Source organism: Triturus cristatus, chromosome 7 (genome assembly GCF_964204655.1).
Source record: "Triturus cristatus chromosome 7, aTriCri1.1, whole genome shotgun sequence".
NCBI classification, from domain to species: domain Eukaryota; kingdom Metazoa; phylum Chordata; class Amphibia; order Caudata; family Salamandridae; genus Triturus; species Triturus cristatus.
In genome coordinates this window covers 831,182,884-831,327,062 of record NC_140590.1, presented here as the reverse complement: position 1 = coordinate 831,327,062, position 144,179 = coordinate 831,182,884, and the positions used below count along the sequence as shown (strand labels likewise).

General features: G+C 43.5%; 1 pseudogene across 1 annotated transcript; it reads left to right on the top strand.

Moving 5' to 3' along the window:
* The first annotated feature begins 24,798 nt into the window (after positions 1–24,798).
* Positions 24,799–142,907, top strand: LOC146810684 (catechol O-methyltransferase-like; annotated as a pseudogene). The gene is made up of 5 exons (XR_014966620.1): positions 24,799–24,824; positions 24,954–25,016; positions 104,750–105,210; positions 131,335–131,531; positions 140,566–142,907. The product of XR_014966620.1 is annotated as a catechol O-methyltransferase-like (transcript).
* The last annotated feature ends 1,272 nt before the right edge of the window (positions 142,908–144,179 follow it).

Genomic DNA, 144,179 nt, shown 5'->3' with positions numbered 1-144,179 from the left:
CATTCAAGACATGCATGGGAAAGTTATCCAAGTCCTCATGGACAGCACCACTGCAATGTTTTATCTGTCAAAGTAGGTGGAAGAGCCTGTGTCTTACTCACTCTGCAGTTTAGCAGGTCAATTGTGAGATTAGCCTCTTAACAAGCTCATTCTCTTGGAAGTGTCCCATCTTCAGGAGAAAAGAAATGGGGCGACGGTCTTCCTCAGCAGATTTAATAATGCTCCACATAAGTGGCATTTCAGTTGTAAAATTATTATTATTTTTTTATTTTAAATTTTTTATTGAGAAAGGTTCATGACAGACAATCCAAGTTGTTGACAGATATTCTCAGTGGTTGCATTCATCCGAAGTTGTAAAATTATTTTGACTGTCAAAACCTGGCTCTTCAGTCATAGAGACATATTTGCTACACAGAGGAGCTTCTGGTGCCCAGGGTTTGCATTCCATTGGAGGAAAAATACCATATGATATTATGTTATTTATTAATATTACTCTGTACATATTCCCCTAACTCATCAGAATGTTTTAAAATTAAAAAAGGCCCTTCAATTTAAGGTAAATTCTGACAGCCCCGTTTGGCCCTGTGAGCTTTGGCTTACAGAACCCATGTTCCGCTGAAAGAATAAATGTGGGTTCTTTAGATTCCAGATCGTGCAATCTGACAGGAAAGGCTGATATTTTTTTTGTTTGCCCCAATTGCTAGACTGGAGGACTTTGTTTCTATTATGGTATTTTGCACACATAGGGATGTATCTAAAGTAAGCATTAGCTTAATGTGTACAGCTCAAAAAGATTCTGCTAGGAACTTCGTGGCCCAGTTAGAGACCGCAAGTCTCCCAGGGAGCGCAAATCGAGGGCGCTCAGGCCAATCCTGTAGATGCTCTCAAGCATGAGAGCAGTTTCAGGATTGGCCAGTGGGGAGCCTGGGAGCCTGTGCCTGTAGTGGAGCCACGAGAGGAGCAAAAGACTGACGATGCGGCAGGCTGCAGGCTACAGTTTCACCCCCCCTCCTTTTTGTTGTCTCCTCCCCTTTCCCCTCTCTTCCCCCTCCCGCTCTGCCACTCTCCTCTGACCCCATCCGCTACTGATCTTCTCATTCTTCCTTGGACTGCTGCGAAGCCATGTTTTATCTATTTTTACTTTATATTTACATTTTATCATAACTGAAAACCAACATTCCAGCACACAGTATTACGCAAGCACCTTGATCATGGGTTTCAGAAGCTGGGATCAACATGAAGTCGTTTAGAGTCCACAAAAATATTGGCCAACAGTGTCACAGCATGCAGCACACCAGTTAAGGACATTTTGCCTTGGGGCAAGCACTTGTTACATCTATCCTCCCTCGCCTTGGCTTTCCTCTCAGCCTGTGTCACTCCCACTGCTCTCAAAGGCACTTTGCTCCGTCCCTCTCTTCACCGCTGAAAGCCGTGTACTGCACAGTTCTCTCCATTCCGTGAGGTCGGCCTGTAGCCCTTCATCCTTGCGTGTTCATTTCATGTGTGTTTCCTCGGCTAACACCCACTCCCTGGTGTCTCTGAGCCACAATGTTATTTCTGGTCTTCTCTGCCCCATCCACATATGGCCACGCTATGTCTGGCCAGGACAAGCATCAACTGAAGTAGTTTATAGGGCAGTTTCCGTTTTTTTAGGTGTACGTTTGTGGGCCAAAAGGCATTGCAGCGGTTCCTCCCTTAGCGGAATATCTGTGGCTATATGCACCTTTTCAGCCACCCGTGTCCAGAACTGCCTCACCTCAGGGCACTCCACGCCAGGTGGATAAAGTCTGCGTTCGCAGCAGCGCACCTGGGACATTTACCATCCTTGTTGTGGGAGATACGTCTCAACTTCACTGGTGTGAGGTAAGTGCAATGTAAGAAGTTATAGTGGATCAGTTTGAACCTAGCATTACAGGAGACTGTGTGAGATCACGAATAGCCTCCCAAGCCCTCTCGTCTAGTTGTGTATTGAGGTCCCTCTCCAAAGCAGCCCTTGATGGTGGTGGCGGAGCAGTAGAGTCCTGCTTCATGGCTTTGTATAGGAGAGATATCATCCTGCGACCAGATCCGCACATAAGTAGAATGTCTAAGGTATGTGTCAGTTGAGGGATCTCCGGATATTGGGGCCTGTTAACGTTGACTACTTCCTGAAATCCCCTGTATTGCAGATAATGACCCTGCTTAAGATCGAAACTCTCGCTTGCCTGTTCATAGGTTATGAAGATCTCATTCAGGTAAAGGTCTGCAAGGACCTGGCAACTGCCGCCCTTCTAGGCCTGAAAGGACCTATGTGTTCCCATCTCTCTGATGCGGGGGCCAGGATCCAAATAGGCAGCTCTCAATGGAATGGTACATGACGCAAGACCTTTTCCACAAACCGCTGCCAAATGCTCGCTGTTTGTCGTGCTATTTATGGGATGTCCCCCTCCGCACCCCTGCCCTTCATCTGCGCTATTTAGAAAGCCAATGGGTCCGCTGTCAGCCAACAGTCCTTTTTCACAGTTGTCTCTTCTGTTATCTAACGAGCCGCAGGCTGCAGCTGAGCGGCATAGTAGTATAGATCAAAGAGTGGGGCCTCCATTCCCCTTCTCATATCTACGTGTCAGGGTGTTGAGGACTACTCTACTCTTTCTTCCCCGTTCACAGTAATGAGGTTAGGATTGTGTTCAGTTGCTTGAATACTCATGTCGGGATTGGGCAGAGTGAGTTCTGGAGCACATAAAGGCACCTAGGAAGCATAACCATCTTTGAGATAGCAAGCCTGCCCATTAAGGACAACGGGAGGGTGTTCCAGAAATTCACCGAACGTTGCAGGGCCGCAAGGGTCCTCTCCAAGTTTAGGGCTATTGTCTGAACATTAGTCAATGCAATTCTGGACCCCCAGGTACCTACAGTTTTCCTGTTCCCATCTGAGCTCTAAGTCTGGGAGGTCCCCCAGAGGCACAGCAGTCATGCTCGCCAGTGGGAAGATCAGTGATTTTTTACGGTTGAGTCTCAGCCCAGAGACCTCCCCAGATCCATTCAGGTGGCGCAGCAGACCTGGGACAGCTACCCGGGGGCATGCTAAGTAGAAGAGCACATCGTCAGCGTATTGATAGATGATGTGGCTTGTGTCTCCCACCTGGATACCCCAGCAGTCCAATTCCGCTCTCACCCGCACTGCCAAAGGCTCAATGATCAGGGCAAATAGTGGGGCGAGAGCGGGTACCCCTGGTGGGTGCCGCATCCCAGAACCCACTCCTCTGAACGAGCTCCCCCGGTCTCACCCGAGCCCGTGGCTTAGGGTAAAATATTTTGGACACACCGTCGGAATCTGGGGCCCATCTCCACGACCCTGAGGACCTCCAAGAGGTACCCCCAGTCAACAGTGTTGAATGCTTTAGCCAGGTCTATAGACACGAGTACCATCTCTTCCTCTCGGTCTCTCACTTCCTGCATAATGTGGTTTAAGCGGTGCAGGTTCATTGCAGTGTTGTGGCCTGGTATGAAGCTGCACTGGTCCTCGCTTACAAGGTACGGTATGTGGGGTCCCAGGCAGGAAGCTAACAGTTTGCACAATATTTTTGCGTCTGTATTGATCATAGTTTTTGGGCGATATGATGAGGGTTTGTGGCTGTCCCCTCCTGGCTTCAGGATCATGCATATTTTGCCCTGTCTCATAGTGGGAGGGAGGATACCCTTCTCAAAGGCCTCCTCATATACTTGCAGAAGGGCTCAGGTCAAAGTGCCTGCGTAGGCCCGGTAGAACTCAGGGGGGTATCCGTCACTACCCAGGGACTTCGCTCCCGGGAGCTGCAGTAATGCAGACTGTACTTCCTCAATGGAGAGCGGAGCCTCCAAGTCCTCTATAGCCAGCTCGGAAAGTGTCGTCGGGGTGAGGGTCTGTAGGTATAGGAGATAAGATTCTTCACTCGCTGTCGGATCCGCCATATAGATGGTCTGAAGGTGGGACCGGAGGGCTTGTAGTATTGGAGTGCACCGTTGTGCCTGTAGGCATGCACAGTGCCACTATTGGGTCGGGGGTTTGTTCCCTTCTGAGGATCCAAGCTAGTAAGCGGCTGATTTGTCCCCCTCCTTGTGTAAGCGCTGTCGGTATTGGCTGATAGAATATTTATCTAGCCTGTCCCAATTATCGCATATGCGTGTCCGGATGTCCCATTCCCCAGTCACCCCTGATGGGTCAGAGCCGTCCCGGGTTTGTCCCTCCAACAAGACTGCCTCCTCTGCCCTCCGCTTCCTTTGGAGTTGCTTGCGGACCCCACACATTAAGCTAAGGCAGGCTCCTCTCACCACTGATTTTAGGGCCTCCCATTTGTGGCCCTTGACATGTCTGCCCCTTCCCAGTTTAGTGTGATGTAGTCTACCAGTGCTCCCTCTATGTGCTGCTTACCCAGCGGTTCGTCCGTTAACTCTGGCTGCAGCCGCCAGGCCTGAGTGCGTCGGGCTAGGGAACCCTAGCAGACCGTGCAAGTGATCAGGGAGCAGTCTGAGAGGAACCGGGCCTGATGGGCCACCTCGATGGACAGATACAGAACTGGGTTCGCTACCAGCACCCTATCCAACCTGCTGTGGGTGTTGTGTGTGGCGGAGTAGCAGGTGTATAACTTCTGGGTAGGGTGTCTCTGGTGCCAAATGTCCTGCACCCCTAAGGTCCCCATAAACTCCATCATTTGTGGTTTTGTCCCCCTGCAAGGTGGGCACCTATTGAGCTAGGGGTCCAACACACAATAAAAATCGCCCACACACATAAGAGGCACCTCCAATTCCGAAACTAAGACTTCCTGGAGGGAGTGGTAAAAGTCCGGGTCGTCTACATTTGGGGCAAATATGTTTAGTATTGCTCATTCCCTACCATATATCTTTGCTCTTAGGAGGATGTATCTTCCGTTGATGTCCGCCGCTATGTATTGCAAAATGAACGGTTTCCCCGGGGCTACCTACCCAAGCAACCCCTGGCATAAGTAGAATATGATGAGTGAAGAATCTGCCTGCTTTATTTTTTCGCAAGCCTCATTTAGGTGGGTTTTCTTCAGACATGCCACCAATACGTGGTGCCTCCAGAAGAATGATAGGACCCTGTAGCGCTTGGTGCATGTTCCCAGCCCTCTTACATTCCAGCTCATGAACATCGTCCCCATTGTCCCGATGGTGTACTGTGTTGGTGGGCCCCCGCTCCATCTCACGAGTAGTCGGCTTACCCACTGTATGCTGTTTGATTGACATATAAACATGTAATGTGAACAACCCCCCTATAACTCCCTCCCCCACCCACGGGCAAATGACCTGCAACAGTGCATGCGGTTAAGCCCTCCCCATGCTTGTGCCAGTACGTGCACAGCTGCCCCATCAGCCCAACTGGGGCCGTAGAACTTACCCCGAACAATGTTAGGCTCCCGGCCTTGCCCGACCAATAGAGTAATAGAGTAAGGATGCTAAACCCACAGTCTCCACCCTCGGTAAACCCATCTGCTCCTGGTCTCAAGCCTTCCAGAGTGTCTATATGTGCTGGTATGCTACCTGCTCAACAGTGGGCCCCTACCGCCCGCACCCGTGAGGCCCCCTAACCTCCTGCCCTGGCCCCCCCCCACGATTCTGTGTCCCTTAGGGATGCTGTTCATGTCTGCCTATTGGCAATGAGTCCTAGTTTACTAAGGCAGATCGATCACTCCAGTTCTGGAGGAGACAGGGCTGAGTCATTAATGGTCTCCGGGATCACTTTGTCCGTCTGGAGTAGGGTGGCAGGTACAGTTTTCAAACAAGAATTTACCCACAATGTCTGCGGTGGGGGGTCACCCAGACCTGGGAACTTCACCTGCATGGTTCCATCATCACTCACGTGATTTTCTGTCTTTCCGGCAGGTCGCTATCTGTTGAGCGGTTCCTGCGCTCGGAGGCCTGGATCCCCATTCTTTTTGGAGCCTCTTCCACTCCCATGGGGGAGAGCGTCCCCTCGGATTTTGGCAATTATGGCCCTGGGAGGGGCCCGAAGCGGCGGGAGACCAATGACCTGTGCACCTTCTCCACCACAAACACCTCCGAGTGCCCCCTGGGGCACAGCTTGGTGTGTATCCAGTGTTCTAAGAATCGTTCGGTTTTGCCCTTCTCAGCTCGTTCCGGGATCCCCAGGACTCTAATGTTGCTGCGGCGGGCCCAGCCCTCCGCCTCCTCAGCCTGGTATTCCAATGCCCTGTGGGGTTGGACAACTGTGTCACCTGCTGTTTTAGGGCATCCACCTTACCGTGGAGCTGTATGATGTTGCCCTCAGCTGTGGAGACTTTATTCACGACCTTGAGTAAGTCTGCCCTGTGTAAATTCAAGTCTATTGAGACAGTCTCGATCTGCTTCTCCAAGGCAGTTCTGGACCCCTGGATGGCCACCAGAATCGCTCCTCGAGACTGCTCGCTGGCAGCTTCACTGTCACTGTCGGGACCTGTCTGCCTTGTGATCCGTTGCGTAGGGAGGCGCTGGGTGGTGTACTGGGTGATCGTGTTGGAGTCAGACGAGCGAACAGGTTTGTCCTTCCCCATCTTACTGAGCCCCCAGTATGTCTAGTTGGTTTTCTCAGCATGGGGGCCCCAGCGGTGTAGTTCTTGGCCTTGGACCTTTACCTCCTCCTGCCCACAAGGGTAATGGCAGGTCAGCCCCCCTTCTCTCTATCGGGCCTGCTGGGATCTCTGCCGTTCCTGCAGACCTAATGCCAGGTGGGATGGAACTGACCCCAATCACTCCACAGACCCCTCTCCACTTCCCGTGGTGGCTTGCCGCTCCCCAGTGTTAAGGTCTGCCAAAGTCCAGGCAAGAGGCCAGCTTAGGTCCGCAGATGGTTGGGGTCCTGCTACCTCAATCGCCCGCTTCAATCTGCAGCTCGCCCTGCCTGCACAGTGGTTGCCAAGGTTGCATAGCCCCTGACAGGGGGCTCTTGTGGCTGGATCATTTGGCTCTGCCGCCGCTGCTCGTGTGGGCCACACAGGCCCCAGGCCCAGTCGGGAGTGAGGCGCTCCGGGAGAGAGGGCTCTCCTCAGTGTCTGTTCCCCTCGCGGCTCCTGCGCATTTTCAGTTCGGTGCTCCAGCAGCCCTCTTCAGGGCTTTTCCTCCACCCTCCTTTTGCATGGGGAACCCGCCAGCAAACTCATCCCGGGATTCCTGGGTCCCGATCCGGCCCCTAGGCCCGGGCCGAGCATGTTACCGTCAGATGCGGCACAGGCCCCGTGCCCAGGCAGGAGTGAGGCGCTCCGGCAGATAGGGCCATCCTCAGCTCCTGTTCCCCTCGCGGCTCCTGCGTATTTTCATTTCTGGGGCCCCAGCAGCTCTCTTCAGGGCTTCTCTGCCCTCCATCCGCAGGCGGACCCCGCCAGCAAAAACATCCCGGGGCTCCCGGGCCCCTATCCAGCCCTTCGGCTCAGGCTCAGCACATTTCCTTCAGGTGTGGCCGTGATTCTAAGCACTCTGAATGGGGGGCCCCCCCTTGATTCCTGTCCGGGACCTCGGCTGCTCACCTCTTCACTCCTCTGCATGCAAGGCCGCCAGCAGTCTCGGTTCAGGATACCTCGGGGCAGGGCCAGACTGGCAGTGGCAGGCACTGGGCGTTTCCCCTGGTAGGCCGCCTGGGTGGGGCTGGTTTTGGGCCCCTGGGGGGCTGTTTTTGTTATTGGGCCCGGCAATATTGGCCCCCTGTAACAAAATCGGCTGACACCGGCCCTAGCAAACGGCTCAAACAGCTCAGTCGCACCCCCTCCTCACCTCCGGGCGGGCAGCCAGCCAAGCAGTTTACCAGGGCAGGTTTCGGTTCCCAGTCCTCTCCTCCTCGGCTGCTCCGTAGACCCTGTGCCGTCGATGCCTTGAGTCCCCGCTGAGCCGCTAGCCTCCACCGGTCTCGTCCCTCTCGTCGCAGTGGGGACAGGTGCAGGGCAGACCCAATATAAGCGCAGCCCGGCCCCCTCGCTTATGCAACCTCCCTCACGTCCATCAGGCCAGTGCAGTCTCTGCACCGAGCAGGCACGGAAGGCTCCCACCTCCTTAACCTCCAGTCCAGGACACATCGGCGGTCAACAAGCAGCCTTTCGGCACTTCCGGCCCTGTCTCCCGATCCAGATGGCCGCTTGGACAAGGGCCTCTTCTCCACTAAGCCCTCCTGGAGCCGGTGATCCTTGTCAGGCACCAGCTAGGCCGCACGGACCTCGCCAAGGCTGATTTAGGCCGGACGGCCCACTCCAGGATTTCTGCCGCCTATGCCGTGCCTCCAGGGCTCCCGGTTCTCCTGCAGGACCCCCAGAGCAAGGGGAGCCCCCCCAGGTGTTGGATGGCACCCAAGGGTGCCCACTTGCAGGATAATTCAGGATTATGTGGCGGGCCGGCCGGGAGCCTTAGGAGGTCACGTCCCGTCGGCCATGTTTCTTGGCCATGCCCCTGGGAAGCCATCTTTAACCACGTTTTAACATTTGATTCTTACTTGCTCCTGTAGATTGATTGATTTCTTGAAAGCATTACTTGCCAGCCATTGCAGCTTATTTGAATACACTTTTAAAATCTTCTGGAAGACCCCTGGCTCGGGGTAGAGGAGGTAGAGGAGGCCCCAAAGGGACCCCCACCATCCCCTTGATCAAAATTTAAAAAAAGGACATTTTGTTGCAGGATTCATGGTCACCAGTGCACCACCAAATGTCCGCAATCCCTGCCATTAGGTCGGTGAGTCGGTGAATCCTAGCAAGGGCTCATGGACCAATGTTTTGCTTTGTTTAGGGTGTACAAACCTTACCTCAGGTTCACAAATTTACACAGGCTAGTGGGCCTTGTTGGACCTTTCAGGGAGTTCATAGACCTGGTACTGAGTCAGGGAACCGCATAAGGTCCAACGAGGGATCATAAACCTGTGTGGGGTCGCAAACACAAAACAGGCCACCCAAGATTGTGCGCGGCGGGGGGAGGGGGGGGGGCGGTTGGCTGCACAGTGGGGAGGGGGGATTTTGTGCAGAGCCTGGCCGGCACAAGCCTTGCAGACAGCTTCTCGAGTGTATGGTCTTCCATACACTGTGGGGTAGGATATACAAACCAACTTGGTAGAAAAAAACAAGGATAATATGAAGTTACATATGTTTAAAAAAAAACTCAGAAAAAAGTTTAAAGGAAGTCATGGTAAGCATTGTTTATAACACCTTAACGTATGTTTAAAAACAAAAGCTCAGAAAGTCACTAAAAAAATAGTAAAAGGCCACGAATTAAATCTTAAAAACAACACTGAAATTTGCAAGTTATGGTTGGTGCAGCAATGCAAAGCTCACACACCAATTGCAATGCTTATGAAATTACAATATTTATATCAAGTAACAACCCCTATAAACTCAAAGTAATTAAATAACACGTACTCAAACCAGTAAATTGCCTTTTTCATGGTGTTAAGGCTAATATATGTAATAATCGTTAGGGTTATTGACATCGTTTGTAATTGCATCTGTCACATGAAGGGTGAGGTCATAAGCATGTATTGTGTATGTGAGTTATTAGTTGCACAGCTTCTGTGCAAGTTATATGTAGCAGATCTAATCAGACCCTGTGAATTTTTGTAGTTTTTGGTTTTAATTCTTCTCCATCACTGTACTATAATTGTAGTTAAGTGAATTTATGAGTTTTTTTTTTAAACAAATGTTTTCGGAACTTCACTTTAACCCTGCATTTTCAGCGATATATCCTTGTATTTGAACAAATGTCAATATAAACATTCGAAAAGGTGCCTGCCATATGTGCAGGTACTCCAGCAATGGCCAGGTTAAGTGGCCCCTAATGCCCCGGTAACAGTCATGCTTTCACACTCAGTCACCATGACATGTCACGGGGCCTACACGGGACGGAATGTCTGTAGGGAATAACACAACAACGAATGACATCACGGTGTAGACTCCATAAGAAAAACCTTTACAACCAGAATCTAACTGAATGCATATATGCCTGCTCAGGAGTCGCCTGCGGAGGAATGGGAAGTCAGCCAGAGGTTTGGACCCTCCAAGCTTCTTTGTGTTCCTGCAGTAAAGTTGGAACCCGAAATTGTGAACCAGGGGTCCAATTGTTCCATGAGTTTTCTCTGAGTACTCTTTCTGCCCACCGAACCCTCTTGTCATCCCTTAATGTGTGCACTTGGTCCCTTTTTCATGTATTTTTCCCTGTTGGCCTTCAAACAGGAGCATTCCTATGTGGTGCCACATCACTTAATGTTACGGTGTGGGCTTTTGTAAGTGGTACAGGTTTTTTGCAGGGATATGCTGCGTTCCTAGTTAGGCTGATCTCTCATAATTGGGTTTAGGTGTTAACAAATTCTCATTCCTGATGGTTATTAGCTCCTGCAGATTCTATTCTTGAACTTTTCTCCTGCACCAGACCAGATCTGGAAATGTTTGGAAGGCTATATGTAGTCACCAGTCCCAGGCTGTGCTGAAAGGAAGCAGCAACGACATCTTGTGACTCTGTAGGAAGTGGCTTGTTATATATGGCAACAGTGGTGTTGGGTCCTTATTTCTGAGCCTCCACAGACATGGGATCCAGAGCTGAGATTTTTTTTAATAGTTATTTTAACTGCTTTTCATCTTTTGCTTTTCAAAATTGAAGGGCGTCTGTGCTAAATTGTCAGTCCTGTTCCCCTTGTTACCATCTGATGTATTTGATGGTCCTTGTGTGTCTGGTGTCTTGGAACGGACCGTGACTGCATGCAGGCTAGGCTGATTATCTCTTTGGCATGCAACATGGTGCACCTGAATTGGTCCTCAAGGCATTACAGACCGGTCTGACAGTTGTGGAGTCCAGCATTGCCGAACTAGCATTGGCAGCTTCCCTCTTGACATCAGCTACACCTTCATTGAAGTGAGTCTGAAAGTTCAGTTGAAGCTGGTGGCTAAATCCACTTAGGAAACAACAGTGCCATCAGCACTGTTACTGATGCGGGTGGTACCAAATTCCTCCCCAAGAAGATAGGAAAGTTTCCCTCAGATTCCTACAGTCTTTAGGGGAATAGCCTTCAAAAGGATACTTGGCTTATTTTTGTTGAATTCTGATGCAATTACGTTTCCGGAACCCAGTGACCATGATGTGGGTGATGATGATCAGAAGAGGGACAGGTTTCTGCTCTTTCTTGACTCTTAAAATTGCACTTCTTGCATATCTTCAGCAAGCACATGGGATACATACTCTTCTGGAGATGGAATTACCAGCACAGGAAGGTACATCTGCCACTGAACAAGCTCATTACACCTCAAAGGTTCCTCCCTTTGATGAGACCTTATTCGTACAAGCAAAGGGTACATGGTCAAAACCTTAGATTGTTCCTGCTGTATCAAGGCCTCCGTTAAGGAAGTAATGAGCTGCCCATCCCCTCCCCCCCTAGAACTGGTGAGAGATAGAGTGGAAGCAGGGTCCCTAACACCCGGGCTGGTGCGCCTCATTCTGCAAAACCACAGAAGATTGAGAACCCTCAGGAGCCCATAGGGAAACCTTTGCCAGCCCCAAGGGTGGAAGAGGTGCATACCTAATGTCCCCACTTGGGGATTCTACTGGCAGTGGATGGCCTGGGCCAGGCTTCTGACATTGACAGCTGTCAGTGGTCTCCGTTGTCCTTTTGGGCAGAATTTTCTCTGGGTTGGGAACTGAAGTCTGGTCCAAGGAGCGGAATGGGCCACATCACTTTTTTGGCCATTATGGTACTATCTGCCTACTGGGATGCAGCTGTGAACAAGTTAAGGTTAGGTGCTTCACAGACGAGGTCCAAAGATGAGGAGAAGGGTTCCCCATAGGTCTGTCTAGTGGCTCAGAAGATCGTAGACAGAGGTATCCAACTGAGTTTATGAGGGGCATGGAACAGACAAGTGCCACTCTCGTAGGAAGGCCTTCATCCATGTTTTTCTTATTAATCTAAGCTTAAGAGGGGTTGTATTGGCCTTGGCACTCTCTGTAGGGTCATCCCCAAACCTTTTGCCTTTAACCTCCCGTTTTCTGAACCTATTTTGTGGGCTTTTAGGACTCTGAGCACTTATCCACTGCTAACCAGTGCTAAAGTGCTTGTGCTCTCTCTCCTTTAAACATGGTAACATTGGTGTACACCCCATTGGTCCATTATTTACTTATAAGTCCCCAGTAAAGTGATACTGCTTGTACCCAGGGCCTGTAAATTAAATGCTATTAGTGGGCCTGCAGCACTGAGTGTGTGCCACCCACTTAAGTAGCCCTTATAAACATGTCTCAGGCCTGCAATTGCAGCCTGCATGTGCAGTTTTAAGCTCCCATTGCAACCTAGTAAAATAACTATTGTGAAAATCCTAACCTTTTATTTTTATTCATATGTCACCCCTAGGATTGGCCCTAAGCAGCTCACAGGGCTGGGTGCAATGTATTAAAAAAGTCGGCATGTACTATTACATTTTGGCAACACTAGATGTAGTATCACTATATACTAACATTCAACCAACATTGGGACTTCAAGTAGTGACACGAATACTCAACAATAGACCAGCTGCCCAATGGTTACATAATAAGATGATAATAACTATGATGCAGCTCATTTTGGATAACAACTTTTTCATGTTTGACAACAAGTGGTACAAACAGATTACTGGAGTCGCAATGGGCTCTAAAGTTTCGCCCTCTTTTGCTTGCTTATTTATGGGAGGACTTGAGAGTGAGTGGATATGGGGCGACAAGGGAGCAGCTTGGGTGGACCATATCATTTTTTGGGGCAGGTACATTGACGACTGCCTGCTATGTTGGTCTGGTACTCAAACAGAATTGGAACAATTCAGCCACTTTTTGAATACCAACGACTTTGGCATGAAATATAGAATATGGAAATATGGATTTTTCTGATCAGTTATGTCCCCTATCTTGGACCCCAACGGTTTCATGTATGAATCACAAGTACATGTATGTTCCCTCCAGTTCCAGTTATGAAGACGCAAACACATGTGCGTCCACCGTCAACATGTCCTCTGTCAGATCCGCCATGAATAGGCCGGATATTCCATTCCTAAGTATGAAAGGCTACCGGCTTTATATGGTTCACTTATGCCATTTTACAGTCCAGGCAAGTAGGCCCTGATTCTGTCATCAAACTCTTCTTGCCTTCTGCCTCTGAAAGCTCCAGTCTGAGCCTGCATCTGTGACCATGAACTTTGTCTCATTCTCTGCGCGGCTCACGAAGCCTGACATCAGCCTATTCTCTGCCAAAAACTGTATTTCACCTTCGAAATTATCTGCTCCGTTCCCTGCCCAATGCATTCCTGTCTAGTAGTTTAAGTAAACATTCTTCCAGCTACCGAGCAAAGGGCCCGGCTTCTCTGTCTTTATGCAAGTAATTCATAGCCCTGTTACCATGGAATATTCCTACCCCCTCGCATTTAGTGTAGACACTTAGACGCTTGTACACGCACTCACAGTCAATATAGTCAGTATAGAATAAGGTTCTACTCCGAGAGACCTTTCTTTTGGATAACATAGTTCTTTAAACATAGGATGTTAGATATGATTTGGGATTAGGTTGACATAACCCCAGACTTTTGTCTCCACATGTAGAGCTAAATGTCAAGTCCCTTTCTCCCTCTAGTTGCACGTCAATCACACGTCATGCGACTGTGCACGCATCTCTGCCAAATATTTCTGCTGACATTGCAGGATTCTCCAGGTATCCACCCACACATGACAAATTACCCATTATCATCAAGTGGACGCCCACATGGACGCCCACCTTCACGCCTACTTACACGCCCACATGCTCTTATCTCATTCTCTCTTGCTCTTTTGCTTACGTACAATTGAGAAATGTATATATATACTGTACTCTGTGAATAATGTTTTGAGAATATTGAGAATACTTTTGAGCCCCTTTCCAGATCCAATTTTGGTGATGGAAATATTCTCCCTTTGACTCGAGTTATTGGAATAAATCCCTTTATGAACCTGATACCACAGACTCAGCCTCTTGCTTTATGCATGATCTTATTTATATTTTAAAAGTCTGACAGCGTAATATTTTATTTACCACATAATGGCGCCCGAACAGTTTAATCTCTTTCCCCACACGCCGGAGATGAAGGTCCAGTTTTGCCCCCTTCCATAGCCGTGATGGACTTCAAGCGCGCACGTCGCGGGTCTTCCCGCCAACTCCCTCAGGCCAACGAAGGGGACAGACTGCGACCAGGCATCCATACGAGGCGGTGAGGAACGCAGATTGTCCTACCCAGAGCCCACCTGCGAGAGAGCTGTGTCCGAGGTATACAGAGGCCCACCAGATTCCGAAGTTCAGAAGTGTCCAGGTCACGAGTCGGGTCCAGTCCAGTCCAGTCCGGTTCAAGTTCAGTTCAGTTCAGTTTCCGAGGCCTTCCGTTTCCGAGCTACCCGGTGAGTACCATTACTGGTGAGGCGTTCTGACGTGCACATAGGTTGTGCCGGTCAAGACGGGTTTGGGTACACAAATCCGGTCTGCACTGTTTCAGCAGTGTATCTGTACTGTTTAGCAGTATATCTAGTATATCAAGTAATAAATTCAGAATACTCAGATAATGCCGAGTATTATGTTTAGTGATTAAGTTTTCCTTAGATCGTCATCATCATTGTTGCTCAGTTAAATGTTAGATGTTAAATGTTAAAAATACGTTCTGCATATTGTGGTGTGAATGACTGTTCATTATTGTGTTCATTGTATTAAGTGTGTTCAAGTAATAAGGTCTAAAAATGCCGCTATTTTCAAAATTAAGACAGATCAAAACTAGAAAAGGGGTACTCGAAGAAGCTGTTCCCATTCCACCTAGGGACACTCCAGGGTACTTTATGTATCATAAGCATGGCCTAGATGCCGTATTATTTCTTGATTTATGGGTGGACTGCACCAGGGATTTACCAGAAAGTCAGAGGTGGCCCGCAGTTGGGACATGGGATGCAGATTGCATCATGAGAGTAGAAGAAATGTTATGGAAAAAGACAGCCAGACAGTGACTGAAATATGACATTGAATTATGGCGTAAAGAATTGCATAGACGCACAGAGTAAACGCTCAGAAAAGAAGAGAAAAGTAGGGAGGATTCAGACAAAGCCCGAGAAAACGTGTTAGTTGAGGAAGGTATACGAGAAAAAGCAGAACAAGTAGATGGACAACGAAACGCTCTTATGGAAGAGAAAATGTAGACCAGCTTGGAAGGATGCCATTGAGTTTTGGCGCAAGGAGTCACATAGTAGGTCAGAGTAAGTGTTTCACGAAGCAGAGAGGAGTAGACTGGAGTCTGGAAAAGCCAAGGAACAGATGTTACAGGAGTAATTGGAGTAGGTAAAATGAGCGCAGGCTGACAGAGAAAGAAATATTGACGTTGCTGGTATTTATCCCGTCCTTTCAGAGGACCTAGCAAGAGTGGCCCCAGTAGAAAGACCAGTTAGAGTGCCACCGCAAGTACCTGGATATATATAATAATGATATAGTAGCCCAAAGGTTCTTGAGCCTCCCACCAAACGAACAGCGCATGGCTGGTGTTTTCATGGTCCCACATTTGTTCACGTTGTTAAAAGGGAATTGGGAGGGGTGTAGCTAGAGAAAGAGCAACACCTGTGATTTGATGACACCCCTAATGTACAAAGTGCTAACGAAAAAGTAATTTTTGAAAAGTTTAGCTTGAAAAAAAAAAAAAAAAGAATTGTGGGTATTTCGAATTTGCAAATTGTTCAAGAATACAGGGTTGTGTTCTTGGTGGTCCAGTGAGCCAATGTGCTGGGTCAAGTCGGTGAGATTATGACCCCCTGAGAGCAAATTGTATATAAAAATAATTTTTCAATTGAGCGAATTATTGCAGTTTTTATGGAATTGAGTAGTCTTTTTGTCTTTGACAGCTTCAGAGTGAGGAGAAGGTGGGGGCTGTGTAGAGCAGTATGTGATACAGAAATCGGAGACAGATTCTGACCTTGTAGCCAGTGTAGGTGGGGGCCGGTGAGAGGAGCAGAACAGAGGCACTGCTTAGAAAGCTTCTCTGACATCGCATCTGTGTAATGCCTGCAGCCGGAGCAACGAAAAAAAGTTGGCTGGCAGCCCAGGCTCAGGCCGCGCTGAGGGGCTATTTTTAGCTTCTCTGATAAGACAGGGCAGCTGAGAAATGTAAGTTGAGAAAGATTCCCTTGTTCAATTCTGTGCAAAACAAGTGCCCCGGGGAAATGTCTATGGAGAAGATTTGTTTTATTTTTTAGAAAATGCTATATTGCTTCTGGCCAGAAAGTAAAATGTTGCTCTTGCTTGGAATTTTAAGGGCTATGTGCCTATATAAAAACGATTTTCAAATTCAGACATTTTTGAATTGTGGCCACAAGCTGCCACCAGTTGCATTGGATAAATGATCCAGTGGTTAAAAGTCTGTGAGGAGAGATGAGAGGTGCGTCTTCGTCTGGGACATTAGGGTACATTGTGTTGACGAAGATGCATAGCTCATTTTTATAAAAGAAAACAAACAGGTTCGTGTGTTCTTCGTTTTTGATTATTATTGCTGATTCTGTTTTTATAAAAGAAAACAAACAGGTTCGTGTGTTCTTCGTTTTTGATTATTATTGCTGATTCTGTGTGTCAGACTTGACACGGTGATTTCAGATGGGGGTGTATAGGGCAGGTAAATCAATTATTGATTAAAAGCCTGACAAATTAAGCAGGCCAGTATGTTCGCCTCTGAGCTGTAGGTACTGTAATTGCGCATCGCTGCTCATTTATATATGTTAGTGCAATTGTCTATGCTTTCTGTGCTTGGTATACTGATGGCTTGGCATATGTATTTTATATATGTTTTGTTTTTGTGTTGTATTGACCAGTCTGTTTAGCGTTTAATACCAAGTTCTCCTGTGCAAGTACAGAGATAGTCGTGACGACGGCGATCTTTGCTCAGCGCTTGGCTGGAACTTGTTCACAATTACTAAATTTCACAGACGTGATATTACCTTTATCATGCTGTCAAAATAGCAGACAACACGTTATCAGTGTATGTCTAATTGGTGTTGGAGATGAATGAAATAAAGGAAAAATTATGCAAGACTAAAATATTTTTCACATGACTGCCTTTCTCTTATAGACAGGCAGCCTCGGTCATATGTTTCCAGATTGGACATTGAGGAACAATTATGATCTGTACACTCGCATCTTAACTCTTGAAGGCCTGTTTTAAATAAGGACTGCCACCACAGAGTGACAAATGAGGCTCGGTATTTAGGGTAATGAGAAAATATCTGACAGGATTTCCTTTTTAAAGTTTGCTTTAGTAAGCTCATTCTTGTAAGTGGTGGCCCCAAAAGTTGACTTGTTTTTAAATTAGGCTATTTATTGTATAGGTGGAAATTATTGCAAAATGACTGATTTCTTTAGCAGATAAATTATTAATTATCAACATTAACAACTGTTCTTAAACTTGGTTTTCCGAATATTTAGGTAATTTAGCATTCCTATTAGGGCCTACTAGCATTAATATTGACTTCAGGTTGGTGTAGGTTCATGTAATAGGGACATTTGCATATGAGATGTCATTTGGCCAGCTTATGAGCTAACACAATGAGGTTTGTACATTAATTTGAAGGATTTCTCGCCGTTTCAAATACGCTGTGTATCTCCTATAATTTTGCTTACGCCCAGTAGCTACACACAGGGATTAATAGTGTTGACAAGACACAGGGTTTGATAGTGTTTGACAGCAGTGAAATCTGTTTCAGATTTCCTCCTGTCAAAAAGGGGGGGAAGGAGGAGAATATTGGCTTTCTGCTGGCCCCTGAGGAGGTTCGCTTCCCGCTAGCCCCTTAAGAAATTAAGCCCCCTTTGAAATTAAGTCGAGGAAATAGGTATGGTGCTTTCCCCTTTTTCTCATGTTTTATTGTGATCTTTCAGGGGAATTAGTTGTGGGCACCGGAACGTATTCAATTGATTTCTGGTTTTTTCCCAGCCCAAGACACAAAAAGACTAAAGTCCTCAAGAACACACTGTGGCATTTGAAGAATTAAAGAGAGCTTTATGTCAAGCACCAGTTTTAGCAAACCCTGATTACAACAAATCGTTTACGTTTTTTGTGACAGAGCGGGATGGAACAGCACTATCTGTCCTAACACAAGATCATGCAGGAAAACACGAGCCCTGTGCTTATTTTTCTAGTACATTAGACCCAGTAGCACAGGCTTTGCCTGCGTGCCTAAAATCAGTTGCAGCAACGGCCTTAGCCATAAGACAAAGTGACTTGATAGTGCTGGGCCACCCTCTGACAGTACAAGTACCACACGCAGTAGAGGTTCTCTTGAACCGGACACAAACACAACACCTGACTGTAGCTAGACTGACAGGCTATGAGCCAACGTTATTTCAACCACACATAGAGATCAGACGATGCAACATACTGAATCCTGCTACCCTTTTGCCCTCCAGTACAGAAAGCGTTTCACCACACGACTGTGTTGAAGTAATACATACCGTGACTAAACCAAGACAAGACTTGACAGACGTTGCACTCCCAGACCCCGACCTAACACTATAAGTTGACGGCTCATGCATGAGGACAGGGGCGGGAGAATTAGTGGCCGCATATGCAGTGACTACTGATACTGTAATAATAGAGACTAAAAGAATAGACATATTGTCAGTACAAGCAGCAGAGCTCATCGCCCTGACACAAGCGTGCATAAGAGCTAAGCACCTGAGAGTAAACATTTACACCGATTCTCTGGCGAGAAAGAGGTTTCTTGACCTCTCATGGGGCCAAGATACAGCATGGCCCCCATATTCAAGCCCTACTGGAAGCAATACATTTACCAACAGCCATAGCTATCCTAAAATGTAAAGCACATACTAGAGCCACAGATACCATTTCCCAAGGCAATGATCTGGCAGACCGAACAGCTAAACAGACAGCTCAGACCCCACTAGACATGACAAAGTTACAGGTTCAATAAGTGTCCAAAGCCATGACAGTTAGGGATCCTTCCAAGGATGTACAAGACATACAGACACATGCTACTGTAGACGAATTAAAGAAATGATCGGAACAAGGAGGGGTACTGACTGATCAGGGTTGGATGACAAAGGGCAAATCCACATGGTTTCTTTCTGATTCAAGGGTACAAGTGATTATAAATACCGCACATAGTCCTGCACACTTAGGAGAGAAAGCAATGATAGATAGCTTACAGAATATATGGTTCAACAAGCACCTGCGTGCAGCAGCGAAACAAAAGGTCAGAACATGTATGATCTGTTGCCAATTCAATGCAGGTAAAGGCATTCCGATGGAACAAGGTGGATTCCATCCACCTGACCACCCTTTTGAAGTGCTCCAAATGGATTATATCCAAATAAACAGATGTAGAGGTTACAAATATGTCCTGGTACTAATGAAGCAGGTGTCCCTTCTGTTAGGGTATACCTGGAAATTCCATTGTGTGCGACATCCTGAAGCAGCAGGCCTTGTAGAAAGACATAATCAGACATTAAAAATTTGCGCAGACAAAGGTATAGACTGGATGGTAGCCCTGCCGGTTGCCCTCTTTTACATGCGAATTGTAGCTCATTCTAGAACAGGCTTATCTCCCTATGAAGTGGTCTTTGGTAGACCACCAAATATGTGGGGCACTCCAATGCCTAAAAGATAATAACATGCTGACAGATTACCTGGCTTCCTTGATGTCTGCACTACTCTCTTGTTGTTCGCAGGTTGCTGCCGCCTTCCCTGACAACACCCAGGTCAAAGAATACTCCATCGCTCCTGGATGGAAGGCGCCAAAGTCAGTGCTCTGGACCACGGGGACGGCCGTTAAAGTCAAAGTGCACCTTCACCACTCTTTTACAAAGGAAAAAGACTTTAAACTTGGATTTTGGATTTTGAACACCATTTTCTAGAGGAGACTCCCCAGAAGTTTCCACAAAGCTAAACTTTGATCTAAGAAGTCAGAACCCGTTTGATCAATTAAGTCCACTAGGTGGTGAAGCGGTTGAACATGTATTCTGGCTTGCATAAGATCTTGGACAATAATATTGATAAGAAAAAGCAAGATGTGCATCATGATAATATGTATCAGCTTAATACTACATGCTATTTTTCCTCCTATTGCCTCACTTTTACACTCCTCCACTAATGATACCATAAAGCACACATTTAGTGATCTGCCATCCTATGAGCTATCATATCGACTTGCCTTACGCAACAATACCTTTATTCAGATGCTGCACCATTCACATCAGACTAGCAATGCTACAGACTGCTGGGTCTGTGGCCGACTCCCCCCCTATCAGAACTATAAGGGAGTTTTGCCCCTCTTTCTCTATCCGTTCACACACAATGGCTCCTGTGGAGCATGGTTTAGTTTGATTAATTCCCTAGATTCGAATTCCGCAGTTTATCAAGACAACTGGGTATGGGGAAACCTGAACTTAGTTTTGCTTAAAGCCTGCTACCCTAACAAGGAGGGACTTCCCAAAAGAACAGGAACTGATCTAGAACATGAAGTATATGGATTAGGTAATTTTACACTTAACCTCATGATCCTGAACGTTGAATCTGAAGCTACACCGATCTTGCCCGCCATGTCCGTATTCCCAGTAAAAGGGGAATTATGTATAAGAAAGAATGGCTCCATACACATGGGCCATAGTAAATGCACCACTGTAATAAAATTCAGTGATCAAGGCAAGTCTACATTTAGAGCTTCTCGTCATTCCTACTTTATATGTGGCCAGACCGCATATGTACGCCTACCTCTAGATTGGGATGGTACCTGCTACATCGGATTCCTTTTGCCACCTGTTTTCCTAGCTCCTCCTGATTCTCATAGAAATACTCATTTAGTACACAATAGACAGCAGAGAGATCTCCCAATTGTCGATTACACTGAAACAGCATGGGAAAAATACACAGATTTCAATAAAGGTTTCTTTCCCTATATAGGTACAGTTACCAATAGTAAGCTGATACGTAGATTAACCAGAACCCTTGAAGCAGTAGTGAACGAAACTATTTCCGCCTTAGGCAATTTAACAGAAGAGCAGTCTGCTATGCGGATTGTTGTGCTTCAAAATAGTCTTGTCCTTGACGTTATCCTGGCCGATAGGGGCGGAGCTTGTAGGGTCATCAAATCAAGCTGTTGCATTTTTCATACCAGAAAATTCGCCATCTGTATATAAAGCCATAACTCGCCTTCATAAGATTGTAAGCCAGATACACCAGAATCCAGGCACCTGGACTTGGTCCGGTTGGTTTTGGAGTGTATTATCTACCTTTGGATGGAAGGTCCTATCTTTCCTAGGTATTGGCCTTCTCATACTATTCAGTTGCTGTCTATGTCTACAATGTGGACCAGCGATCTGTGGTCTGTGTGCCACATCGTGTATTCCACCACCAAGATTTCATTCGTCACGGAAGAAGAAAGAAGAACAAATGATGTTATATGAACAGATCAATGGATTGATGAAGATTGATATCTCTTAACGGGCAAGTAGGGGACAAGGAGGGAATGTGGAAATATGGATTTTTCTGATCAGTTATGTCCCCTATCTTGGACCCCAACGGTTTCATGTATGAATCACAAGTACATGTATGTTCCCTCCAGTTCCAGTTATGAAGACGCAAACACATGTGCGTCCACCGTCAACATGTCCTCTGTCAGATCCGCCATGAATAGGCCGGATATTCCATTCCTAAGTATGAAAGGCTACCGGCTTTATATGGTTCACTTATGCCATTTTACAGTCCAGGCAAGTAGGCCCTGATTCTGTCATCAAACTCTTCTTGCCTTCTGCCTCTGAAAGCTCCAGTCTGAGCCTGCATCTGTGACCATGAACTTTGTCTCATTCTCTGCGCGGCTCACGAAGCCTGACATCAGCCTATTCTCTGCCAAAAACTGTATTTCACCTTCGAAATTATCTGCTCCGTTCCCTGCCCAATGCATTCCTGTCTAGTAGTTTAAGTAAACATTCTTCCAGCTACCGAGCAAAGGGCCCGGCTTCTCTGTCTTTATGCAAGTAATTCATAGCCCTGTTACCATGGAATATTCCTACCCCCTCGCATTTAGTGTAGACACTTAGACGCTTGTACACGCACTCACAGTCAATATAGTCAGTATAGAATAAGGTTCTACTCCGAGAGACCTTTCTTTTGGATAACATAGTTCTTTAAACATAGGATGTTAGATATGATTTGGGATTAGGTTGACATAACCCCAGACTTTTGTCTCCACATGTAGAGCTAAATGTCAAGTCCCTTTCTCCCTCTAGTTGCACGTCAATCACACGTCATGCGACTGTGCACGCATCTCTGCCAAATATTTCTGCTGACATTGCAGGATTCTCCAGGTATCCACCCACACATGACAAATTACCCATTATCATCAAGTGGACGCCCACATGGACGCCCACCTTCACGCCTACTTACACGCCCACATGCTCTTATCTCATTCTCTCTTGCTCTTTTGCTTACGTACAATTGAGAAATGTATATATACTGTACTCTGTGAATAATGTTTTGAGAATATTGAGAATACTTTTGAGCCCCTTTCCAGATCCAATTTTGGTGATGGAAATATTCTCCCTTTGACTCGAGTTATTGGAATAAATCCCTTTATGAACCTGATACCACAGACTCAGCCTCTTGCTTTATGCATGATCTTATTTATATTTTAAAAGTCTGACAGCGTAATATTTTATTTACCACAATGGAATCCAGCCCCTCAAGAATCAACTTTCTTGATATCGAACTCTATGTCAAGGACGGCCATTCGTCTTTTTTGTAAAGATACTTCATGTAACTCTATCTTACACGCAGATAGTCATCACCCAGCACACCAAATTAGATCCATTCCCTATGGAGAATATATTAGGGCTAGACGTATCTGTAGTGAAGAGACAGAGTTTCGAAATTGTATAAAGGACATGAAAACCAGATTTCAAAGAAGGGGTTATGCCTCGACCCACCTCAATAGAGCAGAAAAAAGAGTTTTTAACATGAGTCGTTCGGATACCCTTCTGAATAAAGATAAACAAAGATCGGACAGTCAGAAAATCCGAATGGTCACGGATTACACTGATCTCAACCAAATCCTGCGTAAAAGCCTCAAAAAACATTGGTGTTTACTGTTGTCAGATAACTCTTTGTCAGATTGTATTACCAACTCTCCACTGATCACCTTTAGAAGGGGGAGAACACTCCGTTCTAGACTTAGCCCTACAGTACCCAAGATCAATCCTAAAGAGACAGGGCTCACCACGCATAACACTGGTTTTCATAAATGTGGCTCATGTGGGGTGTGTAGGTGGGCTCAACATAAGGTCAAATCTTTCAAGGGCTATAATAACAGAACATTTGATATCAAATCCAACATTAACTGTTTAACCAGGTTTGTGATTTATATTATTGAATGCCAATGTGGCAGACAATATGTGGGGAGTGCTATTCGACCCCTTAAAGAGAGAATCGGTGAGCATGTTAGAGCACTCCATCAGCAGGATGTGAGGTATCCAGTTGCTACGCATGCATGGGCCTGTCCATCACAGGGCCCACGCAAAGAATTTAGTTTCTTTGGGATTGAACGAATAGACCCCAGCAGTCGAGGGGGCAACAGGGAGTTGCTACTTAGAAGAACAGAGGCATTCTGGATCATGCGCTTACATACGGTGGAGCATGGTCTTAATTGTGACTCAGAGATGCAATACTTTTTGGGTAATTAAGTGCTCTGTACATCATTGATGGGTGGGTTGGTCAGACCAACAAATGGATAGTCTCCTGTATGTGAATCGATGGTCAGACCAACAAATGGGCAGTCTCCTATATGTGAATCGATGGTACACTGTCATCATATCTCTGTTGCATTCTATTAAGATTCGATGTACAGATATTTGTATATGTCAGCTGACCAGCTATTATGAATGCTAATATTTTGGTTTCCTGAGGCTTGCTTGCGAAAATGAAAGACTCATGCTACTATTGGTTGTGATGTGGTTTTGCAATCAATTGTTCTTAATTATGCATATTGTGAGATCTATCAGATATTTCGTGATTCACACAATGGCATTCTTATGATAGAAGATGATGTTTTGTTCTTTTATGCTCATATTAATTCAGAACGGTAACCTTTTTTTTATGTATAGAGAGAGGTTTGTCACCTATGTAATCTGCAGATTAAGATTTCTTTTAACTGTTTGGGATAGGGACCTATTACCAATCTGTTCTGCTTTGCTCTTACACTGACAGACCTATAAAGTTTTACCGTTACTTTTAGTATTGTTTCAACTGTGGGTGTTCTCTGCTCTGTCCTCTTTATTCTCCACGTGGTTTGGCTTTCCTTGTTTCATGGGACCTAATTGTTGTGTTTATCATAATTCGGGATTCCTTTCTGCTAATACATCACACTCTTGGCTAGTCGTGAGTGTCCTGAAGCTTTTATTTTATTAATGATGGTTCTGTTAATACTATACGAGTGGCTGGGTACATAATATGGACACAGGACTTCTGATCGGGAATTTACCCAGATTAGGACTTGAAATACAATGGGTCATGACCTACTATAATTGGTCAGATTGATACGTTGCGAAATTTGGTTTTGGTAAATAAATATAATATAGGTACTCGCCTGTTACACGAGAGTTTGTTGACACTATTTGCAGTCAAATTTCTTCACTTAACCTGATGACAGTAATTTTATTTTTCTGTGACGTTCTCTACTTCTTACATTGAGCATGGATTCTGACGCGGTCTAGTGGTTGTGAGGTATGGAGTTCCGCGTCAGCTCTTATACTTCCGGTTTGTATGTTCCGGTTTTACACTACCGGTTGGAGACAGAGACGCCAGGACGCGTACCCGTGTCGTAATGATGTAAGTTTCTCCGGTTGCTCTTGGATCACTTCCACCTGTTTTTATTCGTTTGTTGACATATCAGTTGGTGGGAGATTTATTTTGACATTGAAATTGACATGTGCGTTTTATATTCGGTCCCTCTTTTAGGTTTTGGTTGACACATACGCATGTCTCCAATTGATGCAGTAAACTCGTTGGTCTCTGGAACATGTAAGTTTCCCGGTGATGAGGACACAGGGTGTATATTCACACGTGGTGTCTCAGACTGATATTGCTATTGGGAATGGTATTTTTTACTTGTTTTAGGTTTTGGTAACTACTGAAAGGATCCGTGCTGTTCGTGTTGTGTACTTGCGTCATTTACCTGGATTAAGATCTTATTTTGCCGAGGTGAGCTAAATATGTGGTTGTTGTGTGGATAGTCGCGGGACTATCTGGTGTTTGTGAATGAATTTTAGGTTTTTTGTGAGATAGAGTGTTGAATATGGTTAACAGTCTCTTGAGTGTATATACCTTTTTCTTTTTTTGTCTTCCAGTACTCTGTCTATAGCCGTATGTTCAGGCTTTGTTTAATGTGCTGATTAGGTGATTATCCGTTTGTGAATTGGAAGTACCACTAGTAAATCTTTTGTGTTTGGGACGACTTCCGGTGTTTTAGGTAAGGTGTTGTGAGCATGATGACTTATATATTATTTGATGGTTTCACTTAGGGGTGTTGCATTTGTATTCTAAATTTTGGTGTTTGATTTTAATCTTCGCGAGAACCTTGGAGTTTCCAGGTGTGTTTGCACGTTAACACACACTATGAGGAGTAGTAGGGAGCTTTTCTATTTCTGCACGTGACCATTTGATATGAACTATTATAATTTATTAATAATTCTTGTGGTATTTGGACATCTATCTGGGATCCGGTGTTCTTTCTTTCCTTTTCTTTCCTTTGCTTCAATTTAATCTCTTATAAGAAGTGTGTTTTAGTAATTTGAGAGCATAATGTACATTGTTTTGTGCTCAAATTATGTGTTTGTGTTATTTCCAGCCCTGAAGAGTCAGAGTTTGACAATTTCTCTGACGAAACACGTGTCGGCTGGCTGTTTTTGATCTTACCTGATGATCTATTAAAGGAAATATAAAGTTTGCCACGCTGCAGTTTTCTCATGTCATACCGAAGACACACATACTTTGTGTATTTGATGATTATATGAGTGCACGGGACTGTTTTTTTTACTATTACATTTTACATGACCTGGTAGTGAAAAACTCTCAAATCAGTTTTCACTACTGCAGGTCTGCCTCTCCCATACGATAACATTTGGTTGCCTTATTACATTTAATATGTGATAACTTTCAATTGGGAGCTGTTGGGAAAGTTGAGTTTGGACTCTACAGAATTGTAATTTAAAGTCCTCTTTAATTATAATGTTGGATTTTAAGTCACAATTCTGAATATGCCCCTTTTAGAAAGTTGGCATTTTCTTGTCCTAATCATTTGGTGCCTGCAGCCTGTATCCTGGGTCACATGAATAGGTATAGCTGGCAGTTGGTTTTGGGTATTACTAACAGACAGTGAGATAAAGAGGAATGGGTGTTGGCAAGATGATCCATCTCTGGCTTGATAGGGGGCGGAGCTGTCACTTACCACATTTTCACATCACAAAGACTATGCGTCAGCACACTCACAAAGGGTTTCACACTAGTCTTTTGTGCCACCAAACAAGCTGGGGACGGGGCCAGGGCAAGGAGTGAGTAAATTCCAGACATCTCTGTAGGAGAGGGGAATTCTAGAAGCTTCTCCAACTTCAAAGTGTGCACCAGGTATAAATATTGGGCCCTCAGACCCAACTCTTCAGTGCACCTCTGGACCTATGGCAAAGTCAGAAGAATTGCTGTGCTGCTCTGCTACAAGAATGACTGCTACTCTGCTGTCTGGATGAAAAGGACTGGACCTGCATCTTGAACCTAGGGCCCACAGAGTGATTCCAAAGGCTAGTTGACTGGCCTCCTGGTCAGAGCCTCGGGGACAGAAAAGGCTCCAACCACCTTGAACGCAGCACCTGGACTCTATCTGCTGTGTGTCTTGCCCCCAGGTGGTGCCACCTCAGTGCTGGACCCTTGGAAGTGGGCCTGAATGTGCTCATCCAGCCCAGCTGAGGTCCAGGCAGAACCAACACAACACAACACATCGCCTCGCAGTCTCGCATCTGCGTGATACAACCCCAAAGCAGTACCAAGCAGCTCCTCAGAACTGCCGCTGCCCAATGCATCCTTGATGCAGGACCTTGCATCACCACCACGCACCTCCAAGGAACTGCCACTGAGTGACGCATTCTCGATGCAAGACCTCGCATTGCAGCCTCGCGGGTCCTCAGATCTGTCACTGCACGAAGCATCCTCGACACAGGACCTCACATCATAGCCCCGAATCATCTCTACACAACGCATCTTAGGTGCGGAACCGCGCAACGCTCTGCAACCTGGATTTAAGGTACATTTCTCAGTGAGACTAACTCGGTCCATGCTCCATCATAGCCAGCATGAATGTGTGACTTTATCCTAGCCCGGTGCAACCAAATAAACACAGTTGGTGTTTTGTGCTTTTAAGCACTATTTTTACTTAAACCTTTAAAATTATATATCCAGTTTTACTGATTGGAGTTTTGGTGTTTTGGTGTCAGAATATTTATTTTATTTTACTCTAGTTTTCTAATTTGGTGTGAAATTTTTGTTATGTTGTGCTTTCACTTTATTACTGTTTTGAAGTGTGGCATAAATATTTTACACATTGCCTCTAACTGCTTTTGTGCCAAGCTCCCAGAGGGTTGAGTTCAGGTTAATTTCGGGTTTGCTTGTTTTTCACCCTGACAAGAATTGCGGTTGCGGCTTGAGTAGGGTTTCATCCCCTCCACTATTAACCCAATTTCCTAAATCCAGTCCTTCCGTGCTCTTCTCAGGTTACAGCCTGCGTGAACAGTACTCTTCTGATCCTCTACAAGTCCTGGAGTGTTCCGAAGTAGGTAATTGGAGGTACCACATTTATGCCTGGCATGAGCTTGTGGGTTATAAAGACTAATAGACATGCCCTAATCCATTTGGGCGAATGTTCACTGGGCCACCCCTACCCACCTTGGGCATTTTCAAGAAGGTGCAAGTCTTCTGCCACACTATACGTGGGCTCTGAGGGCTGGAGGTGAGTGTGGGGAGTGTACTGTCATAATCTTAGTGTCCTTCCACCTCCAACATCAAAATCCAGTTTAAGGCAGCCACTGTATCTCCAACATAAACACCATTTAAGGATTGCCACGGGTCACAGCTATAACACTTGTCTTGCCACTTGCTACCCCTGACACTGCCTGTGTGACACCTGGCCTTAGAGGTGGCAAAATCAGTGCTAGGAACAGAGTGGCATCTTGTCCTTATGGACGTTGCTTTGGGCTCCACTCTCTTTGATTTCTGTCAATTTTTTATTACACTAATACTGAATAATAGTCTGGCCCATTGAAATAATGCACTTGGGGAGGGCCAAATTATGTGGCAGTGTTGAGTAAATTATGCAGTAAGAAAAGGCAAATAATGCTGCATAATGCAGTGCATTGTCCGATCGTATTTCATTATTTTGTCATTTTTATTCTTGTTAAAGTTGTCGGGATATTTGTTGCATCTCCTTAGCACCATTTGAACCCAACTATAGCAACCAACAACAGAAAGGTGATCACTCAACATTTGTAAAGGGCCTTCCACTGCAACTTTTGAACTGTTTGAGCTAGAAACACATTTTGTATTTTAATTTTAAATCTGCAGACTATGCAGCAGATGATGGATGATGTGGCAAATTTATAACTATGTGAAAAATGCAGCAGCTGCACAATCAAATAATTCCAGTGGATCTGATAATAGTACATTTTTCACTATTAGTGTAATAAAACATAGAGTACAGGTAGCTGGAATATGGCCTTCCCTGACAGCTGAGGTAAGTAAAAAAATATGCTTTTAAATGTATATTGTATTCGTGCTTGCGGGTGAATTTACCCGAGTATGTGCATGTATGTGTGTGAGTGAGTGAAAGTGAAGGTCAAAGGGCGTGTGATGTCACTTCCGCTACCCCTGGCATTTTGGTGAATTGATGTTCATGTCCCCCAGTAAACCCAGAGAGAGATATCTAGTAGAACAAAAGTAGGGTTTTACAGCACCCAGTGGCTACACAATGAATGTTTGGCCTCATGTTTCCCATCCTTTCAAGTGCACCCCAAGTGTTGTATGTAAAACCGAGAGACAGACGTCTGATAGAACAAAAGTATGATTTTTTGTAGCAACGAGACAGTGGATACACAAGAATTGATTAGGCATCCTGTTTACCTTCCTTTCACATGCACCTCAAACCCTTTATTATATGTCAAACCCAGCAGACCTGTCAAGCAGGACTTAATATTTATTACAAATATGAGTTTACCATTGACTTGAATTGTTAATAACTTCTAAAAATTGTTGTTTCATTATTTTTCTAGCTACTTCCATTCTCCAGACGCAATATTAGAATTTGTAATCTCTACTCTCTTATTTTGACAGGTCACATTGTAGTATTTAAACTGCCACGCTCAGGCTATAATGGAAGGCCTGAATCTATGTTTTTCACTGTCACTGTAGTGGATGACACAATAGGTGCTGCAGTTCGCTTGTGACATTCAATTCACACGCCCTGGGTACATTTTGTACCATATAAACTCAGAACTTGTATGTAAGGTAAACATACCAATTAGGAAAATTCCAATTTGACCATGCGTAAAGGGGGGGATCACAGATACTTTACAAATAGTTAGCAGGGGTAAAGTGCACAGAGTTCTAAAGCAAGTAAAAACATAGGGTTTAGCAAAATGCAAAAAATTCTTGGGAGACCACGCAGAACATAAAGATTTCCCACAACCACCATTGCAGCTCTTGACAGATTTCCACTCATAAAGTAGTCTGATCAGCATTATAGAGACCTTTCTACAAGGATAGAATTTTCAGTAGTTGGAGAGCTTAAGTAGTGCAACCGACCTGGGAAAATTGCCTGAAGGGATGGTGTTAGCAGTCCCTCTAGTCTGGCCATCCGTCAGAGGCCTTCACCTGAACTTTTACATATTTCATTCTTCGTACCTGATCTTCTGAACCAGAAGAGGCCAAGTCTACTGTGAAAACTAGACAGGACATCTGACTGGAAGCAGTCAAGCATGATTCAATTTGGTTGACGACAAAGCCCAGGACTTTAAAAAAGAGATTGTCAATGCCAGTTGTAGCACTGGTCGATTTGAATCCTGGGCCATGATCGAAATGTCATCCAAATAGATTATTTAATGGATTTATCTTCAGAAATTCCACAACCAGTTTTATCAACTTGGTAAAGCATCAAGGGGCCATGTTGAGCCCAAAGGACATCACCAAGAACTGGAACTGAAGAAAGCTACGAGAATGAAAAATCAGCACTGCCAGATAAGCATACTTGAGGTAGAGATGTGCCATTAAGTCGCCTTCTCTTAACAGGTCTCTGGGGAGGGAAATGCCTTCTGTTTTGAAATTCCAGTAAAGCATCCACAAATAGTGTTCTTTCACATTGATAACCAGTCCAAAGCCTCCACATTTTAGTCTAAGTAAATGTTGCTTAAACCATTGGGGTGGCAGAGTAGGCAATGAGGCCACTATTCTGAATAACAGAACACATTTCCTGACCAATAAAGGTTTATTTCTGGAGAGAAAATTTAATTTGCCTGGACGAGAAGACCTGGTGAGGGATTACTCAAAATGACAGCTGAAATACAGACACCGTCTGTAGAACTCAAGCATTCTGTGTGATCTGAGCACATTATGAAAAAATACCTAATTCTGCCTCCAGGCTCTGATGGGGGCAACTGGTAGGAGTTGACCGAGGACCCTCCATGAGAGCTTTCATTTTTTTTTATGATCTCTGAAGCTGCACTCTCTTTAGGGAAAGAAAGGATCTGATAGCACCCCCTTCCTCTGCCAGCTCTTGCAAAAAGGTGTGGATGAAAAACTTTTTTGAACCCTAGTGCTTTGTCAAGTCAAGTAAACATGTTTACAAGCTTCACCTCCTTGGCAAAGGACCACCAAACAGGGCAACCCCCAATGACTGCCCTATCTCTTTTATGGCTAGTTCCAGGGGCGGCTCCTCCGTTTGAGCGGAGGAGCATCACCCGACAAACAAAACCCCCAGGCCAGAGATGAAAAGTAAAATGGTAATAAAGTTTATTTATTACCATTTTCTTTTTCAGCAATCGACCCATCCCAAACTGAGCATTGGGACAGTGCGGGCCATTGCTGCTGAGTGGCAGCAGGGAGCTTTGTGCTCTCGAGTTTAAAATACCCAGTCTCTTTGGCCGGCCATCTTGTGACGGCCAGCCAGGAATGTGCATTTTAATCCACTCTAACCCAGCTGTCTTAGGACAGCTGGGTTAGAGAAAGCAAAGGCCTCCAGTGCTCCTATGAGCGCTAATAGAGGCCGCTCCCACCAGTCCTAGCACTGCTCTCATGCTGCATGAGAGCAGTACCAGGATTGGCTTGGGAGTCGGGAGCCTGCCTGCTGCCTGTCTTGAGGTAGGAAGGATCGAGGAGGACGTCTCTTTCGTGGAAAAGGTAAGAGCCTTTTATTTTATATTTTGTTGTATGCGCTCCCCACCCCGAGCCATGCCAGCCACCACTGGCTATTTCACAGTTTGGGATGAATATACCTGCGCATTTCCTTCGAAATCACATAGTTTGCATTGCCCAGAAGGCAAAATCCTCTTGGGTCAATCAGTCAAGATGTTGTGCTCAATGTATGTCTCCTGTTCTTTAGCCGTAAACCAAGGTCAAGAATATTGGATAGGAGCCCAGACACATCTTGGAGTTTATCTTGACATATCTTCCAAGATTAATCTATACCTTTTTTAGCATCTTAAATAAATTAGCCCAGGTATGTGATCAGTTTTTTATCTATGTCTGGTGTTTGGTCCATCTCAACACTTTAGCTACACAGAGAGGATGACCTCTCTAGAGCCACAAAGGGAAAGAGAGGGGTTCCAGGTAGAGATACAACCTCCCGAGTTAAACTAATTATCACTATGAGTATCCCACCACCAAAAATACTTAGGATAGGAAATAGGAGAAGCCTATCGGGAATCAACCACTTATTCGTGGGGTAGGAAGCAATTCCTTTTGTTCAAGTAACCCTCACACACTCTAGTAGTGTCATGCTTCATCATCGGGTTCACCCTGACTCCTAAAGGTCAGGGTGGGCTCGACCGTATTTCAGGGCGCTCTTGAAGAATATGGCTAGGGGGTATAAAGATTAAAACTACTCCTACAGGCCCAAGTATCCCTTTATTATGGAACTGTAGGGGAAAATAAAAATATTAAAAAACAATTGGGGTCGTAAGGAAATGTATGGTCCTATGACCCTAGTGCCAACATGTTTCAGTCCGCAAAAATAAATGGCCCAATCGGGTCCCGGACTTTCTTCAGGGCAAAAAGGTGTAGTCCTCCCTGGTAAAAGTATCATAGGATTTTCCTATTTATGTATTTATATTAAGGAGCAGGTAGCTGCTTCTAACGCACAACGGAAAACAGATACCTTGTCTTGTTCGCCCGTTGGATAACGGTCACTCCATCCCAATATGGAGGAGTTATATCTTCTCACAGTATCGGAGCACCGCGGGGGTAGCCCTGTAGTCAAACTTGCATCAAGTGTCTGTGAGAAAGTGGCTCTGTATATACTGTTCCTTAATAGGTACAGGGTGTACAGAGTCCACAGTCCCCAAGGGTTTGGCAGAGGCTAAAGTTAGATATAACCTTACTCTCTAAAGTGGTAGCTTGGTCGAGCAATAAGGCAACATCAGAGGACAGTGTAAAGCATTTGTTGTACACACTCAGTCAGCAAATAGTCTCACACACTCAATAACTGAACTCTAGGCCAATGATATATATATATATATAAAATATATGCTGGTTTTATTTTAGAACCAACAATAGGTATTAAAATATACTTTCTCAGAATGAGATGCTTTGTATAAATACTTTTGCAATATGCAATTGACTATTGTAAACAGTTACAAGTGGTTGCAATAGGCAACACTATTCTAAACACAATAATGCATTGAATTCAATGGAAGTTTCAAGTTATTTGCAAAAGATTACTTTTAGGATTACTTTTGGAATTCCAGGACTGGATCCTAGATTCAGTCCTGGGTCAGTACTGAGAATCAAGTGATGAAAGCCGACTTAATTACTGTGATGATTTTTAAACAATATTTAGCTATTTTAAAAGTTGACACTTAGAAAATATTTCAGAGAAAACAGTCAATGATCCCCTATGGAAGAAATTCAAGTTGCAGGTACAGTATGTTCTTGTTACTTTTGTAATCCAGTACTGGGTGCCTAGACTCAGTACTGGGACCTTTATCCAAAACAGGTAAGTAATTACGTTTTCAGATATTATACGATTTTTAAGGAATATTTAAAGATTGCAGAAATTGACAGAAGAAAATTCACAGAAAAACAGTCAATGGTTTCCTATGGAAGAAAATTGGGTTACTGGTAAGTACAGTTGTAGGTATTTTTCAGAGTCCGTGCTGGGCACCAAGATCCAGCACTGGGAGCTCACCTAAGAGCAGGTGAGTATTTTCGTTTTCTTTACTCGGCTGATTTTTGGTGAATATTTTAAGATTTGAAAAGTCCACACTTAGAAGAAATTTCAGGAAAAAGCCAGTCAATGTTACCCTATGAAGAAAATAGAGTTATCGGTTTAAAGGTAAGTACTCGACTGGCAGAGTTGAGGTTCTGGGCATAGACTCAGGGGTCTCCCAGGGTCAGGTAGGTACAGTTAGTTCACCCTCAGCGACACTAGGGCGGCCGGGTGCAGAGAGAGTTAGGCCCAATGTTATCCTATGAGGGATAGGGGGGCCTTGGTTGGTGGCTGCTGACTAGCAAGCCACGCGGCTGTGGGAGCTGGGCTCCTGGTCACTTACTCAGGGCAAGTGGGGAAGTAGTTAGGTGTAGAGGTTGCACTGCCAGGGCCACTCGGGCGGCTGGGTGCAGGGTGCTTTTGAGCCTTCGGGCGCTCTATTGGTTTCAATGGGAAATCTCCGGTTTAGAAAAAGACTGCAAGCTCGGGGACGAGGATTCTTCAGGTGCCACCACCACTTCGAGAGGTAAGTTGGGTAGTTGGAGGATAGGTAGGTACCCCGGGAGTGGGTACAGGGGGCCACGGGGCGCCGTGTGCAGGTGTGCCTTTTGGTGTCGGGAAATCCTACCCTCTGTTGATCGCGGTAGGGGGGGCACCTTGTTCTGAGGCTGCAGGCTTCTTCAGGCGGGTCGAGGGAGGTCCTTGGGTGCTGGACTCGGGGTCACAGTCGCCGTGGGGTCGTCCTCGTGGTCTTTGTTCAGTCCGGCACTGGCCAGGCTTGGCTGGTGCAGAGTGTGCTGGGTTCGCGGTTCCGGGCTGCTGCCAGGGATTAGAAATAGGTTTTGAGTAGAGCCTCTACTCATGGGAGTCCCAGGGGCTTAGAGCCAAAAGGTAGCCAGGTCCTCTGGGGTTTGTGAGGTTGCTGGTCACAAGAGATGCCGGGTTGGAGCAGGAGCAGGTTCGAGGGTCGACAGGCCGGTAGGGCTGGGGCCAAAGCAGTTGGTGTCTTCCTCTTTTTAGCAGCTGCAGGGCAGGTCTTCTTTCTTCTTGCTCTTCTTTGTATTCTTGGAATCTGGAATCTGGGGAAGGAAGGTTCAGGGTGCCCCTAAATACTAGATTTAGGGGCGTTACAGGTAGGTGAAGGGCAGGGACCAATGGGTCCCTGTCCTGGGGTGGGTACACCCCTATCCTGCCTCTCTCCTGTGGGAGGGGGGCAGTAGCCTAGTCCTGATAGGATAGGGCTTCCCATCTTCAAGATGGCGAGAGCCCGGGGATGTGCTTCACCTCGCCTCCCCCACCTGAGGGGTGGGGTTGGCAGGCTGGCACATCCCCTTTCCTTATTTGGGGTTTCCGTCCAAGCTTCCCGCCAGAGTGGGGGGTTGCAGTGGCCTGGGGAAGCTCACAGAGGCGGCATGCCTTTGAAGCTTCCCCCTGCCCATCCTGGGGGAGGAGATTTAGCATCTCGCCCAGGATGTGCATTGTTGCAGGCCCAGGAGAGCAGGGGCTCTCCTACCCAGGGGTCCAGCAACATGTCTGCTGTGTGGCAGCCTAGGCAGCCTCAGAACAGACGTGGATTGTAGGTTAGGTTTCAGGGGGCCTCTCTAAGATGCCCTCTGTGGTGCTTGGTTCATTAATTCCCACACTGGCATCAGTGTGGGTTTAATGTGCTGAGCAGTTTGATACCAAACTTCTCAGTCTTCAGTGCTGCCATTATGGTGCTGTGGAGTTCGTGTTTGACAAGCTCCCAGCTCCATATTCTTTTAAATGGCAGCACTGCACTTACAGGACCCAGGAATGGACCTGGGTACTGTAGGGGCACAGGGCTCCTGCCTCTGTGCCCACACCACTGGCATAGGGCACCCAGCTAAAGGGGTGGCTGATGTATGCCCGGGCAGTGTAGGTTGTGGGCATGGCACACAGGGATGTGTGCCATGTCGACTCTCTGTTTTGTCTTGTACCCAGACACTCAGCCTGCAAGAGCAGTGAGTGTGTGTTAGGGTACAGGGCCTGTAAGGGTGGCACAATAAGTGCTGCAGCCCTTAGAGGCCTTCCCTGGTCACAAGGCCCTAGTTACCTAGGGTACCATTTACCAGGGGCTGACATGTGGCCAGGGTTTGCCAATTTGGATTTTGTCTGTTAGGCAGTTTTTAGGGAAGGAACACAGGCCCTGGGCACCTGATTGGCAGGAACCCAGGGCACAACAAGGAAAAGTGCATCAGCTATTAGGCAAAAAAAGGGGGGGTTACTGCAACACACACCCACTTTCTTACAGTGTCCTGCCCCGTTAATCCGCCTACTTGGTCTGTGTCTCCGGGTCCATCTGTCCTTGTAGAAAAGGCCTTAGGCACTCAGCTTGAAGCCAGTTCCTTACATTGTTGAGAAAAGACTTTCTAAGCATTGTCTAGACATAGGCAGCCATCTTAAGCATTAATAATCCACATTTGTAAAGCGCGAACAATCACCCGTAAGGGTCTCTAGGCGCTGGGGGCCGTCAGGAAGATTAAGCAAGCTGTTGGCCAGAGTCACATGGTGCTGGGCTAATCTGCCGCCGGCGATCGAACCGTGATCCCCAGATTCCGGAGTCAGTCGCCCTGGCCGCGGAGCCACACCTCTTCCACCTTTGCATTGGGGTCCTTTCAGTAGAACAAGGGTAATCTATTTCTTCTGGATCAACCTTATCCTTCAATAAGGAAGACTGACAAGCTAGCCCATGAAAACGTCCCTTGTCCACATCGTGGTCCTCCTGCCACTTATGATTACACACTGGATACTGTTATCTATTGGTGTTCTCTTCAGAGGGGTCAGAGTCTCAGTCATCACCAAAATCCTCATGGATGGACTCCCCATTACCCCAAGGAGCACTGGGTAGGGTGTAAAGATATACTTGCTTCAGTTTCTTTAAGGTATCTGCCTTAGACTGAGACTTTTTCCTATAGTTTGGTGACCTTCTGGACCCAGTGGAGGGACAATTTACGTAAGAAGGGAATGTGTCTAGAAGCAGTGTTGCCGCGTGGACGGTTTTAGGTCAGCATAACCTTTATTTTTATGTTCTTCCCACTAAAACAGTAAGCAAAGTCACAATAAAGCTGATATTTTTCCCCTTATCAATACATAGTTCAAACAGTAAATGTAAGAAGAAAACACTTTAAAATGTGCTCTGTAGCTGCCTTAATGACTAATGACTGATAATGAAAGTAAACAAAGTCAGCAAATCCATGTTAAAAATGAATACAGATAATTTCATATAAAGTTCTACTCAAGAATCATGGTCAGGTCTTTGTAGATGGCTAGTATTTTTCTCTCTGAAAGTTGGCAACCCTATCCGGAAGAAAGAAGAAAAGGGTATTGAGTTGTTGGGCAAATGATCCCACCCATACTGATGATACGAAATTCTGCATGTAGTTTTGTAATACTTGGTCCAACGCAGACCTATCAGACCCTGCCCAGATTTACCGTGCAGTGTTTATTTCCAGGATATTTAGGTGAAGCGGTTATGCTGAGATTAGATGTTAAGTATCCTGCTTCCATGGCTAAAATCTACCCACTAGAGCAAGTCCTTTGGCAGTAGGTGGTTACTGGGTAGTATGCATGATAGATATTGATATTTGCTATTGGTGTTTCAAAGATTAAGACTATTTCATTCAATTTGTATTCCAGGATTGTTCATTTTCTAAATCTGACTCTTGAAAGTTGCAATAGCAAGTAGCCAAGTCTTACTCCAGCGGTTGGTAAAGGGATTACAACTCAAATATAGAATTAATAATAGTCACACTTGACAATCTCAATCTCTGGCCAAATTATAGCTTGTAAAATGACCTGATTTAGAGGAGGAAGATTTAGAATGAAACCACAAACTAATACCCAACAAATATCTTCTGCTGTCTAGCTTACAGAAAATGCCTGCCCATGTGAAATGGGTCTTCACACGAGCAATGTTTCCTGCAAAGTGATAATGGAAAGTTGGCCACCCTAGTATTTTTTTTTTTTTATGTATTTTTATTGACTTTCCACAGCAATTATACAGACATCAAATTGCAAGGCAACAACATATTCGTGCTGAGCACCAGTTACAGAGAATTGCAATATGCCAACGGGATACATATAGAACACTGTCGCCAGTATCTGAATACTCCATGCATCATTTTAGTTTTATATTGAAACATTTTGTTCCAAACTATGCTCTTCTAAAAAACAACAACTACCCACCCCCTCCCTCCTCTGCAAGCCCGGCCAACAAGTCCCAATAATAACACATTTGCATGCCCAACACACAATCCTCCGTGTATCTTGGCTCCATGTTTCGTGTCGTGTGTATCCTATATCTCTGATGTAATGACAAGTATACTCCCCGATGACGCCATGGGCCCGCAAGTCCTCCGATCAGTAGTCTAAATTCCGTGTAGACCCCCACCCGGTCCCTCAATAGGATAATATATCTACCGCCACGTATTTTTCCATCATTGCATTCCAGTCTGATGATATCGGTGTCCTACGTAGGCCTCTATATTCCTCCCTCTGTAGTTCAGCCCCCTCCGCCCTACCCCAACAAATTACTTCTGCATGCCAGTCCTGCAGGGACGGAGCCCTAACGGCCTTCCACCTTGTGGTTATCGTTCTTTTAGCCAGGAGAAGCGCAAGGTTAGCAAACCTGTATATAGGGTTGCTCTTTTTCCCATGGGGGCCCAGTCCCAGTATGCAATATTCCAATTTGTCGTTATTGCGCGTTGGGGCAGTGTCCATCAGTATCTTGCACACAGTCATCCAGTAGTGCCTCAGTCTCGAACAGTCCCATACCATATGTATCAGTCCCGCATTCGGTGTGTGGCAGCGCAGACACGCGTCGCTGGCATCGGGAAACATAGCGCACAGTCTACGCGGGGTCAAATAGGCTCTGTGGAGAAGCATCAATTGAATAAATTTAAACTTATGGTTACGAGACACTTTCCTGGGAAAGCTCAGTACAGTGTCCCAGTCCTTGTTCGTGAACGGGCGTCCCACATCCCTTTCCCAATTATCGCATAGGGAGCGTAGCGAGATCGCTGTTTCAGTGCGAATCCCATAAGTTAACCATTTAGTCAGTCGTGTGCCATCACCCATTAGATATTGCATGGTGAATAGCTCATTTGTGTCGGGCTCAGTGTCCTCTGGTGACCATGTAGTGTGTATAAACTTGGAGATATGTGCATGTAATAGGAACAGCACGTTCACGCACAAATGAGTCGTGCGGCATTAAAATACCTTCCGAGAAGAACTCCCCCACGGTGGTGATGCCCACTTCTGACTATGCCCGTATAGCTCTGCTAGTGACCACTCCTACACGCGTGGGGATCCCCAGTAGCGGGATGGTGGGGGCATACGGCGGAGCCCCACTAGTGTACCTCACAGCGTTTCTCCAGTAGGAAATGGCTATTCGCAGCAGGTGTGGTGTCGACGCTGGAATCAAGGCCTTGGGTAGCAATAGTCTGTGGATGACCCCTGTATCCCTATCTTGCTGCGACATGTCTAACTCCTGTAAATTACGTCCTGTCAACCAGTATTCCAGCCATTGCAGTTGGCTAGCATAACAGTACGCTCTCAAGTCCGGCACTCCCAGCCCCCCCTGTTTCGTGTTCAATTGCAACTTTGCCAGACTTATGCGTCTGCGTCCCACGCCCCAAATCAGCTCTACCAATAAGGAGTTCAAGGATTTGAAAGTCCCCGTAGGCACTAGGACGGGCAAGTTGGTAAAATAATAAAGCAACCTTGGCAAGAGCACCATTTTGGTTATAGCTACGCAGCCCACCACAGATAGGGGCAACGAGGTCCTGAATTTAACTTGGGATTTAAGAGCAGTGAGGGCGCGTGTCAAATTGCCATCCAGGAGATCCGCGGCCTCACGGTATACTTGTATTCCGAGATATCGAAAGGTGTCAGGCGCTATATTGGAGGTCCAGGGACCAAACGTGTACTGCCCCGTACGTGCAGGACCGTCAAAGTAATAGACATAAGACTTGGTAGCATTGTTAGCCAAGCCCGAAAGTTCCTGGAAGGTCACAAACATGGAAGGCATTGGGTCAAGATCCCCATCCATGTCTCTGATATAGAGAATGAGGTTGTCTAAGTACGCGGAGACCACGTGAGACGTACGGCCACACAGTGTCCCCCTGCGGCCCGAATCGGATCGAAGTCTATGCAGCAGGGGCTCCAGCGCCAAAATAAATAACAGCGGGGACAATGGGCACCCCTGGCGAGTGCCCTGGGCCACAGTGTATTGCCGTGATATGTGTTGTCCAGTACGCGCCCGCGCCGTAGGGTCCGTGTATAATAATCGCACACATGCAATATACTCCTCCGGTATGCCAAACCGTGAGAGGGCATAGAACATATAGTCCCAGTGTAATGAGTCAAACGCCTGACGCAGATCAAGCGAGATGCAACCTTCTATGGTACCTGTGCCAAGCGCGCCCAGCATAATTTGGTGGAGGCGCCTGATATTGAGCGCCGTATTCCTACCAGTCACAAACCCACACTGGTCGGTGTGTATCAATTTGGGAATGAGCTGACAGAGCCGGTTAGCCAACAGTTTGCTCAATAGTTTATAGTCCGAATTAAGGAGCGATAAAGGCCTATAACTCGACAGGTCCAGACTTTCCCTCTGTGACGGGACGAGCGGCGACGATCGTCTGGAGTGTCCCGGGGGCACTGAGCCGACGCGACTGGTGCTGGCTCTAGCAACGGCCAGGGGGCGGAGCCCTGAGAGGCACATAAACCCGGAAGAGGGTGCATCCAAAGAGAGACGTCAGGAGAGCGGGGAACCACGAGGAGGTCTGCAAGACGAGGAGGAGGAAGCCGAGAGGACACCGGATGAGGAGACCAGGTGGAAGGAGGCTCGAGACGGGGACGAGGAGACCCAGACGGAAGCCGGGACGTACCCCAAGGAAGGCGCCACGGACGAGGCGGCCGGGACCCTGTCAACGGGTCCCGGTTTCAGGCAAGTGCTGGGGGAGACAGGGCGCTCGCTGATAGGCTGGTGGCAGGAGCGATCAGGCTTTTCTGGGCTATAGGGGAAGGGGGTTGACACACGAATAGCAGGGAGGAGAGCGGGGAGCGTTAGGTTTGTTTTTTTCGTCTGATGTTTGAAACGGGGCGGGCATACTCGAACACAGGGACCACCCTCATATCCCTCCGACGGGACTCCACCTGAAGTAAGGGTCCGGGGACGGGAGAGCGAGAGGGGTTGGGGCCAAGAAGACACAGAGCCCTCTAGGAGACTGGGGGAAAAGAAAGGATAGCGAAACGCCCGCGCGCCCACAAATCCAACAAGGGATAGGTAAAACCCTGACAGTGCCCTCTTTTCTTTACCGAGGGGGACGCCCGGTGGAACAGCCCACGGAAAAGGGAACGCGGCAGAGACCAGCGTCCGCACCGGGAATTTCTGGACCCAGGGGAAGAGGCACCACGACAAAGAACCAAGGCCAAAACGGGCGGAGTCCATACTCTTTCTTTTTGTACTCCCAATAAATAGAAACGTTTATACGCAGCTCCTTTGCCACGTCCAGTCTGTGGGGGCGTGACACCCTCCCAGGCTACAACAATGAAACCACCACCGCTTGTAGAGTAGAAGTGGGTTGGCCACCCTAGTAATGCAGTAAAACAGAAGTAAATACAACACATGCACTCTTTCAACTACAAAATGTATCTGTTAGAAAATGGCCCTCTCTGCAGGGTCACCCCCAAATGTATTGCCTTCCTCCTCCTACTTTTTGCTGACCGTTTTTGCTTACCTCTTGAAACTCTGAGGACTTTACCATGCCGAATTGCCATATTTAATTTACTTATAAGACCCTAGTAAAGTGCACTACATTTACCCAGGGCCTATAAATTAAATGCTCTTAAGTACCTGAAAAACACAAGTGTAGTGTCACACTTACATCCCATGCAAATGTTGCCTAAATAAAATTGAAGGACTCCAGGTGCAGAATTATCAGCTAAATGTACCATTTGGTAACACACATATGCCATTAATGTTTTTCAGGCAGCTAAGGGACCTAAAAACATTGGGTGGCGACAAGTGTTAGACCCCCAGTATATTACCATATACTTTGGGTATACACTCTCAGAGGATTCAATGTCAATCCTGACGAATGCCATGGACTCGGTTGAGCCACTGGGCAGAAACCTGTTGGTTTAATGGGGCCAGGATACTAATTCCCATATTCCCCACACCTAATTTTTAATACCATGTGGGAACCTATATAGTAGGAAACCAGACTGGGTTACCACATTGGTTGTAAGTCTGTTGTTAACGGATCCTGAGCTAGTAGTAATTTCCTCCCTGACCTCAGGGTGTAAGCCTATTCTCCATCAAATTGGATGTTAAGGAGAGCGTGGTGCTGTCCTATGATGAAGAATGATACCTGGTGGTGCGTGAGGACATCCTGTCAAACCTTTTTTTTTTGCATGTAGGAGTAGGCTGAAAAGTATGTAATTAATAAAATGTGGTAAATTATAAATTAATGTAAAATTACTTTTGGCTTTTTTGTGTGAAACAGGTTTTGTTTAGAGGCCAGCTCATCCTTGAGGCCCTATAGCCTCTAGTTCCCCATCGTGGACACTTTCCATGGTTTTTGTGATTTGTGTTTGTGACTTACCCTGACTAGGATTGTGGTTCCTGCTTGGTCAGGGTGCATACCTCTGCCAACGATAAACCCAATTTCTAACAGCATCTTATTTGGCTTTGTTGGTTATTGTAAGAATTATCATCAACCTGGTTACGTTGCTTAGACAGAAAGTATATGAGGAGAAAAAGGGGAACACTATACGGTTGTTATTGCGGTGTTTACGTTGCTTAGATAACTGTGACGTTTTGCTGTGGCTCATCCAGTTGACTTATTTATTAAAGCTACTTGTGATTTTGCAATTGAAAAAGTCAAAGCAACGTATAAAAAATAAAAAAAAACTGGCAAAGAACAACCGATTGAAACATTAAATAAACATTTAAATATACATGTGCGATGTCATTTCGGAAGTTTGGTGCTTCCATTGCACTACAAAAGTAACAAACATTGCCAATGCCCAGTCTCGCCCATGCTGTACACCATGGTTAAAAGTAAAAAAAAATGATGTGGTCAACACTGCCTGCTTTGGTTTTTTAGGTCTCCCCTGATCCAGCGCATGCGCTGGTCTGGCCAAGACATTTAGTGTACGGGTTTTCAAAGTGCTGCCACACGGCCTAGCGCTTGCGTTCACGCGAGCGTGCACGCGCGTAGCCAGCAGCTTTCACCGCCCGAGGCGCCATCTGGAGCTTTCACTTTTTCTGCTGCTGCGCGCGCACCACTCGCGTGCTTGCTGTCACGCGCGCACCCCTGCTTTCACTTTTACCGTCTTGTTATGCAGAGTGTCTGTTCATCCGTACTATTCTTTTTTCCCCTGCAGGCATTTTTATTGTCTCCAAGGTCCTTACATTTTCTCACAACACCCCATGACTAGTGGTTGCGGCATTTGTAGAGAGGCCAAGGTTTGAATGGGCCTTCAGACTGAAGTTTCACTCTTTGCATGTTATGTGCTCTGTGGAGGAGTGTGGCCCGGGGGCAGTGTGAATACTTGGCACTCCTTTTCACACACACCAAAAAGCACACACTGATTCTGACAAGCGCCTCGAGGCGATTCTGTTCATAGCCATCCTAATGAAAGAAAAGCAACCATTCCTTACCCTGGCGTAATGTTACCAATGATTCCATATCACCAACAGTGCTGTGTCCCCAGGATTTTATTTAACCACCTACTGCATTCTGTGAGCTGTCGATAAGTGATTGTTCACGTTGTAACGTCATAAAACCAATCATTTGTAACAGAACAGCACAGCCTTTTGATCTTGGGACGTGCATCAGTGCTGACGTAGAGGACGGGCATCATCTGCAGTAGTCAGGCGATGAAGACGCTATTCCATAAAATGTATTAAGAAAAAACACTTGCTGCTACGTTGAAACTTGCATGGCTGTTGAATGGAAACCTGAATCCATTAAACACTGCTCTCCTACAATTGCGGCATATAGCATGTGACTAGCACTACCCCAGCCCCGCTGGCTATTCTGAGGCCCCTCACGGTGTAAAACTCAGGCACAGACAAGATAAGAATGTAGCAGTTTACATGATCAATCATCTGGTGACAAACCCGAGTTGTACTATGACCTTATCCAAGAGCTATTTGGCCACATATCTACTTTAGTTGATGGCGCTCTCAATTGTACTCTTACTTGTTCTCCTTGCCTCTCAAACCTTCCTAGGAAAGTAGTCTCCCGCTACAACCTCCACCATCCCCCAACAACTTAAGTGTGTCCTCTTGACCCATAACCTAGCAACATTGTAAAGACCCTGCAACCTGTGCTCTCAGTCCATTCGAGAACTTTGGCAGCAATTTTGTGGCTTCTTTATTTCTGCGAAACACCCTTAAAGAGGCATTTGTAATTTCTCCTTCTTAAGAAGACAATTTTAAGGTCCCAAACTTGGAGAAATTGAGGCACTTTTTAAGAGTTTGCTTCATACTTAAAGGCATATGTTCGAGTAGCTGCTGAACAACTTTGAGACTTTATTAACTGAAACATGTCCTTTCATTATTACAGTCAATTCAAAAGGGCAGAGAATGCAAACACCCTCAGAAACGTTTGTTTAAAAAAAAGTTAAAAACGGTGAACACATCTGAAATTCAAGAGATATTAAATGAAACATTTATTAGAATTTCTTTATTTAATACTTATTTTTTTTAATAAACTATTGACCACGTAAAACTGTAGTCCCTGTGTGCATGTTTTCCCCCCTTGCTAATATTTAGAAATTCACATGAATGCATATTTCTTCCTGAAACACTTTTTGATTAATCCTGCAACTCTCCTCAATAAAGGGTAATCTTTTATTTATTTAAAATTAGTTTTAATATTCTTGTTGTCTTTTACTGTCAATTAAATTTGTATTTAGAAACAGTCACTGATAAAATAGATCTGCAAGCACTTTACAAACAAGCATTGGCATAGGCAATAGGTCTCGCCTTTGGGACCCTATAAGTGTTTAGCCATGCAGCAGTTGATGTTGTTGCACCAAAGATTTTCTGCTGCATAACTAAATACTTATAAGGTCCCAAAAGCGAGACCTATTGACTATGCCAATGCTTGTTTTTAGGTCGAGGACCGTCCGGTCTGCCGAAGGCAGAACCGGAAGTCCCGGATTTAATGTTTCTGAGAGTGGCTCTTTAGCCCGCCTCTCTTATTGCCTCTCCTCCATTGGCTGGCTTCCTAAACAGAGGCCAGCCATTGGAGGAGAGAGCCGTCCCTCCAAATAGGCTCCGTCTTTTTCAGATTCGGGGGCGTGTTCCGTGCTGTTCTTTCCACTTTTTAGCCACGCCCTTTTAGAACAGCAGGAACACGCCCTCGAATCCGAAAAAGTTTGGAAGCTTCCATCCGCCATTTTTTAGCAATCACGCGAAGCTCCGAGGGCGTTGCGGGCGGCGCCGGGCTCGGGAATCCTGTGCACAGCTCCCAGGTGCAGCCTGCTCCATGCCCGGCTGCCCTGAGCGCATCACAGACCGACAGCCTCCTCCCGAGGATCCCGGTGGCTGCGCTCCACCCTCAGCCCGGCCGCTGAGAATTTGGTAGTACAAACACACCACAAGTAAGAGAAAGCAAACGTGCACCAGGATGCCACGAGCATATAGATACTCTGACGGAGCAGATTACAGTATTTATTGTGTCGTGTCTTCTATGCTTTACTCGATATTGTAGGACAATGTCGCATGTATTCTCCGTCCGTGCAAAACTGGGCTTTTTTTCTATCGGTGGTAATGGGCTGGGTCTCAGGCTGCTATTTGTTTTTATTTTTTCAACTCTAAAAACGAGAGCGCCTGCTCCCCGCTTGAAACGGAGTATCGAACGCAATAACTAAAATGTCAGCTCAGCTTAGCGAAATGTCTCGGCTGAAAAAAACAAGCAAGCACCGTCTTCAGAGGTCATTTGGAGCCGCAACGGTAACAGCTGTACAACAAGCGTCCTAGTTTTATTTTCCCTCACCGCATGACTGCCCCGAGTGTGAACACTCCGGGCACAATTCCTCGAGTGACTGCCTCGAGTGACTGCCCCAAGTGTGAACACTCCGGGCACAATTCCTCGAGTGACCGCCCCAAGTGTGAACACTCCGGGCACAAATCCTCGATTGAGCACCACCAGCGAGATTCACGGGCGCGCACGTAGTAGTGAACTTGGTGAAATGTTCAGTCCTGTCGTACGGTACCTTGCAAATGTAAATTAAAATAAGTAGTGTGAGTCCGTACATTTGTATAATAATGGGCTCGGTTTGATTAGCCGTGTAAATCTGTGTGTTGCTAGCACAGGGCGTTTGGCCAAATCTACCAGACACCCGCCCGATTCTGAAGAGGAGCTCTTTTCGCCTCCCTCTGGACAGTGAGGAAGGAAGTCTGCAATGTCTGCTTGAGATGCGCTGAACTGCTGGCTTTAGCCCTTCCTCCTGTTCAGCAAGTTAAATATATAGGTGTGAGTGGCAGGAAAGAGGCCTCTTAGCCAGGCACTAATTTGTCAACCCCCCACCCCTCTTATGTTTTCTTCTAAGCAAAGAATTGTCTTGCAAGTAGTTTTCCTGTGTGTGCACTTAACAATCCCTGGCCTCTGGTGTGGTTGTGTCACGCGGTAGCTGCATGCCTGTTCTCTGTATGACTGATGCTAGCAAGCGCGAAGCATGGGGCACGGGTGCGGTGTGGTTGGGTACGCGGTAGCTGCATGCCTGTTCTCTGTATGACTGATGCTAGCAAGCGCGAAGCATGGGGCACGGGTGCGGTGTGGTTGGGTATGCGGTAGCTGCCTGCCTGTTCTCTGTATGACTGATGCTAGCAAGCGCGAAGCATGGGGCACGGGTGCGGTGTGGTTGGGTACGCGGTAGCTGCATGCATGTTCTCTGTATGACTGATGCTAGCAAGCGCGAAGCAGGGGGCACGGGTGCGGTGTGGTTGGGTACGCGGTAGCTGCATACCTGTTCTCTGTATGACTGATTCTAGCAAGCGCGAAGCATGGGGCACGGGTGCGGTGTGGTTGGGTACGCGGTAGCTGCATGCCTGTTCTCTGTATGACTGATGCTAGCAAGCACGAAGCATGGGGCACGGGTGCGGTGTGGTTGGGTACGCGGTAGCTGCATGCCTGTTCTCTGTATGATTGATGCTAGCAAGCGCGAAGCATGGGGCACGGGTGCGGTGTGGTTGGGGCACGCGGTAGCTGCATGCCTGTGCTCTATATGATTGATGCTAGCAAGCGCGAAGCATGGGGGACAGATGCGGTGTGGGTGGGTCACGCGTTAGCTGCATGACTGTACTCTGTATGATTGATGCTAGCAAGTACGAAGGGGAATGACCTATCTGTGGGCACCGCTAGCCTTAAGTATAGACAATGAGGCTACCACAGCTCTGGACCGTCTATGTTTACTCAATTGTACTCAATATCCACTAGCTTCAAAGAAATGGTCTTCACTTCTTTCTGCTTGGCTAATGGTTTGTGTGGGGGCCTAAATCGTAATTCAGAGGATACAGTGCCAAGCACCTGGTGGCATTATGCCTTTCCACAGTCCTCTTAGCCTGGTAGGGTGTCGTATATAAACTATGCAAACGATCCATTGTCAATGTCACACTGCATAACTTCAGCATTATGCCTTCTATTCTCTGATTGGCTTTAGGCCTTCCTTGGTGAAATTGTAATTATGGTGGTGAAGTTTGCATAATCCCGAATTTTGCCATATGCAGGCTTTCTCCAAATGTCTTATCATACAATTTTGTTTACTGTTTGCTCGCAGCAAGCTTATTCACTCAGTGTTTCACTAACATTCTGTAATCGAACCAGTGTCTTTATTATGCAAATTGTGCGCTCATATAAAGTGTCACACTAGACACCGGCACGTCTTAATCTAGATTGGGGCATTAAGCTCATCACTTTCTTCTTTCGTGCAGTCATTCCTTTCAGATCCCAGAAGCTCAGCTGTTGAGCTCTGTTGCGTGTGCTGATGTCGGTCGTTTCATCTCTGTTGCTATATTAAGTGTTTGCTCCTTTTTAATGAGTTAGACTGTTGGGGAAAATAACTTGTTTTAAATTAGCCGTCGTGGTATTAACAAGAATTTGCAATGTACATGTGACTGCGCCAATGGTATAAAAAGTCCTATTTTAGTAAACGAGGTGCTTATTAATAACTTCTAGTTATCTTACGTGAAATAACTGTAGATTGTCTCCATCCTTATAGTCATCTGAATCTTATTGTATTAAATGTGCTCACCCCTCTCAAAAAAAAGTACAATGATAAAATACACATAAAATAGCTCCTCCTTTGAACTAGGGCTCTAACTTATCAAATCCAAATATTAAAATGCATCTTCTGGTGGGTAACAAATCACACCCTAGTCATGACCTCAGGCTCCGTTTTTTAAGCCTGTATGTCAGACATGCACAGTAGAGATGGTCCCTACTACCGGGGGCTTCAGGTAACCTTTCCCCAGCTTTAATCATCATTATTAGCTGGCTTGGTGGAGTTCAGCTCTAGGCAGGTGTTGTTGCAATGTGGCCACCTCTGCCAGTCAGACAGATGGATGATGGGCATTAGCTGTACGGCCAGTGTGTCACAGACCATATCTTTAGATGGGCATTAGCTGTACGGCCAGTGTGTCACAGACCATATCTTTAGACGGGCATTAGCTGTACGGCCAGTGTGTCACAAACCATATCTTCCGTGTGCTGGGAAATGGATAGAGTAGATGGTCCAGGTGTCCTTTTTAGGTCGAGCCTAGACAGCGCATTTCGCAAGACCTGAACTAAACAGTATTTGGAGTGTAAGCCCTCCTGCCACTTCGCATTGGCTCACTCCTCCGTTGCTCGGTCATTATTGGCTCACGCTCCCCAGACGTCACTTCTGTTTATTGCAGGCAGCACCGACCAAGTACAGTTTCGTTTCGCTGCAGGTCCGTATGTTTTCATTTGGGGACTACTTCATTGGTATTTTTTTAAGGCACCATGGTTCACCCATAGCAGCCCGCGCCTTTCTTTTCTTTACTGTAATTTTTTTATTTTATTTAAACAGTGTATGGTTTTCTTTCTGACAACGCGGCACGACGGTAACGGCACTTGAAGTCCGGAGATTTAATGTTTCTTAGAGTGGCTATTTAGCCCGCCTCTCTTTTTGGCTCTCCTCCATTGGCTGGCTTCCTAAACGGAGGCCAGCTATTGGAGGAGAGAGCCGTCCCTCCAAATAGGCTCCGTCGTTTTCAGATTCGGGGGCGTGTTCCGTGCTGTTCTTTCCACTTTTTAGCCACGCCCTCTTTAGAACAGCAGGAACACGCCCTCGAAGCCGAAAAAGTTTCGAAGCTTCTATCCGTCCTTTTCGGATTCGGGCGTGTTTTTTTGATAGTTTTCCCTGGGCGTGTTTTTCTCTCCTCCAGCCAATGGCAAGAGGAGAGAAAAAGAAAACACACCCCCTAATCCGAAACCGCCGCTGCGTTTCTCCGAGGCATTTCTGCTTCGCCTCGGAGAAAGGCAGTGGTGGTTTGCAAAGTGTTCTGAGGCGTGTACGTATAATGAGGTGAACAAGTGTTATTCAATAAGTATCTTGTTCTTTTGAGTTAATGCATGCCAGGTGGCTGATCGAATTAAGTATTCGTTCTTAAAATATCTGTGTCCTGCAGGTCACAAGCTCGGATCCAGTCGGAGCTGACGCAGCCTTTTATCCTTCTTAGGTCAATTTAATGTGTAAGCACTCAATGCTGAAATGCGTATGCCATGCAGCCCACATGTTCGGTTTCTCTCACAGAGATGACTCTGCCTTTCATCTTTGGAATGCTGATTTTTTTGAGCCTAACTATGCATGGAAATATGAACCTCCCTTATTTACCATGCTTTGAAAGGGCAGCGCTGTGTCAACAAGCCCCGTACAAAAAATATCTCCACTAATATTGAAAAAGCGAACGGCCTAACCCTGGCACTAAGACGCCTTGCAACCCTCACTACGGGATTTTTTTTTTGGACAGACAGGTCAGGTACGGGATATTAAAAACAACAGTTTTATGCAAGTTTTTCGGGGGTTTTTTTTCGTTTCCCTGCGAGCCGAATCTTGCTTTGGGTGCTGTGTATCTCGTCCTCCTACAAATGCGATGTTGGCGGGACGTTGTCGTGGGCCGAGCAGAGAGGACTAACTTGAGATGAACATAAGGCTCACTCAGGGGAAACTGCCCACGCGCCACGCCAACCAAATGCGAGAAGCGGGTTGCCAGGGAAGGCACAGCAGGCGCATGCTGGGAAGGGAACAGCTCGTCGTCTCCACGGGAACAGCGACAAGCATGCTATTCCCAAAACGAGGCCCGGTGGCACGCAGCCGCAGCTGCGTCTTAGTTACACGGGCCGCGTGGCTGAGAGAAAAGAAGAGGCCGCCCACCAGTTGAACCAGCTCCAGTTTTAACATGCCTGGTTTGGCTGGAAGCAGAGGAGGGGACGTCGAGGTCAGACTGAGAGAGCCCCCTGCAAAGTAATAAACTAGCCAGTGTGTCTTGGGCCTTGCTGTAAGAAAGGACACTATTTTGATAGTAAAACAACACTTTTTGGGGTGACATCATGGGCCATATAAGCTTCTGGGGCTTGATGTAGGGCATGGGTACTCACAAACTTTCTCTCGGCCGAGTCTGTAATAACCGTGTAATCCGAGGAATGGGTCCTGTGTATAGTGTGTTCTTGCGTTTAGAGTGACAGCCACTTATTGAAGTATTATACCTCTACTTGTATCTTGTATGTATTCACCGCATTGCAGACTGAGACTGGCAAATTCCGTGACATCACTTCCGGTGACACCACCTAACTTGGAGCGTCCCCGAACTTCTGTATTTTAGGACTTGTGCCCTGGTGTATTTATATATTTCTATCTCACTAACTCACTTTCACTCTCTCTTTCACTACCTCTCTCTCTATCTCACTACATCACAACATCACTCTATGCTTATATGTCACTACCTCACAACATCCCTCTCCCTCACTACCTCACTCTTTCACTACCTCACTCTCTCTATCTCACTACCTCACTCTCTATCTACCTCACTCTCTATCTCACTACCTCACTCTCTATCTACCTCACTCTCTATCACTACCTCACTCTCTATTTCAATACCTCACTCTCTCTCTCTATCTCACTACCTCACTCTCTCTGCTAATGCAATAGGTATCACATATGCAAAAAAAAGCTAATGCCAATAGAAATGACAATGCCATTTATTTAAGGATACAAAAATAAAAATAAAATAATGAGCAATACCAATAGCTCTACCTATAATATTGCCGAGACCATTGCATTGTAAATGCTTGTTTTTTACTTTCAACAATGCTACACAGCAGCCACGCAAACTGAACAACTGGCAAAGAAAACACAGACAAAGATTACTCTACTATTTGGCTTTTCAATGTTTTGGGGTGAAATCATCAGAATCGAGCAGTAGAGGGCAGAGTTGCACTATATAAAATGCAACAAAAAACACAGAAGAAGAAAAAATAGTTAGCGCGAGCACCAACTAACACAAGTTAAATTAAATCAATCTGTACTTTGGCCATTCGCCACACAAAGGAACGGAAGTTACGCGCTGCCGAATTAGAAGGCAGCATAGAAGAGCCATAACGATGCTAATGAATGGTAAGTAATGGGCGGGATAAAAGCCTCTTTACAGATCGTCGCCAAGCAATAGAGCATGCACGTGCCTGCAGAAGCGACTGTGGCCACATAAAAGGGTCAAGGAATAATTTTCCTTATACATTGAATAACTACAAACTGTGCCCTGGGATATTAATCTAGATATATTCATTTTAGATTTTCTGTTACACTCAAAAAATGTAAATACATTGATATTTTCTTCAAAGTTTTTTTTTTCCTACTGTTTAAAAATGATCTTGAAATCAAGCGAAAACAATATCTTTCCAAGATGGCTGACGAGTGTAGACTCAGTTTTCCTATTATGCGTTTACTGGAACGTTGTCACCTCTTAAAAGTGGTACGTGTTCCAAATACACCAGGAAAAGAACGGGGTGCTGGCTGTTTTGTTTCGCGGAGAATAGCCCATGAACTCGCCATGTTCTACGGCAGGAAAAGCTGTAATTGAACATGGGTGTATTTTTCACAATGAAAATGTCCGCCACAGAGTGGCTTAACAATTTTCTCGGTCTAGTGTCTCTAATGCCCATTGAAAACGTAATTACGTGGATTGATGTAACCAATCATGCCGAACAATGAAACACGGCATTAGGTGTGGATAGACCCAGGGATTTGTAAATCCACGCCGGGATTTAGGCCGGGCTGCAAGAACGTCTGGGTGCGTTATTGGTCCTTCTTTTATGCTGACACAAAATCCTTTGACCCCTCGACTGCGGTCGTCTGTTAACCTGAACTTCACCAACTGTAGGTATCGGTTCTGCACCCCATAGCTCAGGATTACCCATCTTTGGAACAGAGGCTGGCCATTCGAAAAAGTTCATAAAAACCCCAATATATTCTGCATTAAAACCATACTGCATTGCACTTTAAACCCCTAGGATACCTCTACTTATCGCCTCCTGATACTTTCCATTAGGACCAAAACCAACCATCTTCTAAAGCCCCATGATCAGGGCTTTAAGTGGGATGAAAAAACGGGGGGTCTCAAAGGGGCGTGGCCAATGCAATTAAGGGCGTGACTTAAAACACATAAGCTAAAAATCTGTGTTTATTTTAATGCATTTTTATATAGCACGGACTTTACCCGAAGGTGTCAGAGCGCTGTACAATAGAACCAGTTACGTTACATGAGAGAAATGTTACAAAATAGAACGTTACAAAAATAAACAGGAGACTAGAAGAGGTAGGGTAAAATCATAGAAAGCGCAACACAATATCAAACACAGCAAGCAAGGGTGGGGAATGTACAAGAAAATATTAAAAATTTACAATGATGAACAAACTTCCTAGAGGGGTCTGAGAATGAGGGTATTAGTTCTGAAAGTGTCTTTGGAATAGAAGAGATTTGAGGTCCGCTTTGAAGATCTGGATGGAGGTGGTGGCAAGGAGCAATGGTGGAAGCGAGTTCCAGATTCTCACCGCATTACCAGAGAACGATTGAGCCATCGATCTTTCGCTTTTGAAGTAGGGGGGCTCCAGCAGAAACTTTCCCGCATTCCGAGAAGGTCTCGAGCCTCCAGACATTTTCAGTTTGATTGCCAGGTAACGAGGGGAGGAAGTGTGCAAGGCTTTGTGGGTGATGCAGGCAGTTTTGTAAATAGATCTTGCCTCGATGGGAAGCCATCGAATAGAAGGCAGGATAGGAGTGATGTGGTCACTTCGTTTGGACCCTGAAATAAAGCGAGCTGCTGAATGGAGGACGGATTTGAGGGGGGAGAGGTGATATTTGGGAAGGCCAGTCAGAAGAGAATTGCAGTAATTCAGTCTAGAGAGAACTAGCGATTGGACCAATGTTTTTAGGTCTTTTTCAGGGAAGAACCGACAAATCCCCTACAGAAGGCGCAGCTGGTAACGTGTGTTCTTAGCAATGGAGTTGATGTGGGAGATTAGGTTGAGTCTTTTGTCAAGTATAACACCTAGGGATTTGGCGCTGTCGAAAATGATGGGTTTATTGTTGAGTAAATTCAGCTGATCCATCCAGGATTGAGAAGGAGGAGGGGAGAGAGAGGTAGATAATAGGAGGAATTCAGTTTTAGGGGGATTGAGAATGAGTTGGTGAAGTAACATCTAGTTGTGAATAGAGTTGAGAGTGGAGTTGAGTAGCGAGAGATTGTGTGCGGAAGACACCTTGAGGTGGATTTGAGTGTCACCCGCATAGAGATGGTAGTGGATCCCAGATTTACTTAGGAGGTTCCCTAATGGTTCCAGATAGAGATTAAACAAAGTGGGTGCAAGTATAGGACCTTGAGGGAAGCCTGGACCTACCGCCAATGGAGACGAAAGACTGTTCGCTATCTTGATCATTTGGGATCTGTCCGAGAGGAATGAGGCAAACCCTTTAAGCACTGTGCCTTCCACGCCCATTCTCTGTTGAAGAGTGTTAAGGAGGGTGTTGTGATTAACAGTGTCAAAGGCTGCAGAGAGGTCAAGAAGAATCAGAAGGCACGATTCCCCAGAATCAAGTATATGCAGCGCATCATCAATCACTTGCAGCAGGGCTGTTTCAGTGCTGCAATTTTGAATGAAGCCAGACTGGAAAACGTCAAGGAGATCATTGTCCATAATATGTAGGGAAAGCTGTTTCACAACACATTTTACTGTGATTTTCGAAAGAAAAGGGAGGTTGGTGATGGGGCAGAAGTTGTTGAGGTCGTTCGCATCTGCGGAGGGTTTTTTTAGAAGAGGGGTAACCTGTCCTGTTTTGTGGGCAGCAGGGAGGAAGCCTTGACTGAGGAAGAGATCAACTAGCCTGGTCCAGTAAGAGAGAGTATTGGTGTCAATCAATGGCGATGACATTAGGGATGGGGTAAGAGGAATGGTTGAAGGGTTTGGTTTTGAGGATGCATTTGAGGAGGTCATCTTCCGAGATGGCAGCAAAGTTCTGCCAAGTGACTAAGGATTTTCGCTCCTCAAATGGGGGTGGGTGACCTGATCCACTAGTGATTTGACCTTTTCATCAAAGAATATGGCAAATTCTGGTGCTTTCTTTGAAGAATCCTCAGGCTTGATGGTTTGGGGAGAGCAGTTTGGGTTTTTGATGAGGTCAAAAAGTTTTTTGGGTCTGTTTTCGAGGAGGGATCTGAAATGTGATGTTTTTTCATGGAAGATGTGCTTGTGGTATTTGGATCTTGCCGACCATAAATGAGAGAGATTGGTGGTGGATGGAGATTGTCTCCACTTTTTCTCCCAAGATTCTAAGGTTTTTCCCTTCTTCATAAAGAGCTTTATTGAACCAAAGTGCTGAGGGGGTGGGTCTTTTTCTTTTGCTTTGGAGTGGAGCGACATTATCGATTTCGACTGCTAGGAGTGTAGTTCCTATTTCCCTTATAGGCTCTGCGCATTGGAATAATATACACTATAGTTGTGGCATAGGACTGAGGTCAATATGCCTCTATCGAGTACATTAAACTTAATTACTTTGTGTGCCAGCTAACTCAGAGGCCACTAGAAACTCCTTGAATAAACAAGAAGGGAGTAGTTTCTGGCAACCGCATAAACATGACAACTTTGTTTCTCTTTAGAATCGGAACATGTCTCAGAATCGTGGAAACTACAGATAACAGTTTCACTCAGTCAATCGTGTATGCTTAGTTTCTTCAGAGTTACACAGAAATAGATAGACGGGCGTTTCAATAAAAAGGATTTATTGAACAATCTAGTTTCACGTGTAACTGATATGAGCTGTTACAATTGCAAGACAGTATGCGAGATATAATACGTACAGCGTAAGCAGTAAGAAGAAATAATACTGCACTAGCATTGTCTTCTCGGTGTGACATATATTCATATACACATACATAAATAACATAGGCTAAAAAGTGGATACTCGTCTGATGCTTCTAAATAGTTCTACCCCAGTGTACCTAACCTAAGTGTAGTACAAGGTAAGAAGTAGGTGCTGTATTCTATAGTATGGTAAGCTATAATTTTGCATATGCCAAGAGTCCCTCTAGGTTCTAGTCCGCTTCAAACCTTAGAATGAGAGAGGTGGGAATCACTTTCCGGGTCTCAAACTCTAACAACCCGCGAAGGGAGTCAGAACACTGGAAGCTGGAATCTCTGCGAGCAGGGATGACAGCGTCTGGTCAGTGCGTCAGGCGGGGACTCAAATTCCTTCCGAACTTGCCGTATCGAGCTGTGCAGCCGAGCCGTGGTTTGCCATGGTAAGGGAAGGTATATTTATACCTGGAAAGTGCTTAGGAATGTTAGCATTGACGTAAAGTCGGGCAGAGGAAGACGTCATTAATGAACCCCTAAGGAATAGTAGTTCATGCATAATAGATGAGTTCTTGGAGAAATCAATAATCCTAGCTAGGGAAAGTCCCAAAGGCTTAAGGGTCTGGATTCTAAGAACTCGTTGTGACGTTGGGATGGACGGATGTAGGGGACCATGCCTGTATTTGGATAGTATGGCTAAGGCCTAAATAAGGACTGGGATTCTATGCCTAAATAAGGGCAATGCGAATTGTGCCTATATAAGGACATGATTTAGGAAAACCTATATACGGACATCTAAATCGAAACACAACACCCACTCCACTAACGAATGGTCAATAGTACTAAATGCTAAACATAGAAAATTGAGTACCACATGTTGCTATAAACATTTGAAAACCTTTGCTGGACATGAAACGCAAAGGTGTTGTACGTATTAAGCAATGTTTCATACTAAGCATATATTTACAGTGGAAGTTGAATGAACAGAAACATATATACATATGATGAAATGGTTCATAATTACAGAAGAAAAGATCAAAGCTATTTTATGTCATGTTAAAATTGTTGTGAATAAAAGGTGATAATGTGTCCCTGGAAGTGTTCAAAGAAGTCTGTTCTCTATGAATAGTTCTACTTTAAGCAGATTACTTTGCCATAAAAAAAAAATTCCAAAGTTAGAGCGAAAAAAAAAATTGTATGAAAAAAGTTCCAAGGATTGTCTTTATTTGAAAAATGAAGGTCAAATTCATAGCTTTCCCAGTACACTGTGAGCCGAATCAAAAGTCAGTGTAAGGGGCTGGTGAAAACATTAAATCCTCTATTCCTGTAGACAAAATATCGTCTACCGATGTCAGTGATAGTTGGAATACCTAGTTTAGAAGATTAACTGCACATAGATGTGAAGCATCACCAGTAGCAATCTTCCTTTCCGATGTTACCTGTGTGCCCGTTGATCCATCTCGTACCTCAGCAGTAGCATGTTGCGTCTGTGAGATCTCAACGAATGCCGTCATCAGGATTGGTAGCCCACGGAGACAACACAGAGCATGGGCCATTATCGGGTCCAGCAGAGTATCGATATCTGTTGACATAACTGATGGGAGTGTTAGACAGACGTCTAGCACGCATTCTTCACCGCATAGCAGGCAGCGTAGAACAGGCAAGATGCAATCTTGACAGATTGGTCTGACTGACAGAAACCATGTGGTTGCACTATGCGCTCACAACACTTCCTTTCCAGGAGAGCTTTCTCCAAGGTGCTGGGAGTGACGCTGGTGGATTGGCTTGCCATAGCGTAGTAGTAGGAATAAAAACAGGATTCCTGCAATGAGTGCTAGAATTAGCTGCAGACCACCAAACACCAAGTGCACGAAGTTTGGAATGATCCGAGGACTGCTTGAAAAGGTGTTAACAGACCTGAACATATGGTCTTAAATACATGCACAATACCGCTCGTATCAGACATGTCCCAACATTTCTGTGAAATGTGTAGGGCAGTTTGTACATAACAGAGCCTGTATCTCAGCCGAAGTCCTTGAAATTTGTAGATCATAGGTTTCTTTGGCCGAGGTCAAAGGCACGGTTTGTTGTAAAAGAAGGGCTTTAGTTCTGCTTAAAGTATCAATTCGTATAGAAGAGATGTTCAGTGACGGCAATAAAGGCGACTCCCTGACTGTGTCTATTTGGGGGAACAAAACTTGTATACAGCAAGTGACCCTGGAGCCAACCGTTACCAGATATGGGATGCCTGGCAACATGCCACAACAGCTGTGATCATTCAACATGAAGTAACTCCTATTTGAAAGTTGGCCAAACGTTGGATTAATCACAGCAGCCAATGAACCTTGCAGGTGGCAGGATACATTTGCAGTAGAACCACTACAGGCCCCGTGTAAACTAATATCCCGACATATGAGTGAACCACTCAGTGCATTTTCACAGTGTGTACTGCTAAGAAACACTTCACGCCCCCCCACTCCTGTGTGTGTGTAAGGTAAATCCCAGGATGTCTTGATGTATTCTTTACCCAACCTTTCATATTTGCCTGCTTGCATCTGTTTGAGGCAATACTGAAAATGGAAAGTTGTAATAGGCAGAGTTATTTTGCCATGAATTAACCATTCTGTAGCTGGTTTTTCTGATCCCGTTAATGGCAATTTTTCCAGTTTTTCAATGCTTAGCACTGTATACTTTGCTCCCCTTTGTGCCAGTTCGATCTGTTTATCTGTGAGATTGTATTCTGAAAACAGAGATGACGTGTTGATGTAATGCCAAGGCACATAGCCTGCACGCAAGTTTTGTAACGTCCAGCCTAATAACAGAATAGAACGTAATTGAGACTGGCCTTGTCGCAGCAGGACCAAATCTTGTTCCACAATGTCTATAGCAGAGGATACAATGTTGCCCAGTGAATATATCCTGGATGACAGAGTCGTTAACTCATTGTCGACCACAGCGAGAGATTTCTCTAAATTAATACCATCAATTTCTCGTATTCTTTCTGCGGCGTCTGCTTGGGTAACCTTCCATATTTCATTATAAGCAACATAAATGCCGGCATATATGAAACGTTTTTGACGTGGTTTTCTTGGACCTAGCAAGAAATCCCTAAGGTCTGCATCTTCTTTAAGTAAAGAGGTAATAAAGTAATTTTAAATAAGTGTGGAATCTTCAAAAGTTCAGATGGGCCGAATATATCATAATCCGTTTTGTCCCAAACTATACCATCTTGTATAGGAACGGCTGTGATGTTCACTACTGACAAGTCTCTTGCTTCATGATGGGATGATTTGTGTGGTTTCAAAAGTAAGTTCACATTTTTACTTTCTGTGTCCAAGTGAATATATCTTCCATTTATCAGAATGCTCAGAGTCTTTACTAAAGCTAGCCAAAGCAGAAAAAAAAGTATTCCAGAAATAATCTATAGTTCAACCCATGGTGAAACCAGATAAGTTTTTTCAGGAGATGAAAAAGGTCTTGTGCTCGTTCTTTGAAAGTTCTTTTGGCTGGCGTTGTTTCCGGTTCGCTTGGATCCTCAGAAAACATATCTAAGTTAATGAAATAGCCAGAGGCAGTTCTGTCAATGGTTGAAATTACATCAGGATTCATTGAAATCGCTGCCACCAGTTGATCACGTGTTACGTTGGTGTAAACAGGTGTATCAGGACAAACTGTTATTTGGGTTTCAAGAGGAATGAGTTCCATAGCATTGTTGCTTAGTCCTTCATTTCTTACTGTTGAATTCTCGATGGTGATGAGTCTTTCAGTTTGAACCACTTGGATAGTAGCTAGAGGAGTGCGTCTGCTACTTGGTCGGAGCCCAAAAAGCCTACTGCTTAGTATTGGCCCCATAGTGTGGTTTGATGAGGTCGATTGACACAAATCTTTTCTCCTTTTTTCCATCAAGGGGCGGCAGAAGTACTGTTCTTGTTCCGTGGATGGCTAGGACAGGTACTGGTTGTCTGTAACAAGGCCCAAATTGCTTCTTGTACGCGATCTTCTCTCTGACTAGATCCCCAAGCTTTGGGATCCAGACTTGCCTTGCTGGGACGGCTGGAATTTCCCCAGTGGTGGTTGGCTTCAGGAACACGTTGCTTTGTTTCGATCTTAGTGCATTTAAGTCCTGTAAAACAGCCAAACGATCTTTGATATCAAATGGTTTATTTTCCACCACTGTGCCTTCACATTCGAGATCTGGAACCCATATTCTTGTCCCAAATAGGATTTCACATGGAGTGACCCCTCTTAGAGCACTTCTTGGCAAATTATTTAATGAGCGTTGGACCCCATGAAGATGTTTGACCCACCCATCACCCGAACCTAATACCGTAGCTGTTACAGACTGCTTTATGTCCCGGTTTTTCCTTTCCACAACAGAATTTCCCTCAGGATGAAACGGAGAGGAGTACCGCAATGCAACGCCGAAACTGGCCATGGCTTCTTTGTAAGCTCGAGAGCTAAACGCAGGGCCCTGGTCAGAATGTAGCGTGCCAATTGCATATGTGCCGATAAAGACTCGCAAATCTTTTATAACAGTTTGAGCGTCAGCTGAGCGCTAAGGCCACATCCATAGTAACCTTGACTTAGTGTTTGTGGGATTACACTTGTCCAAAAGGACGCCTGCGTGTAGCTAGTCTAATGCTGTCTAACTATGGTGTCTGTACTGGGCAGGCTACTTCGTAGTCTGGTGGCGTTCTGCACTGCGATCTCTTTTGCAGTCTATGCAATTATTGATGAAGATGTGAATCAGTGTATTCATTCCAGGCCACCAGTACATCTCTTTTAATGTTAATATTGTTTTAGAGTTCCACTGGTGTGACAGACCCTCTCCTAGATGTGCTTCATAAATCAAAGCCGCTCTACGTTCCATGTTTGGAATTACCCTATCCCCCACTCCAGGGATTCGAGCAAACGGAACGTTGTTCGCATCAATTATATATGAGTGGAAATTTTTTAGGTAAAGCTGCACCACTGCCTTTGCTTGATGCATTGACAGCCAACAATATCTCACTGTCTATTCTGGTTTTTGAACGAGTGATCGCAGCTACGGAAGCCGTTTGCACAGCCCCCTTCGCGGCTTCGTCAGCCAATGAATTCCCTGCAACGTGAACGCCATCACGTTGTTGTAGTCCGTTTTGCAACTGAACTACTTGTTCCCAAAGCGTTTTATGCTTGATTGTGCCACCTTTTGCATCTTTGAAACCATTTTGAAGTTAATTTTGTAAATATTCATTGTATGATTGAACACAGTAAAAAGAAGCGCACACTATAAGTGTGAGAAATTTGCGATCCGTATTTCCAAGTGCCAATTTGAATGCTTGTAGCTCAGCTCGCTGAGCTGTACAATCTCCTAGAGATTGTGTTTTAGTGCCAATTGGTCGGAATATACCATCGCGCATGCGACCTTTAACGATTGCGCACGCTGCACTGTAAGCTTGCTTACTCTCCGTAGCGGGTTGTGCTGATCCGTCAGTATAAATTTTAAATTCGTACTGATCAAGAGGGAGAATCTTAATAGGCAGAGTACATTTATGTTCATATTGCAGGAATGTTTTTTTTTTAAAATAAACATCAAAAACATATTCAACATCCGTTGAAGCAAGAGAATTAACCCATTGTATCCATCTTGGATGTAAAGCTTTTGCATTTGGAATGCTCGCTTTTTTAACTGCCTCTAAGGCTGGTACCGGAGTTACGACAATAATGTGTTTCCCCTGAGCTAGAGCTCTTTCTTTTTCTACAGCGGTTTGAACTGCTGTCAGAATTCTTTCTGTCGAAGTGAAGCGCATTTACGCTTGTGTATACAAATGTGATTTGTATGCAATTGGTACTTTTTCACCTTCATTAAAAGTTAAGTAGGTGAATCCGCTTTGACCCGAAATTATTCGGATCACTAAATTGCGTGTATTTACGCGTGTTTGTAAGTGATTTGTTGCTAACATGTCAGCTTGAAGTGATCGCAGGATAAGTGTTCCTGTGTCCAATTTTTGATTTTGAAATCAGGTTTGATTAATTCTTAGAGAGGTTTAACCCTTTCTGAGTAATTTAGAATGTAAGTTCTTCCAAAACTCAGGAAACCTAGAATAGACTGTAAGTTTTTCAGCGTTTTTGGAGGTTGGAGAAGCGCACACTTTTCTAAAAAGTTAGCTGCCAGGCTTTTGCCTTCACTTGAAAGCTCATATCCTAGGAAAAGGACATTGAGATGGGTAATTCTGGATTTTTTAAAGTTGAATTTATAGCCCTCAGAGGCGGAGCCCAGTATAATGGTGTTCACCCTGTTCAAGTGCCTATCCAGGTCATCGTCTGTCAGATAGATGTCATCGACATATGACAATGCCTCGTCATCATAAATTTATAGTAACTCTGTTACCCTTGCTGAGAATAACCCCGTGCTGTTCTTGAACCCTTGTGAGAGTCGGCAAAAGTGACGCTGAGTCCCCATTAATGAGAAAGCTGTCAAGTACCTACTTTCAGGTGCTTTGTTTTGACAAAAGAAACCATTTGAAATGTTCTATTTTTTATGCACAATGTTATTCATTAATGCTGTACTGTGTGCATTTTGAACTGCAAGTGTTCAGGTGTCTGTAATCTAAAACTAGACAATATGTATTGTCTGGTTTGGAAACAGGAAACAAAGGATTGTTCATTGATGAGGTGCATGTTTCAATCACCCCTTGGTATTCAAGTTGATCTAAGATTCCCTGACCTGTTTTTTAGCTTCTTTCTTAATTGGGTACTGCCTTTGTGCAGTAGGTTGATTTTTTTAACTGTATCTTGTGGTGAGTCCTCATCCTATCCTACATGATTTTTGTATAATGCTGGGGCCTGGGCAGCTGCCCATTTCCTGGCATAGGTATATTTTAGGTGTATTGTAACATGGTTGGAGAAAGCTGGCATAATGATGGCTTCGCCATGTGGGCACTCCCTGACAAATTTTGGTGTCCAGTCCTGTTCTGCTAGAAGTATATCATAACCCCTTGAAAGTTTCTCCCAAAAGAGTGGTCTCACTTTTCTTGGTATGTCTCCCTCCATCCGGAGTGTTATTTCATATAACCTTTGTTGAGTACTAACCCTGGTGTCTACAGTCTCAACTGTGATGTACTCATTCAAGTCCACTATCTCCAGAAGTTCCTTCAGGTTCTGGCGAGCTATTGTTACTTCTGCTGCACTGTCCTGCATTGTCTGAGCCCATTCTCCGTTCTTGAGTTGTGTTCTCAGAATTCTCGGCATGTCTGATCTTCAGACCTGCTACCTTCTTCTTAGTGAATTGAGGTTTTTGTTTGTTTTTCTGAACGTGTTGATCGTCTTTGGACTTTACACGTTCTTCTTTGTGATCTGACCGTCCTATATCTGTCAGGTTTTCTCAAATTATCCCTATTACTGAGGTTTTACCTCCTTTCAGAGGGCTCCTTTTGAGGCGACCTACCTCTGGATTGAGAACGTTTCTCTTTTGAATGTTGTTTTTTATTTTCCCACTTCTTTTTAGAAGATGTAGGATTGTGTTTAATAGAGTCCTTCTCAGGACCTTCAGACAGTTGTGGTTTAACTGGTTTTCCACCCAAACTATCTCTGCCTAATTCTTCATAGGATTTTTCTATTATTCTGTGTAGTTCTTGTTGATGTTCTGTTACATCAAATTCCCTTAAGCGTTGGCGGATCGCCACTGATGCTGCCTCCCCTTTTATAATAGATAATATTGTTATTTGTGGTATTGTTGAGCCTGGTCGAAGTTTTTTAGTAATTTCATACCTAAATTCAGAGCAGGTTCTGCCCCGTATTCATTTTAAATCTGTCTTCAGGACATCAGGTATTGTCGCAAAAGACGGAACACCATGTGTTTTAGTATAGATGGCAGCAAAGACTGTGCCCCAAGTGGTGCAGTCTTCCAGGTGTGGTGTGATCCCTATTGGTAAACAGATTGTTAGGATTCTGTGTTTCTCATAAGGGCTAGTATTAGGAAATACTGCTTCGATTTGTGTAATTTTTTTAGCTATCCAGAATGGAATTTGTTCATGTTTTGTGGGCATTTTACCCATGACTGCGTGTAAAGTCTGTGGAGTAATTTTTAGTGTATTCCCCCGGTGAGGGGTTTGATTTGGAATGGTTAATGGTGGTTGGACGGTGAAAGTCTGCATGACATATTGGACTAACTGTCTGTACATTTTTATTAACTCTTTGATTTGAGTGAGTAATTCATCGTCTGACATCTCTTTGATATCAGGATGAGGTGTGTACCCGGCTAAAATCGGCCATGTTGCTCCTGGTCTACCTAGTGGAACGGGCCTGGTAATGTGATTGTAATGTTTTAGGGCGCCTTTAAACCAGAGATTATGCTCCTGGTATGTGAGTGGAATTTCAACATCCTCGAAGGGAATATATTCCTCAGGTGGTTCATCTTCTTTATAGGAGTGAAACACTTTTGTTACTGGATTTGATTCTGGGAATACTATCCATGAATAGAATACCCCTGTCTGAAAAGATTCATGTGCCTCTATCACGAAAACTGCTCTACCACCTCTTGGTGTTAGGCCATGTTTTATAAGTTTTAGAGTGATGGCTCTCCTTAAATTTGGATGGATGTTTATAACACCCTCATCAGTTTCATTTAAACCTGTATGATTAAAAGCTGTTACGACTTGGTCTGTCGCAGCCTCACCGGTCACGGTATTATTATCCCCGTTTTGGGACATTGTTTATGAAAAATGTAGAACAAGTTTCAAGGAAACAAAGGTAAGGTGCACAATATTTTGGAACACTGTATCCTTCAACGTTGAACAAACCAAACAGCTAATACATAGGATTTTCGTCCTACTCAGCTATGGCGGATATTAATCCTACCCACTCCAGACGTCTTATGGAGTACTATGAGTAGGAGTCTCTGAGAAAAGCACGACTGAGTTACTTCAGTATCTGGCGTTAAATTACTGCCTTACCAAACACGTTGGGCGCCATGTAGTTTCGTTCTTATTTCCCTTATAGGCTCTGCGCATTGGAATAATATAGACTATAGTTTTGGCATAGGACTGAGGTCAGTATGCCTCTGTCGAGTACATTAAACTTAATTACTTTGTGTGCCAGCTAACTCGGAGGCCACTAGAAACTCTTTGAATAAACAAGAAGGGAGTAGTTTCTGGCAACCGCGTAAACATGACAACTTTGTTTCCCTTTAGAATCGGAACATGTCTCAGAATCGTGGAAACAACAGATAACAGTTTCACTCAGTCAATCGTGCATGCTTAGTTTCTTCATAGTTACACAGAAATAGATAGACGGGCATTTCAATAAAAAGGATTTATTGAACAGTCTTGTTTCTCGTATAAGAGATATGAGTGCTATAATCTATTGTTGTTGATGTACATCTTCCTCATTACTGTCCTGTCCCTTGCTGCTCAGCCATGAGTGATGTCACTTGGAATGTTGGTGTGTGGGACTGGAGGAGTTGGCAGTTGGAAGAGATGGGCTGAGCAGCAGGGAGGCTGCTCCTGGTGGGGCTCACATAGGATCTTAGCAGAGGCCTTTCTGGTGTTTTACTTGGACTTTGTAACTTATGGAATAAACCTTTAACCTGTTCTAAGCCACCTGTCTACGAGACATCTTTGATTATTACACTGGCGACGATTTGGAAGGACTTATGCGTGTGTTACTTCAATGGATTATGGTTTCTGATGCTTAAAGAATTTACAAGAAAAAAAGGAACTTCAAGAGAACTTACAAGCTGTGTATTTAAGGAATTTGGCACCCCTGAGCCCCACCAGTGACCACTACATCGGTCGCCCAAATATGTAAGTGCCAGTTCCAAGTGAAAGAGAACCTACATGTTGAGGGAGGATGGCTGTGATTACCCTTTCATTTTTTACTGCCTTTGAGATGTTACTCTTGCCCAGCTGTTCTTTCTACCGTCGTGGGACAAGCTACTAATTTGGTGTGGCAGTGACAATTAATTCTGGGGATCTGGCAGCAGTGATGGCTGCAGGGAAATTTGGCAACTGTGACTTTCATGGCGTGAATCCTTATTTACATAGTCTGCCACCACAGCAAACAACCCATCTGCAAAGTGTGTCAGTGTCTGGTTGTCTACTCTGAAACGTCCAGCTCATGAAGTCTGGCGCTGCAATGGATATTAAGTCTAGCGCTAAATTGTGTTCCGGCAAGCTCTACACATGAAGCGTGTGTCATGGCAGTAAGTAACTTTGTGGAGTTCTGGCGCCGCAATGGATATTAAGTCTAGCGCTCATTTGTGAGGAACCAAGTGTATATTGTCGCGCTCCATTTACAGAAGCTAGTGGTGTGTTCCGGCAAGCACTACACATGAGGTGTGTGTCATGGCAGTAAGTAACTTTGTGGGGTTGCCAGCGTATTTTGGAGGTGCATTGTGTATTTGGTATTTGACTCCCAACCACCGTTTACATTCAAAATTTCTACGCGCACCTTACCGTTTTCTTGGTGCCGCGTGGTGGCAGGGGGAATCTTCGATGACGTCCTTCTCTCTTCATTCCTCTCTACTGCCTAGTGCGCCTGCATGCAACAACGTACCGGGAGCCATCCAGCGTGTCGTCGTCAGCGTCCCGCCATCTTGTGCTTGGAAGTAGCACTTGAAGGGTGAAGTTGGTCTTAGTTGGTGTCCTGCGGTGGAGTTCGTCATTGCCAACCACGTATTCTGGAAAGTTTCTAGAACGACCCAACGTTCTTGTCGGCTGCAGCATATGTCGTCGTGGGATAATCCTTACAGACTTTCGGAAAGTGATCAAGGAGGTCTTTGCACAGTTAGCTGGTGAGGAATTAGAACTTTTGTGGCAAGATCTTGTGTTGGATCCCAACACGGATATTCGATCTGTGAACATGAACACATTGACGAGACTCGCAGGGTTGTTTTCCATGATCTTATCGTACTTGGTCTCTGAGTATGTTGTTATGGCCTATGTGTGTGCTCCAGTTCTCGTTTTACTGGTTGGAGTTTACCCTGACACTGTGAGGTTGTGGGGCGGTTAGTGCCCCAGTGCTATTGTGTGGTGGTTGCCGCATGTGCTTCATTTGGGTTGAAGGGACATTTTTTTTTTTTTTTTTTTCTTTTTACGTGCTGGTGTCTGGTGATAACTCATTTCACTGAGTGGTGAATATCTGTAGGCTAGCGAGTGCCCTAGTTCTCTTGTCAATGGGCGGTGAGTGAAATGTTATGTTGCAGGGAAGTTGTGGGGTGGCGTACCTGAGTGCCCCAGTTCAATTATGTGAAGTTGTGGGAGCTATGTGCTCTAATTCAAGTAGTTTTGGGAGCTATATGCTCCAGTTGTAGTTCACAGGGAGTTGTTTTCCCTATTACAGTGTGCAGTGAGTCTTTGGGAGGTGTTTTCCCCTATAGGGAGGTGTTTTTCCCCTATTACAATGTTCTGAGTATCATAGGGAGGTGTATTTTCCCTATTACAGAGTATCATAGGGTTGTGTATTTTCCCTATTACAAGTTCAGTGAGTCTTTGGGAGGTGTTTTCCCCTATAGGGAGGTGTTTTTCCCCTATTACAATGTTCAGAGTATCATAGGGAGGTGTATTTTCCCTATTACAGAGTATCATAGGGTTGTGTATTTTCCCTATTACAAGTTCAGTGAGTCCTTGGGAGGTGTTTTCCCCTATAGGGAGGTGTTTTCCCCTATTACAGTGTTGGAGTTCATAGGGAGGTGCGTTTCCCTATTTCTATGTTATATGTTCTAGTGTGTACCATCTAATTTGTTGGAGTTCATAGGGAGGTGTGTTTCCCTATTTCAATGTTATATGTTCTAGTGTGTACCATCTAATTAGTTTCTCTGGGGAAGGGGATGGTGTTCATCATTCTTTTGTTATAGTTATTTTCTTGCGACTATTGATTTGATGTATAATTATTTGCTTAATGTACTTCTTTTCTGATTTTGTGCTATCTTGATTCAATGCATATCTTTTGCTTGTTTTTCGAAGGAAGGGAGATGTGCTATAATCTATTGTTGTTGATGTACATCTTCCTCATTACTGTCCTGTCCCTTGCTGCTCAGCCATGAGTGATGTCACTTGGAATGTTGGTGTGTGGGACTGGAGGAGTTGGCAGTTGGAAGAGATGGGCTGAGCAGCAGGGAGGCTGCTCCTGGTGGGGCTCACATAGGATCTTAGCAGAGGCCTTTCTGGTGTTTTACTTGGACTTTGTAACTTATGGAATAAACCTTTAACCTGTTCTAAGCCACCTGTCTACGAGACATCTTTGATTATTACAATGAGCTGTTACAATCGCAAGACAGTATGCGAGATATAATACGTACAGTGTAAGCAGTAAGAAGAAATAATACTGCACTAGCATTGTCTTCTAGGGATGACATATATTCATATACACATACATAAATAACATAGGCTAAAAAGTGGATACTTGTCTGATGCTTCTAAATAGTTCTACCCCAGTGTACCTAACCTAAGAAGTAGGTGCTATATTCTATAGTATGGTAAGCTATAGTTTTGCATATGCCAAGAGTCCCTCTAGGTTCTAGTCAGCTCCATACCTTAGAATGAGAGAGGTGGGAATCTCTTTCCGAGTCTCAAACTCTAACACCCTGCGAAGGGAGTCAGAACACTGGAAGCTAGATTCTCTGCGAGCAGGGATGACGGCGTCCGGTCAGTGCGTTAGGCCGGGACTCGAATTCCTTCCGAACTTGCCGTATCGCGCTGTGCAGCCGAACCATGGTTTGCCATGGTAAGGGAAGGTATATTTATACCTGGAAAGTGCTTAGGGATGTTACCATTGACGTAAAGTCGGGCAGAGGAAGACGTCATGAATGACCCCCTAAGGAATAGTAGTTCATGCATAATAGATGAGAGTTCTTGGAGAAATCAATAATCCTAGCTAGGGAAAGCCCCAAAGGCTTAAGGGTCTGGTTTCTAAGAACTCGTTGTGACGTTGGGCTGGACGGATGTCGGTGACCATGCCTGTATTTGGATAGCATGGCTAATGCCTAAATAAGGCCTGGGATTCTATGCCTAAATAAGGGCAATGCGAATTGTGCCTATATAAGGACATGATTTAGGAAAACCTATATACGGACATCTAAATCGAAACACAACAGACTGAGAGGCAATGGTAGGTGAGATCATTGACATCCACGTTAGGGTCTAGTTTAGGAAGTGAACGCAAAGCAGAGTCAATTAGAGTGTCAAGATCAATGTTTTTAGTGTTGCGGAACCAGGTTGATGCCCTTGTGGGTTGGTCGAAAGTTATAACGTGCGATAGGTGAAAATGGAAGGGAATGAGGAAGTAGTCTGACCAGGCAACATGGACAGGGGGAGCAATAGTGAGCAGGTCTGCTTTAGATATAACAAGGTCCAGAAATTAGCCCTTAGAGTGTGTAAGTGAGCAGTGTTGGAAAAGATCATTGGTTGAGAGAAAGGTGGCAAGCTTGATGGCAGCCGAGTCTTCCAAAGAGCCCCAGTGGAGATTGAAGTCACCGAGGAAGATCTGTCTGTCACTTTGAGAATATTGGTCACTGATTAAGTCGGTGAGTTCCTCTATAAGGGAGAGCAGTTACCGGATGGGTGGTAGATGGCATAGAACCTGAAGTGTGAGCCGTTATGTACTTGAAGTTCTAGGGATAGGCATTCGAATTTACGGAAGAGAGGATGGTAGGAAAGGCTTTAACTTGAAGTGAGTTTCTGAAGATGATAGCGACACCTCCCCCAATTTTGTCAGTTCTGTCGTTTCTGAGGATAGAGTAGTTGGTAGGTATCAGAAGATCAAACAACGTATGAGAGGAGTCATTAAACCAGGTCTCAGTGAGGAAGAGCATGTCAAGATTGTAGTGGGTTATAGTGTCGGAAATTTCCAGTTTGTGCTTGATTGCAGATCAGCAGTTGTGGAGCAAACAATGCAGCTCTGACTCAACTGTTTTGGTGATGGGGGTGTTTGGGCTGTTAAGGGAGATAGGGATAAGATTCTTGTATGAGGGTGCCAGGGAAGAAGAGGAAGGCTGGTTAGATCTGACAGAAGAGATGGTCTGAATAGAGAATTGAGTAGAATTATTAGGAGGGGGATTGACGTTGGTAGTCTTGTAGCTAGCCAGTAAGTTGGTAATGTCTGTGGAGGACAGACTTTGTTTGACTTTATTGGGGCGCGGGAGCAAGGAACTTCTAGTAGGTTGTTAGGGAAGTGGGATAACTTAGCACTTAAAAGTGAGATGGACGCTTCAAGCTGGGAAATGGAAGAGATTAGAAAATCAAGTTTATTTTCCAGGGAGAGGAGGGCTGAGCACTGAGTGTTGCGAGGCTCGATGGTTAAGGTAGGGAGTGCAGTAGGTGAGGGAGGACAGGGAGAGGTGGGGGAATGGGGGGTATTGGGGTGCAGGGGTAGAAGGTAAGGAAAGATGTTGGTAGAAAGGAGTGGATGGTGTTACAGTGATATTTTACTGGTCTTGAGCAGAGGGGAAGAGTAGAGATCATAAGTAGGAGGAGACAGTTGAGGAGTAGAGAGGGGGAGTGGTGGGGGGAAAGAGGGGGAACAAAGGAAGGCCGGAGATATGGGAAGATGAGAGGAGAGGGGGCTGTACAGGGAGGGGAAGGAGGGGGGTCAAAGGAAGGCCAGAGTTATGGGGAGAAGAGAGGAGACGGGCTGTACTGAGAGGGAAGGGAGGGGGGTCAAAGGAAGGCCAGAGGTATGGGGAGAAGAGAGGAAAAGGTGCTGGATAGGTATCGTAGGCTATGAAAGGTGTATGTAGGGGTACAGGCACCAGGCAGAGTGGGGGGGATTGGGCTAAGTGGTAGTTGGGGGAGGAGTATGGGACTGCAAGGTCAGAGGGAGAGAAGTGGGCTAAGTGGTAGTTGAAGGAGGAATATGGGACTGTAGGGTCAGAGGGAGGGAAGAGGATGGAATTACCAAGAGGGGAGACAGGGTTGTGAAGCATAGGAGAAGGGAGGGGAGGTAGAAAAGAGATGGGAGGTGAAAGAGAAGCAGTAAGGGTACGAGGGAAGGGGAAGAGCGGAAAGGGATGAGGAGAAGGAGAAGGAGAAGGGGGAAGTTAAGGAAAGTTGACCGGTAGACCAGGTTGTAAGAAAGGTGAATTAAGTAGGGGGGAGATGGGTAGGATTAGGGAGATTAGGGGGTGGGAGATGGCATTGGAATATTGGAAAGATGCAGGGCGGGGAGGGGAAGACAGAAGTACCGTAGATGAGATAGAGGGAAGATCAAATTAGGAAGGGGGAAGAATGGGAGAGGAGGGAGCAAGAGAAGGAAGGGGGACAAAGGGTAGACCTGTGTCTCCCGGGAGAGCGGTCTGAAGGAAGATAGGGGAGTCATGGGGGGAGAAAGGAGAGGAGCTAGAAGAAGAAGAATCGGGGGAGATCATAGTCGCATGGGTGGGACGAAGGGAGTGGAAGAGGTGGTCAAAGAGAGAGAGGTAGGAGTCTGTTGCTTGGATCATGACAGTTCCATTGTTATAAAATGTAATGGTGAGAGAATTTCACCTACAAGTGGTATGTGATTACAATGGGGAGGGCGCTCCTGAATAATTACACCTCAAGTGTTTCAATAGGGATCAGTTTTAGATATGGTGCTAAAAGGAGAGAAGAGAACCACCAAACTCTTCTAACATGAACGTCGCCAAGGCAACAGTCAACAGATAAATACAAAATCCTTAGCACACAAACAGTAATAACATCATATTCTTGCCGCAGTTCCGAAAGAATTTCTGATGCAGACTCGTTCTTGTCAGTTTTCTTGTCGAATTTTTAATAACAAAGACTGTGATTCTGTAGGTAAGCCAATGTCAAAAGCCAACACGTGTTTCGTCGCTTTGAGAATTACATGCGACTTTTTCAAGGTTAAATAAAACAAATGAATCACAGTGAGAATTCCAAAATTACAAGTCATGATTAACTTAGACAATAAAGATCACCTAAATTCCTCCACCGTGTCCAGAAGAAAAGCTACGTGCGGAGAATGATGAAATGAGTACTGGGGCATGAAAGTTGCAATACATTACAAAGGAAAGAGAGCAATAGTAGATACCTGGTGAAAATTTCGAATTAAAAAATGAGATATTATCAATAAGACACCAAGAAGTAAGTGCGGTGGCAATCCTGGAAACAGCAACACCAAACCAAAAATTCACGTGAATGCCCAATCACCCACGAGGGTGCAAAACAAAACAAACAACCAACCTGTATTGGCTTCAAAACAACAGATGTGAAGTAGAATGAACCAACATTATAAGTCAAATGCTCCAATTCTAAAGGAGAAAAACCACCAATATAATGGCCCAAAAGTGGATCTAAGATACAACTTACATGAGAAGTGGTGATAATTTCAAACCACAATATCCTGCGGCGTGAGAAATAAAATTAGATGGGTATAAGTAAGATGCTCAGTAGACTTGCACGAAGACACTGCAAAATAACAACCAAAAGCCCGAAATGAGTCTCGAGGTCACAAAATAGCAAAAATTGTATACTAATAATATGCAGAAAAACGCAAGATTATAGCGGTAACCCCTCCACCTCACAACATAATGCGTCAATATCCCTCTGCGAGTGCATTACTGCAACCGAATGCCAAGTCCCTCACTAAATGCAGAGAGAACATTTTCATGAACAGCAGTCGCACGCTACAGATATGTAACTGTGGAGGTTCACGGTATAGCAATATAAATCACGAAAACTCATCAGTCTAATTGCCAAGAATAAGGTGCCAGATAATCCCGTGAAATACTCGATAGGCGTTTCATCCACATCGGAAAATCAAAGTATACTGCAGATTAAGTTCCACAGACGCGACCAGCACAAGAAAAAGGCTTACCGTTTCCTCATCTGGAACGGTCCTGTCCGTCTCACGCCAACAAACCCTCGAGTACGAGGTAGAAGCGGTTACTTCCTGGTTAATTTAAAAAAAAAAAACGTAAACGTGATCACGTGGCATGAATTTGGTGCCTCGGCAGCGTAAATACCAGCACCATCTTGGAACCTGTTAGTTCCATATCAAAAGCGAGTAATTTCTAGAAAAACTGAAGGTCATATCGGCTAAATAAACCTGCACAAATACTAGCGGTAAAGCTATACGTTAATAGGAATATTATCAGTGTTAAACGCATACTAGTAAGTTGATTCCACTTCGGCTACTCATAATTGCTGATAAAGTATAAACATCAATCCGCATCTATGTAAAGCAAAAAGCATGGAGATTAGAAATGCCCATTCATAATGTAACCCAAAACCACAAAATCCACCATCCTAAGTTTGGAAAAATATATACTTGTTGAAAATGTGGCCAATAAGATGATATACCATTAATGATGTGCGCCAATACGTATTCTGAATGTACCCAAAATCGTCAACGCACACTACCGTGGAAGGTAAATAAAAGAAAAGAAAGGAACACCCGAAAGGTAAAGTACCTCATGAAAGTGGGTCACGCGTATCAGAAGATAAGTAGACCTCGTAAGGTGCAAAGTACAGACATCTAAGAATTTTTACCATTACAGTTATAAAACATATGGGAAATTTGAGACACAAACCTTCATACTGATTATTACATATTACAAGAAAGGTCTTATGTATCCACATTGACACTCTGTAATATTAGTCTGAAAAGCTATATGAACATCCCCCATCCTTTATTATTTAGACCAATAAATTCAACTGTTCACATCCTTTACGAAAGGAATATTGATTAATGCATTCTCGTAGTGCAATCTCATTTGGTACCTAGAAAATAATGTAACTCATGGTCAATGTTAAGACCCAGCTCAGTAGTACGTAATTTAAGGATCCAAGTAGCTTCATTACGTCGCAACAATAGTTCCCGATTCCCACCCCTTGGATTTCTGGGTGTTAGTTCAATCCCATAAAAGCTGAAAGCTGAAAACAAAGTTTACTTGGATCCTTAAATTACGTACTACTGAGCTGGGTCTTGCGTAGCTTTTCTTCTGAACACGGTGGAGGAATTTAGGTGATCTTTATTGTCTAAGTTGATCATGACTTGTAATTTTGGAAGTCTCACTGTGATTCAATGTTTTATTTAGCCTTGAAAAAGTCGCATGTAATTCTCAAAGCGACGAAACACGTGTTGGCATTTGACAATGGCTTACCTACAGAATCACAGTCTTTGTTATTAAAAAATTCGACAAGAAAACTGACGAGAACGAGTCTGCATCAGAAATTCTTTCGGAACTGCGGCCGCTTTAATCATGATACTCAAGAATATGATGTTATTACTGTTTGTGTGCTAAGGATTTTGTATTTAATTGTGAGAGAACCATTAAAACAAGTGGAGGGGGACATTTTTAGCCATTTCCCATGCGGGATAGAGGAGGAGGAGACGTTAAAGGAATTGAAGAAGCTGGTGGACCAGGAAGGGATGTCGTGAGTGAAGAAAATCCGATAATTTTTGAGCTTCCCTAGACGCCCATTATGGAATTGGTCAACAAAGAGAGAATCAGGGAATTGTTCAATGGTGTTATGCTTGAATCGTTTTGCTGCTGCTTTGGACAGATTAGGGGGATAAATAACTTTGAAGCAGTTAACTCCAGACTTAATTCGAATGGAAGCCATATTAGGGAGATGAGGGGATGGGGGCTGTGGGGTGGGGGTAGAAAAAGGGGCCACTAGGGTAGTGAAAGTGCATTAGAGGAGGGCGCATATTCCGGAAATCGAGTGAAAATAATCCTAAAGAAGTGTGGTCAGATCTGGACCAAAAGGGCGGTACTATTGGCCACCGGAGGTGAGCCAGGTGACAAGTATAGAAGAGAAGTCTCGGACTGGTGACTGACCAAAACCGTTCCAAGATGGCTGCCGCAATTGCTCATCCAGTGCAACGGTTCGTGGGAGTCCCTCCTTTGTTTTCATAGATCGACAAGGGAGACCATTCTGGAGAAGATATCTAACGAGGCTAAAGACAGGCAAGAAAGCAGATTCCATTAAGTAGAGGTGCCCACATAAGTGGTAGGGGAGAAACAACATCTGAATCTTTTAGGTGAATCCAGTAGTCAATGCACGAGTGCCATTAATGGAGATCCCAATTACTTCAGTATGAAGGAATATGGTGAGTTGCCCTATCCAAGATGGCCACCACAGATTGAGGATAAACCATTCCTCTTTCTATTTCCATAGACCATTACTCAGGTAGGAAATAAAGATTTTCTTTGCTCTATCCAAGTTGGCCTCCATAGATTGAGAATAGACCATTCCTCTTTCTATTTCCATAGCCATGAAACTTTTTCTATTGTTTTTAAAAAGAAGGTTCAGCCATTTTAAATGCTGGGGGTTGGGAGAGTGTTGGGTAGTCCTTTTTCTTTTTAGTTTTTTAGAAAGGAGCAGCCATTTTAAATGCTGGAAGTTCTCAGAACTGAGGGAAGGGTGGTAGGGGTGCAGGTCGTAAAGCAGAGGCTTCCTACAAAGACATGGTTCAAAGTTATGAAGCAGAAGTTTTTGCGCTCGTTAAACTACAAAGTGATGGGTCATAGCAGAGGCTTCCTTTCTCACTCAGTGCGCCTCAGATTCAAGAGATTTGCAATGCATGCATGCAGTGCGCAAAGCAGGGAGAGGTTTCCTTTCTCCTCCCATTACAAAGCTTATGTTAAATACACTGTGCGTGACCCGTATGTTCAGTGCTGTGTCAGTTTCCTGCATATTTACATCCACATTGGCAGTAAACCGTCAGAGATTTAGGGGCTGAGCAGAGCTTTATGACCCCGGGTGTGATTACATTCAGCTGGGACTCCCAGATGCAACAGGATAATGGTAGAGTCCAGCGTGGCACCGTGAGCTCCTTTTACACTTCCCGGGTCTGGCGGTGAGAGGTGTGTGTGGGCGGATCCAGCGCCGTGTATCTGGTGCGCTCGAACTGCTTCAGCCTCCTTCCTCTCTCCTATTCTCGTCTCGTCCACCGTTCATCAGCTGATATGGCGGAGGCGAGGGAGCGCAGGCAAACCTACCACTGCGAGCAGCACCGGGAGCTCTCTTCAACTTCCCGTGCCTGGCACTGTGGTGAGCGGTCTTCGCTCTTCGGTCGATGCGGCCGGTGGGGGAGGGTGGGGGGAGAGCGAGCAGGCGAGCCCACCACTCTAAACAAAACCGGGAACCGGGAGCTTAGCATAGTGTGCTGCCCGACTTGTATTTTTCGGTTTCTGTCATTGCATCCAGATATATGATACAAGTAACATCATACCTACAACAAGGCAGGACTATTGGCTTTGTCAGTGGTTGTTAGTTGTATAAGACAAATAAGCAGCAACTATGGCTTGTTGTCAATAATGTTGAAAAAGCTTCCACTTAAAGCCCTGCTGACACCACGACGATGATGCTGCTCCTGAGTATCAAAAAGAGAAGGAAAATCCAGAGAGAAAATGACTCTCCTTAAAGGATTTCCCTTCTCCTACAACGCTCACCTGGCATGACGCCATGTCGTAACTTCTCCACTAATGAGAAGTAAGCAGTGTGAGCAGGTACATCTAAACGGAAGGCCCCCCCTGAGGTAATTGAAGGTCCAAGAGAAGGGGGGAAAAAAGGACAAAAAGTATTAAAGGGAGACTCTTTCTGGACCTATATTATTTTATATGAGACTTAGAAAAGTTCTCACCTGCCAGCATAACATAGAAAGTTAAACAAAGAAATGTGTTTATTTACTAACAATTTTTATTTATATTTTTTTAAATGTTTTATCAATTTCAGTAAACACTCATTGAAAAGTTCTCTCCATTATTTTGTTAACATTTCACATGTATATTCATTTAGTAATATCCTAAACCTAAAGCATAACCCCGTGGCTAATCATATAAAAAACTATTCATACTCTCAAGCATACATCAGTCATACTCATATCTAAAAAATAGCACCAAACATTTAGTGGTTTGATATAGTCTCCAAGACAAGTTTGAACGAAGGAAGTAACTGTAAATACAGTTATTTCAGATAGTATTGGGTCTCTGGAGACCTCTCCTCTAGATGGAAAGTGTGAGCAGGCGCACATTGATGCGCCTGCGGTCACTGCAGTCTGGAAAAAAACTGACCACCTGTGCCAGGGCACAAAACAGTACCCTGGCACAGGTGGTCAGTTCGACCCGCTTCGAGGACCCCTTAAAAAAACTGCCGGTGCTCAGACCCTGTGAGACCCGGCCCACTTAAAGCCCTGCCCATGATGTTCCTCTTTAGAATGCATAACTTATTTATTTAAATCCAAAAATCACCGATTTAAACTGCGTGTTATCTTTACTAACACTTGTTTTCAAAAACTTAAAACCCCAGTATATCTTCCTTTTAAAGTTAAAATCTTAGTTTATCCTCCCTTAAACCATACTCCTAAGAGGAAACAGGAGCGATCAACACCCTATGGAAATGCCTGCTGTATTACAACAGTAATTTCTACCAGGACTGTGGATCAGGTTCTTCTGTTTAACAGAATCATTTGGGATGCTTTTGTTGGGTCAGCGCACTTCGACTAACCAAAATTTGACCTGCATCGCAAGCAAGCCCAACTACAGTAAGATAAGAGGATCCTCAATCAAAGTACACAAGGTCTGAGAGGGATTAATATCTTCCTCCTGACTCTGTTATCATCACTCAACTGCCACTCAAATACTAAGGACGCTAATTAATTTAAACTGGCAATTTCATTTAGTGGGGAAATCCCAACAAGGATGAAAGTGTTGTATTTAATGGATTTTATTTGTACAGCTCCTAGCGTTATATCATCTTATGCTTTTGCTCGAACTGCAGTACCATGCAATGTATCAAGTTTACTTCTCTGAAGAAGAAACTTGGTTAGTCAGAAGTGTGTAGGCACAAAAGTAGTGGAACATGGTTCATTGTTCACAAGGAAATCATGGCTGTAATATATTCTCCCTTACAATCATTGTACATCCATACTTAGGACCCACAATATCCACCGTCAACCATAAGATATTCTTGATGAGAAAAACCGAAAGTCCTTCTTAGAGCTAGAACTCATCTGCTTGCCAACAGGGCACTCTGCAGCTTTCTTGTCTTCTGTGCTCGGAGGCCATGTTGGTTGTGTATATCAGGATTCCTTCCATGACAGCTAATGGTTTATGTAAGCACTAGAGAAATTACTAGTTACTCTGTGATTCAACAATGACATAATGTAGCCCTTGACAGCATCACAGACTACAGAACTGATGGATATGTCTCTAGCATTGCAGACATCAAACATACTGGAATTCAAAGCGCTAGTTATAGAACTGATCCAGCGGAAGCAGTGTAAATTTCTAATCCTTCACAAGTACCACCAACATATATCATTTACTATAACCCTGAATTTGGGCCAATGAAAATTCTACAACCACTCACAACTCATAAGGTCCTCAGATAAATCTTTTAGTTGAGCTAATAGGGACTCAGATAATTAGAGACGAAAAACATTTCCTTTTTAGGACCTATAATGAAGAAATGCCTGTCTAACCACAATAATCAAACATATCATGTCAAATCTCTTGTCAAATAAAAGAAACTCAATATATTTATCAAAGTATTTTTATCTAAACTTCAGTAATGAAATGGTCAGTACACAAAAATACATTAAAAATGTCAGATCTTTGTTATTTCAATGAATACAGGTAATTTCACAATAGAAACACAAATCATAGAAATAATACATCAAATAAAATCAATATACTGGTGCAAGAAGAGAGAGAGAGAGAGACAAAGATAAAATTTCATTACGGAATCAATATGCAATTCAAGATTCATACGAACCTAGGATCAATGAACTAATGCACAGCACGCAATAGTCTGAAATAGCCAACCCTGCAACTGAAGAGGTTTAGCTTGAGCAATCAGGATAGTTCGGTTCAGGAAAAATCAAAGTTCGGACTGACAGAATGTCATGCCCATATTTTGTAAGGATAATAGCAAGCCAGATAAGCATCGAGCAGCAACACCAGCAGCAATAGTAATGGCAGGCGGCGGCAATTCTTTTCTCACGGGATAGTTATATCTCAAAATGTTCACAATTCCAGCCCCCAATTGTAGCATTTTCACAGTTTTACACGTTTCCATTGGTTAGGGACCATGGTGTGATCGCTCTCCAGACTAGTTCATCTGGAACTTTAACAATATGTCTTTGTTAGTCCATAAACATCATTTTCATCTCAGAAGCAGGAAACACATCAACATATTTCCATATCCACGCGCTCTCTTCCACATCAGCTTGCAACATAGTCGACACAATTACTCATAGAAAGAAATACTGTAACCATAGGAAGGAAAGTCTATTTGATAAACATTCAACTAAAGCAAAATATATCATTTTTGTAATAACGAAAGACAATATACATTTTTCTGAGGCCTGTGTTTGCAAAAGAAATAATACATTAATAGGTTTGAGGCCTACATAGAAAATCACAAAATCTAAAGAATAAAACACACCAATTTAATATTATATAAGAAATAGAGTATGCGCAGAAAACGATACAATATCAGATTAAAATGTCATTTTAATTAAACCTATAAACATAGTCTAAATAAATTCTCAGTGAAGATGTAAGCATTCACTATTTCTATCATGACTTTCATGATCAACGGAAACATAAGCAAAAATAATTTTACTTTAAGCGTTTTCATTATCATATTTCTATATTACTGTTTGTAATTTTACTCTTAAACTATGTTCGATAGTACATTTTAGAAAGTTTTCTTTTATAACATAAACATCTCTCATTACACCAGTCTGTAAGCCTTCCGCATGCTTTTACGATGCAGTTTTTTTAGAACTCTAAGGGCCTCATGTAGGTAGCCAAATACCGGTCGGTAACGGCCGATTTTCGGTAATTATACCGTTACCGACCGGTATTTAGGCTTTTGGTATGTAGGGGGACAATTTCTGTATTCGGAATTTACCGAATCGGTAAAATTACCGAATCGGTAAAATTACCGATTCGGTAATTTTACCGATTCGGTAAATTCCGAATACAGAAATGAGATGTAGGGGGAGTGTGTGGGTGATGTTTAGAGTCGGTATTTACCACCAACTAATAGTTGGTGGTAAATGAAGAATGGATGTGGAAATGCATTTCAAAGCGCCTACAAGTGTGCAATGTGGCAGACATACATGCCCTTAGGGCATGTATGTGTGCCACATGTGCACACATGGCCGTTTCAGGGGTGCAACAGGGTGTCATTGTGGCACCCTGTCACCCTTGCATGTGTTCCCCCATTACCGAATCAGTATTTACCGATTCGGTAATGAGGCATACCTTCCCATCAATGGGAAGGTATGCCTCATTACCGAATCGATAAATACCGATTCGGTAATTACCGAATTTTAACGAATCGGTAATAATTACCGACTCATTACCTACATAGCATTTACCACTTCATAAATACCGAATCGGTATGATTCGGTATTTATGAAGTGGTAAATGCAAGCCCACCTACATAAGGCCCTAAATGTGTAGTCTCTTATTAATGTTTCTACATTATAATTTTGAAGAAAACTCTCACGTTTTTCTTTTTAATTCACCACCCTGTTAGTCATTTTATAAACATATGCATGTTAATTCACACTTAATGAGCAGACTTGATCAAGCAAAATTATTCTCAAATAATCTTGCTCCATCAATCCCCCATCTGATGGCGAATCAAGCTATCACACAATCTACACTAATCTGATTAGGATCTGATTAGCTCAGAATGCACTTGTTCTCATCTGTTTAAGCCTTACACCCTCTATATCTCTTAACACTTCATAATAAGCACCCTTTTTATCCTCCAACTCAATTTTGTCCCTTTTTCTCTTTCTAGCTCTTCATTTTGTCTCTTTCATTTTGCACATACAACATCTACATAGCAGCATTATAATTAATATGCCAATAGCAATAGCAACTATTGGTATTAGTATTTTTCCTACTAAGCCGTTACTTAATGTGGTAAACCAATTACCTACCGAGGTAAAACCCTTACCAAGTTTTTCCCATGCACCATCAACTTTTAGTCTGTCAAATCATTACGCAAATGAGGAATGTTACGTAATTATCCCTCCAAGTCCAAGGGATATATGTGCAACATTGTTAAATTTTCAGTATACTACAGACTCCGCCCTGTTTTGCCAATAATACATCTAGGGCCAGTCTATTTTGCAAAACCATTGTTCTCATAGGAACCATTTCAGTATCAATCATTAAGAACCCACCAGCAGTATCCTTTGATAAATGATCAACCACTGTAGACAATTTTCTAATTTTATGTGAATTCAAAATCACTCCCACTGAAGGTATTAATGCACCAAAAATATCACGCGCAATTTCTGCAGCACTTATTCCCCTTTTATTTTGTGTAAATTCTTTTTCATTGCTCCATGATTTTCACTTACATGGTAGATTTTAGGGAAAACTATAACTACATAACAACATCCATACCAATGTTGTGGCAACCTATAATAAGTATTTTTACCACACACATAATAAACTCCAGGATAAACTGGATCAGTAGTGCCTCTTAATACCCAACCACCCGTAATTAAGAAGGTATGTGCACATTCAGTAGAACCAATGACATCATTGTTATATTCAGTCTTTTGTCTTAGTAAGCAAAGCTTCCCTTTGTGATGCCAATCCAGAGTCATTGCACCATATGTCTCACCTTTCTTATAATCACCCTCCCTATAAGCCCATGGAGGTATATTCGTTTTCTGTTCTACTGCTTTTCTCTTGAACTCTTGCCGTCTATCCTCCGCAGTATTTATAAATTCTATTTCGACACTTTGTAAACTACATGTCAGGTTATTTCAATGTGCATGTACAGTATCTATTGGCTTAGTAGTATGAAAAAAATCCCCCATGTACTCTGCATCCTTTTGCAATAGTCACTATATTCATATTCTTTTTAATAGTTACTTTTGAAAAAACGAAATCAAAATTAGTGTAGAAATATTGAAACTGCTCTTTGCCATAGAATAAACTTGTTAGTACACTACATGAAATCCATATGTTAAAGGAAGGTAGTGATAAGTCACCCCTTCCAACACAGACAAGGGTAATTACATGCACACATAACAATCTCTTGCGTCCATAGTATCCACGTATTCATATGGGAATTTAGTAAAAACATTTAACGAAAAGTCATTAATAGATATATCTTGGTTTAAGTCATTCCCTGTTAGTTTTTTAATATTAATCTCTGGATCCTCTGTAAGGATACTTGCTACCTCAGTTATTGGATTGACATAATCATTAGTATGTTTGACGGAAAACATAAAATAAGGCACAATTAGGACTAACACTAACCAAACAAACAATATTATAAGAACACATATTAAACAAGCGTTCAGACACCTTCGCCTATATCAACTTCGATTTTGATTACCAATCTAAGTTTTATCCATTTTATAAGAAAACAAATCAATTTTTTAAAGGGTTGTAAGGTTAAGGTTTGTAAGGTAGGTATACCACACACTTTTCGAGCTTCAGATCACAGCCTTATTGCAGGTCACACAATGAGATTTTCAAATCTCTCTCTTTTTTTTTCTCTGCACCCTTTTTCTTATGCACAGTTCGTGTCTCGTATGATGGATTGTCTTTGGAACAAAACATAATGAATTATTTTTCCCAATCATTCGTGGCAGCAGCCAAGTAGGTCCATTCAGGTGCTGTGTACTTTTTACTTGGAATCTGTGCTCTTTTTGTTTTGCGTACTTTCTTCTCTGTCTGTATCACTTTGTTCAGATTGGCTAGAAACTTGAATTATAGTCGCTGGAATATTTTCATTCAGAGTATATTTCAACTGCTTAACGTCTCTAGGCCATTTATCACCTTCTCTTGCATGTTTTTCAGATATACTGTCTACTTCATTTGATTCAAGACTCCGCTTAGCTGATTCCCTTTTTCCTTTTACTCTGTCTCTTTCAGGGACCAACTCTCTTTCAGCTTTGACAGTGACAGTATTGCGAGGCCCAGTAGCTTGTGCCCACTCTACTTGATTCTCAGTCTGTTCAGGCTCTCTTTGTTCGCTTTGTTCACCTTCAACTGACTCTGTGTTTTCAAGTGAACATGGGACTCGACGAGTATGTTCAGCGTGAATCCAGTTAGACAAACAACCACATTTAACTGCTGTTGTTGTCACAAGAATCACTTGATATGGCCCACACCAACGAGGTTCCAAACAAGACTTCCTCACATGTTTCTTGACGAACCCCAGTCTCCGGGGCTCAAATCATGTGCTTATTCTTGTTGGACAGTAGTTGCGACTTCTCCAACCTGGTGAAACACAGAACGCACTACATCAGCCAATCCTTTACAGTAATCAAGCACTAAATCATCAGATATGTTCACAAATGTATTTGCTGGGACTGTTGGCTGTCTCATAGCCCTTCCCGTCACAATTTCTTGTGGGTACAGTCCAGTTCTTCTGTCTGGGATACTTCCCAAACTCATCAATACCAATGGTAATGTATCCGGCCATTTCAGTGTTGTGGATGCACAAACCTTTGCTAGTCGTGATTTTATTTTAACTTTTTGTGACGCAAATCAATATCATCACTACAGTATTTCGCATAACAAAGAATTTCGTCAATCGACTTACTCTGCCAACAAATTAAATGCTGCTGAATCATGGCACTTATTACTTGTTTTAAGCCATACACAAACCGATACACAAAATGTCCCATATCTTTCTCAGTGATATTCTCAATACCGCTGGACTGTTTAAACACCTGTAAAAGCCTCTCATATTAAGTATGCGCTGATTCTTTCAGTTCTTGAGTAGATCTGTCTATTCTCACCCAATCTGTTTCTTTTGGTGAAATTTTCCCTTTCAAATAAGTAATGACCTGATTGTACTTTTTCATCTCATCTTCTGATGGTGCTCCTGTTTTTGGATCACTTAGATACTCTTCTTTTGGCCAATCTACAGCAATTTTACACTCAACCCACAAATCCGTCGGAACTACAATATCAATCAAGCCATCCTAATCCTTCCACAAAACTTTCTAAACCTTCACAAACCTCTCCACTTGTGCGTACCATTCCACTGGTTTTTCTCTCAACCTAGGGAAATCATTCGTAAATGATAATATAACCTGCCTTGACCATGGGACGTGAACAAACCCACCTCCTGGTACTTCTCTCATAGAATATACAATCACATCAGCTGTTCCAGTTCCTGTTTCCGTCACAGGATACAGTGGTAAAGCCACTGAAGTCACTATTGTGTCCTTTTTTTCCCAGCTACCTTCCCATTGGTTCAATTCACCCCAACACTTTAGTGTGTTAATTAACTCTTTCATCTGCAAAAGCTTTCCTGAAACATTCAAATTCTCAAAACCTTTGTCACTAAAATCGAATCTATATGTCTTGTACAAAGCCTTAGATTTTTCTATATCAACTCCATATGTTTGCGCAACTTCAGCAAATTTCTCATGTAAATGCCTTGCTCTCCGAGTGATATTCTTACACATAAAGAGCAATTCTTCATCCTGATATTTACTTACTCTTTCGGGACTAATTGCTCCCAAAATCATTTCTTCCAAATCCGCTTTTAACTTGTTCACATCTATACTCAAATCAATTTTCTGTAAACTACATCCAGGCACTATTTCTTTTATCCACTCATCTAGTTCTTCCGGAGAAGGACTTGTAGATCCTTGAGTATCCTCACTAACTCCACCTGACCCTCCTGATGTTGATGTCACTCTTTTCTCAATGTGCAATGTTCTTCTTGAATCTACATCTGCACCTCTTTTTGGGGTCTCAACTGATTTTCCTTATCATTGTATAATGTAACAATAGAACCAATAGTCATTGGAACTGACAAAACATCTGGGTTCATTGGTGTTACCATTCTCGGCAATTCTTCACTAACTGGGATTTGAGTCTGACTTGGGCGTTTTCTCTTGTGTCATTTCTACCTGTACTAATGGAGGACTCAGTAAAGAATTTGTCTCCACTGAAATCTGTTCCTCATGTTAAGGCGGAGGTCTATTCATCAATAGTTCATTTAAAAATTTGTCATATATGTCATCAGTTCCCTCAACAAATTGAGTATTTCTAGATTTGTATTCCTCAATATTCTCATTTTTCTCCTTAGATTTCTCTCCCACATTAGTCTCAGCTACCATAACTGAAAACATTTGTGTTCCTTCAGCTAAGTCCAAGAAATTGAAGTGCGTTTCATGAATAGGGGCTATCAGAAGGACACCGTTTGTAAAGCGAAACAGAGATCACTTAAATTACGAGGACAGGATACCTTGAAATCTAAAAGACAGTGAGATGATAGCAAAATGCAATGTGTGAGAATGATCACAAATTACCATCCTTGGTCCCATAAGATCTATAATATACTTCAAAAACATTGGCATTTATTAATATCGGATCCCACAATAAATGCTCACATCTATAACAAACCAAGTATCGCATATAGAAAAGGTGCTTCACTACGCAATTTGATCAGTCCTAGTTATCCCCAAAATAAAAGATCTGATTATACGTGGTTACATAAACTAAACGTAGGCTCTTTCAAATGTGGGCATTGTAGTATGTGCAGGTTTGCAGAACATGGAATGTTGGATTTTCAATATAATGGTTCAGTCATATATAAGATCTACCAACATATTGACTGTTCAACCAAATATGTTGTTTATGCAATACGATGTAAATGCCTTAAGATGTATGTGGGCAGTACTATCAGATGCCTAAAAGAAAGAATGGGAGGACATTGAGTGATGGTCAAGGGGCAAATACATTCGACAATGGCCGTTGGCAAAGCCGGATTGATTATGCCATCTGTAGTTTAACGATCTGGCATTTGATGGAAGACATGAGGGTGGTGGTCAGCAGACAAGAGAGCGATCATAACCCCCTTTGCATCATTCATTTGTTGTGGGGGGGGGATATGGAGGGGGAAAACTTAACACCTGAAGCACTGGCGGAGATGGTCCCAACCAATGACATGAGGAGAGTTAAGTGGCCCCAAATTGTGGCCAACCATGAGGCGCTATTAAGTATCAATACAGATTTAGATCGCACCTCCACTGCCATGGAAGCAATTCTGAACACGGGATCAAGGATTATGTGGTAAATATTTCGTTACCGGTACTATTTTTATGCGGTAAAGTCTATTAAGAATAACTCAGTAAATATAAGAGGCAGAATCCGTGGTATTAGAGGTTTTAAAAGGCTTTATTCCTATACAAAGGAATACAATTCGAATCGTAGGCATTCTATTCCATCACCACGAAAGTTCAGGAAGGAAGAGCATACATTATTGACAGATAAGCAGTTTTATAGAAAATACATTACAGTGAAACAGATGCAAGAGGCGTAACAGCTGATAGTATAGATAAAAAGTGCATACGTAGCTAATAGAGGCGGTCATATGGGCGTAATTTAATAAACGTCATCATACATGATGTCACAAGTGGGTGGATCCATAAGAGAATCCTGCAATGTCAGCAGAAATATTTGGCAGAGATGCGCGCGCAGCCGCATGACGTGTGATTGACGTGCAACTAGAGGGTGAAGGGGACTTGACATTTAGCTCTACATGTGGAGACAAAAGTCTGGGGGTCATGTCAACCTAATCCCAAATCATATCTAATATCCTATGTTTAAAGAACTGTGTTATCCAAAAGGAGAGGTCTCTAGGATAGAATCTATTCTATACTGACTGTTAGTGCGTGTACAAGCGTCTAAGTGTCTACACTAGATGCGAGGGGGTAGGAATATTCCATGGCAACGGGGCTAGGAATTACTTGCATGAGGGCAGCGAGGCCTGGCCCTTTGCACGGTAGCTGGAGGAATGTTTACCTAAACTACTAGACAGGAATGCATCGGATGAGGAGCGGAGGAGATAATCTTGAAGGTGAAATACAGTTTTTGGCAGGCGACTGGCTGGATCAGGCACCGTTAGCCGCGCAGGGAGTAGGACAAAGTTCATGGACACAGATGCAGGCTCAGACTGGAGCTTTCAGAGGCAGAAGGCAGAAAAGGCTTGATGACAGAATTCGGGCCTACTCGCCTGAATCTGTAAAAATGTGGAAAGTGAACCACATAAAGTCGGTGGCCTTTCATACTTAGGAATGGAATATCTGACCCATTCATGGTGGATCTGAAAGAGGACATGTTGACGGTGGACGCACATATATTTGCGTCTTCAGAACTGGAGCAGGAGGGAACATACATGTACTTATAGCATGTACATGGAGCCGTTGGGGTCTACGATAGGGGACATAACTGATCACAAAATTCATATTTCCTCATTCCCTCCTTGTCCCCTACGGACCCTCAGGAGATATCGATCTTCATCAATCCATCGATCTGTTCATATAGCATCATTTGTTCTTCTTTCTTCTTCCGGGATCTCGAACGAAAACTTGGATGTGGGATACACGAGGTGGCACACAGACCACAAATCGCTGGCCCACATTGTAGACATAAGCAGCAACTGAATAGTATGAGAAAGCCAATACCTAGGAAGGATAGGATTCTCCATCCCCAGGCTGACAACACGCCCCAGAACCAACCGTGCCTGGACTCTGGTGTATCTGGCTTACAATCTTATGAAGGCGAGTTATGGCTTTATATACTGACGGCGAATTTTCTGGTATGAAAATGCAGCAACTTGATCCGATGACCCTACAAGCTCCGCCCCTATCGGCCAGGATGACGTCAAGGACAAGACGATTTTGAAGCACAACAATCCGCATAGCAGACTGCTCTTCTGTTAAATTGCCTAAGGCGGAAATAGTTTCGTTCACTACTGCTTCAAGGGTTCTGGTTAATCTACGTATCAGCTTACTATTAGTGACTGTACCTATATAGGGAAAGAAACCTTTATTGAAATCTGTGTATTTTTCCCATGCTGTTTCAGTGTAATCGACAATTGGGAGATCTCTCTGCTGTCTATTGTGTACTAAATGGGTATTTCTATGATAATCAGGAGGAGCTAGGAAAACAGGTGGCAGAAGGAATGCTATGTAACAGGTACCATCCCAATCTAGAGGTAGACGTATATATGCGGTCTGGCCACATATAAAGTAGGAATGGCGAGAAGCTCTGAATGTAGACTTGCCTTGATCACTGAATTTTATTACAGTGGTGCATTTACTATGGCCCATGTGTATGGAACCATTCTTTCTTACACATAATTCCCCTTTTACTGGGAATACTGACATGGCGGGCAAGATTGGTGTAGCTTCAGATTCAACGTTCAGGATCATGAGGTTAAGTGTAAAATTACCTAATCCATATACTTCATTTTCTAGATCAGTTCCTGTTCTTTTGGGAAGTCCCTCCTTGTTAGGGTAGCAGACTTTAAGCAAAACTAAGTTCAGGTTTCCCCATACCCAGTTGTCTTGATAAACTGCGGAATTTGAATCTAGGGAATTAATCAAACTAAACCATGCTCCACAGGAGCCATTGTGTGTGAACGGATAGGGAAAGAGGGGCAAAACTCCCTTATAGTTCTGATAGGGAGGGAGTCGGCCACATATCCAACAATTTGTGGCATTGCTGGTTTGATGGGAATGATGTAACATACTAATGAATGTGTTGTTGCGCAGCGCAAATCTATAGGACAACTCATGCGGGGGTAATTCACTAAAAGAATGTTCTGCAGTTATATTGTAAGCACGCTTAGGAATAGGGCAATACATGTGCAATAGTATGCTGACAATGAGGATCAGAAGACTTAGAAAAAACAAAATTAATAACGTTACTGTGCAGTGACTACGAAATGATTTACAATACGCATGCTTCTTGAGCTGCATCTGATGATTTCTTTCTCTATTCCGGTCTAGAGGATACATGTCAGAGACAAATTCAACCGATTCACCTTGGAGAGGACTTAAACAATCAAATTGTCTGACTTACTAGACCTTAATTTTAGTTTGTAAAGTTCTGAGTTTGTCTGCTCAACCAAGGGGAGCTTTGAGTCTGTCTGTGAGGGAATACAGGGTTGAGTATTTACACTGGATGGTAGTCCATAAAATTTCTTGATATGACTCGAGTGCAACCACCCTTTCCGTCCCTCGATTTTCACGGCTGTCCTTGTAGTGAGTAGAACTAACTTCGGTGACTTCCACCTAGGATCCAGTTGGGTCTTCCGGTCAAAATTCCTGACCAGAACCAGGTCCCCAGGAACCACGTCATGGGGCTTCACCTCAGTATTGTCGGGAAAAGCTGCGGATACCTGTGAACGACAAGATTGTAGTGCAGACATCAAGGAAGCCAGGTAATCTGTCAGCATATTACAGTCAACATCAGTGATTTTGCGAGGTATAGGCGTCCCCCACATATTTGGTGGTCTACCGAAGATCACCTCGTACGGGGATATCCCTGTTCGAGAATGTGCTACCATTCTCATGTAAAAGAGCGCAACTGGTAAGGCTACTATCCAATCGACTCCTTTTTCTCTACATATTTTGGACAATCTAATATTCAGAGTTTGATTATGACGTTCCACGAGACCTGCCGCCTCGGGATGTCGGACACAGTGGAATTTCCATTGGTAGCCTAATAAAAGGGAAACGTGTTTCATTAGTTCGGATGAGAACGGCTGGCCGTTATCTGAGTAGACAACACGTGGTAAACCGTACCGTGGGAAGAATTCTCGAACTAACTGTTTGGCAGTAGTCGGGGCAGTGTAATCTGAAACCGGGTATGCTTCTGTCCAACGGGAAAGAGCACAGACAACTACGAGAACATATTTGAATCCTCGACATCGTTCCATCTGGATGTAATCCATCTGGAGGACTTCAAAAGCATGATCGGGAGTTTGGAATCCACCCTGCTCTACGGGGATGCTTTTACCTGGATTAAACTGACAACATATCATACAGGTACGAACTTTTTGTTTAGCTGCTGCTCGCAAGTGTTTGTTGAACCAAATGTGTTGTATGCTGTCTAGCATAGCTTTTTCTCCTAGGTGCGCTGGACTATGTATAGTGTTAATGATGACTTGAACCATTGAGTCGGGAAGAAACCATATAGATTTTTCCTTCGTCATCCATCCTTGATCTGTTTGGATCCCTCCTAATTCAGTCCATTTCTTTATTTCTTCTGGTGTAGCATGTGTCTGTATGTCAATTACATCAAGGGCGGGATCCTTAACTGTCATGCAATGTGTTGGTGTCGGAACTATTGTCTTTGTCATGTCAGTTGTATGAGTCTGATTCTGAGCAGTCTGTTTAGCTGTTCTGTCAGCTAGGTCATTACCCTGAGAAATGATATCGGTTTTTTTTGTGTGGGCTTTGCATTTCATAATCGATATTGCAGTAGGTAGATGAATCGCGTCTAATAGGGCTTGAGTGAGGGGTCCGTGTTGGATGTGGGCGCCGTGAGAAGTTAAGTAACCTCTCTCTCGCCACAGTACGCCGAAGTCATGGACGACTCCGAATGCATAACGGGAATCTGTGTATATATTGACTTTCTTATTTTTGGCTTGAATACAGGCTTGTGTTAGAGCGATGAGCTCTGCTGCTTGAGCTGACAAAGTATTAATACAATTTGTTTCAATGACTTCAGTGTCTGTTGTGACTGCGTAAGCGGCCACTAACTCTCCTGTACTTGTTCTCATACATGACCCATCTACATACAATGTCAAGTCTGGATCTGACAAAGGGATATCTGTCAAGTCTTGTCTGGGTTTCGTCGTGATAGTAATGACTTCGACACAATCATGTGCCAATGGATCTGTTCCGCCTACTGGTAACAGTGTGGCAGGATTTAACGTATTACAACGTCTGATTTCTATGTGTGGCTGAAACAATGTCAATTCGTAACCGGTGAGTCTCGCTATAGTCAAGTGTTGTGTTTGTGTGCGGTTCAAGAGAACCTCTACTGCGTGTGGTACTTGTACTGTCAATTGATGTCCTAGCACTATGGCATCGCTTTGTCTGATTGCTAAAGCTGTTGCTGCCACCGATTTCAGGCACGCTGGAAGTGCCTGAGCTACTGGATCTAATGTACTAGAGAAATAAGCACATGGTTTATGTGATCCTGCTTGTTCCTGAGTGAGTACTGACAAGGCCGTACCTTCGCGTTCTGTAACAAAGAGTGTAAACTGTTTACTGTAACATGGTGTTGCTAGGACAGGTGCTTGGCATAAAGCTTTCTTTAAGCTTTCAAAAGCGTGTGTATGTTCTGGAGTCCAAGGGAGGACAGTCGATGTGGCTGCCTCCTGTGTTGTCAACTGGATGAGTGATTTTGCTAGAAATGCATATTGAGGGATCCACTGCCTACAGTATGAAGTGAGGCCTATAAAAGCCCGCACCTCCTTTTGTGTCTTGGGTGGTGGCATGTTAGCAATTAACTGGATGCGGTCGGATGTAAGCTGCCTTCCCTCCTTGGACAGCGAGTGCCCAAGGTAAACAACTCGCTGGACACAGAATTGCAGCTTAGAAGGGGACACCTTGTGCCCCTTGTCAGCCAGAAATTTCAAAACCGTCAGTGACGCTGTCTCACATTCAGGTTCGCTTCGGGCGGTGATCAGTAGATCATCGACATATTGAAGCAAGGCAGTGTTAACTGGCATGTGGATACTGTCAAGTTCTCGTTTCAGTGCTTGGCTATAGATGCTGGGGCTTTCTGTAAATCCTTGAGGTGCGCGTGTGAATTTAAAACTTCGTCCATTTAAACTAAAACCGAACAGATATTGACTTTCCGGATCGATTGGGACACTAAAGAAAGCATTCTTGAGATCAATTACAGTAAAAAACGTTGCTTCTGAGTCAATAGCCGTGAGTAATGAAGAGATATCTGGGACCACAGGGTATTGTGGTACAATACATTTATTTAATTCGCGCAGATCAATAACTAATCGATATACTGGTGGTGCTTTTGGATCCGTTCTTTTAAGAATCGGAATTATCGGGGAATTACATACATTGGAGTCGGTTTCGACAACCACTCCTTGTCCAATGAGCTCGTCAATGATTTGCAGTAAAGCCACTACAGCATCTGGTGGTAACTTGTATTGTCGCATTCGTGGTAGTACTATTCCTGTTTTCAGTGTAACTCGATATGGTGTAATGTTCATGCAACCAACATCAGTGGGGCCTTGTGCCCATAAATGTGTAGGTAAATTCTGCAGTCGGTAATCCATGTCTCTGGACACGTAGTGACCTTTAAAGTCACGTAAAAATAGTCGTACTCCTTCCGGAGAACAACATATTATGGCTCCTAGAGCTTTCAATGTTTTTATGCCTAACAAGTTTTCTGGACATGATTTAGTAAGCAATAAATCTGTAGTACGTGTCAATGGACCGACTGTAAGTGGAAGAGGTTGTGTTACGTCATTAATTATAGGTTTTCCTGAGAATCCAAGGGAAATATTTTGTGAGCCTGAGAGGGGTGCCCCTGGAACTTCACTGCGTCTTATAGTTGTTCTGCTTGCCCCTGTATCAAGTAAAAACTTTCTGTCTTCCCCTAATAGTTCACTATGTACATAAGGTCCCTCTTGGTCTACAGGAACCTCAATAAGGGGTAAGCCAACTTCCCTCTCTAGGCTATCTCATGAGTATCGCTGATAATCGGGATAATCTGTTTGTGCATACTGATACATCTGTTGTGTTGTTGCTTGTGTTGCAGCAATAGGCTGCGCTTGGGGTGGTGCTACGATCTGTTGTGGAGCTGCCTGTTGCGGAGCTAGTTGTTGCGGAGCTAACCTAGGTTGTGCATGCTGAGGGATTTGTTGTTGATTCTGATCCTGTCTAGGTGGACGTGGTCTCTCCTGGGTTCTACCTGTGGCAATATTATGTTTCAGGACTGGACAATCGTGTATATAATGACCTTGTTGTTTACAATAGTTGCATGTCCCTTTCGTTGGACCTGCGGAATCACCCTTTTGATGACCATCGGCTGGAACTGACTGTGCAACAAGCATTTTCATTTTTGTATCTTTCATACGTCTTTGTTCATGTTCTTGTTCTTATCTAATTCTATTGTGGTGATATTGTAACATCTGTAACATCTGTGATGGGGTATTACCTTGCCAGGTACTTTCGAATTTCAATACTCTATTCTTGACTTGCAGCAGAGAATTTTCAACTAATTTTGTCACAAACAGATGTGGATATGACTCACTACTGGCTTTTATGCCACTATTTATACTAAAACATTTTTCAAATCGGGAATAGAAATCACTAGTGTCTTCATCTGGTTTTTGTTTACAGGCAGAGATTGCACCCCAGTCTTCCTTTTTCGTAGTTAATAAACGTGGCAGTACCTGTATTAGTAATCCTGCTAGTGCTGTAGTCTTTTCCCCAAGCCCTGCTCCTGCAGCTCTGGCCTTTTCTTCGTTTTCTAATGCTGTCCAATCTATCTTTTGGTCTCCCACCTCCCATTCCTTTTCTTTGAGTTTTTCGTAAACACCGGCGGGTAATAGGACTTTTAATATTTTCATAATATCGGGGTAGGTATACTCTCCCATGAGTAACATGTCTTTTATCTCACGGTGGAAACCTGCTGGGTCCTTGTCATGGCTGGGTACTACTTTCTTCATTTCTAATAATTCCAATTTAGTTATAGGCGTGTACACAAACACGCGTGTAAAATTATCACCGGCACCTCTTATTGGGTGCACTTCGCGTAACGGGTTCTGTCTATCTATGTTATACATTTTTCTTCCCATGATGGGAACTGAGACGTGTTCTGGGCATACGAAATTTAAATATTGGTTTCGGGATTCTAAAATTTCCTTAATCAAATCAGTACCTGACCCTCTCCATATGTTCGTGAGTAGTTCTGTCAATATGTCAGGTAAGGGTCCTGGATCGGAGTGTTGGCTTTTATATAATATAAGGAGGTGTTGAATCATGTATATACTAGCTAAACGCTGTTCATATGGGTCTAGATTCAGAAACGTGTGTGCAAGTACATCATCATTGTATTCGCCGGGACTGTCAGCCCATTGTACTGCTGACCTGGCTAATTCTTGTTCGTCCATGGAATCGAGCATGTGGTACCCCCTTCGATCTCGGAGTAATTTATCAGCGGCTTGGAATAGGTGTTCAGGGGATTTTGTATTTAACATAGGGTTTGGAAAATGTCTATTATATTCTGGACGTATTGGACGTATCGGGTCGTTAAAACCTCTGGTATTATTATGGGGTCTTCCTCTACCTACATAAGCTATCGTTTCTAATTGCTCTGATTCTTGCTCCTCCTCTTCTTCTGATTCTACTCTGTCGGTTTCTCGTCTTTCTTTATGTATTCGTTCTACTTCCTTGCGGATCTTTCGACACATGGCGATTATACACGCCTGTCTATCATGTTTCTCTTCTGATATGTTCTGACCCCATTTGGCAAGTCTTTGCATGGTTTCGTGATCTGCCCCAGGCCTGTCTTGATTCCTAATTACACAATTTATGAAAAAACGTAGTAGTTGTCTTTGGACATCCACTTTCTGGTATTCCATAGCTTCGTTAATACTTTCTGGACCTTGCCCTGTTTGGACAAAGCGATATATTTCGTCTAGGTGTTCACCCATTCCTGGTATTGTCATTAAATATAATGTAGCTCGTCTTATACGTAGTGATGATATGAGCAATTTATCCTGTCTACCTGGTACTGGGTCGTATCTACAATCCACAAGCTGTTCTTTAAACATGTCGGATGTCGCTAGCTGGGGTGTACGCTGGAGTGCTAAATCTCTAAGGGTCTGTTTATTTCGCGGCGGTGTGGCAAACATGTCTGTCGTACCTCCTGTAGCACCATCTGAGGTGCTAGGCACGAAAGGATTCGTTGGGCGTAGGATAGAGATTGTAGATGCGGGAAAAACTGTAGAGACGGACGGGCCTGTTGGAACTTGTGTAGGAGTTTGTAGTTGCGGGGATACAGACGGATGCTCTTGGTGTTGAACACCATCGGCAAGCGGTGTGGGTGGTATGGCATTAGCATACTCGGGAGCTGCGTCATCTAAATAGGAGGAAAGGAAAACGTCCTTTGCTGTTTTGGGATGTGTTTTGGGATGTGCTTTTATCGGGAGCAATGGAGGAGTTAAGTCTTTTGGTATTTCCGGAGTGGCCTTAGGTAACCCTTCGGCCAGAAGAGGATACATACCATTCATAAGAGCGTTTCTTTGTCTATCTACTTGTTCTGATTTTACTCGGGTACCTTCCTCAAGTAATAGATTTTCTCGGGTTTTATTTGAATTCTCTCTACCTTTCTCTTCCTGTCTGAGTGCTTTTTCTGTACGTCTATATGATTCTTTACGCCATAATTCAATGGCATCTTTCTGTGACTGTCTGGCTTTCTTTTTCCATAATTCTTCTTCTACTCTCATGATGCAATCTGCATCCCAGGTCCCCGCTGCGGGCCATCTCTGACTCTCTGGTAATTCTTTGGTGTAGTCCACCCATAAATCAAGAAATAATACGGCATCTAGGCCATGCTTATGATACATAAAGTACCCTGGAGTGTCCCTAGGTGGGATGGGAACAGCTTCTTCGAGTACACCTTTTCTAGTTTTGATCTGTCTTAGTTTCGAAAAGAGCGGCATTTTTAGACCTTATTACTAGAACACACTTTATACAAAAAACACAATAATGAACAGTCATTCACACCACAGTATATAGAACGTATTTTAAAACATTTAACACTTAACGGTTTTACGAACAATGATAATTAATAGAAAACTAGTTACTGACATAATACTGACACTAGATAGTACGTATTTATATGCAAGACATACTATATATACTGCTAAACAGTACAGATACACTGCTAAAACAGTGCAGATCCGGATTTGTGTACCCAAACCCGTCTTGACCGGCACAGACTATGTGCACGTTAAATGCCTCCCCGGTAATGGTACTCACCGGGTAGCTCGGAACGGAAGGCCTCGGAACGGAACTGAAACTGGACCGGACTGGACTCGACTCGACTGGACTCGGAACTTCGGAACCTGGCGGGTCTCTGTATACCTCGGATCTTGCTCTCTCAGCTAGGCTCTGGTCGGGATACTTCGCACTTCTCACCGCCTCGTCTGGGTGTTGATCGCAGCCTCAGTCGTCCCCGCTTGGCCGGAGGGAGATACAGGAAATCCTGCAGGTACGCGTTTTTGTCCGTTCAGCTGTGGCAGGAGACCGGGCCTGCAACGCACCGCCGGCGCGTGAGATGAGAAAGTGTCCCTATTCGGGCGCCAATTTATGTGGTAAATATTTCGTTACCGGTACTATTTTTATGCGGTAAAGTCTATTAAGAATAACTCAGTAAATATAAGAGGCAGAATCCGTGGTATTAGAGGTTTTAAAAGGCTTTATTCCTATACGAAGGAATACAATTCGAATCGTAGGCATTCTATTCCATCACCACGAAAGTTCAGGAAGGAAGAGCATACATTATTGACAGATAAGCAGTTTTATAGAAAATACATTACAGTGAAACAGATGCAAGAGGCGTAACAGCTGATAGTATAGATAAAAAGTGCATACGTAGCTAATAGAGGCGGTCATATGGGCGTAATTTAATAAACGTCATCATACATGATGTCACAAGTGGGTGGATCCATAAGAGAATCCTGCAATGTCAGCAGAAATATTTGGCAGAGATGCGCGCGCAGCCGCATGACGTGTGATTGACGTGCAACTAGAGGGTGAAGGGGACTTGACATTTAGCTCTACATGTGGAGACAAAAGTCTGGGGGTCATGTCAACCTAATCCCAAATCATATCTAATATCCTATGTTTAAAGAACTGTGTTATCCAAAAGGAGAGGTCTCTAGGATAGAATCTATTCTATACTGACTGTTAGTGCGTGTACAAGCGTCTAAGTGTCTACACTAGATGCGAGGGGGTAGGAATATTCCATGGCAACGGGGCTAGGAATTACTTGCATGAGGGCAGCGAGGCCTGGCCCTTTGCACGGTAGCTGGAGGAATGTTTACCTAAACTACTAGACAGGAATGCATCGGATGAGGAGCGGAGGAGATAATCTTGAAGGTGAAATACAGTTTTTGGCAGGCGACTGGCTGGATCAGGCACCGTTAGCCGCGCAGGGAGTAGGACAAAGTTCATGGACACAGATGCAGGCTCAGACTGGAGCTTTCAGAGGCAGAAGGCAGAAAAGGCTTGATGACAGAATTCGGGCCTACTCGCCTGAATCTGTAAAAATGTGGAAAGTGAACCACATAAAGTCGGTGGCCTTTCATACTTAGGAATGGAATATCTGACCCATTCATGGTGGATCTGAAAGAGGACATGTTGACGGTGGACGCACATATATTTGCGTCTTCAGAACTGGAGCAGGAGGGAACATACATGTACTTATAGCATGTACATGGAGCCGTTGGGGTCTACGATAGGGGACATAACTGATCACAAAATTCATATTTCCTCAAATAGAACAGACATAGCCGAGATTACCAATTTGCACTGTGAATTCTTCCATTCAATAAAGGGTCACTTTTATAGGGCAGTACGCTCGAAGCCGGGTAAGAAAAATTGTCCGCATGTGGCAGGGTGGTACAACGCTACATGTAGGGCAGCTAGAATTTCTTTGGGGTTGGCCATTAAGTCCAAAGATCTAGTCTCGGTCAGGGAAGCAAGGTGGAAATACAAGTACAGTGTAACTATAGCTAAAAAACAATGGGACGAGCAACACTGGCAAGAACTTAAAGCTGCCTGCTCCGCAAAAGACTCCAGACTATTTTGGAACATTGTCAAGTGGGGGAAAGGGGGCCTCCCAGAACCACCTTTCAACCATGTCTCGCAGAGCAATTGGTTGGATTATTTCGGCCCCCAATACAGGTGTCGTCTCGAGGACAGAAATAGGGAATCAGTGCCCCACGTCATATTTCAAGCTCCTCCCTTTAACAACGTAAATGTAGCACTAGCCTTGGATTCAGTCACGCGGGGCAAGGCACCGGGCCCCGACGGGGTGCCTGCAGATGTATTTCTTCACGAGAAACCACGCTGGGGCAAGTACATCTCGAATCTGGCTAACGCAGTAGCATTAGGGGCTGCGGTGCCAAAGTCCTGGCTGGGGGCGGTAATAATCCCTATTAATAAAAAAGGGGACAAAACACTACCAGGGAATTACCGCCCCATCAGCCTTATAGACACAGTGCAGAAGGTTGTAGGCAAAATGACCCTGGCTAAAATTTCAGTATGGGAGGAAGAGAATAACATTCTATCTCTCTATCAAGCAGGTTTTCGTAAATTGACAAGCACGATTGACCAGATCTTCCGGTTCACGCTATTGTACTGGAAAACAGTTGAGCTGGCGAAGGGCAGTCTTTATGCTGCCTTTATAGATCTCCGCGCAGCTTTTGACTTAGTGCCCCGCTTCTTGTTATGGAAAGTCCTAGCTGAGATGGGGATGCCTCCTGAAATTATATCGCTAGTAATGAGATTGTACGAATGCAACTCTGCAAAGATCCAGTGGGGGAGACACGGGCAACTAACTGATGAGTTCCTGGTAGAACGGGGGGTGCGCCAAGGTTGCGCTATGGCCCCGATGCTTTTCTCCCTTTTTATCAATGGAGTAGTGGAGCGTATGTTGTCTGCTTCTATAGACGCACCAACATTGGATGGAGCGAAAGTGTCGATACTATAATTCGCAGACGACACGCTCATTCTATCCAAAACCCCGAGCGGCCTGCAGCGTGCACTGAACATCTTCGAGGGCTTTTGTGCCGAGCGTGGCCTAGAAGTAAATGTAGCCTAAACAAAGCTCATGACATTCAATCCCCACCCCAGCTTTAGAGGGAACTTCTTCATGGACGGCCAAAAGGTAGAAATGGTTTCGGATTTTGTTTACTTGGGTATCCACATAGCTAAAGGTGTAAAATGGGGGAAACATATAGAAATGGCGGCTCTTAAATTCCGCCAAACAACTGGTACTATAGGTGTTGAACACAAAAGGTCATTGACCAAACCCATAGCGCCAGTACTACAAGTATACGAAGCCAAAGCCATTAGTTCGGTGCTCTATGGCTCAGAGCTTTGGGGCCATGGGAATCTTGCACCACTAACGCTCGCCGAGAATACGTTTCTCCGAAATTTAATTGGCCTCCCTAAAAGCACCCCCATGAGGCCTCTGCGTTGCGAATTAGGCAGAAAAGCCATCTCAGATATTGCTAGATTAAGACCCATTCTATATTGGAGGCGCATATGGGTCACCCCCGAACTCGCTCATTATGCAAGGGGCTTCCTGGATTTAATAAATAGCGACAAGTTCCACAAGATAGGATGGCTGGGGGAATTGTGTAAAATGTTGGGGTCTTTAGGAATGAATGAGCTTTGGGAGAACCCAGAGGAGGCCCTGTTCCCGTCCAAAGTAACTATAAAAACAAAGTACTGGGAAATGGTCGAACATCGGGACTGGAATGAAGCCAACCCATCCTCCATGGAGGGTCTATTTCTTGAAGTGAAAGCTTCTCCTTATTTAGAGCCCTATTGGGATATTATAACCAAACCCCTGGACAGGAAGTTATACTTCCAGCTTATAGTGGGGTCTCTCCCAATCAGATCACTAACTGGAAGATGGGCTGAGGGTAGTTCTCAAGTCTGCCCAGTTTGTAAAGCAGGGTCTGAGACCATTGCCCACTTTCTCTTTGTGTGCGGGGCTTATTCAGTCCCCCGACGTGTATGGCTGAAGGCTATGTGTAAACAGCTGGGCACAAGAGCGAGCGATATTGCTCTAAGGATTATCTGTACCAGCCCTTCAACATTCATTGCTGTGGCAGTTGCCAAATATCTGGGATGGGCTTGGGCCATTAGGAAAACATCTCTTGTCTAATGGTAGTATAGGAGAAAAGAATTTAGACCATTGCTTGCTCTCCCAGTTATGAAAATTTTGCCTCTCTGCTTTTATATTGGCTAAATAATTTTATGCTCTACAGTATCATGGATGTTGTTTAATGTTTTTATTCTTTTTAAACAAAAACGTTTTTATAAGAGATTGTTTATATGCTATGTATGCCTCATGCTTTTATGAGTTTTTTATCTCGAATAAAGCTATAAATTGGCAAAAGAAAGAATGGCGGAACACTTTAGAGCTCTAAAAAATCTGGATTTGAGATACCCCCTTGTACATCATGCTAGGAATTGCCCAAGCCAGAGTGGCAAATTATCCTTTTCTTTTCATGGAATAGAGAATGTTATGAGTGATAATCATGGAGGCAATAGGGAACTTAAAGTATGCCAATGTGAAGCAAGATGGATACTGAATCTGCGTGCTGTGGAACAGGGGCTTAATGTTGACTCTGAGCTACAGTATTTTTTGGGGTATTAAATTGTGTGACATTTCTGTATGAAAATGATGAACCTGTACCAATCTGTTATCTATATCATAAGATATCACTATATGACACTTGCCGCATGTAACACAATTTCAAGTTGGGGAACATGAAGTACAGATCTATTGGTCAATTGATAGACCCCAACACTATATGTCTGTTATTTATGAAATTGAGAGTGCCATAGAGTGTTATTACTGTTACATGACAAACGCAGTATATTGGCTAAATAGTTGATGTTGTCAAGTTAGGAATTCTGAATATGATTTCCACATAATCTGGTACGTCAATAGTAAGACACCAGTAATTATTTATGAATATGTAAAAAAATGATATAATGTGCTCTATTATTCGGGAGCTGTTTAACAATAACATTGTTATTGTAAAAATGATTCTTTGTCTTACACTTGCACTGTGCGGTGTTGTTGCTTCTCTATTGGATGGAGCTACTGCTTTGTTATTTTCCTTTTTCCTTTCTATCTGCTTCCGTCTTAAGCTACTTAGTTTTGGTGGAGTGGATATCTGAGTGGGATGTGTGAATGGAAGGACTACCTTTGCTCGCTTTCGAATTTTAGCCTACTTGTTTTAGTCGTATAGACTTAGTAAGAATGGGTGGCTGTTGAATTTGACTGGAATTGTTTTTTTTATTGTTCGGAGAGGTTACGATAAGCTTTTACCATTTCAAGATGGCACCAGTATATGGGTAACAATAAGATAATTTTGTTTGGACTTGTCGGTTCTTAAAAATATGTGTCGGTCAACGAATCGACCTACAATATCCCTTTTATACAAGTTTCATAACATGTTCTATATTATGGCAAACACTCATATTGCTCTTTAGTGGCGTTTACGATTGTAATAGTTGTCTGCAAAAGTAAGCGGGCAGTCCGCTTTTTGTTTCCATTATACTGAATAAATGACGTTAGAAACATGGCGCTGGTGCAACACGCCAAATATTTTTCCGGCAGAACACGCTGCTTACTACTGTCCCGTCACGGGATGTGAGTTCACAAGAGATAGGGTTGATATCTGTATTTTGAATTCGTTATGAGCAAGAGGCGGCTTTGGATTAAATACGTTAAAGAAAGATAGGATTTTTAGGTGTTTTCGTAAAACTATGTTGAGGAAATAATTAAGTTGGTTTTAAATGGGCTTGGTAGTCGACATATTTTCTGACGACCTTTGTGGTTGAAATAATATTGTATTTCTTATATTAGATGACCATAGACGGAAAGCACATTGGATCTGTATTGGATTTGAATATACTGAGTACACAGAATTGGCAGTGAGAAGTTAGAATTTATTTTCGAAACTCCTGGTGAGTGAATGTCTAACCATTGGTGGGGGGGAGATATAATACAGGCGACATACATATATAATATTATATGAGGACTATGACTGATGGCGAATTTTGGTGTTTTACTTATTATTTTAGACCTAAGAATATGAACAGTGCGTATATTACATTATCCGTCTAAAGGTCAGTGGCGTTACTTTGAGAATGGTTACGTATGAGAGTCTTTATTGGTTTTTGGTTTATTTGAATTTTGGATTCACGCTTTATATTCACGTCATGGATTTCATGTAAATGAGGACAATAATATGGTGTGTAGAATCTATATTCTTTCGATGGATGGTATCTTATACACGATATGGTGGTAGCTTTAAACTTCTCGGTTTCTGTTTTCTTATTTTTTGTCTCTTCGGTGGAAGTTAAACTAACTTCATTAGCAAAGGAGGTTAATAATTAATGTATTATGTGTTTAATTTACAGCCCTGAGGAAGTCATTTGGCAATTTACCATTGACGAAACACGTGTTGGCTGTTAGGTTGTATGAATTGAAAACTCAAATAAGAATTGGCTGTATTTGTGACGGTATCGTGAACTAACAAGTCCTGGAGAGGAATCACGGAATTTGAAAATAAAGACTCTGTTTATCACTCTTCTGGACTTTATCATAACCTTTAATCTGGAGTTTGATTCCTTTTTGTATTACAAGGATAAATAATTTGTTATTGCTGGGAATAATCTGTTTATTTTTATATCTAGTCTGATATCTTTCTCTTTTGTATGCCTCGTGTTCCCATTCTTCAAGAGCTTCATATTGCATAGGTCTAGGATTACGTCTCAAATTATTCATTTGATTTCTTAAATTTTCTAAAATTCTAGGATTGAAAGTCCCATTCTTTAGAAATGCTAAATTACCATCTCGCTCAGTATATTTCATCTAATTTTCTAACCATGTACACGTGTGATAACCCCTTTTTTAATAACATGAATGAAGCGGGGATTCCTTCAAGAGCCACAGGAATTCCTTCTCTAATTGGTATCGGCTCATCTTTACTAAACAAAGTTTTTAACAATTTAAAAAAACTTCATGATTCTCTACGCTAATAGTTAAAGCCATACTATAGAAATCTTCAAAATTTATTTTCGGTGTTATGATTCTCTGCTACCAATCAAAAGTATTCACGCTGTCTAATCCCAGCGCGGCTCACAGCAACCAACCAATACCAGCACGGCTCTCCTGGTGACGAATTCTCATCAATCGACCAATACCAGCGCTGCACCTAGTGACATCAGTTCAACTCCTGCGACTGACCCTCCATTTACAAAATCAGAGTCAATGTCTTTACAAAGTGTTTAACAAAGACAAACAACATAAAAACAACTTGTCTGCTCCACTAAAAGAAAAAAACGATAGAACCATACACTCTGAGAATTTCTTTTACTTCCATCAAAATCTCGGCCAGTGCGATTTTACCCTCACTCGAGTGAAAACTCTCAGGACTTCTCCAGATGCGCTTTCTGAAGTTAACTAAATAATCCTCACTATTCACACTTCAAGATTCCCTGTGCAAGTATCGAGAATATGACCATTGCTCAGCACAGCATCAGCACCAAACAACACAACTTAGTGTATGCCACACTAAGACTTCCCTTAGGATCCTTCACAAGTACCACCAACATAAATCATTTACTATAACCATGAATTTGGGTGCATGAAAATTCTACAACCACTTACAACTCATAAGGTCCTCCGATAGATCTTTTTGTTGAGCTAATAGGGACTCAGATAATTAGTGATGGAAAACATTTCCTTCATGAGGACCTATAATGAAGAAATGCCTGTCTAACCACAATAATCAAACCTATCATGTCAAAACTCAACTCAATATATTTTATCTAAGTACTTTTATCTAAACTTCAGTAATGAAATGGTCAATACTCAAAAATACATTTGAATGTCAGATCTTTGTTATTTCAATGAATACAGGTAATTTCACAATAGAAATACAAATCATAGCAATAATACATCAAATAAAATCAATATACTGGTGCGAGGAGAGAGGGAGACAAAGATAAAATGTCATATCAGTATGCATTTCAAGATTTATACGAACCTAGGATAAATGAACTGATGCACAGCAGGCAATAGTCTGAAATAGCCAACGCTTCAACTGAAGAGGTTTAGCTTGAGCAACGTCACCAGCCGATGAATTGCAAGGCAATCAGGATAGTTCGGTTCAGGAAAAATCAAAGTTTGGACTGACATAATGTCATGCCCATATTTTGTAAGGATAATAGCCAGCCAGAGAAGCATTAAGCAACAACACCAGCAGTAATAGCAATGGCAGGCGGCTGCAATTCTTTTCTCACAGGATAGTTATACCTCAAAATGTTCTCAATTCCAGCCCCCCATTGTAGCATTATCACAGTTTTACACATTTCCATTGGTTAGGGACCATGATGTGGTCGCTCTCCAGCCTATTTCATCCGAAACTTTAACAAGATGTCTTTGTTAGTCCATAAACAACATTTTCATCTCGGAAGCAGGAAACACATCTAAAGTTTTCCATAGCCACGCACTCGCTTCCACATCAGCTTGCAACATAGTCGACACAATTACTCATAGAAAGAAATACTCTAACCGTAGGAAGGAAACTCTATTTGATAAACATTCAACTAAAGCAAAATAGACCTGCATTTTTGTAATAACGAAGGGCAAAATACATTTTTCTGAGGCCTGTGTTAGCGAAATAAATAATACATTAACAGGTTTGAGGCCTACATAGAAAACCACAAAATCTAAAGAATAAAACACACCAATTTATTAATATATAGGAAATCGAGTATGCATAGAAAACGATATAAGATAAAAATTTAATTTTAATTAAACCTATAAGCATAGTCTAAATAAATTCTCACTAAAGATGTAAGCATTCACTATTTCTATTATGACGTTCATGATCAAGGGAAACATAAGCAAAAATCATTTTAATTTAAGCTTTTTCATTGTCATATTTCTATATTGCTGTTTGTCATTTTTACTCTTAAACTATGTTTTTTTAGTACATTTTAGTATGTTTTCTCCTATAACGTAAACATCCCTCATTACACCAGTCTGTAAGCCTTCTGCATGCTTTTATGATGCAGTTTTTTTAGAACTCTAAATGTTCTGTCTCTTCTGCATGTTTCTACGTTGTCATTTTGAAGAAAACTCCCACATTTTTCTTTTTAATTCACCACCCTGTTAGTCATTTTTATAAAAACATGCATGGTAATTCATACTTAATGAACAGACTTGATCAAGCAAAATTATTCTCAAATAATCTTGCGCCATCAGAACACACAGCTACGTCAACATTCTGGGGGAATGTCACCCTATTACATCTTTATGTTTGAGAGACAGGGATTGATATCTAATTATATACCCCCCATGTGTGTCTATTTGATAAACATATAAAAATAAAAAAGCAGGCTGGTGTATCAAAGTCATGTCTGATAAAAAAAAAAGTGAGGTGAGTCGAGGAAGTGCCTCACGTAAGCGACACCCTGGGAGCAGTTGACAGGTACTCACCAATTAGCTCACTGTGTCATCATTGGCACTTATTAGACAGAAACGAAAAACCAACTCCCAAAAACATATATGTGAGAAGGAAGCAATGTGTCAAGAAGGTCATATTTGTCCAAATCCAAATAATCAGTCCCTAAAGACCCTGTAGAGAGAAGAGGCCAAATGTAGTACCCCCAAAAGGTGAAACTTGAGTTACGGAAATACAAAACCCCTATTTTTAATTGTTGTTGTATCCGTACTCATTTAAAACATTCTCATTTTGTTTTGACACATTGCTTCCTTCTCACATATATATTTTTGGGAGTTGTTTTAATTTTGATTTGAACACCTGACAAACGTCACTTTGATACACCGACCTGCTTTTTAATTTGTATGTAATTTAGAAATAATAGTGTGGCATTCCCCCAGAATGTTGGTGTAGCTGTGTGTTCTATAACTAGGGCTTTGTATTTTGATTATATTGAGTGGAGGGCTCCCTGGTTTACTCTTCCCTATTGGCTCCCCTTTTGGTACATCAAGCATAGTGGGCCAGGACAGAGAATACTGAGGCTAAATCTAGCTTAACCGCAAGGGCCTATGATACAATTTAACACTTGTCATGAGAATTCTTTCACATAGATTTTGTTCACTCGTTAAAAAAAATAATCTCTTGGTCACCTTCCTGGCCTTTAACTGCAGAGCCACGCCTGGGTTCAAAATGTTTCAGCCATGGTACCAGTGCTGAGTTCATTAGATGACAAAGGTCCTAAACAGCCAAGAACCCAATAATAAGTAGGAACTAATGTCTCTTTGTGTACAGGACACTTTTCAACGACGCTTTCTAACTTGATTTTCACTTTCTCTTTAAATTTCCAGGTACTGGCTGAAATTGTGTAGGGGGCTAAAGCTACCCATATACCGAGTTTGACTAAGAGCAGCTTTGGAGAGAAAGAGTACATTTAAGAGTGAAAGTGTCTATTTCAATCACTGCTTGAACCTCTTCAGTCACTTTGTGGTTAATCGCCCACCTGCTGCCTGTATGTTTCTCCAGGGCTTAACCATCAACAGGAGCCTGCTTCCGCTTTGTGCTGCTGTAATTGCTTACCGATACAGGCACCATCTGCTTAAATTATACCAGGCACTAATACCATGGAAGGGCTGGAAATCGCATCCTGATCCTCCAGGTGGGGAGAAGCTTCTCTGCTGCTATGTGATGAACAACTCAGTGCATGGTCAGCCCAAGAGTGTCCTGCAGACATTTGAAGAATGGATTAAGGAACCAGGGCATGGAAAGGAGCATACCCGAGTCTCCCGAAACCTTCTGGGACCTGAGAAAGGTACTGAGGAATTGTGAGAAGATAGTATCAAAGTTAAGCATGTACAACATAAGACTGTAAAGAGCATGAGATTGTCAATGAGTTAGTGGGAACTGCAGGCTGTTGTCAACTAAAAAGGCATACGTTCAGTCTGAAATGGAAAAAGGAGCTCAATGTACGTTAGTGATGTTCCAATGTAGGGAATTCCATAGAGGTATCTATGCATTAGAAGGTTTAGCTTCTAGAGAAAAGCCACAGAACTTAGGAAACAGACAACATCCAACAGACCACATACAACGCAGCTCAGATGTGTTTTATAGCTGGGTATCACCAAGCTCACAACAGTTTTACCAACTATAACAATAAACAAGCACAGCCGCCAACAGAACATTTTAGTCTGAGCAATTCACACACACCCAATGCAGTCCAAAAACACCATGGAGCTGGACAGTACCAAAGTCACAACAGAAATCCACTCCTCATGAAACGATGTACTCTCCAAGGACACACAAAATACACTAAATCAGCATCCACCCAAAACCCCAAAGACAGACTGACTTAAAGGGATGCCGTGGATGTAACAAAACTCCATAGCCGTAGCTCCCTTATAGACTTACTCAGAGGTGGACAGTGCGTATACCGATCACTCAAATAGCACAAATTAAAATCGGTAAAGATCACTGACTAGACAAACATCAGCAACACTCACCATTACTGCACACTTATAACCAAACATATACGTATAAGGGTAACCATAACCGCACTACAACCCAATCTTTCACATTCCTTTATACTCCAAAATCCCTTTCAGACCACAAGTAATCCTGCCTTATTCTGTGTTTAACTTTTGTCTGTTCAAGATGACCATGATGGGCCTCTTTTACAATTCTGTCTCTCAAAGTTCATGGTGGTGTAGCCACTCCATCATTGAGCCATAATTCATCTCTCTTATCAAGTATGTGTTTCTCTTACACATGCTTTCTTAAGGCCCATTTCTTCCATTCAGTCCGCTCTTTGTTACCATACTTTTGTGAAATTCTGACATCATTATCTCCACCTACATGTTTCTTCTCCCCATTTCTTGCCAGTATCTACAATCTTCCACTCTATTTTCTTCCCTAGATCTCTTTGTTCAATAAAACTTCTACGTGAAAGCAAGGTTCTGAATTTCTTCTCTACTCAAAATCCCATCAATGCCTCTTTCTCAGTTACACTATACTTTTGTTCAAGCTCGATCAAAAGTCCAAACACAAACTCTGTGCCCTCATTTCCTTCAATCCCTTCTAACAATACTCCAAATCCTGTTATACTGGCATCTATAATCAAAATACATTTCTTACTTACATCAAACCTTTCTAACATGGGTGTACAACTTAAATCCAATCAACCCCAAGAAAAACATTTGTACCTTATTCATTCATGTTGGAGATTCTAATATTGTCATCACAAGACTTTCCATGGGTCTTATTCATTTCCACTGATTTTGTGTCCAACGATATCCACCTTTTCTTCTCAAAATGTGCTTTTGTCTAAACTCCAACATTAAGCCTCACTCCTTTAATTTTCAAGACTCAACTGCTTTTCATGTTCTTGAGCACCTTTACCCAACAGCAAAACATTATTAAAAAAATACAGTTCCTGGACTGCATTGTTGCATTCACCTCTGGAACACTGACATCAAGCCAAAAGGCATCCAGCAGATGCTGAACGATCCTGTTTAAATTAATGTGGTAAATTACCAGGTTACAGCCTGATATGGTGCCACAGATGTGTTGAGCGTTGAAAGTATCCGCACACCAGTCAATGTAACAATGTCCACAGTATTATGTAGGGGATGCATGTTCACCATGCCTAAGTCATTGCAGAGTCTCTGGGCCTCATTTAGAGAATGGTGGATGGTCTGCCAGGTCAGAGAAGGGATATCGTCTGTGCCTGCCAGAAGAATACCCACCATTCTTAGACAGCTCAACAAGTCAGGTGGAAACCTCTGCTGCCTTGGTGGTGCTGCTGAAGGATCGGAAGCTTCTCCAAGCGGGTGCCATATTTAATGTGCATGCTTAGTAAGGTTTTTTGTTTTTCAATAACAAACTCCAAAAGCAGAAGTTTGTTATTGGAAAACACAGGACAATGCCCCTGACATGCCAAGGGCTTTATCTCAGCATATTGCGGTAATTTCTTTGGTTAACCATTGGGGTTATCCCTAGAGGTCCAGGATACGAAAAATATACGACAGAACCAGCACTGTTAGTAGAGTGGACATTCAGTTGTACATTGTTCAACAGCCCAGTGGCAGAAGCGCCTTCAATCAAAGGTTCCAAAGGCAGAGCCAAGGGAGGCTTGGCCTTGTGAAACATGGTGCCTCCTCCAGTTCTGAATAGAGCTGAGGAAGACCAAATTTGATAGATGTGCTGCATCTGCCAAACTCCGACTGAAGCCCTCATTCTTTCTCGCCATTACAACTCGACTAATCCATTCACTGGCCTTTGCTGGTCAGTGATAGCTTTTTCACATAGCCAGTTTGATTGTTTTTCTACCTGTGTCTCTTAAGCAGGCTAGTATGTTACATACCTTTTGTGGCACCGGAATACTTCCTTTTTGCATTTTAAGCCGATATACACAACCTTTAAAAGACTCAAACACTTGCTGAAATTCCTTCATTTCCGAAACTTCATTAAATGTCTGTTCCCCACACTGTTGGACCAGAAGGTTAGCTTTGGGATCCAACCTGACGGTGTGGTCACAATAACAGTTCATCATTTTTCTTCGATACATATATTCCCCCCACAATCTTTGTTTCTCTAAACTGAATTTCTGTTTTAAAATCTCGACATATATCACTAGAATAACTTCAATATCCGCCTTGTCTTTTAGCTTCTTCTCTCAAAATAAATATTCGTTTCAAAGGGTCATTGCAAGCTCTGGATGTGGTTGTCAGTTTAGAGACGCTGATCCTTCCTCAAGATGATGTTCACGAAATTCAATACCACTTCATTCTTAGTACTTTCATCTTCTTCTTCAACTCCTACCAACACCAGTTCCTCATTTGTATCAGGTATCTTTCCTATCATACATCTTTCTAAAGAATCTTGACCCATGCAGCACCTTGCTAGGTGTCCTCTTCAATCACATGTTACACACAGCTTACACTACAGGATATCCATCAGAAGTTGCAAAAATACTTTACACTGCCACACCTACATATTTTTCCTGCATTCCTTTTGTCTTTGCCCCATGTGCTTCCACTCTTCACCCCCTTTTAATATACCTTCACAGTTTAAACTCGCTGTTTCCCCACACTTTCCTCAGTCGCTCTCTCAAACTCTTTCACACATGGCATAGAATGTTCCATCCTTTTTGCATCATCATTACCTTCAATCGTTTTGGGATTGCATTTCAACCACTGTTTTTCATGTAGCTTTGGTGTGTTCACTGCTCAACATGAATGGATCACAGAGTCTCTCTTTAGAAGTTCTAACAAATTCACGTTTCAAGTAACCTTTCATAAACTATTATATAATTTTCCACCAATTCCACTCTGTTCTGGTGTCTTTAAAGCAGCACACTTAGTTTCAGCAAGGGGTGATTGTCCATCTTACTAAAGCAAATTGGAAATTCATTAATTCGCTCTGTAATTATGTGCTAAACTCTCCTTAACATCCTGCGTCTCAGAACCTAGGGCCATATGTATGAACACATTTTCCCATAGACACAGAATGGGTAAAACCCTTTGATACATCTGGCCCCTAGGCAGGGAATTAGTAGCAACACTTGCCTATCTACACTAACGTTACGTGCAGTTATGGTGTGCGAAATAGTACATAAGAATCATTTTTCATTTTTACTACTTAATAGGTTTCCTAGGAGACATCAAAAAGTACAGTGGCACCTGCACACTCTGCATGTCGATGCACAAACTATTCATACACACTCACACACATGAGAGATGGGGAGAGCGAAATATTCAAAACAGTAGAAAAATAACTTAATAAAAATAAATATTTCTTTTTCTATGGTAATCCATTTCTTAAACCCAAACCGACCCACTCTAGTGCTTGACACAACAGCCAAGCAACCTTTTTTTCTCATGCAGACAAACCAGTGCTTAATTTGAACTGGTAGTCACAGGTGGGGCCCTCCAGCACTCATTTTTGGAAACTAGGACTTATTCTTCAGCATTGGTTATTGATCCAGAACAAGTGAGTGAAAAGCATTTAAGGTAGAAAGAAAACGGAAGAGAAAGACAGGAAAACAGTGATCGACAGAGAAAGTAGAGATTAAAAAGAACCTACAAGATTGAGATGAAGGGGCAAGAAGTGTAGGATGGTGTTTAAAACGGGCATAAGGTGGAATCCAGACTAAGCAGTCTTGGTATTTGACAACCCTAACATTCAGCAGCACCGGCCATGAGATTCTAGGAGAAAATTTAGGCACCAACACTTTAAAATGGCATCACTGAGGAAAACAATCACATCTCAAGCTAGCATTTCTTCTACTCTTTTGTAATAGTTGAGTCATAAGCCATTAGTCTCAAACGAAGATTCCTCTTACTGCGGACATGTAGATCTTCCAGAGTTATAATGTCCCTCCGTGTGAGACCTCAGGTGAATGAAGGAAAGCACTCTGAGTCTGCATTAGCCATCAGCCTCTGCGTGAGCGAGAATGTCAGGCATCACCACAAAAAACCCATGGCCGCTAAAATAGCAAACCAGACTAAGAAACAATGAGTGCATCTCCCAAACGTCAGGCACAGTGAACCCTCCCTCAGTAGCTGACGCGCTCCACGACCCTGCGCGCATTGGAGAATGGGTCCCAAGGATTCCATACTTGACCATCACCGACTATTGCTAGTGCGAGTGTACCCTGACCATGAACTCCAACATGTGAGCAGGCAAACAATAATGATCCTACTTTTGGGACACCCAATATTATTCAATTGCACAGCACCATCAAGAACAATTTAGAATTACCACCAGCAAAGTGCAATTAGGCAAATGTGTCTTCAACAACAACTAAGTTAAATTATTCGCTCAATTCCTTTTTAATACCAAATGAGGAACATTCGCTTTAGGCCCCCGTGGCCAGTACTGCTTGAAAGCTGATAATCAAGACCAGAGAAATTCAGCAGAAATATTAATTCCTTGTGAGTATGATAGGGCCACCTCACAGCTGTTCCTGGAGTCGCTTGCTTAGCTGTCCTTTCCTGTCCCTAGTTGACATATAAACTTAGTACAACATTCCATTCAACCTGAAAAAATGGAACAATTAAGGTACCACAACTACAAGTTCAGATTTTGAAGCGTAAGCAGTAGATTTAGCTGAAATAAAATAATCACAAGTATGTGCTGGCACCATGGTATTGCATTGTACCAGGGCATTTCTTTAGTACTGCCCTGCCTCTTTAAGAGGCCACAAAGCACACCCCGAAAGGAAGAGTAGGTATTTACCCAGTCATCTAGTGCATGGATTAGGAAACAATGTTGGCTGTGTTGATGTTTGGGAGGCCCAGGCAGGTTATTCAGACAATAACATTCAAATGTATTTATGTGACGGAATGCTGTTAGCATGATGCTCCATGATGGTGTCTATGTTAAAAGCTCAGATCATAAGTAACTTTTATAGCACTTCCAAAATAGTATTGCACTTTGATGAACATTTATAATGTATATTCTGGGCTGACAGAAGATGACTGCAATGTTTACCATCATTTACCATATAAGGAACATTTACGCGAATATTTTAAAGCAGCTTGTTCAGCACATAACATGACTGTGGTGCTCACAGGGCCTCACTCAACTCATGTCACCAAATTGACTGTACTGTAGTGAAATAATTTATGACCTGACTGTTCTCTAGTGTAATACTGTAAGCTGTTGTACGTAGCAGTGCAACATAGGAGGTTTGGGCAACAATACTTAGGCCACATCCCTCAGTTGTGCTCCAAAAATTGGATCAGACTTGCCAAAAGAATGTCAGGTAATGATAGTATGGGAAATGAATATCATACACATATCTACGTAAAACGCTGACATTGGCTAGATCTTCTCACAGGATCTCAAAAATACAGTTGGGCATTGTCAATATAGGTCTATAATTCTATGTCAGGACCGGAGGCTCCGATTATGCTTCTCATTTCTTTACTAGAAGCTCACAGCAGCCAATGAAAACACAGATAGAAAAACCATGTGATGTACCATAGAGTCCCAGGGTATATAAGGTCCCTGCATGAACAAAGAGTCCTCTTTCTTTGCTGCTCCGCAGCCAGTTAAGTGCCCTTTACTTTACTTGTACTGTGAAAGAGTTGTATGATACTGTGAAGAGTCGTTTTGATATATGGCTATTATTTAGCTGTTAAACGCTTGCGTGGGCGATCTCTGTGTTGAATCTTTAATGCCTATTGTGTCTGCCGACTACTTTTGCCCTGCGTACTCCCTGAATGTTAAATTTGCCTTGCAGGTCTTTGAGTCGCTTCTTGCACTCACCTTGCTTGTGCGGCGCGCTTCGTAGCTCCGTTTGCTGTTTCATAACTCCAGCGTGGCGCGGGTGTCTTCCGGCGCTGGAGTATGCAGCTTTGTTGTGGAGCGGGAGGTCCCGGGGAGCGAGGACGCGCGTCCTTCAGACGCGCGGCCCTCTTTCTATTTCCACGAGCCTCTGCCAGCACGCTTGCACGGCAGCCATTTTTTGCCCTTTGATTAATTATCGGGCATTTAGTGAACGCCGAAGCAGCGTTCTGTGCTTCAGACCCTTCTGTTTTAATAATTTATGCACAAAAAAGGCTTGTTTTGCTTCCCTGATGCCCTATATGTTTTCACCTAATGTGGGGCTGCACAATAACGCATAGACTTTGCCTGGAGTGGACATTCAGCAAGCACTTCCTCCCTCCACGTCCTAATTTGAGATTTTGCTCATGCTGGGTGAATTGTCTGGGCTTGCTTGGGGTTACCACTACCCCTGACCTCTTCTGCATACCTTCTACCAACCTGCTTTGACTTCTTACAGTTGCCAGCAGTTCTCCAGGGTCGGTGACTCCACACTTGTTGTGTTACGATGGCTGAATACTACGAGGAGGACTACTATTACTATGAAGAGGAACCCTCGGGGTTTATAGAACAAGACCTCGTAGAGGCACTAGACGCGGGTGTCCAACACTCCGTAAATTTGGCGCTGGTAAGGGCAATTGCACCCTTGAAACGTCACCTTTGCTCCTATGCCAAGCAACAGGGCCGGCTTCCCCCTTTGGGATCTCGAGTTAGATCTGGGGGTCAAGGAAGGGCGAATCCCCATACTGCAGACTTTGCTAGATTGGCTAAATCACTGGCGAACCAGGAACGCACTGCTTCTAGCACAGAAGCCACGATCACCAAAATATCTTAGGACAACGATGATCAGGATACCTCCTCGGACCCTTCCACAGACCAGGAGGAGGCTCCTCACCCTTCCAAACAGGCATGGAAGGAGAAACATTCGCAACCAACCTCGTCTCCTAGAGTCCTCAATTTTGAGCCTGCGGACATCATCCATCCTAATTCTACTGCTTGGCTCCCACCCCAAGAGGTGGCAGATTATGTCCAGTCCCACCTGCGCCAGGCGTTCGATGCGGGCAAGACTTCGGTCTGAGTGCCCTAGGCCTGATCTGGCAGATAAAGTGGCAGAGACGCCAGAGATGAACCCCTCGATGTTAACCTCCCTAAAGAAATATTCTCAGGACCCCAAGAAGGGCCTTGACAGATCTTGGAGGTCCTGTCAGGACAAACTATTGGATATAGCTGGTCCCCTGACCAAAATTCTTGAGCTTGGCTTTAGGGCCAAAGAGTCGTCTCTCGCCATTGATCCCGACGAGCTAATTGGCTGGGCCCAGAGGGCGGTGTGCCAACTTGGCAATGCCAACTGTGCACTTTCGACGGAGCGCCACCATTCCATTCTCCTGAAATTGAATCCCAAATTGGCCGAACTATCCACATCTGAATCGGGGCTCTGGCCCAAGGTCTTTTGTTTGGGCAACCTTTCTTAAAAGAATTGACCAAATTTGTGGCCACTTTCAGCGGGCTAAATAAGGCCCAAGGCTCGCTCAAACGGGCGTTCAGCCCGGTTTTTGGTAGGGCCGGACGCTTTCGTGGGCGCTCGTTCGGCCGAGGGTACAATCAAGGCGCCCAGCGTGGGCAGCAAAGAGGAGGATATCAAGACAATTCCAATACCTCCTCCTTCTACCCTACTCGACGAACCCTGGAACAGGTTCCGCAAAGGTGGCAGATTTGGAGGCAACTCCAATACTCAACAGGATGCCGGAAGCTCAGGTGAGCCTGATCCCTTGTTCCGAGGTGATATTGGGGGGCAGAGTAGGTTGTTTTCTCAACAACTGGCGCGAGATCTCTCAGGATGCTTGGGTGTTGGAAACAGTTCAGGGATACAAGCTAGAACTGTACGATTCCCCAGCACAGAGTGTTCACCCTCATCCCCTGTCTTTTTCCCAACGAGATCAGACCTTTATCTCAACAGAAGTCCTTACTACGGAAAGGCGCAATAGTGGTTTCCACTCTTCACCCTCATGGTTTTCTAAGCAATGTCTTCCTAGTGGAGAGGAAAGGGGGTGGGTCCAGACTGGAGTTAAATCTCAGAGATTTCAATTCATGGATTATTTACAGACACTTCAAGATGGAGGGTATCCATCTATTATGCGACCTCCTCCAAGAAGGAGACTGGATGGTCCGGCTGGACCTGAAAGATGCGTATTTGTCCATTCCCATCTTTCCCCCTCCTCGCCGGTTTCTACAGTTTTTGTGGAAAGGGGTTTACTACGAGTACAAAGTTCTCCCGTTTGGCCTGTCGTCGGCACCATGGTGCTTCACGAAGCTTCTGAGACCAGTGGTAGAGTCACTCAGGGCCCGGGGAGTCCGTCTCATAATATATCTAGACGACATTATCATTTTGGCGATTCCCCCCAACTTGTTCAAATACATCTCAATTGGGCTATCAGTCTGTTGCAAAATTTGGGGTTCATTGTGAATCCACAAAAATCGGTACTGACCCCTACTCAATCTATCGAATTTCTGTGTTTCCTAGTCAACTCCTTGACTTGCCAGCTCCTGCTTCCGATGCCAAAGATCAGGGCTATCAAACGGGAACTGATGTCTACACTTCACAAGCAGACGATCTTCCTGAGATCATTAGCCCGAATAGTGGGTTTATTGGCCTCTTCAATTCAGGCGATCTTCCCTGGTCCCCTTCACTACCGGGCCCTTCAGCGGCTCAAGATCCGCCATCTCCAAAAAGGCCTCAATTACTCAGAACAGATTCCTCTCTCAGAGGAGGCGAGGCTGGAGATGAACTGGTGGTTAAACCACATGGAGGCGTGGAGCGGCCGAGCGCTATTTGGATCAGTCCCGGATGTGATAATTGAATCCAATGCCAGCCGATGGGGTTGGGGAGCCTGTTGCGGCAAATTGTCCATGGGTGGTCATTGGTCGCCGGAAGAACTACATTTACATATCAACTGCCTGGAACAGGTAGCTGGTTCCTTTGCGATCCGATGTCTATCTCCCCAGAAGACAGATTGTTGTATCCTTCTTCGGATGGACAACATATTGGCGGTTCGGTATGTCAACAAACTGGGCGGTACCAAGTCCCGGATGTTAGCAGAGATTGCCAAAGACTTTTGACACTACTGTCTTCAGAACAAAATCTCGGTAGTAGCGGAATATCTTCCGAGCTACAACAACGAGGTGGCAGATTGGCACTCCAGCCACCTGCAGGACTTCAGCTACTGGATGCTGTCTCTCAGAGTATTTCAGAACCTGACCCATCTATGGGGTCCCTGTCCGATAGACTTGTTTGCATCCCACCTCAACAGACAGGTTCCCCAGTTTTTCAGTTGGAGGCCGGACCCAGAAACTCTGGCCACGGATGCATTCCTACAGGAATGGCCAACGTCCCTGTGTTATGCATTTTCCCCGTTTATGATGACCCCCAGGGTTCTAGCGCGAACCAGGGCTTTTCGGGCGGAACTCATCTTGATCACTCCGTTATGGAGGGCACAGGCATGGTTCCCGGTCATCTTGGAAATGTGTTGTGCAGTCCCAGTTCTTCTCCCTCGGATAGAGAACCTACTGCTGGACCCTCTTCAGAATCCTCATCCATTGGTGATATCGGGCCAACTTCCTCTAGTGGCCTGGCAGGTTTCAGGGACCGATGGAAAGTCCTGGGCCTTTCATGCGAGGCTGACAGATTTATCAACGAGGCCTGGTCGGCCAACACACTTAAGAGATATGCTTCCTCTTGGAAGAGATGGTGTGATTGGTGCTCTCAACGGGACGTGGATCCCTCTACAGCACATGTCTCTTTAGTTGTCAATTTTCTAGCCTCTATTGCATCCTCAGGTTTGGCATACAGAACAGTCAACAACTTTCGGTCCGCCATATCGGCAGGTCATTTACCTTTAGATGGCAAACCCATAGGTGAACACCCGTTAGTGTGTAAGTTGCTTAGAGGCATACGGATGGTTAAGCCTCCATGTCCTAAATATTCTCAGTTGTGGGATGTTTCCATTGTCCTTAAATTTCTGGAAGCGTGGCCTTCCAATAAGTATCTATCCCGTAAACAACTCTCAGCTAAATTAACGATGCTACTATGTCTAGTTTCTTACAAATGAGTCTCCGACGTACATGCATTGGACTTAGCGTGGCGTAGGTTTTCCCCAGAAGGAGTGACCTTTATCTTGTCTAGAAGAACTAAGTGTAACACTGCATCTGTTACCTACCCAGCTTTTCTAAATAATCCCAAGCTGTGCGTGGTACAATGCGTTAAAGATTACGAGGTGAGTACTGCAGAATTTCGTACTGAAATGGAAGGTCAATTGTTGATTGCTCTGCAGAAACCCTTTCGCCCGGTGGCTCCGGCTACCTTGTCTCGATGGATGCATTGGCTCATGGGCGAAGCAGGAATTTATATTTCCAAGTTTGGTGCTCATTCAGCCCGTGGAGCGATGGCTTCGAAAGCATATTCATCCGGTGTCAACCTGTCAGAAATCATGAACACAGCTGACTGGTCTACTGAACAAACCTTTAAAGCGTTTTATTACAAACCTATTGTGGATGTAGCTTCTGTTGTGGTGGCTAAGCTTTGAACAAGCATAATCAGAGCCTCCGGTCCTGACATAAAATTGAAAATTTGCGAACATTTGTGACAAGAATTTTCAATTCTATTAAGAACAACGGAGGCAAGGATTATCCCACCCAGAGGACATTATGTATTATCATATATTATCTGCTTGATCCTGCTAATTTATTGCATAAGTTTGAATGTTTCCCACCCTTCTCTTGTACTGGTTATGTACTGTTGACATTTACCAAACGGTTTTGAATGGCTTTTACGGGGTGTTCTTCTTTTATTTCAGGTGCTGGTAGCAAATAAAGCCTGAATATGGTTCAGCTGTGACCAGCTGGTGTGCAGTTCTTTGTTCGACAAGAGTGAGTTATCTGGACCGGGATCCAGTTCGAGCATGCAGCCCCGTTGGGCCTTCAGTTCTTGGTTGGAGAAGTCCTAGTCTGCCGGTGATCCTTCAGGAGCAGGTCGTGAATGGACTTAACTGTTATGTTTACAAAGAAAGAGGACTCTGTTCATGCAGGGACCTTATATACCCAGGGACTCTACGGTTCATCACATGGTTTTTCTATCTGTGTTTTCATTGGCTGCTGTGAGCTTCTAGTAAAGAAATAAGAAGCATAATCCTCGCCTCCGTTGTCCTCAATAGAATTGAAAATTCTTGTGACGAATGTTCGCAAATTTTTAATTGTGTCCATCATATTAGCTTTAGGGTGCTGTCAGGATTGAATAGGATCCAGCAGTTTTGTAGTCATGGACACATGTTAGACATATTTCTCCTTCTAACACACAAAAGGTGATGGGAGAATTCTTGCAATAAGTCTAACCACTGGCAATCGCGTGGGTAGCATTCCAACCCATTTTGTTATTTGTACCTTGATTAGACCCACCTATAGGCAAATCATTCTTGGCCAATAGGAGCAGTCCTACCCGAACTACTAAGCCAGGTTCTCTCTGAACTGGATCATGAGCAACCCAAGATCAGTTTTGCACTGATTGGGGCAGGTGAAACTTGGTTTCAGTGATACAGTGAGCAAGGGACCCATGTCTGTGCATACCCTTTGCCACTTATAGCATTACATCAAATGCACAAAAAGTGATTGGAGTATGCCTGCAGGACTGATTTGCAAATGCTGGCTCCAAACTGAGGTGGCATGGTAGGAAAAAGAAGATGGTTTGGAATGCTACCCAAGCAATTGCCAGTGGTTAGACAAATTGCACGACTCCCTCCCATCCCATTTTGTGTGTGATATTTCGACTTCTTTCCTAACTTTGTCCCTGGACTTTCAAATATTCTGCAGAAATCTTGTTTCTATAATCTTCAGTGTTCACACATACTAGCTGACTTGAAGACAATACAAGACACGTTATGCTAACATAAACAACAAGCTTTGGCAAAGGCAGTATTTCTAGTTATTATTTGCTATATTATGATTGCATTATAAAGTGCTGACTACCACTGACTTGGGGCCCGATTCACAGAACTAACTTAAGACAAAATCCTAAACTTACTACCATTTTGGTATTCACAGAAGTCACTTACTCATTTCGGTATTCACAGAAGGAACTTACTCATTTCGGTATTCACAGAAGTTAGGAGTCCTAACTTTAGGACTCCTAAATGCCTTCTGTGAATACTGAAAGTCTTAAAATTAGGATTTTTCTCAGTTTAGTAGTAGTATAGTTAGGACTCCTAAATGCCTTCTGTGAATACCGAAAGCCTTGAAATTAGGATTTTTCTCATTTTAGTAGTAGTATAGTTAGGACTCCTAACTTTAGGACTCCTAAATGCCTTCTGTGAATACCGAAAGTCTTAAAATTAGGATTTTTCTCAATTTAGTAGTAGTAAAGTTAGGACTCCTAACTTTAGGACTCATAAATGCCTTCTGTGAATACCGAAAGCCTTAAAATTAGGATTTTTCTCAGTTTAGTAGTAGTAAAGTTAGGAGCCCTAACTTTAGGACTCCTAAACTGAGAAAAATCCTAATTTTAAGACTTTCGGTATTCACAGAAGGCATTTAGGAGTCCTAAAGTTAGGACTCCTAACTTCTGTGAATAGCGAAATGAGTAAGTGTCTTCTGTGAATACCAAAATGAGTAAGTGTCTTCTGTGAATACGAAAATGGTAGTAAGTTTAGGATTTTGTCTTAAGTTAGTTCTGTGAATCGGGCCCGAGGTGTTCAAGCGCGTTTAGCTAGGCAGCATTCTGCTATGGAATCTTAGGTTAACGGTTGATACAGTTGATATTAGTTATTGTTGTGCATTGAGATTATTCTTGTACTGTTCTTAAGGAAACGATTTCATGCATTTACTTCAGTTTCTATGTGGTACATTAAATTATTAGGAGTTACATGGGATCATTAGTGGGGTTATGTGAGTTCATGCAGATGTTTGATGGGATTATAAGGTATACTAAAAGACATAAGGTATTGTTAGGCTGCAATATTATGACTTTTATAGATAGAGATTGTTTGATCTTTAAAATGGGGGTATGAACAGTTTGCAGAAATATAATAAAAGAGATTAAGGCAAGCATGCATGTGACTTAAAGTAGGCTGTACTCGGGGGGGGGTACATGCAGAGATTGCAAAGTAAGGGGGAGGTCATTTGAAAAAGAAAGTGAGGGAACAATCTGCCATTTTGAGCCAAGGTCGCTTTTTCATACAGGGTTTTAGGAATATAGAGGGGCCTTTTTGAGATAGCATGCAATGTAAGAATGTAAAACTGTAGAAAGAAACAACAGTATGTGCATGTGAGTTATTGCAATATTATGTACACGTTTGATAGGTATTGCAATCAGGCGAACAGTCTGTCCACTGCTAGGCACTGCTGCTTAAGCAATAACAGCTGTTCAGCTCAAGGGTTGGAATCATAAGTAATGGCTGAAACTGATATATAGAAACTATCAAGAACTTTAGGCAGTGCTCAACTAAACCAGAAACCTCAAGATCATAGCAACATGACAGAATATACAGGTAAATAATACAATCATCGAAAATGAGTTTCTGCAAATGGAGCTGTTGATTACCATTAAAGATTGGCTCATAGTATTAATTACAAGAGCATAGTGGGATCCATTTGTGGATGACCCTGGTTTTGCATGGCAATCGATGAGGGCAGGGCACTCTCCCCATACAGTGAAAGTGTGTTGTGCTCACTCCTGTGACTGGAGAGTTGCGACCGAGCCACTGAAGTGAGGAGGATGGAAACAAGGCTATATTTATAAATATCATAAAGACCTTGTTCGCAAGGGGCTGTTGATTAGTTCTTCCTCAAGTATATAAAAAGTGATGGATGGAATTCTTGAACTAAGCTCAGTCCCCGGTAATTACTCTGGACAATATCCCAGTCCACCATAATTTTGCAGACTATGCCACTTCAATTTGGACCCAGTCTTCTGCAAATCAGTCTTGGCCCTTCTCAAATATAAATAGTCCAGCCTGACTTGCCAGACCCTTCCTGAAGCAAAACCCAAGCAACCCAAGACCGGTTTTGCCCTGATTGGGTTCATCAGCTGAGTGCATCTTGGCTCCAGTTGCATGGTGAGCACAGAACCCACATCTGGGCATACTCATCACATTTAAGGAACCACATTTAGGAGATCACACTGAAGTATACAACAAAGTGATGTATTGATTGCTTCAATTAATCTCAGACACTGGTAATTACTTGGGCCGCATGCCAGTCCATCATTATTTGACACACCCCCAAGTAGAATTCCTGACTATTTTGGTACCTTGCACATACATTTCTGACCAGTGGGTCCTAGATGTCATTTCTCAAGGCTATGTCATGGACATTTCTTCTCTATTTCAGGACCCTCTCTTCATCAACTCTTTAGCCTAACAAAATCTCAAGGAAAAAAGCACTGCTTGGTAAACAAGGAGGCTATTATTCCTGTGTTTGCTTTGTTTGGTTTGGCTATTATTCCTGTCCCTTCTCAGGAAAGAGGGGCAGATTGTTACTCCATAGTATTTTTGGTCAAAAATTCTTCAGGGGACTTCAGGATGATAACAGATTTAAAATTCCTTAATATGTTCATTCTTACAGGTCACTTCAAGATTAAAACACTCCAACAGGTAATTCTTCTTATTACATAGGGAGATAATTTGACTAAGATTGATCTTCGCAAATGCATATTACCACTTTCCAGTTACACCTTTATACAAAACGTTTCTCAGATTTGTAATCAAAAATTAACATTGGCAGTTCTGAATTCTTCCCTTTGATCTGCAGACTGCTCCCAAAGTCCTTACAAATGTGTTAGCTCTGGCATTGGATCTATTTCACAGTTGGGGAGTAAACATCCATGAATATTTGAACGATCTTTTGATTCACTCTCCCTCCTTTAAGGACACAAAGGGACACCAGTGTGGCCATTCAGACCCTTCAGAGATTTGATTTGGCTTCCTAATCAATTGGACAAAATCTTATCTGATCCCATTTAAGAGACTAGAGTAAATTCTGGCATTTTTCATCAAATCTGCAGGAATGATATTTCTTCCTCAGACCATAAAAGGTAAAATCCTAGGTCATCTGGAAGCGCTAGTGACAAAGACAGAAACTCCAGCAGGAGAATTGGTTTGAATCCAGGGACACATGGTTATTTTTTTCCTCTACCTTTTTGGTGCCCTTCTAGCTTGTAGAGGACCAGTTTTATTAATTGCTTTATCTTTTATCGCTGCAACTCTATTTGTCATCCCTTGGGTTCACTTTCTTCTGGGGCAGTAGTGCTGCATATGTTGAGCCATTGGTTACCAGCCCAGGAGAACTATGATCCTTTTATTCTAGTGTCTTGAAAAATTCAAGAACATTTACCTTGGTGGACAATGCCCTCAACTCTGGACCAAAGGGCAATGTTTTCCTATATAGATCCAATAACCTTGACTACTGACACCAGCAGTCTGGGATGGGGAGCAATTTTAAGGTCCCAGACATCTCAGGGGCATTGGAAAACGATGGAGAAGAACAAGTCTTCCAATTGGATAGAGCTGATGGCAATCTGGAAAGCAGGTCAGTACTTTCCAGCTAGTCCCACAGGGAACATTCTGTTGATTCATAAGACAATATGATAGGCAAAACTTGCCCAAATCAACAGTTTGAGGTAGGCTTTCAGCCCCTCAATCTGTTGACTCCACAAATATGTGTTTGGGGTGATTAGAATCTCCTTTATTAAGAGCAGTCTATATCAAGGGAGTATTGCATTCTCAGGCAGATCAGTTACGCCGGGTTTGCCCATGCTCCAAGGAGTTCGTTCTGAGTCCTTGGATTTTTCCATCAACTTGCCAGAGGTGGGGTGTTCCTTGGGTAGACCTGTTTGTTACACATCAGAATTATCACCTCCTGGGGTTTTTCTCAAGGTATTGGGATCAAGCAGCAATGGGAGTGGATGCATAGACCAGCCCATGGACAGAGCTCCTTCTTTTCACCTTCTCGCCAATTCCCATAGTACCATGGTTTTAGCAAGGCTCCTGAGGAATCATCAGAACTAATTATGATATTGTGTTTTTCAGCAAGAAGATCTTTGTTACCCTCCGTCATTATCTGGCTGTGAATCAAGCGTGGGTCCTACCGCTGTCTCCCTCCCCTTTGAGTCATCCTCCATTGTCTCTGTCCTCTTTCAGCAGGTTAAGACTATCGGTCTGGAGGTTGAGAGGGAGAGTTGATTAAATAGAAGTCTTTCCAATTCTTTTTCTTCTCTCTGCAGGCCTTCGAAAAAAAGTTCCACCAATAAGGCTTATTGTCATCACTGAGCTTCTTTTAACAATTGATGTTGGTCTATAGAGCTCTATGTAGTTCAGAGTTCTCTGTAAGACATTCTACATTTTCTTCAAGATGGTTTTGACAAGAATATCTCCCTGTCTACACTTGCGCTCCAATGGTCCTCCATTAAGGGGAGCATTTAGATCTCCTTAAAATGAACATCCCTACATTGAATCTCTGCTTATAAAGCTTTTTAAGGGGTTTGAACTGGTAGGACCAATGGCTAAGTTCCTTTTCCCTCCTTGGAATTTACCTTTGGTACTAGCTTTTTTTATGAAAAATGTCTTGCTCTAAAAGTCTTGCTTCTGGTTGCTCTAACTACAGCAAGAAGAGCGGGAGAGTAGAGCTCTCTGGTGTGTCGCCATCCCTCTCTGAAAACGTTTGAGGATTATATTGGGCTTTCCTTGGATCACATTTTTTTCTGTATGGTGACTACCCCATTTCATATGGATTAGGAAATAGTTCTTCCTTCCTGAGTTTTAAATTCTTCTTCAGGTTCAGATCCTTGATTCACACTTTGGATGTTGTAAGAGGCTGCAAGGATTTACCTTAAGAGGACAACTGATTTCAGGAAATCCAACATCATGTGTGTAAATTTTGGCCCTGCTAAAAGAGGTGAGATATTATCTAATCCAACTTGGAGCAGATGGATAAAATCTGTTGTTTCTTTAGCATTCCATGCTTCTGGTAAAGACCTCCGTTGTGTGATTAAAGCATATGCCACCAGAGGGATGGCGGCTTCGTTGGCAGAATGGGCAGGGATATCTATTGATGATATCCACATAGCTGTCATCTGGGCTTCCCTGTCCGCTTTCATAATATATTACAGAATATATGAATTATGAGTTAGCTTTTGTGTTTTAGGTTCTGGTGGAGCCTCTAACTTGGGTTATTATACTTTTCTAAGTGATATTGGTGTACAAATCCCTTTATTTTCTGTCACTCTGTTGGATTGTAGAAGTAAATAATGTTTGTGGGTGTTCTGCACTCTTTTCATGTATTTTTCTCTGTTTTTCTTCTATCAACCACCTGATGAAGGGAATACCACTTGGGTATAAGTCATTTAAGTAAGCAATGGGACGAGGAAGAGATGAGGAGCGAATGCTTGCATTACTTAATGGTGATCTTCAATACGCTGATTCCTACTTCCTTGTCCCAGTATGTATGACTCTTCTTTACCATCATCAGCCTTTTTGACAGACAGGAAGAGATATGGGAGGAGGTGGGGTTTATTGTAACAACTCCTATTTTTAATAGTGAAAGAGAAAAGCTTGGGAGAACAGTATTCAGTGGATACATGGTTTCCATTTACACATTTAAGCAAGTACTGGGAAGAGTAAGTAAGAAACAGGGAACTGAAGATTACCAGTAAGTTATCCGAGAAAAAGGAAACAAGGGCTGGAATGCTGACTTGTGCTCGGTTTGTTCCTTTTGTTCCCCTCTGTAAGATGATATGCACATGTTGCTTGTTACAAAGGGCGCACACTCACATCTTGCATGCAGACGTATTTTATATACACATGCACTGAAACTCACTGTACAGTCAGCCTGAAAATCAGGAGCAAGTTAGTGATGACAATGTATGGTTTTAGCAATGTGTTACTGTATAAACAGTGCATATTTTATGTAAAGACCTTGAATTTGTTAACATTTGTAAACTCTCTTTGCTTTAGTGCAATTTTTTTGGGAATTTACTAAGTATTTGCAAAGCTAAGAGGTCTTGGTACTAAAAAAAACTGTGTGAGTCAGTGAGCCATAATAGTGTTTAGACTATATGCTCATGGTGGTCTCATATGTACCATTTGTAATTAACAATTCTAATTATTTACAACAACACTCATTTATATCAAACTGCAACAAGCACTCACAAACCCATTAAGTGTGGCTTGTTTGAGGCATGCTTGCTGTTGTGTGAATAGTCGGGATGCAATAGCAGTAAACACAGAAAGAGGTATTAAATAATGGTCAGGGAGCATACTACATAAAGCACAGGATTGTAGTTTACATGTTGTAAGCCACGTCCCGTTTAGAGATGCCTCTTAACCTTTTTTATCTCACTTACAGCACTGTGGTCCTCAATAGATTTTTGCCTACAGACAGCTAAAAGCTTTCTTGTAGGTGAGACCTAAAAATGTTGATGTTGTAAAACTCTGAAATCCTTGAAGTCAAATCTAAAACTGCTGGAGCAGAAAGTAATAGAGACCGCTTTGCTTCCTGGCAGGGCAGAGCTAATTATCTTCAGGTTTCCTGGGAGTCAAGCTCAAAGGGGGAGGAGGCACAGGCGAGAGGTAGCAACATGGAGCGCGAGGGGCAGCAGAATCAACATGAATCAGGGGAGGGGCAGCAACATGGAGGATGCTGGGAGAAAAGCAAGCTAATGGAGGAGAGAGAGAAACGTAGAGCATGTTGTGGGAGGTGAAGCAAACAGGCAAAAGAGAGAGAGCGCAACATGTAGTGCGGAGATTGGAAGAGCAGCATAGTCGTGAGACAGCTGGTAAACACCTGCATTCTCGTGAAGTGTGTAAACAAAAAAAAAAAGAGCACCTGAAAAATGAACAGGAATGCATCCATGAACCAGGGGAGGGATAAACGTAATAAGAAGAAGGAAAGCCCACACAAACTAATGAATAAGAAGCAAGCATATGAGACTGACAATGGAGTCAACCAATGGTGCGTAATGGGCGGACTCTTATACAATTTTAAGTTAACAATACTATTGTAAGGAGCACTGTAAGGCCGTTAAGTATAATTCCTGTATTGCAGTTGAGGAGCACAGGTGAAAGTGTCCATCAGCTCTTATGTCCACCTTGTAACTGTCACATACTCGAACATACACATTCTACTCTAACATAGTATACATTCTAGTACATGATACATCATAGCCTGTTCTATATTGCTTAGGAATAAGAACATAACACATTTCCCATTCTTCCAAAAGAAGAAGAAAGGAAGAAGAAAAAAAAAAAAAAAAGAAACTAATATTAAAAAAAAGAATTATGTAATGTACTACTTGTTATTAACGATATAATCCTTTAACCAACACAGAGCCATCCTTTTCCTCAACAAATGATGAGAATCCAACTAATCACCTAACAATGAACTAGTACTGGCTGGCTCGTGAGACTCAACAATATTCTCCTTGGTTACATCTGGAGAAATAATCGGGACAGAATCCATAGAACATCCATCTGTAGTGGTTTGTATGTTGGGTTCTTCTATAATCCCACTGTTGTCTTTTATGTCTTACTCTTCCAACATCCAATCACATTCAGATTTACCCTCACAAACAGAATTTCTGCTCCTAGCAACCCTACTCAAATTCGATACTTTATCACTTTTCACTCTCACAGCATTGAGTAAGATCTCTACAACCTCTTCAGGTTCAAAACATTGGCTCTCTCCATTAGGAACAAAGCCTGTTTTTTTCCTTGCACCCAATCTCCTGTGTTTACCTCAGGAGTTTTAACACCATGTTTTGCGTTGTAATACTCCTTACTTTTACCATGCACAATTTCCATTCTGTCCCGTACTTCATCCATGGACCATGATTCCATACCAGTACGAAATAACCAACCGGGGGTGAACTTAAAACAAAGGGGGGCAGTCCAGTTGCATTATTACATGTGACTTGGTAAGCCCAAACAGTTTTACCAATCTGTGTGATCCAATCCTGATTGCTTTTAATTGCCAATTGGATGGTTCCCTTAAGAACAAGGTTAAACCTTTCCATCATTCTGTTACTACTAAGGTTATAGAGAGAAGTGGTTCTGGGTTTAATCCCCAACTTCTTAAAATATGCTTTGGCTTTACCAGATAAAAATTGCACACCATTGTCGCTGACAATGGATGTGGGAATACCTTCAGAGACAAAAAGTTAGTCTAAAAATGTCAAAGCAGAATCAGTATCAGCATTGCTAACGACCTTGACCACAGGCCATCTTCAAAACAAATCGATCAAAACAATTAAATATTTGTGTGATTCTCCAACAGGTCTCATAGTGTCCACGGCTACTGTCTCCCAGGGTTTTTTTGGTAACAAACCTTCACTCATAGGTGAACGAAAGGTTCATAAAGACTTGTCTGAGGTGGAACACGCACAACAATCACGTACAATTCTTTCGACATGAAAATCCATCCTAGGCCACCAGAATAACCTTTTGATAACGAATTTCGTTTTGACAATACCAGAATGGCCTTCGTGGCACAATTCAATATTCCAATCGCGTAACCCTTCAGGTGGAACTACTATTTCACCTCTAAATAAGGTGCCATCCTCCACAGCCAGTTCAAATCTAACCTCCCAAAAGGGTTTGATGGAGGTATCCAATTATTCCTTCTTAGGCCAATCATTCAAAACATGCGAGATCACATCTTCGAGAATTTGGTCTTTGGCACACTCAGTCGTCCATTCAGTCTTCTCAATAGCTGAAAAGCCTTGATCATGGATTAAAGCCACTTGTAATCCCTTCCATTCCACATTCTCACACTTTTCTAGCATGACTGGCATTCTGGAAAGAAAATCTGCCACAACATTGTTTTTAACTGGCATGTAAATTATCTTGTCAACAAAATTTTGCATTCACATTGAAATCCTTGCAAGTCTTGCAGATGCTGTGATAGCACCTTCTGTAGTTAGAATTTTCACTAAAGGCTTATGGTCACAACAAAGTATACAAGCCTTCCCCCAAATTAAAGACTTGAAGTGTTCTAAAGCCCACGCACATGACAACGCCTCTCTTTCAATGATTGGGTACTTTTCTTCACAAGGAGAAAGGGATCTAGAAGCATACGCAATTATATTTTCCTTGCTTAGATTATCCATTTAAGAGAGTACAGCTCCTAACCCCTTGTTGATAGTGTCAGTGATAATAAAGCTATCTAAGGTGGGGTCAAAACTACGAAGTGCTGTTGCATTACCAATTGCCAATGTAATGGCCTTAAAATCACTGTCACACTCTAAAGACCAATTGAAAACAGTGTTCTTTTTAAGCAGCTGGTGAATATTAAATGTCCTTTCAGCAAAATTAGGGACCTATTTGGAACAGAATTCTGCCATCCCTAAGAATGACCTAACATCCTCTTTATTGGTAGGTACAGAAGCCTCCGCAATGGTGGACACTAGAGTAGGTTTAGGTTTGACACCTGACTCATCAATCACATGACCAAGGTAAGTAACACTTCTTTCTGCAAATTTGCACTTAGAGTGTTCCACCGGGAGACCTTTGTTCTATAAAATGCTACACTCTTCTTAATCTTGAAGCATGTTCCTCCTTGTCAGCACCGAAAACAAGGATATCATCCTGGAAGAAGCTGACGCCTTGTTCCTTGTTGAAAAGTTGGAACATTAACCATTGAAAAACGGTGGCAGCCGAGGCCAACCGAAAGGGCATCTGTTTGAATTGGAAACAGTCAAACGGAGTGATGAATGAAGTGAGTTTCATTGATTCTGGTGACAATGAGATCTGGTGATACGCTGCCAAAATGTCCAATTTAAAAAACCATTTAGCTTTTTTTAAACACGTCACCATCTCGTTAACTTTAGGCAAAGGAAATCTATCAATTACAATGTTATTATTCAAGTGTCTTAAGTCTACACAGAGCCTGATCTTGCCGTTGCTCCGTTTGGCCACAACAATGGGAGAAACCCATTCAGAAGCTTCAATAGGTTCTATAATGTGTGCTGCAACCAATTTATCTATCTCCTTAGAAACTTCTTCTCTCACAAGTATAGGGATGTTGCGACATTTGTGTACCTTAGGTGTAACATTCTGTTTTAGAATTATTTTGTGTTCGAAACCTTACAGATTACCCAAAACTTTACCAGATACTTAGGAAATTGTCTCAAAATGCTATCTCCCACAGTGCCACATTCGACTTCCAAGACCTGTTCCTTACTGTTAGGATTTAAGGTGATGTGCAACTGTTTCTGGTCAAACCATCCCAGAACAGGTGGACCAGTTTTGGCAATGTACAATTTACCTCTACTTTCCCGTCCTTTGAATTTAAAGGTGAACCAACGATAACCCAACAAATCAGTAGTCTCACCACCATACACTTCAGGATGTATGTCTGGTTCTAATAATTGTTTACTAACTTTCTGTATAAAGGACGATTCCTACAGTTCTTCATTAATAATTGTGTATTGAGAGCCTGAGTCTGCGTAAATCTCGATACCAACTCCCTCAATTTCCATCCAACACACTGGTTTGTTTTTGCAAAACTCGTCACAAATATTAAGCACCAAATTGTTACGAATATTCATTATTAAACTCTTTGTGTCAGCAGTATCCTCTTCACAATCTTCATTAGAAGTAACTTCCCTGTCATTGTCATCAGTACAGTTTACAAATCTAACATTGGTTCTTCTCTTCCTGCACACTTTAGCAAAATGGCCTTTAATGCCACAGTTACTGCACTTGTGTTTAATAGCAGGACAACTCATGCTATACGCCAAGTGTTCAGTGCTACCGCATCTGTAACATTTGGGTTGGGTTCTAAAATTGGTATTGTCCCTGGCAGTAGCAAAGGTTCTCTTTTTTTCTACATGAGTACCCACTTTGCCCACAAACTCGTTAATTGCATGGTCTTGCTTAAGAACATTGGCACATCTGCTAGAAATTTCTGCTTTACGCACAATAGCTAAGATATCATCTAATGATGAATCTCCTTTGATCCAGAGCCTTTTTTATATAGCTGGATTACTGGCATGCATCACAACTTGGTCTCTGATACAGTCTTCTTGCAAAACACCAAATTTGCAATCCAAAGCTAACCCTTTAAGATCAAATAAATAAGCCTTCCATTCTAACCATTTTAGTGATGGTTCAGAGCCTAAAACCCAAAATGCTTGAGGAGGATTGATGTTGTAGCTTTGGGTGCTCATGGTGAGTGGATTTGTCCAGTGTCCTTACTTAACCCGAAGGACTAGTCCACTGTCCTAACTTCACCACAACAGAGCAACTCAAATAAGGAACAAAGTATTTGGTAAGATTCCGTAAGTTCAGTAGAATAGTAAGGGCCTACCGTAATGGTGCTGTATGGTTAGGCTTTCCTGTTTTCAGTTTCTATTTTTGGTAAATTCTGGTGGTGTTTTTTCAGTGTTTTCCAGTGATTTCAAGGCCTCAAAAAAACAGTGCTTTTCAGTGGTTACTCATTTTCGCGCCATAAAAAAGAACTGAAGCTGTGTTGTACCGGTGTTTATGGAACGCTTTGCTTTTATTATTGCTTGCTTTCTTCATTGATGCATGGTATGTAGACAGTGTACGTACAGTGTATATGAGGTCCAAATACATTTTTACAAGTCGAAGGTTAAGTCAGCACTTTCTGAAATGTGCCTGAAAAGGGTGGCTCTGTGCAAGGCACACCTCTTGAACTGCGGGGTACAGAGAGAACAGGGTGGAAGGGAGCTGAAAAGAAAAGAAAAGCCAGCACCGTTGAGATGCACTTTTAGTTGAGCACAAGCGAGAACACTTGGAGCGCAGAGAGATTGGCAGGTGATAGGGGGGGCGTGTGAGAGTGAGCTTTCTACACAAGGGAGATAGTAACACAGGGGGAGAACCAAGGAGTAGAGAGAGCTGGAAAACACATACACTCTTGAGGAGTGCAGAAAAATGAAAAAAAGTCGCTCCTTAAAAGTGAGCCGCAGGACACACGTAAAGGGGCTATACTCCTCGAGAGGCACAAACACAAGATAGACAAGGCCAGCCATCAAATAAGAAGCTAGCAAATTGGCAATAAAGCCAACCCCTCGTAAGCAATGGGCAGACTTTAGGTCCTCTATAAGATCTTGATATGCAAACAATAGGTCTTTTGAAACAAGACAGCTTGCGCTGTCTGGTATGCTCAACCTACAAATGACAATCCACAACGTTTGATTTTAATAGCATTGCAAGGAATGACCAGAAAGAGTGTTTGCACATTCTGATTTATTCATTTAATGCTCTCTAGTCCATTCAGGTAGTTGTCTCCCTCTAACCTTTAGAGATGTGACCTATGTGGCTTGGGTGGGAGAGAGATGCACACATTTTCGTTCCATTAAGTGAAGCATATCCACTTTTGATTCCACAGCAGCAATACTTCTGCATGAATTTGGATTTTCCACACTTGCGAATTACTTTATCATTTGTTACATAATCTGCAGTTTTAACAAAAATTTATTTCCAGCCAGATGCTACACAAGGGACACATCGCTGCAGCTTACAGTGTGCAAAAGTTGAATTGGTCACCTCTCAGCTGTTGATTTCTGTTTCAGTGATTTAAAGAGGAGAATGGTTTACCCAGATTGGTTAATCATCTGCAATTGATGCCCTGACAGAAGTGTTTTTGTCTTCAGCAGTAAGCAGAAAACCATAACTACTTAAATGTAATATACAATAGTATAAAGATTGATTTCTTCTTTCTCATGAAAATGTGTTGTTTAATTGTTCACACAAATCCATGTTTACATCACAGACACTGTTCTCAAAGCAGGCCGAGTAACTTAAAGAAGTATTATTTTTTAAGGTCTGATGTTTTATATTCTAAGGGACATCCAAGTGAAGCACATCCATTCTAAATATGGAATATCCTTTAGTGATCTGCATGACTCCTAATACCCACGCGTGCTTCTAGATTCCATATTGTGTGAACACAGATTAAACCGGAAGCTGTAGTAAAGTTTAGAAATGTACCTGGAATGTGCAGAATTAAAGAAGCTTTTCTTTCAAGAATTGTGTACATGTATATTTGTTTTCTGCCAAGGGCCACATTGTGTATGTTGTATATGCACTATTTTACTGTAGGTGATAGAATGGGCAGTGTTAATAAAATTGTGTTCCTGTGCTTCCATGCATGACAAAATCAATAACTTAGTAAATAAACTTATGGACAGAATCCGCTGAATGCATATAGATGATTTATCAAGGACCCTAGGCATGAGTTCTAGCATTGGCATCCTTATTGTACTGAAGTTGTCAGACTGTCAAAATAGCTGCATAAGAAAGCCAATAATGGGCTGTACAATTGGTCTTTCCTTGCTCCATAATTTACCTTTTTCTGTTTATATAATTTTTGACCACTTAGTCACGTTGTTATGTTTTCCATTATCTCATGATGATAGTTTCCATGGGCACAGGTGTGCAGGTCAGAGGATTTGACAGGCGCCAGCCATTGTGTGATGCAAATAAAGGAATTTGTGAAATCACTGCTTTAGACACCATATTAAAGGTCCACCATATTAATCTACTTTTTTGTGAGAAATTGCAGGCAGGCTTCTTTCTTCTGTTGATGGGTCATCTCTCTTTCGTTCCAGGAGTCTTCTTGGATGAAGTCATTGCAAGAGTGGCTCCAGTGGTGGTCCTTGACCTTGGCACCTACTGCGGCTACTCTGCTATACGAATGCTGAGGCTACTGCCACCCGGGGGCAAGCTCTACACTGTAGAGCAATGCAGAGAAGTGGCAGACATGGCAGAAGAAATGATCCTGGTGGCTGGGTTCAAAAACATGCAGGTATGAAAACTACTGTGAGAGGGTGCATTACATGAACAATGGTTGACTTATCAGAGGCCACAGGTGAGGACTCTGGCATCAGCATAGAGCCAATGGGAAGGGGCACTGTGCATGCGTCAGAGCAGAGTCCATAAGGTGGGTGCTACACTGCCGTGGTGCAGGCACTGTAAGAGGCGCCTTCAAATTCAGCACATGCTGTCCCACAACTTTCACAATCAAGGTCGTTGGTGACATTAGGCTGTTTAGAGCCTGCTTTGTGATGATAAGCATGGGAGATCATTTCTTTAATCAAAAATACGATCTCCTTGTCTTCTTCACAGCAGTGTGGTAGCATGCATGTGAGGGCTTAAATAGTTTTTAGGTCTCGCCTGCGAACGCAGCGCGAAGCGCTGCTTTCGGCGAGATCTATTGTTGCTGACTTGCCTCGGAAGCGGGACAGGAGATGTGCACGCGCAGGCTTTTGGCGGATTTGAGTTGGTGTACGCGCTTACAGCCACGCGGCGTGCACATCTCCTGTCCCCCTTCCCTCGCAAGCCAGCTAGCAGTTTCACTTTCGTCCTCACCAGCCTCGTAATTTTTTAGGTCTCGCTCTCGCTGTGAACGCGCTTGCGCGTTGAGTGCCTGCTGAGTTAATTATAGGTCCGCAGCGTGGGGCGCCTGTCGGCATGCTGTGATAATGACCTTTGGTTTTTTTAAAGCACGAAGGCTGTGTTTGCACTTTTTTTTTTTTTTTAAATAGGCGGACACGTGCAGAGAGACCACGACTGATAGAAGAACTTCCGGCAGCAAGGGGGACCAATAGTTAATTTCCCGTGATTTCGAAGATACCAAGTTTTGCCAAAGCGCAATAACAATGCTTCAAAATAAACTATTTTATGCACATCGCGTTACAGTTTTCAACCCGATAACTAAACAGTTGACAGGCTTATCTACCACCGCTTATCGCTGCTTAAAATCATCCCCCAGGGGCACAAAGAAAACAATATCCTGCGGAATACTGGGGGGGAGGCAGGGCTGACCCTGCTCCCTGAGGGCACAGTCCACAATGCCGCAGATCACAGGCAGTTATGGGGGAGGGACAAATGGTTGTAAGAAGGCTGAGGGACAATATGGCACGAAAAACGTTTGAGTTCCTACCCATACCAGGCGCACCCAACCCTCCCTCCCCAAGATGCCGCGGTACTCACAGGGATCTCTGCCATGGCCAGCATCAACTCTTCTTCCTCCATAGCTGCTCCCACGGGTGCAGGCGCTCACACGCCCCGGCAGCAGGGATTCCGTGGGCGGGGCTTGAGGCGGGGAGGAGCGGCCACGCGCCGGGACTCACGCGATTCTTGTGATGTGGCGGTTGGGGTCCAAGCGGCTGGAACGGTAGACAACGCGCACCCTCCCTACAATCCGCCACTTGCTGGGATGGGGGCGGAACCGCTGTACACTCACCCCCGGCCCGAGCGGTTGAAATCCCTGCCCGCAGTGCCGGATCCGCGGGAAAGCAGAGGGGGTCTACTGCATCACAGCCAAACCAACTGCACAGTTTGCTGACACAGGGAGGAGGTAGCCCAACTAATGCCCGCGTAGAGCAACAGCATCGACGGGCTGGTAGACGGTTGGTGACCGGGGCTAGTTTCAAAGTAGCTCCTGATGTGCACCTTTTAAGATTATTTTAATGGCAGGTCTATTGTCGAAGTGTGCCCAGGGTTTTACGTGGGGTGCGTCCTTCCGCTTCTCAGACCTAGCAGTAATTAACAAGCATTTGCCATGCAATAGGTCTCGCATTGACGCGAGTTTGGGCTATTGACATTGTAAATAACAATGCCTTTTCTTTTCGTTTTCTTTTTCAAAACAAAAATAAAAGGCACTGTTATTTAAAATGCCAATAGCTCAAACTCGTTTTTAGATGTCATTGAAGAGCTTTCTGCCAGGTAAGCCTGCATTGTGTTTTGGGGGAGATAGTAATATGCAGACGTGTTTTAGCGATTGGACGAATTTTAAGTCTGGTTAAAATGAAATAGCACACGTTTCATAACTTAGTATTACTTCGCACAGTTGCTGTAAAGAGTTGGTTTCCCAGGCTTTTTGCACGTTTAAATTGTTTAGCACTCGGTGAAGCTTGACAGAGTGGGCGGAAACTCGTTTTCGATCTGCTTTTCTCAAGCTGGGGACATAACAATAATTTAGTGAGCCACGTTTTGCAATCTTGCATTCATGCCAAAAGCCGATAACACATGATTCTTGCAAAAATTGCTGTTTGGTCAAGCAGAATTCCAGACGTAGCTTTGCCTGAGATGTGGAGGTTGGACAAGAAACAATCATTTGCAATGCAATACGTCTCGCATTTACGCACGTTTATGCTATTGGCATTGTAAATGACACCGCCTTTTATTTATGTTTTAAAAACCAAAACATAAATAAAAGGCATTGTCATTTACAATGTCAATAGCTCAAACTTGCGTAAATGCGAGACCTATTGCATTGCAAATGCTTGTTGTTCTTCTAAGGGATATTGAGTGAACAGGTGAGTTAGATTGGTCCTCTTCACTAAGAGATGTGATTTCCTTCTACAGGCTACAGCAAAGTTGAAGTGGTTGTTTACTTCATAAGAAAGCTGTGTAACTTCAGAATGGACACCTAGAGTGGGCATTGCCCATGACACCTAGTGAGTATACTTCCTCTCCAGCTTACACAGCTCATGACTGCCTACCAGAGCCCTTTCTACTTACCTGCAGCCTGATTGCATACATACGCACTTTCTGTATACTTGAGCCCTGCGTGCTTGCCTTAGCCCTGCCTGCATATCTAAGTATTGGCTGAATGCACAATCCCTACCTTAACCTCTTCTGCAACATCATCATCCTGCTCTACTACCTTGCCTCCACCTTGGGAACCTAAATAATTTCCCATTTCACTTTCATCAGATAACTTCATTGGTTTGGTCCTTAAAGATTCCCTCACTCTCAGCCTCTCGGACACCCTTGCCCTGCTTCCTAATTGGGGTTCCAGGTTTGTTAAATGAAATATGGGCCCCAGTCATGAAAGATAGCAAATTACCCAGAATGCTGGAGTTCTGCTATTGCATGTCCTTTGATTGACAGAGCAGGTCTGACCACCTGCTTCCTTCACTCCAGCCATTCTACCTCCAGCAGTTGCTCAGTGCTTCCATCACAGGCATATGAGGTTGTATTAGTTGCCATGGAAACCCTCTCTCACTCCCTCATTCCTACTCTTTGTAAAGTAGCTTACAGTATATTTGGTCTAAAAGGAAGTTGAGCTATGTTATTGACATGCCAGTACCTCTATGTCATGCACTCACCTGGTCCTAACCACAGAGATGGCACTGGAGCTAATGCTGGACCTCCTATCACTCTCATAGCCGCACAAAATCAAGGGACCAAACTCCTTAGATCACTCATGGCCCGGGGGGAAGAGGGGTTGGGATAAAATAAGAAAAGAGAGGAACACAGTTTGGAGTTACTTGCACTCCCAAGAATACACTCGGAACACAGGTTGGAGTTACTTGCACTCCCAAGAATACACTCGGAACACAGGTTGGAGTTACTTGCACATTCAAGAATAAACTCGGAACACAGGTTGGAGTCACTTGCACTCCCAAGGATAAACTCGGCGCACAGGTTGGAGTTACATGCACATTCAAGGATAAACTCGGACAAATGATGGGGTTACTTGCACTCCCAAGGATACAATCGGAACACAGGTTGGAGTTACTTGCACATTCAAGGATAAACTCGGAACACAGGTTGGAGTTACTTGCACATTCAAGGATAAACTCGGCACACAGGTTGGGGGTACAAAGTTCATTCATATATCAAAGACTCTGAAGTGCTTTCTCTTGGCACTAATGTTCATCAAAGAAACATGGAGCTAAAGTCTGTAATCCTTGTGCAGTGACAGTTCTAGCGCCAAGGTTGCAGGAAGGGTCCGCAGTATAAACACACAAGAAGGGCTGGAGTAAATTACAGGGAGGGCATGGAGGAAAAGTCTATAGTCTTTGAAGACTCGGCTACTTGGTCCTACTTACTGCTATAGGAGGATTAATGCGCATTAACCTGATATTAGGTACTTAGCCTAGTTCTTCCACTTGACTGAAGTTCGAAGAAGATATTGAGGCTTTGACTCAGGGAGTCGCGGGGGTCCGGAGTAACTGTGCAGGAGGGTGAGAGGAGGAGGCATCAAGGGAACTGGACCCATGGAACCATTGGTTCGCTTGGACCTGAAGAAGATTAGAGCACTTCTCAGTTCTAGCTGGATTCTGCAGGTGAGTGGGCAGGATGAAGCTTGTTCCGCAGGGAGCGAGGCCAAGCCACGACTCTAGGTTGGGTGGGGTTTATATACCCTCTCAAATGCTCAACAGATGTAGCTAGATCATGTGAGGCACATGGCCGCCTGGAAGGTTCTCGAGCCTTGAAGAAAACACGTGTTAGTACACTTGCTTCGACCTTACAATATGGGTAGGTGCAACTTGATGACTTCAACCAAATAACAGAAAACGAATGCATCATTTTCGCTTGAAAGTGCATAATGGAAAACAAAACCAAGGCCTCAGTAACAGCGGAAGCAAGGCTTGCCATTGGCTCACAGAATTCTGGGGGAATGGAAAACCAAACCATGGCCCTAGTAACAACGGGTGCAGATAATCTATTTGTTCATGGGTTCTGGGGGACGCCTGCAGGGATTCAAGCGCAATGGAATCATGGGTTTTGGGGAACATCAGTCATGATATCATAGCGTGCCATAAAGCGCCCCAGGGGTAAAGCAACATCATTCCTGCGTGCTACACCACTACAGGAGGGGTCATGACAGAGGACGCAGGAGGAGTCATGACACGGTACAGGACCAAATAGACTGCAATAAAATCAGTCACGTCAGGTGCTGCTTGATATACTACTGGTATCTCAGAGGTAGCAGTTTTGTCCAAGAAATCTCAGTTTCTCAAACTCCTCAATTTGTCCGTTGGACAGATAAGTTATGGTAATACAGCTGGACAGTGGGAAGTTGGCACGGTACAGTCATTGGCCCCAAGGCTCCATGTTCCCTCCGTCCAGCCATAACTTGACGGCGTCATCCTCTGCATCACAAAAGTCTGAAGCAGAAGTTTAACAGAGATAATGGATGAGGATCACTCAAAGGTAGTTTTTGGAGTACTACCCAACTTCATCGATATTGGTATTATTCTGGTAAAAGACTTTGTTTAGTCCACCTTCACTGGTCACTCATGGAGCTGTATACCCTTTCTAAAACAGCACAAGAAGTTATTCTGACGGTTTTGGCTTGTTATACATTTGAAGCCAGAGCTATTAAGAAACTTGCTCTACATTGTTAGAGAGACCAAAGACCTCTCAAAATTATGTAACCTATTGTCTTTTGACTCTGCTGAAGTAGCATTTATAATAATGGGATTCACTAGTATTCATTTAAAAAAGTCCCTTAAAACCATTGGTACTTCCAGGGTCTGTAAATTCACTCCTCCAGAGAATCCCATAATGTTATTTATTTTGATATACTGTTTTATCAATCATAGCAAACACAAGGAGATGATGGACGGAGCACTGACCCCCAGTCACAGATATGGGTTGAATCCATCATTGTTCTTTAGCTCACTTCGCCTCCCCAGTTCAGACCCAGCCATATGCAAATCAGTCTCCTTGTGTTTGCTTTGTTCGCCCTCAGTTGGTAGGGTATGCCCAGACGTGGGTCCCTTGCTCACTTTGCCACTGGTTTCAAGCTATCCTGGCTGTTGAGGGGTGTTACCCCAAAACCGGTCCCAGGATGCTTGTTTCCAGTCCTGGGAATACTTGGCTTGGCAGTTCGGGCTGGACTGTTCCCATGAGGAACAGGGTCAAGACTGATTTGCAGATGGCTAGGTCTGAACTGGGATTGTGAAGTGAGCTAAAGAACAATTATGGATTCAACCCAGATCTGTGGCTGGGGGAGAGTGTCTGAAAAGTTTCAGTGCTCGGTCCCTCATCTCCTTGTGTTTGCATAGATTTATCAACCATAAACATTGATTTCTAGGTCAATATAGGCAGAAGATTGTTTGTAAAATAAAAGAGATCTCTTTCATCGGGTATCCACACAGAGTATTGGTTAAGAAAGTAAAACAAAGCATCTCTGCGACCACAGATTTAATATCACAGTTGTTTCTGCCTACCTAGTGTGTGACCCTTCTTGTCCAACCCTATTATTTTCACAAATCACAGAATAACTGCAGAGGGTTATATAAATGTGTCAAGCTCACCCACTCGTAACTTTTATTTTACCCAATCAAGATACATACCTCTATCTCTAAAAATTGTGACAACATGTTTCAGTGCATTCTTTGGGTTGAACAGGTTCATTCATCAGGACTAAACAAAATGTTTTTACCTGCCCAGGTGCAGCATAGTTCCCCCAAAACATCCAATTCCAATGTTAGAAGCAAGATACCTTTGTCTGACTGGCAAGTGGTACCATCTTTTCTCTACCTAAAAGACAATGCTGCTTTACACACGTACAATTGCCACAGGGTAAAATAACTTCCACCCTCCTGGGCAGCCAGTTCAGCTTTTCTTCTGATGGAGAATTTGTTTCGTACCTGCATTTAATATAAATAAAATGCAGTTCTCAATCCAATCTTCACTGCAGATTTTCACTGAGATGCCTTGCTTCTTCCTATGCTGCACCTGTTCTGCATGTCTGGAAAGAGCGAACATCTGTTCTTTGTGGTGTATTGTAGCTAGATTTCTAAAGCACTTCATACCCATGATGAGGTGTGAAACTGCATTTTGTGCAGAGGTGGCACGCTACTCCATGGATGTACTCCGGTGGAAGATACTGGGTTTCCGGTGTTACCTATTTAGAAAGGGTTTTGATATTCACTGTGATGACCAGAGATGTGCTTTTGTGTTTTGTCACTGCATTTTAGCATGTAAATGAGCAAAAGGAGTGAGAGGCAGGGCATTTAGGCTTATAGGCACTAGTGTATGAACAGATACAGGTGCTTGAATGTGCCTCCTGGGTTTATGGGATTTGTTTTAAAGTTGTGCTTATATGATACTGCTGCTCATATTGCTTTGATACAAATTTGTAGACTGAGATATTTTTTCATGTGGTTGTGACTTCCATCATTGGGGTGATTTGTTTTAGGGTTTTGTGTATGCATGCCTAGTAATAGCAAATGGTTCTTTCTGATGAATTTCTGATCTTTAATAATTGGTTTGAAAAAAATAGAAAGAACCAATGCATCACTGCCTTCCTAAATTTTCTGTGGTCTTGGGTGTTTCTTGTTTTTTGCCAGACAGAGTTCTGAAGTTTTACTGCTTGAACGGAGAAGGAGGTTCCACTGATTTGTTTCTTCTTGTATGGTACTGAGGTGCCAATCTTTACAGCTTTTCTTGGATGAAGGATGGGCCCTTTTAGCAGATGGCCATATGGGAACGATGCATAGAGACTTCAAGGCTAACCATCTGGATATGGGTACACAACTTATTACATGGAGAGAAAGTAAGATGTGGTCCCTTAGATGAGCTTGTTATAATTTTCTTGTTGCATTATGGATTCTTTGCAGTCTTTAGAGCAGTAAAAAAGCCTCCGCCTATACATTTTGTCTGCATCTTTAAAAAGAGACATGACGAGGGTGATGGTAGCGTGGAACTTCAGCAGGACATACAGAGGCATTGGACAGTTTGCAAGGTGCGGAAAGTGTTTCTTGTGACTTACTTCACTTAGGCAGCCAGGGTTAGGCTGGAGTCCATGATCACTCCCAGGTTTCTCATTTCTGTTGATGTTATTGGAGGTGTGTCGCATCCTTGGGGCCAGATGGACCTATGCTGGTAGTTCTGTAATTGTCCGTAGTTTGAGTTCTCAGTTGTGAATGCATTAAATGTAAGGTGACTCCTAAGCATATATTTGCTAAGAGCTCAGAGGTAGCAGTCTATTACATAGAATTCTAGATCCCTCAGGTTTGTAAGGTTGAGGAGGTCCTGCCTGTTGTTGGTTTAGGTGTAGCATGTTAAGTTGAAAGACTTGATGGGGTCTGGTAAGAGTCCGATGGAAGCATCAAAGAAAAATGTGAGCCTTGAGCTAGCCCAGAGTCAGTGCTAGAAGGAGGTGATCCAAAGAGGAGCGGTAGGACCTTCACCCATAACGCTTCCAAGCTATGGAACGCCCTTCCTCTTCATCTGAGAGCCAATTCTAATCTTACCTCATTCCGGAAACAGCTCAAGACTCTTCTTTTCAACTCCCCACAATTATTCTGGTAACTATCCCCGCCTCTGCCTATACATCTGTCGGTCCCTCAGCGCTTGGACGCCCCCGGGCATCAATCGCGCTTAATAAATCCACATACAAATACAAATACAAAATACTATGATGGAACTTGATCTTTTGGTTGAGTAGAAGGAGATGTCTAGTTCATCTAATCGATGTCAGAGGGAGTGGACTGTGCCAAACGTAGAGGCTAGTTCTGGCAGTAGAAGGTGAGCAACTTAATTTCTGTCTATGGTTGTACTCATCTCGTCCCAGTTAGAAATTACGATGGATTCAGTGCCTGTTGAAGAGAAGAACTTTGTTTGATGGCTAGAGAGAAAGTCGTTTTTCCAGGAAGTTTGTGATCTGACTGAACAGTACTCATTTGATCAGTGTTCTTAAAAATTAGGCATTCAAGGTTTGTCTACAGCTGGCTGGCCTGATTTCCACATCTTCCTGAAAGGGCTTAAGTAGATCCTAAGGGCTTCAGGTGGGTGCCCGACATTCAGGACATGTTGGCAATGGTCCTTGCAGTCAGGCAACAAGCATTGAGTACCATGTTCTTGAAGGTTTGTGTGGACAGGGGTCTGCACCTGTTTGCATGGGGGGGTCACTTCCACTGCCCCTCGTCATACTCTACCCGGTATCTGCATGTCAAGGAGGCTTGACTTACATTTCTGCTGCTTGTGCTGTGCTTGTTGTTTGTATATGTGAAGTTTGCACTACTTATAATCCTTTAGTAAGTCAAGGAGTGTGAAAGAAGAACAGCGAAGAGTAAAATGTTCCTTTTCAGTTTCAGCTCCTTATCCTTTCCTCTGAAGAGGCCATCGCCACCATGAAGAGTTCCTGTTGAGTGGACACCTTCGATCTCGTGCTGATGGACCACAACCCTGGGCAGTACTTGAATGACCTGAGGGCCCTCGAGGAGCATGGGCTGCTCGCCGCAGGCTCCACCATACTGGCTAATGACGCGGAGGGCCCAGGCGCTGCAGAATTCCTGAAAGAGGTGCAGAATGACCGACGTTACAGAGTTCAATCAAAGTGTGAAAATCTGTTGGAAATTGTTTGTATTCGTGAGCCAGTCATTAGCCATGCATAGTGCCCAAAATGCAAGCATTCACAGAGGTGCTTCCGACTGAGTCAGTTCTTCAACCAAACCAGAAGAAATAGGTAGCTATAATGTATGCTTTTTCACAGAACTGTATGCTCTTCAGAGTCCACGTAATTGCATTCATTTTTAAATTTGTAAATAAAGAATAGGATCACAAATTTAACACTTTCCAGTCAACTGGCTCTTTTGACTTTCCTCTATTCTAAACATGATATCCTGAAATCCTGTTTCTTGCAGAAGCCTAAAACTTGTTAAAAATCAAGGTCTAGGACCCTGATTAAGAGTTCGTCAAAGAAGTAAGTGCTATTTATCGCAGGTGATAAAATCCGACTAGCCATGGTTCGTAATTTAGGCGGTGTGATAAATACCACGAATTCCAAGATTTTTTGCCAGTAACATGCAATTTGGTGCTTAATGCACCAACATCTTCTTGTCCATAAGTTTTCCCCTGTTAAATTCCGTCAGGTTTGAACTGCTAAAATTGATTGTAGTAAATACCACACAACTCGGAATTCCGACCATTTCCCAATCCAGGCCTAAATGTTCAGTTGCTGGATTAGTGTAGCTGTCCATGCCCTGACCTGCTATCTTTGATTTCAAGCAAGAGTAAGAGATTCAGTGTCAATGGAGAGTTGGAATTATTCCTAATGATAGACATGTGAGCTAATCACCCACTGTCGGGTACAATTTTTAATTTCATTAATTTGGGTCTTTTCCTCAGCCTCTAGGCCAAACGTGAAAGTCATACAATTCTGGGGGGGGGGTCTGAAAGCTATAGTAAATTTAGGCCGATTCTAGGGTAAAAAAGTTGCAAAATGGTTTTAAAAAAAAAACGAATATCCACAAAGTTATCAAGTTGACTGGAACTCAGATTTGGTTGCTGTTGATAAAAAGAAAATTGTGAAATTAATTGATTTTAGTGACAGTATCTTTTTTATCTGATAAAAAAATGAGATTATGCTGCTACCTTTTCCGGAGTTGTGTCATCTCTGTGATTCTTAGTTCCAAGGCATAGTACTTTGTTCCCTTGAACTATTTTTAAGTTGACAGTATTGTTTTCTGTGGCCTTTTATACGGTAGAGTCGGGGATGGGTTTCGAAGAAAGACACCTAAGCTTGAGATAGGGCGCAAATTCAAACTCTAAAGGAATTACTATGCCTCAGCTAATTTAAATTGTCCTCACCTCATTCAGGAATCTACGAGCCCTAACTGCTCATTCCGACTTCAGTATCTAAGGCCCAAGAATGTCCAATCACATAAGCCTATGCTTCTTTTGGAGATGAAAACTGACGTTAGATGCTTTCCTTCGGTATAGCTCAAGTACAAGGCAAAATCGCCCTTAGGAATAGTATGTTACCGGTCCATGGTGACCATTGTACCTTACGAAAGTAACATGGCAGTAGCCGTCTTATTGCAGGGATCATAAAATAAAGAGAGAAGACAGACTCACTGATAATGTGGACCACACAGATAGGCTATGAACTTAGGGCCACAAAAACTGTTGAAATAAAGGTTTGGTTGTTAAAAAACAGATTATAAAAACAGTTATGTGATAACTTTAGATGATGGATTACTTTGAGATCTTCCAGGCGCACACATTCCCCGGTCAGGCCATTTTCAGCATCCCTCTTCGCGAGATGAGCCCACAGGTTGACTTGAAAAGGAGCACCATGTCTGTTGTCCATCCCAGTGGACCAAGATGTTTTTTGAGTAAATTGTGTCTTATAATTGTTTTATGAACCACTTGTCCTGGTCAGTACTCGAGCAGGAGGCATCACTAAATCCACACAAGTTCAATACGGGTAATGCACGGCTGATTAGGGCTAAGTCCTTCTCTTGTTTTTACAGAGATTAATCCACAGCATGTTAACAACCGAAAATATTGTTAATTCAGACTCTCCTTCTTTCGATAATTTAGACTCTGACACTTGTTTCTCATACCTGTAGGGTGAATCTTAGACCAAACAGCATACCTGTTCAGTGCACCTTGCATTTGACCCTAAATAAATGATTGTTGAACTTGGGCGTGTTATATATCCTTTGAAATCTAAGACAATAAAGGTGTGCAAGTTAACATACCTGCTGCTGCATGGAACATTTGGGATCCTTATTCAAGGCCTAGTGGGAATACCGGACCTTTCCTTCTCCAGGGTTCAATAAAGTTAGCACCATTTTGTTGGGTAATGGTAACACAGTGGCAGCGCAGTGTAAAAGATCAGTTAGTCATTTCTCTTTTTTTGTGAAGCGAAGCATGTCCTGATTCTTTTCTGTTGGGATGGGAATATCCCTGGATGGTAAACAAATTCGGTCTTAAACAAAGGGCGGGACAGAGAGGGCTGTTTAACGGGGTCCAGCGTACGTGCCCAAATACTGTGAAACAAAGGAGAGTACGCAGTTCCCCAATGAAGGGTTTAGGATAAACCAATGTGAGTGGAGACAGAAAGGAGGGGAATCCTCCTTGTCGGAACTAGAGTCCTCACACACCCAGCAAGCTAGGTGTCATGCTTCATCATATGGACTCGCTCCTCAATTCACGGCATAGGCGCAGGGGTAGACTACCGGCGCATGTCCTACTACGGACAGGGCACCCAAAACGGAGGTGTCATCTGCTGAGAACACCGTTGAAGCCAGCGCTTTCACCTAGTTGGGTTTCCACTAGATTTGGCGGGACTCGCACACAAGATTAATGGGAGGTAGGAACTCTTCCACCAGACCATTATGTGTATATGGTTTATAGGACCTGATGAAATGCACAGTATCATTCTGAACACACTGCGTGAAACAATTTTAGAGTAGAGCATTGCTCCCCTGGACCATTGAGCCAGCGAGCAGCCTCTCTTTTGTATTTTAACAAGGTGGATTACCACTCTATTAAACTTTTCTTGTGGACTATCCAACCTTTTTTAAACCACTCACTCACATCTACAAAGATCCCTAGGGCCCTCACACCCACGGCACCATACGGCAGGAACAGAAGATCTCCGCTAAAGAGCCCCTTTATGGGTGCCTGTCGGGTATTGCACTGCCGACCCGACGAGGAGCGTGTCCATATGATGAAGCATGACACCTAGCTTGCTGGGTGTGTGAGGACTCTAGTTCCGACAAGGAGGATTCCCCTCCTTTCTGTCTCCACTCACGTTTGTTCATCCTCTCCCTCCATTGGGGAACTGCGTACTCTCCTTTGTTCCACAAACAAATTTGGTCCCCTGCCCTGAGTGCCTGACTGCATGGATCTGGCTTCCTGAATTTTCATGTTGGCCCTGGCGTTAACTAATCTAAGCGTATGTGCAGAGGCC